The following is a 121,896-nucleotide window of genomic DNA, read 5'->3' as shown; positions in this document are numbered from 1 at the left end:
TAAATAAATTAGAGAGTGGTGGGCACTGAGACATTTGGATTTTACCTGTAGTACATTACAACAAAATATTTTAAGTATATTAACTTGTTTCATTCTCACAATAATCCAGTGAAACAGGTTTTTGTTTTTGTTTTAATTGAGGTATAGTTGATTTACAAAGTGAAACAAGTTTTAGTAACTCCATGAGGGTAGGAACTATATTTGTATTTGCTCACTATTGAATCACTAGCAACTAAAGCAGTGCTTGGTACTTAGTATGTGATCAAGAAACATTTGTTGAATAAATAAACCAGAGAATGCATTTGTAACTGCAGAAGCCCAGCCAAGCAAAGTGGCTTATATGAAGTAAAACAGTTCATTCATGGAAGAGCTAGCCTTTGAATTCTGGTTACTGACAGCTAGTCTAGTGTCATTTATAATATTCTAAGTTAGCCTCTTTTCTCCTCCTTTTATATAATCTGTTATGCCTTTGAACCAATGGCTTGACAAGAGCTGAACTCGTGCTAGCATTTTTCTGCAGTTATTAGAAACATAATCTTCAGACCATCAATTTAGTGATTTTGTGTTTTTTGTTGTTGTTTGACATATACAAGAATGGGCACATGGCTTGGTTAACTGTTTCCTATTGGATTGACATGTTTTATGAATTACACATCTGGGAAGAAGGGCTAGGTTCACTTGTTAACTAGGATGGCTGCCTAGAAGGTGGATTGATTTAGTATACAAATCCCATATTAATATTGTTTCTAATGTAATTGCCTTTGTTAGTCATTTATTGAATGGAAAAAAAGCCTGCCCCACCAGCCTCCTCTTTCATGCTGCTGTTGTAGCATTTTCTTTTTCTTCTAATCTCTTGATTCTATTGATTATGAATAAGGTGGTAACTCTGTCAACCCCTCACCATCAAAACCAACTTCATCAAGAACAGAAACACAGTTGCATGGCCTTTTAGAATCCTAAAGTAGTTTAAATTAGTTATTTCATTTTTCTTTCTCAATGAGGAAGTTAGATTTACAAATGAGAAAGCTGAAGCTAAAATAATTAGGTATCATCCAAATTCAAAAAACCAAAATGTGGCAAAGTTATGATTTAGGCCCAAATATGATTTCAAAACCATTTTTTCTTTATGGTTCTAGGAGGCTAATATCAAGTTGGACATGGGAAACTAAAGGGCAAGTCTAAAGCAGTACTTTTCCTAATCTTAGGAGGTAGGTTGTTTGGTTTGTATTTTAATTGGTTCTTAGGCTTTGGATTTGTTATTTTCAGTTCAGAGTACCTAGTGAGTTCTAAAATTGTGTTGGGGCTTTAGGCCAAGGCTAGATTTCCAGATGAAATGTCTGTCACATATCCTGCACTACACACACTTGCTGATAAATGAGTGTTTACTCCACAATGGACCTTTCTCCAATCTGTGAGCCTGTGGTGGTTTAGATCTATGCTACTAGGGCTTGCTCCAAACCACATGGCTCAGTGACTGCAGGGAACATCTGTCTATGCTTACCAGTTCATATAATGTATCTTCCCTAGCCATATAAATCCTCACTTGTGTGGATAGTCTATAGCTATATACAATATAGAATATTTTATATACTATTCCTAATGACATAATAGGCATGAAAGGTATTATTCTAAAACAGGTCATGGCGTGAATATACACATTCAATATTAATATTCCAAGTGAAGTAGTAGATAAGGAGATATACTGAGTTAATCTTCTTTAGTTATGTTGTATTTGAAATGTACACAATGTAAAATATGAAAGCCAGGAACAAAAACCACATTCACAGAAAGATAGACAAGATGAAAAGGCAGAGGGCTATATACCAGATGAAGGAACAAGATAAAACCCCAGAACAACAACTAAATGAAGTGGAGATAGGCAACCTTCCAGAAAAAGAATTCAGAATAATGATAGTGAAGGTGATCCAGGACCTCGGAATAAGAATGGAGGCAAAGATCAAGAAGATGCAAGAAATGTTTAACAAAGACCTAGAAGAATTAAAGAAAAAACAAACAGAGATGAACAATACAATAACCGAAATGAAAACTACACTAGAAGGAATCAATAGCAGAATAACTGAGGCAGAAGAACGGATAAGTGACCTGGAAGACAGAATGGTGGAATTCACTGCTGCGGAACAGACTAAAGAAAAAAGAATGAAAAGAAATGAAGACAGCCTAAGAGACCTCTGGGACAACATTAAACGCAACAACAGTCACATTATAGGGGTCCCAGAAGGAGAAGAGAGAGAGAAAGGACCAGAGAAAATATTTGAAGAGATTATAGTCGAAAACTTCCCTAACATGGGAAAGGAAATAGCCACCCAAGTCCAGGAAGCGCAGCGAGTCCCATACAGGATAAACCCAAGGAGAAACACGCCGAGACACATAGTCATCAAATTGGCAAAAATTAAAGGCAAAGAAAAGTTATTGAAAGCAGCAAGGGAAAAACGACAAATAACATACAAGGGAACTCCCATAAGGTTAACAGCTGATTTCTCAGCAGAAACTCTACAAGCTGGAAGGGAGTGGCATGATATACTTAAAGTGATGAAAGGGAAGAACCTACAACAAAGATTACCCGGCAAGGATCTTATTCAGATTCGATGGAGAAATCAAAAGCTTTACAGACAAGCAAAAGCTAAGAGAATTCAGCACCACCAAACCAGCTCTACAACAAATGCTAAAGGAACTTCTCTAAGTGAGAAACACAAGAGAAGAAAAGGACCTACAAAAACAAACCCAAAACAATTAAGAAAATGGTCATAGGAACATACATATCGATAATTACCTTAAACGTGAATGGATTAAATGCTCCAACCAAAAGACACAGGCTTGCTGAATGGATACAAAAACAAGACCCATATATATGCTGTCTACAAGAGACCCACTTCAGACCTAGGGACACATACAGACTGAAAGTGATGGGATGGAAAAAGATATTCCATGCAAATGGAAGTCAAAAGAAAGCTGGAGTAGCTATACTCATATCAGATAACATAGACTTTAAAATAAAGAATGTTACAAGAGACAAGGAAGGACACTACATAATGATCAAGGGATCAGTCCAAGAAGAAGATATAACAATTATAAATATATATGCACCCAACATAGGAGCACCTCAATACATAAGGCAACTGCTAACAGCTATAAAAAAATCGACAGTAACACAATAATAGTGGGGGACTTTCACACCTCACTTACACCAATGGACAGATCATCCAAAATGAAAATAAATAAGGAAACACAAGCTTTAAATGACACAATAGACCAGATAGATTGAATTGATCTTTATAGGACATTCCATCCAAAAACAGCAGATTACATGTTCTTCTCAAGTGTGCACGGAACATTCTCCAGGATAGATCATATCTTGGGTCACAAATCAAGCCTCAGTAAATTTAAGAAAATTGAAATCATATCAAGCATCTTTTCTGACCACAACGCTATGAGATTAGAAATGAATTACAGGGAAAAAAACGTAAAAAACACAAACACATGGAGGCTAAACAATATGTTACTAAATAACCAAGAGGTCACTGAAGAAATCAAAGAGGAAATAAAAAAATACCTAGAGACAAATGACAATGAAAACACGACGATCCAAAACCTATGGGATGCAGCAAAAGCAGTTCTAAGAGGGAAGTTTATAGCTATACAAGCCTACCTCAAGAAACAAGAAAAATGTCAAGTAAACAATCCAATGTTACACCTAAAGGAACTAGAGAAAGAAGAACAAACAAAACCCAAGGTTAGCAGAAGGAAAGAAATCATAAAGATCAGAGCAGAAATAAATGAAATAGAAACTAAGAAAACAATAGCAAAGATCAATAAAACTAAAAGCTGGTTCTTTGAGAAGATAAACAAAATTGATAAGCCATTAGCCAGACTCATCAAGAAAAAGAGGGAGAGGACTCAAATCAGTAAAATTAGAAATGAAAAAGGAGAAGTTACAACAGACACCGCAGAAATACAAAGCATCCTAAGAGACTACTACAGGCAACGCTATGGCAATAAAATGGACAGCCTGGAAGAAATGGACAAATTCTTAGAAAGGTAGAAGCTTCCAAGACTGAACCAGGAAGAAACAGAAAATACGAACAGACCAATCACAAGTAATGAAATAGAAACTGTGATTTAAAATCTAACAACAAACAAAAGTCCAGGACCAGATGGCTTCACAGGTGAATTCTATCAAACATTTAGAGAAGAGCTAACACACACCATTCTCAAACTCTTCCAAAAATTGCAGAGGAAGGAACACTCCCAAACTCATTCTATGAGGCCACCATCACCCTGATACCAAAACCAGGCAAAGATACTACAAAAAAAGAAAATTACAGACCAATATCACTGATGAATATAGATGCAAAAATCCTCAACAAAATACTAGCAAACAGAATCCAACAACACATTAAAAGGATCATACACCACGATCAAGTGGGATTTATCCCAGGGATGCAAGGATTCTTCAATATACGCAAATCAATCAATGTGATACACCATATTAACAAATTGAAGAATAAAAACCATATGATCATCTCAATAGATGCAGAAAAAGCTTTTGACAAAATTCAACACCCATTTATGATAAAAACTCTCCAGAAAGTGGGCATAGAGGGAACCTACCTCAACATAATAAAGGCCATATACGACAAACCCACAGCAAACATCATCCTCAATGGTGAAAAACTGAAAGCATTTCCTCTAAGATCAGGAACGAGACAAGGATGTCCACTCTCACCCCTATTATTCAACATCGTTTTGGAAGTCCTAGCCACGGCAATCAGAGAAGAAAAAGAAATAAAAGGAATACAAATTGGAAAAGAAGAAGTAAAACTGTCACTCTTTGCAGATGACATGATACTATACGTACAGAATCCTAAAAATGCCACCAGAAAACTACTAGAGCTAATCAATGAATTTGGTAAAGTTGCAGGATACAAAATTAATGCACAGAAATCTCTTGCATTCCTATACACTAATGATGAAAAATCTGAAAGAGAAATTAAGGAAACACTCCCATTTACCATTGCAACAAAAAGAATAAAACACCTAGGAATAAACCTATCTAGGGAGACAAAAGATCTGTATGCAGAAAACTGTAAGACACTGATGAAAGAAATTAAAGATGACACCAACAGATGGAGAGATATACCATGTTCTTGGATTGGAAGAATCAATATTGTGAAAATGACTATACTACCCAAAGCAATCTACAGATTCAATGCAATCCCTATCAAATTACCAATGGCATTTTTTACAGAACTAGAACAAATCATCTTAAGATTTGTATGGAGACATGAAAGACCCCGAATAGCCAAAGCAGTCTTGAGGGAAAAAAACGGAGCTGGAGGAATCAGACTCCCTGACTTCAGACTATACTACAAAGCTACAGTAATCAAGACAATATGGTACTGGCACAAAAACAGAAACATAGATCAATGGAACAAGATAGAAAGCCCAGAGATAAACCCACACACCTATGGTCAACTAATCTATGACAAAGGAGTCAAAGATACACAATGGAGAAAGGACAGTCCCTTCAATAAGTGGTGCTGAGAAAACTGGACAGCTACATGTAAAAGAATGAAATTAGAACACTCCCTAATACCATACACAAAAATAAGCTCAAAATGGATTTGAGACCTAAATGTAAGACCAGACACTATAAAACTCTTAGAGGCAAATATAGGAAGAACACTCTTTGACATAAATCACAGCAAGATCTTTTTTGATCCACCTCCTAGAGTAATGGAAATAAAAACAAAAATAAACAAATGGGACCTAATGAAACTTCAAAGCTTTTGCACAGCAAAGGAAACCATTAACAAGACAAAAGACAACCCTCAGAATGGGAGAAAATATTTGCAAAGCAATCAACGGACAAAGGATTAATCTCCAAAATATATAAACAGCTCATTCAGCTCAATATTAAAGAAACAAACAACCCAATCCAAAAATGGGCAGAAGACCTAAATAGACATTTCTCCAAAGAAGACCTACAGATGGCCAAGAAGCACATGAAAAGCTGCTCAACATCACTAATTATTAGAGAAATGCAAATCAAAACTACAATGAGGTATCACCTCACACCAGTTAGAATGGGCATCATCAGAAAGTCTACAAACAACAAATGCTGGAGAGGGTGTGGAGAAAAGGGAACCCTCTTGCACTGTTGGTAGGAATGTAAATTGATACAGCCACTATGGAGAACAGTATGGAGGTTCCTTAAAAAACTAAAACTACAACTGCCATATGATCCAGCAATCCCACTACTGGGCGTATACCCAGAGAAAACCATAATTCAAAGAGACACATGCACCCCAATGTTCGTTGCAACACTATTTACAATAGACAGGTCATGGAAGCAACCTAAATTCCCATGGACAGACGAATGGATAAAGAAGTTATGGTACATATATACAATGGAATATTACTCAGCCATAAAAAGGAACGAAATTGAGTCATTTGTTGAGACGTGGATGGATCTAGAGACTGTCATACAGAGTGAAGTAAGTCAGAAAGAGAAGAATAAATATCGTATATTAACGCATGTATGTGGAACCTAGGAAATTGGTACAGATGAGCCGGTTTGCAGGGCAGAAGTTGAGACACAGATGTAGAGAACAGACATATGGACACCAAGGGGGGAAAACTGCGGTGGGGTGGGGATGGTGGTGTGCTGAATTGGGCGATTGGGATTGACATGTATACACTGATGTGTATAAAAGTGATGACTAATAAGAACCTGCAGTATAAACAAACAAACCAACTAAAAAAAAAAAAAGACCTATTCAGACTTTTGTCACTAGGGAGGAAAATATTTTCAAATGTAGATTTTGAATTATCACTAACCCTCTGTGAGAGGTTGGACTTTTCCATGCTTTTTCTTTTAGAGTACAGGAACCATGTTGAGTACGTAATAGCTAGCAGAACAAAAGATTCAGCATTTTTTTCAAAGGCAAATTATTTGGTTTATGTCTGTTCTCATTTTTCAGATCTTTTAATTGGTGTAAATACTATGTTTGTGGTTGGATTAAAAGATTTTAAAACTATTTAGACTAGAGATTAGCAGCCAATTATCTCATTTCATAGTAAGAAAACCACAGCTCACAGAAGTTAAGAAACAGAGTTGGGACTAAATCCAAAAGTCCAAATTAAGAGTTAATTAACCCTGACCTCCCTGAATAGTTCAGTTGCTAATTCATATTGAGAGTTATTTTGAAATGTTGAATTTATCTAATTCTTTTGAAATCTACTGCTAATTCCTCAATCAAAGCATTTACTAAGTATCTAGATATCTATAGGATTTTATTTTATTTTTTAAATTTATTTTTATTTTATTTTATTTTTTATTGGAGTAAAATTGCTTTACAATGTTGTGTTAGTTACTGTTGTACAATGAAGTGAATTAGCTATACATATACCTATATTCCCTCCCTCTTGGACTTCTCTCCCCCCCCCTTCACCCCCATCTAGGTCATCACAGAGCACCTAGCTGAGCTCCCTGTACTATACAGCAGGTTCCCACTAGCTATCTATTTTACACATGGTAGTGTATTTATGTCAATCCTGATCTCCCAATTCGTCCCACCCTCCCCTTCCCCCACTGTGTCCACATGTCCGTTCTCTACGTCTACATCTCTATTCCTGCCCTACAAATAGGTTCATCTGTACCATTTTTCTAGATTCCACATATATGCATTAATATGCGATATTTGTTTTCCTCTTTCTGCCTTACTTCACTCTGTATGACAGACTCTATGTCCATCCACATCTCTACAAATGACCCAATTTCGTTCCTTTTTATGGCTGAGTAATATTCCATTGTATATATGTACCACATTTTCTTTATCCATTCATCTGTCGTTGGACATTTAGGTTGTTGCCATGTCCTGGCTGTTGTAAATAGTGCTGCAGTGAACATTGGGGTACATGTGTCCTTTTCCATAGGATTTTAAATTGGACTTAGTGCTTCCAGTTTCTTTTTACTCCAATTCATCTTGTTTTTGTTTCTGAATTTATTTACTCCCTACTAGTGCCCTAAGTAGTCCTTAAATTTTTTTAAATGATCATGAAATATTTTATCTTTACAAAATGATATTATTGTAGATCAGGAAACACACTCTGAGAGGGAGATTTATGCTCAGGAAGTCTACTGTGACATGTTCTTGAGATCAGTGCCTATAAGGGGAGGAAAAGAAGTAAGATTGGGCAGAAGGAGTTGTTGGGCAGCTCTGGAGGCCAGGCCTTTATACTCCTATATCTGCCTATATCTGCTGCTTCTGGAGAAGGGGAAAACATCGGGTGAAGTTCCTCTCTTTGGTTAAGGGCAATTCCTAGAGGGCACTGTCAGCTGCCAGTTTCCCCAGAAGGCATGAGTGCTTTAGGCCTGAACAGAATTTTGAGTGGTACACTACAGCATCCACTATGAATATATATAACATATGAATAAGACATAAGAAATAAAACAAACACTCACTGTGTTGGAAAGAGTAATCCCTGCCCTCCTCCCCACCATACACACCAAGAGGTCCATGTACTAATCCCTGGAGCATATGAATATTATACCTTACATGGCAAAAGGGACTTTGCAGATGTGATTACGTTAAAGATCTTGAGATGGGGAGATTATCCTGGATTATCTGTGTGGGCCAGTGTAATCACAAGGATCCTTATTATAGGGAGGTAGGAAGGTCAGAATCAGAGAAGGACATGTGATGACAGAAGCAGAGGTTGGAGCAGTATAGCCAGAAATCAAGAAATGCAGCAGCCTCTAAACACTGGAAGAGCCCAAAAATGTATTCTCTTCTGGATCCTCCAGAAAGCTCTCAGCTCTGCCAACACTTTGATTTATGCCCCATAAGACCCATTTCAGACTTCTAAACTTGAAAACTGAAAGATAATAAATTTTAATGTTTTAAAGCTACTAAGTTTGCAATAATTTGTTACAGCAGCAATAGGAACCAGTACACCTCTGTGCTCTCACCCCAGAGTAAGCAATAGAACGCTAAACGTGCCTTTGAGAGCCTCTGTCTACCCCTCTCCAGTCACATCCCTCTCCTTTCCTACCAAGGGTAGCTACTATTCTGAATATTAATTTGATCATTTCCTCAAGTTTCATTATAGTTTTACTCTATGTTTATATATTTCTAGTAGTACATTAAGTGTTTATGTTTTCATAGTATTCTGAAGTTGCTCTGTCACTCTACATTGTGTTTGAGATTCATCAATGTGATGTGTGGAGCTGTGGTGCATTTATTTTACTGCTGTTGTATTCTAGTTTTATGAGTATATGGCAATTGAGTTATCCTCTTGTTGGTTGTTATTCTACCTTCTCATACTTGCTTTAATCTAGTAAAATTACTGCAGATTGTCCTCTGAATGGGTAAGGGCAACGTCTAAGGAAAAGCACATCAGAGAGATCAGTGTAGTATCACAATCTTTCTTTCTATTTACCTCACCTTCTTTCCTGACAAATGAATATTCTTCTCATTTTCATGGCCTTATTTATTTATTTAAATCGTTTTTACATCTTTATTGGAGTATAATTGCTTTACAATGGTGTGTTAGTTTCTGCTGTATAACAAAGTGAATCAGCTATATGTATACATATATCCCCATATGCCCTCCCTCTTCAGCCTCCCTCCCATCCTCCCTATTCCACCCCTCTAGGTGGTCACAAAGCACTGAGCTGATCTCCCTGTGCTATGTGGTGCTTCCCACTAGCTATCTATTTTACATTTGGTAGTGTATATATGTCAATGTTACTCTCACTTCGTCCCAGCTTCACCTCCCCCATCCCCGTGTCCTCAAGTCCATTCTCTACGTCTGTGTCTTTTTTTTTTTAACTTAAAAATATTTATTAATTCATTTATAGTAACAATAATCAACCTATTACGTGTCAGCATAAATCACGTTTTTAACAGAAAATATCTATATTTTCCAAAACCAGAGAAAATATGTGAGAAGAGTGGCATTGTTTTATATTAAGTTCTTTTTACATAAATTTACATCACATTTTTTTTTATTCAAACAGAAAGTCACAAAAATTATAATCATCCTTATCAGTTCACTCAGCCCCATGTAATTAATTTCTTTTTCATCTTGATCTTTTGTTAGCACTTTTATGAATTCATCAGCTTTCCATTAGAGTTCTGAAAATGCTTATTCATTCATTTCAGCAGTATAGTCAGTTACCAGAAACCTGTACTTGTCAGAGTCTTTTCCATGAATTCCTTGAAGATGAAACCCGTTTATGGGAACATTTTTGCAAAAGCATCAGAGTACACCCAGGACTGTCTGTAAATGACAAAAGACTTAAAAATGACCACGGTTAAAGATTTGATGTAAGTTCATAGTAATGCAATTGACAAGGAAATTTAGTTATTTCTGGGATATACATTTTAAAGTAATAACTAGAATTATGCCTTATAACATTATACCAGAACATATAAGATTTTTAGAAATTTCATGTAATGTCTGAAACATTTACATTGACATATTTCCATACAAATAACCCAAAGAAAGTTCAGTATAAGTGTTTTTTTTTAATTTTTTAATTTAATTTTATTTATTTTTTTATACAGCAGGTTCTTATTAGTCATCAATTTTATACACATCAGTGTATACCTGTCAATCCCAATCGCCCAATTCAACACACCACCATCCCCACCCACCCCCACGGCTTCCCCCCCTTGGTGTCCATATGTTTGTTCTCTACATCTGTGTCTCAACTTCTGCCCTGCAAACCGGTTCATCTGTACCATTTTTTTAGGTTCCACATACATGCATTAATATATGATATCTGTTTTTCTCTTTCTGACATACTTCACTCTGTATGACAGACTCTAGGTCCATCCACCTCAACTACAAATGACCCAGTTTCGTTTCTTTTTATGGCTGTGTAATATTCCATTGTATATATGTGTCATGACCGAATTTAAATAAGTTCCTAGATGATAGGAATTGTGATGCTAAACCTATTATATTGTACAGTACTTTGTATGAGGTATTGCTGGTGCTGAATAATTGTGAAATAATAATAGCAATAAATGTTATGTACTACCAGCATGTAGGCATCAGGACCATTTGGTTGCAGACAACAGAAACTCAACTCATACAAGCTTAAGTGGAAAACATATTCTTTTGGTTCACATATGTGGAAATTTCAGTGGGAGGAGCTAGAGCTTTAGGGCACAGCTAGATACAATGGTTGAAATGATATCCTTAGGACTCTTTATTTCTTTCCATCACTCAGATTATCCATCTTTGCCTGACCTCATTCTCAGAAAGAGAATATCATAATGGAAAGATGCCTAGTGTTGCTCCAAATCTACTTCATTTTACAAGTCATTTGTCCAGAAAAATAGAACATTACACTCCCTCCTAGTTACCAGATATGAAATCTCTGATGATCTGGAGATATTTTAATAGGTTTTGTTTGAGTCATGACAGTCTTACCTGATTTGCATGGACTGAAACTATTAATGTGGAATGGATGAGATTCCATGTTAATCCAAAGGAAAGGATGCTGAGCAGAAAAGAAATGTCCTCTACCACATGTATCAGAAAACCTTCTCAAGTTTAATATATTTAACACTATGCTAAGTGTGAGGATGCTGGGATCTTAATCTAAACAAAAATAATCCTTATAAGCATGGATTCTCCCAGTCAAACATAAAAATCCAAATAAAGTTTAGGTTGATAGCCTATTATCTGGTTACATTTTCTCTTTGGGATACAAATTGTTCTTAAAATAAAAGGGAAAACCTGTGATGTATATGCCATTTTGTTGAATTTTGAACCACAAAAGCTTCAAGCTTCGAATACTGATTTTCACAGTGTCCATGCTGTGAAAATCCCTATGATAAAACCAATTTCACTTTCAATTCGGTGTTTCTCTACTTTGGAACATGAGTGCATTATTTTTAACCTGACTCTGAGTTTGTATGTATACATCTGTGTGTGTATTGGGTTATATGAATAGACAGAATGGTTGAGTGGGAAGAACACGGGGTCTGTGAGTAATAAGGCTTGAATTCCCACAAAACTTTAAAAATAATGCTTTAATACTTACTATGTTGCAGTTATCCCCCACGTTGTAATCTAGCCTTTTACGTATTTTATTTAATCATCAGTAGGATGTGAACACCTCAAGTTCAAAATAAGGATTGTGTTTTAGTTATTTTTATATTCTAAGCCTTGACCAACATCTGACACATAGAACTCACTGAATAAACATCTATTGAATTCTTATTGTTAACATAATATTTATCAAAAATAGTGATGTTAAGCATAATACTAATAAATATTACTTATTAAGTGGCTAATATGTGTCATGTTCTGCCAGGTACTTTTCAAGTTAATCTACTGTTTATTAAATTATTAACATCACAGCTTGGATGAGGCTCCTCATTTGTAAAAAGAATGTGGCTATATAATATCTAATATCTCTTCCAAGTTAAATGTTGTAGGAATTTATTTTCCCTTTGACTTCCATTATAAGATTAGAGATGAGTTCTTATGGATAGTATTTAAACCAAGTACATAATAAAATTTCACTTGGCACACATTGCACAATAGTTATTCACTAGGGGCTATATTCTGTGTTCTTCTAATACTTTCTCTGTGGGAGAAGGCTATCTGCTCTTCTCCAAAGATAGCCTATTTTAAAAAATTCTGCTTAGAGTGGGCAGGACACTAGCAGTCTCCTCCAGGCTTCACTGTACCAGAACTTGAGTTTTATGTCTACCATCACCTTGAGAGTTTCGGAGCAGATCCATTCCCTCCCAATATCAATCTGCCTCTAATTACTACGAAGGAAAAGACTTCTGAGTTATGCAGTAAGATGTTTATTTCCAGCTTGCCTTTCTTTCTTCAAGCTGACTTTTATCACAGTTCAACTACCAACATATCTCATGTGTACAACTGCAATAATGAGTTTATTCACATCCACTCTAGCCCTCTCTAATCTCTTTTCCACATTGAAACCAAAATAATATCTTCAAAATTCCTATTAGTCCCTACTTACAAGACTTAAATGGTATCCATTGTTCTAAGAATAAAGACAACATTCTGCAACCTGGTTTAGAAGGTTTTGCGTAATAGGCCTCTACGTCCTCTCAGAGACGTCTTCATGTTTCTTTCGCCTCTCTGCCCTAGCCACGCTGGCCTACGTTGAATCCCCATACTCCCCAAGCACATGGGGTATTTTCATGTATTGTTTCATCAGCTTGAAATTCTTTCTCTTCCCTCTTCATCTATTAATTTCATAGTTGAGAGTGTGGACTCTTGAACCAGATTACTTTGGTTTGTAATCCCAGTTCTACTACTCACTGGCGTAATGACCTCAGGCAAGACACTTAGCTTTTCTGTGCCTCAGTTTCCTAATTTGTAAAATGGGGGGTCTTTTTAGTTCTGAGCACCCAATTCTAAGTTATGGGGGTGGAGATTTTGTCCCCACACCTCTAACAAGCAATGCTCTGACACCAGCTGAGTATTATACAATTCTACCTTATCTACCCAGAGACAGCATCAGATTCCACAAGTCGAGGGTGCTGTTCTACAGTACTCCCTAATCCCTCCCTACTCCAGATGCCAACCACAAGCCCAGGTTGTTACCTGTGCTTGTGACCAACCGGCTGTATATTGAAGGTTCCCATGAACTCTTCCTTCGGTTGATTAATTTGCAAAGCGGCCCATAGAACTCAGAGAAACATTTTGTTTACTAGATCACTGGTTCGTTATGAATGGCTATAACTTAGGAACAGCCATTCCTAAGATGGAAGAGATGAATAGGGCAAGATATGGGAAAAGGGGTGGAGCATCTATGCTCTCTCTATAGTCACAGTCATAATTTTACATTTATTTATGGATTTAAAAAATAACTTAGGTGTTTCTTTTATTCTCTTTTTCCTTTTATTCTTTTACTTTAAACTGTACATTAACATTAAAATTTTTTTCCTACCAAATATTTGCCAGTTTTATTGAGGTATAATTGACATACATACACTGCACATATTTAAAGTACAATTTTATAAGCTTTGACATATGTATACAGCTGTAAAATATCACCACAATCAGGCCTATCAGAGTTTAAAGTAGTCCTACTTCCCATAGATCTCAAAGCCTCCAGAGGTTTTTGTTTTTGTTTTTTTATTGCTGGAGCACTTCTAGAAATGTTTTCAAAGGTGGTCTTTATGTGATGAATGTTCTGATACTTATGTGCATGAAAGAATCATTATTTCAGCCACACACTTAGATAATAGTTTAGTTTTATGTAAAGCCCTAGATTTGAAGTTCTTTTCTTTTAGTACTTTGAAAATATTGCTTCATGTTCTTCTTATATTTTTTAAGTGATTATTTGACTCATGTCTTTTTCCACAACTATGCTGTAAACTCTATGAAGGCAGAGGTCATGTGGTTTTTGCTCATCATTGTATCCCCTTGTGTATCCAGCATAGTGCCTTGGTACTTAATAGGTGCTCCTTCACTTTTGTTGAATGAATGGACAAAGATTTAGGGTGAAGCAAGACTAGAAAGATATTTGGGATGTTTTGGATGGTCTTGAAAGCTAGTTGAAAAGTTTGTATTTCATTTGGCAAGCAATAGAGTTACACAGAGTTTTAAGATAGTGTTCTGTAGTGACATAATTAGAGCAGCCCTTTAGGAAGCTTATTCTGACAACAATATATTAGATACATTGGAGTACTAGAAGTATGGAAACCAATTATAGTACTACAATAACAATGCAGGCTAAACAATGAAAGCCTGAACTTGGATGCTGGGTGTGGGAATTGCAAACTGGAGACATATTTGAGACAGGACAGGACTTGACAAGGGTAGTGAATGATTTTTAAACTTCAGATCTGGATGACTGGGAGACAGTGTTCCATGAGCAGAAATAGGAGATTTGAGACAAGTGAACAGTTTACATGAGACATATGTTCTGAGTTAGGTTTGAAATGGTTTTGGTTTGAGGTGCTGATGGGATGTTCAGGAAAAAGCTGAAATTGTGGCTGTGGAGCTCAGGACATGGTTCACAACTAGAGATAAGGTCTTAAACAGGGCTGGCCATCTATGACCCATGGATAGCCAACCTGCTACTCACTTTTGTATGGCCCACAAGTCAAGACTGTATTTTACATTTTTAAATGCTGAGAGAAAATTAAGAAAGAGTAATATTTTGTGACACATGAAAATTATATGAAATTCAGATTTTACTGTTCATAGTTTTATTAGAACAGAGCCACACTTGTTTCTGTATTGTCTATGGTTGCTTTTGTACTACAAAAGCAGAGTCAAATAGTTCCATCAGACTGTATGGCCTGCAAAGCCTGAAATATTTACTGTCTGGCCTTTTACTGAAAAAAATTGCCACTGTATACATACATTCCTGAGTTGTCAACTGTTGTCACTCTTTTGCAAAGCAGTTTGACCAGAACAGAACACAAAAAAATGATAACAGCTGTATTAAAATAACAAAGTTATGGACTTTTCTCTCCTTTTACAAATTCAAGTATTTTAACAAGACATTGATAATTTTTCTTAAAATAAATTTTATAAAAAATCCATTCAAGTATTTCAGGCAAATGCAAATGTATTTACTGTTTGAATGAAGAGCAGAATTCTAGGCCTGTAATAAAACTTGGAACACTTCATTAGGTCATACCAAGCAGAATTTTACACAAATGAAGGTGACTGTAAGATGTGACAGGGAAAGGGGAAACTAGATTCTGCTTGTTCAGCCCTAGGCTGTGTTATAAATGGATCAGTCACCTGTGGTTGAAGGCCCAGGTCTTAGCTTTAAGAGTTCAATTTTTCAGTTATCTTGGAGTTGGTTTTTGATTGCATTTCTTCCCAATAAGAAGGACCATCTGGTACAGCAAAAAGGAAAAGTAACTGGGTGGGCCTGTGGAGAGTTGTCGTCAAACCAGAAGAGCTTCTTACTATTATATAAAGACAAAGTGAATCTGACTCAAATGCTTGAATTGTTCAGTCAATCAAGTTACCTTCTGCTATGAATAAAGTTGATAAATATTGACAAACATTGCTCTTTGGCTGTCTTATTTTAGACCCTATAATGATTATTACTCTTCAGTTACATAGCATGACACCATTATAGACAACAATAAAAAAATATCCAAAGTTATCTTTATATTTATTCCCTTTGATAAAATTAAGGAGCAGTTTAATTTGGGGGAACACTCTAACATTGTGAAAGTTAACTCAGAGAATGATTTTTATTAAGCTCTTCCCCCAAAGTCTTGGGAGTTCATCCTTTTTAGGAATTACATTTTCATATTTTCAGCTTATAGTGAGTATTTAATATATTTTGTGATAATTCTTCAGCTATTTTGCCAAAAGGTAAGAGTTATTCCCCTTTTAGCATGGTCAATAACATAGATAAGGAATGTCACGTCATTAAAAAGTACAACTTCATAGGGTTTGAGGTATATAGAATTTTTTCAATATTTAGTGTGACTTGAAATATGTGTTAATATTTTCTGTGGTAATTTTTTAGCACATATTTTCTGGCATGATATAAAATGGCAGCTGGAATGGCATAAGTATTTCTATGTCAGACATATCAAGTTTGAGGGGCAAGAGAGGACAATATGAAGAAGTCCATCGGTTGGGAATGTGGCCCTAGACCTGTGGACAAAGGGCAGACCTAGAGATGCTAGAATTGAGATTTGAGGCAGAGCAACAGATGAGGTCAACAAGAGAACCTGTGGAAATGGAGGAGAGGCTCTGTGATGTGAAGGTAATATGTATAAAAGTATCTGCCACAGCGCCTGGCACATACTATGCACCTTATATATGGTCAATGCTATAGAGTGGACTGGCAGTCAAGGAGCATTGGGGTTGTGCAAAGAAAAAGAAGCCAGAGAGAGTGGTTTAAGAAATAGGAGAATCTTCAGCAAAGTAGCAGGATACAAGATTAACATTCAGAAATCAGTTGCATTTCTTTACACTAATAATGAAATATCAGAAAGGGAATGTTAAAAAAAAAAAAACCCTTTTAAAATTGCACCAAACAAAAAAAAAAAAAACCTAGGAATAAACCTGGCCAAGGAGGTGGAAGACTTATACACTGAGAACTATAAAACATTAATAAAGGAAATTAAAGGGGATTCAGAGAAATGGAAAGATATCCCATGCTCTTGGAGTGGGAGAATTAATATTGTTAAAATGACAATACTACCCAAAGCAATCTACAGACTTAATGTGATCCCTATCAAATTACCCATGACATTTTTCACAGAACTAGAACAAATAATCCAAAAATTTATATGGAACCATAAAAGACCCAGAATTGCCAAAGCAATCGTGAGGGAAAAAAAGCAGGAGGCATAACTCTCCCAGATTTCAGACAATACTACAAAGCTACAGTAATTAAAACAGTGTGGTATTGGTACAAAAACAGACATACAGATCAATGGAACAGAATAAAGAGTCCAGAAATAAACCCATACACCTACAGTCAATTAATTTTCAACAAAGGAGGCAAGACTATACAATGGGAAAAAGGCAGTCTCTTCAGCAAATGGTACTGGGAAAGTTGGACAGCTGCATGTAAATCAATGAAGTTAGAACACACCCTCACACCATGTGCAAAAATAAACTCAAAATGGCTTAAAGACGAACATAAGACATGATACCATAAAACTCCTAGAAGAAAGCATAGCATAGGCCAAACATTCTCTGACGTAGGTTGTATCAGTGTTTTCTTAGGTCAGTCTCCCAAGGCAATAGAAATAAAAACAAAAATAAACAAATGGGACCTAATCAAACTTACAAGCTTTTGCACAGCAAAGGAAACCATAAAAAACTAAAACTAAAACTAAAAAACAAAAAGGCAACCTATGGAATGGGAGAAAATATTTGCAAATGATGCAACTGACAAGGGCTTAATCTCCAAAATATACAAACAGCTTATACAAGTCAACAAGAAAAAAACAAACAACCCAATTGAAAAATGGGCAGAAGACCTTAATAGACATTTCTCCAAAGGAGACATACAGATGGCCAGTAGGAACATGAAAAGATGCTCAACATCACTAATTATTAGAAAAATGCAAATCAAAACCACAGTGAGGTACCACCTCACACTGGTCAGAATGGCCATCATTAAAAAGTCTGCAAATAACAAATGCTGGAGAGGGTATGGAGAAAAGGGAACCCTCCTACACTGTTGGTAGGAATGTAAGTTGGTACAGACAACAATGGAAAACAGTATGGAGGTTCCTCCGAAAACTAAAAATAGATTTACCATATGATCCAGCAATCCCACTCCTGGGCATATACCTCCCAAAACTATAATTCAAAAAGATACATGCACCCCTATGTTCATAGCAGCACTATTCACAATAGCAAAAACATGGAAACAACCTAAATGAATCAACAGATGAATGGGTAAAGAAGATGTGGTACAAATATACAATGGAATACTACTCAGTCATAAAAAAGAATGAAATAATGCCATTTGCAGCAACATGGATGCAACTAGAGGTTATCATACTAAGTGAAGTAAATCAGAAAGAGAAAGACAAATAACATGATATCACTTATATGTGGAACCTAAAATATGGCACAAATGAACCTATCTACAAAACAGAAACAGATTCACAGGCATAGAGAACAGCCTTGTGGTTGCCAAGGGGGAGGGGGGAGGGAGAAGGATGGACTGGGAGTTTGGGGTTAGTAGATTCAAACCATTACATTTAGACTGGATAAACAACAAGGTCCTACTGCATAGCACAGGGAACTATATCCAATCTCCTGGGATAAACCGTAATGGAAAAGAACACACAAAAAAGAATGTATATATGTGTATAACTGAGTCACTTTGCTGTACAGCAGAAATTAACACAACATCGTAAATCAACTATACTTCAATAAAAAAATAAGATTAGAAATAGAATCTTTTTATTAAGGGCTGGAGTATTTAATACAATTTCTTCATCATTGGGGTCCTTTCTCTCAGGATTGAAATCTACACAAGTATCTGTAATAGCTGGTAATAAAAAGACTCAAAGTTCAGTTGACAAGAAAATTAACTTCTTTACACTGAGTGAAGTTAGCAACATTGGCAAACAAGAAGATTGCAGAGGTCATGGGATGGAAATGCAATAATCAGAGCTTCTGAGTTAATTATTAGGGCAAATTCCTCACCACTCTTTCTAACATCCTTCTGCTTTCAGAGGTGAAATCCTTTACTTTATAAATACAGTTTATCAAAGGCTCTTCTATTTTAGAGTAAATATTAATTATAAAGCAGTTTCTAGAATATGAAGCCTAATCTCTAAAGTGTTTCAATCTTCAGGCAATTATTCAAAAACTTTTTATTCTGGAAAATTTCAAACATACACAGAATTAGAAAAAAAATATTAATCTCCATCTGCCATCACTCATTTTGCCAGTCTTGTTTCATCTATCTCCTTGCACATCTCCCACGGCCAAAAAAAAAAAAAAAAAAAAAGTCTCGCTTGCATCCTAACAATGAGAAAAAAGCCAGGTAATAACTTATCAAACCATTCAGAGAACTGAGGTTGCAAGACAAACAGATAAATTCTAAAGGGTGACAAGTCTCTCCAAGGAGAAATGGCACAGACAACCTGTTTCACCTTTTGCAGAGCATAGACAGAAGTGGTTGTTGTCATAAAAGCAGGAAAAAGAAAACAGTTAAAGTTTTAACAAAACCTTAAAGCTGAGTAGGGGCTACCCTGACAGCTTAGGATATTTGGGAACTTTGGAGTCATTCATTTGTCAATTCTTGTCCATTGGTCTCTACCTGGTGTTCACAAAAAAGACTGTGAGTACAGTCTCGGGTACAGGCCAGGAGATCCGAGAACATGCTCCTTGATGAAAATCTGTCCACTTTCTAGACTTTTCTCACATGCAAAGTAAAAGCTGTAAACCTCTGGGGGATGGACAGGAAACCATTTACTCCCAGGGCCCAGGCATAGGTACAGTGCTGCTGAGGAAGGGACAGAAGCAAAATCCATATGCCACAGTGAGAAAGACAGTAAACTCCTCTGCCCAACCATGAGTCTTGCACTGGGAAGAAGAGCTGTATGCTGCTGGAGGAGAGGCAGAAAACCTTCTCCAGCCCAAGACTCCCAAGAGTTTGATTCCTAGAGCTGGGAGGGACAGAAAAACTGGGAAAGCCTACACCTAAGCACCTGGGTACACATGGCCTGCCTAAGGCTGAGGATGGGCAGGAGAAATAAGAACCCTCTACATCCCACCATAAACTACCCATCAAGTAACAAACAATGACAGTCCACTGCTGGAGAAAAAGGAAAAAATAACAAGGTGGTAGGTTTAAATTCAATCATATAAATAAGTACATTAACTATAAATGCTTCAAACATCCCAACTGGATGGCAGACATTGTTAGATTGAATTGAATTTGTAATTAAAACCCTCCCTACAAAGAAAACTCCACGCTCAGATGGCTTCACTGGTAAATTCTACCAAACATTTAAGGAAGAAATATACCAATTTTACTCAAATGTTTTTGGAAAATAGAAGAAAAAGGAATACTTCCCAACTCATTTTATGAGACTAGTATTCACTCTGATTCCAGAGCAAAGACATTTCAAGAAAAGACAATTTAAGACTAATATATCACATAAAGATAGTTGGATGCAACTATCTTCAGCAAAATATTAGCTAATAAAATCCAGAAATATAAAAAAAGGATAAAACATCATAACTAAGTTGGATTATCCCAGGACTGTAGATGTGGTTCATGTTCACTAATCAGTGTAATTCACCATATCAATAGACTAAAAAGGAAAAACCATATGATCCTCTCAATAGATGCAGAAAAAAAAAAAGTATTTCACACCACATTCACAGAAAGATAGACAAGATGAAAAGGTAGAGGGCTATATACCAGATGAAGGAACAAGATAAACCCCCAGAAAAACAACTAAATGAAGTGGAGATAGGCAACCTTCCAGAAAAGGAATTCAGAATAATGATAGTGAAGATGATCCAGGACCTCAGAAAAAGAATGGAGGCAAAGATCGAGAAGATGCAAGAAATGTTTAACAAAGACCTAGAAGAATTAAAGAACAAACAGAGATGAACAATACAATAACTAAAATGAAAACTACACTAGAAGGAATCAATAGCAGAATAACTGAGGCAGAAGATCAGTTAAGTGACCTGGAAGACAGAATGGTGGAATTCACTGCTGCGGATCAGACTAAAAAAAAAAAGAATGAAAAGAAATGAAGACAGCCTGAGAGACCTCTGGGACAACATTAAACGCAACAACATTCGCATTATAGGGGTCCCGGAAGGAGAAGAGAGAGAGAAAGGACCAGAGAAAATATTTGAAGAGATTATAGTCAAAAACTTCCCTAACATGGGAAAGGAAATAGCCACCCAAGTCCAGGAAGCGCAGCGAGTCCCATACAGGATAAACCCAAGGAGAAACACACTGAGACACATAGTCATCAAATTGGCAAAAATTAAAGACAAAGAAAAATTCTTGAAAGCAGCAAGGGAAAAACGACAAGTAACATACAAGGGAACTCCCATAAGGTTAACAGCTGATTTCTCAGCAGAAACTCTACAACAGAAGTGAGTGGCACGATATACTTAAAGTGATGAAAGGGAAGAACCTACAACCAAGATTACTCTACCCGGCAAGGATCTCATTCAGATTCAATGGAGAAATCAAAAGCTTTACAGACAAGCAAAAGCTAAGAGAATTCAGCACCACCAAACCAGCTCTACAACAAATGCTAAAGGAACTTCTCTAAGTGAGAAACACAAGAGAAGAAAAGGACCTACAAAAACAAACCCAAAACAATTAAGAAAATGCTCATAGGAACATACATATCGATAATTACCTTAAACGTGAATGGATTAAATGCTCCAACGAAAAGACACAGGCTTGCTGAATGGATACAAAAACAAGACCCATATATATGCTGTCTACAAGAGACCCACTTCAGACCTAGAGACACATACAGACTGAAAGTGATGGGATGGAAAAAGATATTCCATGCAAATGGAAATCAAAAGAAAGCTGGAGTAGCAATACTCATATCAGATAAAATAGACTTTAAAATAAAGAATGTTACAAGAGACAAGGAAGGACACTACATAGTGATCCAGGGATCAATCCAAGAAGAAGATATAACAATTATAAATATATATGCACCCAGCATAGGAGCACCTCAATACATAAGGCAACTGCTAACAGCTATAAAAGAGGAAATCGACAGTAACACAATAATAGTGGGGGACTTTAACACCTCACTTACACCAATGGACAGATCATCCAAAATGAAAATAAATAAGGAAACAGAAGCTTTAAATGACACAATAGACCAGATAGATTGAATTGATCTTTATAGGACATTCTATCCAAAACCAGCAGATTACACTTTCTTCTCAAGTGTGCACGGAACATTCTCCAGGATAGATCACATGTTGGGTCACAAATCAAGCCTCAGTAAATTTAAGAAAATTGAAATCATATCAAGCATCTTTTCTGACCACAAAGCTATGAGATTAGAAATGAATTACAAGGAAAAGAGCGTAAAAAACACAAACACATGGAGTCTAAACAATACGTTACTAAATAACCAAGAGGTCACTGAAAAAATCAAAGAGGAAATAAAAAAATACCTAGAGACAAATGACAATGAAAACACGACGATCCAAAACCTATGGGATACAGCAAAAGCAGTTCTAAGAGAGAAGTTTATAGCTATACAAGCCTACCTCAAGAAACAAGAAAAATCTCAAGTAAACAATCTAATGTTACACCTAAAGGAACTAGAGAAAGAAGAACAAACAAAACCCAAAGTTAGCATAAGGAAAGAAATCATAAAGATCAGAGCGGAAATAAATGAAACAGAAACAAAGAAAACAATAGCAAAAATCAATAAAACTAAAAGCTGGTTCTTTGAGAAGATAAACAAAATTGATAAGCCATTAGCCAGACTCATCAAGAAAAAGAGGGAGAGGACTCAAATCAGTAAAATTAGAAATGAAAAAGGAGAAGTTACAACAGACACTGCAGAAATACAAAGCATCCTAAGAGACTACTACAAGCAACTCTATGCCAATAAAATGGACAACCTGGAAGAAATGGACAAATTCTTAGAAAGGTATAAGCTTCCAAGACTGAACCAGAAAGAAACAGAAAATATGAACAGACCAATCACAAGTAATGAAATTGAAACTGTGATAAAAAATCTTCCAACAAACAAAAGTCCAGGATCAGATGGCTTCACACGTGAATTCTATCAAACATTTAGAGAAGAGCTAACACTCATCCTTCTCAAACTCTTCCAAAAAATTGCAGAGGGGGGCTTCCCTGGTGGCGCAGTGGTTGAGAATCTGCCTGCTAATGCAGGGGACACGGGTTCGAGCCCTGGTCTGGGAAGATCCCACATGCCGCTGAGCAACTGGACCCGTGAGCCACAACTACTGAGCCTGCGCGTCTGGAGCCTGTGCTCCACAATAAGAGACGCCGCGATAGTGAGAGGCCCACGCACCGCGATGAAGATTGGCCCCCACTTGCTGCAACTAGAGAAAGCCCTCGCACAGAAATGAAGACCGAACACAGCCAAAAAAATAAAATAAATAAAATTAATTAGTTAATTTAAAAAAAAATTGCAGAGGAAGGAACACTCCCAAACTCATTCTATGAGGCCACCATCACCCTGATATCAAAATCAGGCAAAGATACTACAAAAAAAGAAAATGACAGACCAACATCACTGATGAATATAGATGCAAAAATCCTCAACAAAATACTAGCAAACATAATCCAACAACACAATAAAAGGATCATACACCATGATCAAGTGGGATTTATCCCAGGGATGCAAGGATTCTTCAATATATGCAAATCAATCAATGTGATACACCATATTAACGAATGGAAGAAGAAAAACCATATGATCATCTCAATAGATGCAGAAAAAGCTTTTGACAAAATTCAGCACCATTTATGATAAAAACTCTCCAGAAAGTGGGCATAGAGGGAACCTACCTCAAGGTAATAAAGGCCATATATGAAAAACCCACAGCAAACATCATTCTCAATGGTGAAAAACTGAAAGCATTTCCTCTAAGATCAGGAACGAGACAAGGATGTCCACTCTCACCAGTATTATTCAACATAGTTTTGGAAGTCCTAGCCACGGCAATCAGAGAAGAAAAAGAAATACAAATTGGAAAAGAAGAAGTAAAATTGTCACTGTTTGCAGATGACATGATACTATACATAGAGAATCCTAAAAATGCTGCCAGAAAGCTACTAGAGCTAATCAATGTATTTGGTAAAGTTGCAGGATACAAAATTAATGCACAGAAATCTCTTGCATTCCGATACACTAATGATGAAAAATGTGGAAGAGAAATTATGGAAACACTCCCATTTACCATTGCAACAAAAAGAATAAAATACCTAGGAATAATCCTACCTAGGGAGACAAAAGACCTGTATGCAGAAAACTGTAAGGCACTGATGAAAGAAATTAAAAATGATACCAACAGATGGAGAGATATACCATGTTCTTGGATTGGAAGAATCAATATTGTGAAAATGACTATACTACCCAAAGCAATCTACAGATTCAATGCAATCCCTATCAAATTACCAATGGCATTTTTTACAGAACTAGAACAAATCATCTTAAGATTTGTATGGAGACACAAAAGACCCCGAATAGCCAAAGCAGTCTTGAGGGAAAAAAATGGAGCTGGAGGAATCAGACTCCCTGACTTCAGACTATACTACAAAGCTACAGTAATTAAGACAATATGGTACTGGCACAAAAACAGAAACATAGATCAATGGAACAAGATAGAAAGCCCAGAGATAAACCCACGCACCTATCATCAACTAATCTATGACAAAGGAGGCAAGGATATACAATGGAAAAAAGACAGTCTCTTCAATAAGTGGTGCTGGGAAAACTGGACAGCTACATGTAAAAGAATGAAATTAGAACACTCCCTAACACCATGCACAAAAATAAACTCCAAATGCATTGAGACCTAAATGTAAGACCAGACACTATAAAACTCTTAGAGGCAAACATAGGAAGAACACTCTTTGACATAAATCACAGCAAGATCTTTTTTGATCCACCTCCTAGAGTAATGGAAATAAAAACAAAAATAAACAAATGGCACCTAATGAAAGTTCAAAGCTTTTGTACAGCAAAGGTAACCATAAATAAGACGAAAAGACAACCCTCAGAATGGGAGAAAATATTTGCAAAGGAATCAACGGACAAAGGATTAATCTCCAAAATATATAAACAGCTCATTCAGCTCAATATTAAAGAAACAAACAACCCAATCCAAAAATGGGCAGAAGACCTAAATAGACATTTCTCCAAAGAAGACATACAGATGGCCAAGAAGCACATGAAAAGCTGCTCAACATCACTAATTATTAGAGAAATGCAAATCAAAACTACAATGAGGTATCACCTCAGACCAGTTAGAATGGGCATCATCAGAAAATCTACAAACAGCAAATGCTGGAGAAAAGGGAACCCTCTTGCACTATTGGTGGGAATGTAAATTGATACAGCCACTATGGAAAACAGTATGGAGGTTCCTTAAAAAACTAAAAATAGTATTACCATATGACCCAGCAATCCCACTACTGGGCATATACCCAGTGAAAACCATAATTCAAAAATACACATGCACCCCAATGTTCATTGCAGCACTATTTACAATAGCCAGGTCATGGAAGCAACCTAAATGCCCATCGACAGATGAATGGATAAAGATGTGGTACATATATACAATGGAATATTTCTCAGCCATAAAAAGGAATGAAATTGAGTCATTTGTTGAGATGTGGATGGATCTAGAGACTGTCATACAGAGTGAAGTAAGTCAGAAAGAGAAAAACAAATATCGTATATTAATGCATGTATGTGGAACCTAGAAAAATGGTACAGATGAGCCGGTTTGCAGGGCAGAAGTTGAGACACAGATGTAGAGAACAAACGTATGGATGCCAAGGGGGGAAAACCGCGGTGGGGTGGGGATGGTGGTGTGCTCAACTGGGCAATTGGGATTGGCATGTATACACTGATGTGTATAATATTGATGACTAATAAGAACCTGCAGTATAAAAAAAACAAACAAAAAAACAACTAATACTAAACTTTCTTTGGGTTATTTGTATGGAAATATGTTAATATAAATGTTTCAGACATTACATGAAATTTCTAAAAATCTTATATGTTCTGGTATAATGTTATAAGGCATAATTCTAGTTATTACTTTAAAATGTATGTCTCAGAAATGACTAAATTTCCTTGTCAATTTCATTATTATGAACTTTCATCAAATCTTTAACCGTGGTCATTTTTAAGTGTTTTGTCATTTACAGACAGTTCTGGGTGTACTCTGATGCTTTTGCAAAAATGTTCCTATAAAAGGGTTTCATCTTCAAGGAATACATGGAAAAGACTCTGACAAGTACAGGTTTCTGGTAACTGACTATACTGCTGAACTGAATGAATAAACATTTTCAGAACTCTAATGGAAAACTGATGAATTCGTAAAAGTGCTAACAAAAGATCAAGATGAAAAAAAGAATTAATTACATGGGACTGAGTGAACTGATGAGGATGATTATAATTTTTGTGACTTTCTGTTTGAATAAAAAAAAAAAAATCCCAGAAGGGCTCAGAGGCAAAAAATATACAAATCAATTTTCACTGCAAAGTAAAGGAGCTGTTACAGTGGAGGATTACTGGACTGAATGTCAATATTATGACATAGTATGAGTGTGTTTCGTGTTTGGTAATTGCAATCATTGTTGCTTTTGTTGTGGTCATCCATTTACAATGCTTGGAGTCAGTCTATTTATCTCTTGTAAAAATAAAATACAGTGTGTGTTTGTGAAAAAAAATTAAAAATAAAGTTAAAAGCAGAAAATCAATACTTAAGCCATTACTCCAACAACAACAACAAAAAGTATTTCACCAAATTTAACATCCATGCATTATAAAAATTTTCAGCAAACTAGGAAAAGAAGGGAACTTTCTCAACTTGATAAAGGAACTCTATAAAATACCTACAGCTATAATCACACTTAATGGTGAAAGAGTGAATGAATACTTTTTTGCTAAGATCAAGAACCAGGCAAGGATGTTGGCTTTCACCATTTCTATTAAACTGGAAGTCCTAGACAGTGAAATAGACAAAGATGGAGAGAGAGAGAGAGAGAGAGAGAGAGAGAGAGAGAGAGAGAAATAATATATATGCATATTGGCCATAGGCATTCCTTGTCTTTATTCAAAGATGACATGAACCTGTAGATAAAAAATCCCAATGAATCTACAGAAAAATACTAATGTCAATAAGTGAATTTAGCAGAATTTCAGGACATAAGGTCAAAATACAAAAATCAGACATATTTCTGTATGTACTACAGCAAGCAATTGAAATTGTAATAAAATATGCTATTTAGCAAAGTGACAAAAACCATGAAAAATTTTGAAAAATTCCCATTTTAGTACTGTATTAAGAAGTGACAGAAATACAGTTTTGGCTTCTTCTTTTTTTTTTTTTCCTTTTAAAGTGAAAGCCTAGGTTTAATTCTCAGGATTACCTACGTGTGGATAGTACAGAAATACTCGGGAATATCTCTGTTAATATTTAACTAGAGCTGCCACCTGCAGGCAAAAAATAAAATAACAATTCACTGGGCCTTTTTTCTTTTTGAATGGGATTGAATTCATCATCAGTACTCATTTTTTCTTTATTTAAAATAATAGGGTGGGAGTTTGGGATTAATATGTACACACTGCAATATTTAAAATAGATAATCAACAAGGACCTACTGTAAATAAAATAAAGTAAAATAATCTTGCTCCCTCTCCCTTCCAATGATTTACCAGTCTTTCCTGATTTTCCTTTGTTGTTAGTTTTTTTAATTCCCATTTTTTCACTTGTTCTTTTGTCAACATCATCCTCTTCACCTCCCTATTCAACTATCTTCCACACCAAAAGACACATGTGATAAGATTTCTAAACAATAATGATTGGATTTAGGAATTTAATTTTCGATTAGTTAGTATGTACATAACCCTAAGTCTTGCCATGTGTAAAACATTATTTATCTCAGATTTTAGCCTCCAAAGATTAGGAATGTGCAAATTTAACTGTTTCTTTTTCTTGTTTCTTCCATGAATTATTTTTTAAGCCTTGGATTTAGCTTTAAGAAATATCAGTTTAGAGTGAATTTCACATAAAGTCATGAACGTCTTTTACTATTTCTCTTAATGTCTGGGTTTTTCTGAGATTAAATTGCCACCATTAATTTTTCCTCATAGCTTCTTTGTTCTCGAGGCTATTTTTCTTTGATTCTACCCATTAGGTAATAATTAACTGGGATACAGTATGATGCTCCATTGACTGGATTTAAATATTCTAGTGTCAGTTGCTTTTATTTGTTCTTGAAAGGAAATATCTTAATTTCTAATCAGGATAAAAACATTTGTTTAGGACATAAAAAATTGTACTTTTAAATATTTAACTGAAGTATTAGCAGTATGAATTAGTCACTTTATGCTCTGTTATGCTATGCTAGCTAACAAATTAATCCTCACACTTTAGTGGCCTAACAAAATAAATGTTTACTTTTCATTCACAACATAGTTCAATAATGATTGAGATGTCTTCTTATAGAACAATAATGATTGGGATGTCTTCTTATAGAACTGGAACATGCACTATTCAAAGTTGCTTTGGGAGAGAAAAGAGGGCTTGAAAAGGCAACTCAGCTTTTAACTGTCTCAGCTTGAATATGACATTCATCACTTCTGTTTACAATTTATTGGCTAGAACTTGATGTATGGCCCCAATCTAACCGTAGGGAAGGCTATGACATATACAGAAACACATGTATATTTTATGAGAATTAATAGTCTCTGTCACATTGCTTTTATTGTTAAATCTTGACTTTTTTTTTTACAGAAAAATGATATATGAAATAGAGAAAAAAAATTTCAAACAAAAGAATTAGAATCCTAATATAGAACTTCCTTTACTTTAAAATGTATATCTCAGAAATAACTAAATTTCCTTGTCAATTGCATTATTATGAACTTTCATCAAATCTTTAACCGTGGTCATTTTTAAGTCTTTTGTCATTTACAGACAGTTCTGGGTGTACTCTGATGCTTTTGCAAAAATGTTCCTATAAAAGGGTTTCATCTTCAAGGAATTCATGGAAAAGACTCTGACAAGTACAGGTTTCTGGTAACTGACTATACTGCTAAACTGAATGAATAAACATTTTCAGAACTCTAATGGAAAACTGATGAATTCATAAAAGTGCTAACAAAAGATCAAGATGAAAAAAAATAAATTACATGGGACTGAGTGAACTGATGAGGATGATTATAATTTTTGTAACTTTCAGTTTGAATAAAAAAAAAAATCCCATAAGGACTCAGAGGCAAAAAATTTACAAATCAATTTTCACTGCAAAGTAAAGGAGCTGTTACAGTGGAGGATTACTGGACTGAATGTCAATATTGTGACATAGTATGAGTGTGTTTCGTGTTTGGTAATTGCAATCATTGTTGCTTTTGTTGTGGTCATCCATTTACAATGCTTGGTGTCAGTTTATGTATCTCTTGTAAAAATAAAATACAGTGTGTGTGTGTAAAAAAAACAAAAAACAAAAAACAGATTCTAAGCCTACTCTGAAATATATTCTATGACATAGTTAAATATATTTAGTCTTTATTTCTATTAGCAAAACATTTCCATAAAGTGATTATGGTCAGCAATATTAGTCTATAAAATTTGCATGTGATAAGATGCACAGAATGCCTGTTGACAAGTGATTCTCTTATTAGATCTCTTGATTTGAAATAAAGAAATCTTTCAAATCTACTGAAAAAAAAATAAATTAATTAAAAAAAAAAAAAGAACTTCCAAAATTAGTCAAGTGAAATTTGGAGCCAAATTAGTACAACATGAGATTTATATATAATGCATTAACTGTATACTCATGCTGATTGATTGATTTCAAAGGGATTTGTGGAGATTTAAAAATATGTCTACAAATTCTTTGCCATTCTTCTCTTCTAAAAGTGGAACCTAATTTCGAAGAGTGGGCTGGACTTAGAGATGCACTTCTAATGATAAAATACGGTGGATATTATGCTAGGTGTGACTTCTAAAACTATATCATAAGAAGCATCATGGCTCCCTCCATGCTTTCTCTCTTGGGTCACTGGCTTTGGGGGAATATACCAAACAGCTCTATGTACAGTGAGAAACTGAGGCCTCCTGCCAGTAGCCATGTAGCAGAACTGGTGTAGAAATGGATTCTGTAGTCCCAGTCAAGCCTTCAGCTGAAGCTCCAGCAACCTCATGAGAACTCCTGAGCCAGACCACCCAGCTCTGAAACTCCAGACCCATGAAAACAGTGAGATAATAAATTTTTTTTTTTAATTAAAATTTTTTTAAATTTTATTTTATTTTTGGCTGTGTTGGGTCTTCGTTGCTGCATGAGGGCTTTCTCTAGTTGTGGCGAGCGGGGGCTACTCTTCATTGCGGTGCGCGGGCTTCTCATCGCAGTGGCTTCTCTTGTTGCAGAGCACGGGCTCTAGGTGCGCGGGCTCAGTAGTTGTGGCACACGGGCTTAGTTGCTCCGCGGCATGTGGGATCTTCCTGGACCAGGGCTCGAACCCATGTCACCTGCATTGGCAGGCGGATTCTTAACCACTGTGCCACAAGGGAAGCCCAATGTTTTTGTTTTTAATCACTATGATTTGGGGTAATTTGTTATGTAGCAGTAGGTAACTAATTCAATATTATAAGGTAAAATCAACTTTATTGGCATAAAGAATTCCCTAATGAAATGCTAAGTAAAAACATTTTAATTGGCACTAACACTTTTAAATAAAACTGTGAGTACTTCATGTGTGTAGGGAAGGAAGAGGGAAATGAGGGGTGGAGAACTGTTATTCATTAATTTTATTGTCCTCTTACAATATTATATTAACAAAATATTAACCAAATAATTCAGGAGAAAAAACAAGAGAATTTAGATGTTTTCATTTAAATATGTCAGTAATACATAGAAATTTAATAACTGCAGTATACTCTCAACATTAAAAAGGATTCTAATTTAAAAATCATAATAATGTTTAGTTTACAGTAATTAAAATGCAGATTCTGCATAATCTGTGTGTAAAATATACAAGATGTATTGATGAATATTAGAAGTCAGGCTATGGCCATATTCGTTTATACTGCCAAACACTTGCTGTAATGAGTCAAATTAATATTTGAGGCCACATTGTTATCAATTTTCACTGTCATTGGTGATAAGAACTCTAAAAATAACCAGAACCCCTATGCTATTATAATGAAAGTCTGTGAAAAAGCATATTTGCTCTTGTTTGTGTGTCATATTACTTTTCTTTTGGTAATAAGTTCCAAAGTAAAATTTAAGAACTAGCATATCCCTGAAGAGATTTTAAATATGGTCTGTATTGCATTAGTTTTAATATTCTATTTAATAAGTAACAATAACACCATTGTCTTCCAAAGAATCAGCCCACATGATCCTTATGCCCGTGGGTCAATCAACTTGACCAGGTTGATACCCTGACCTTGGGCATACAGCTCATAATGAAATTTTAAAAAATCATTGAGATATAAATCACATACCATAAAATTCACCACTTTAAAATGTACAATTCAGTAGTTTCTAGCATATTCACAAGACAGTGCAATCATCACCGCTATCTAATTCCAGAGCACTTTCATCACCCCAAAAGAAACTCTGTGTCCATTAGCAGTCACTCCTCATTTTCGCTTCCTCTCAGCCCCTGGCAACCACTGATCTATTTTCTATCTTTGAACATCTCATATCTATGTTATCATACAACATATGGTCTTCTGTTTTTGGCTTCTTTAACTTAAGCATAATGTTTTCAAGGTTCATCCATGTTGTAACATGTGTTAGTACTTCATTCTTTTTTATGGCTGAATGACATTCCATTGTATGGGTGGATATACAACATTTTGTTTAGTTATTCATCAGCTGATGGGCATTTATGTTGTTTCCACTTCTTGGTTATTATGAATAATACTGCTTTGAACATTTGTGTACAGGTTTTTGTGTGGATGTGTGTTTTTATTTCTCTTGGGCATATATGTAGAAGTGGAACTTCTGGGTCATATGGAAATTCTATGTTTAAATTTTTGAGGAACTACCAAACTGTTTTCCAAAGCAGCTACACAATTTAAAATTCCCATCAGCAATCTATGAGTGTTCAAATTTCTCCACATCCTTGCACATGTGTTATTATCTGTTACTGATTATAGCCATCCTTGTGGATGTGTATTAGTATCTTGTGATTTTCATTTTTATTTCCTAATGACTAATGATGTTGAGTATCATTTCAGGTACTTATTGGCCATTTGTATATTTTCTTTGGTGAAATATAATGAAAAATTTAAAAAACTTTCTCATGTCACCTATTTATCCAAGACATTAACAGATATAGGTATAAAAGTTTTAAAGATATTTTATGTATGAAATTATAATTTTTACATTACTCTTATATCAGCTGCATCTGCTTCTCTAGGGCCAGCCTTGAGCACGTGATATGTGGAAGTTAGCCATGGTAGAGCATGTTAGGAGTGCTGCTTATCCAGTTTTGTACTTCCTAGGTACCCAAGTGTCCAGGGTAGGTACCCAAATGGACCAAGGTACGCACCACTTAGTTCAGGTATCTGTACCTGATGAGTTCCTTAAGATGTGAAATTAATGAAGAAAAAAGAAGTTCGTTGAAAGTGAATACTGTTTAATGACAACTGTATTTAGTTTTCTATACTGTTGATTTAAGTGAAATTATATGCAACAACTACTAATACTATACAGTAAGAATGTTGATATTATTAATTTTATTTATTTTGATTCATTGCTTACTCACTATTCTATGTTTTTAAAGACATTTAATGGTACATATTTTTGTGATTATAAGATTAATACACACTCATTGTAGAAAATTTGACAACTATAAAATACAAAAGAGAAAAGAAAAACAATCAGTCTCTATTTTTCAGAGATAACCACTATTAACATGCTGGTATGAATCCTTTTGGATATTATATATATGCATTTAGGATTATTTACTTTTTAAAAAACTAGTTAATACATTCACATGGAACACAGTGAAATGTTAAGTCTCTCTCTCCCCTGTGCCCCAGTTTCCCTACTCAGAAGCAACGTCTATTACCAGTGTCTGGTATAATCTTCCAGAGATGTTACACATACAGACACACACACACACACACACACACGTGTTTTAAAGTCCTCTTTATAGTATTTATCGGTGAAAATTGTAAATCATGGATGGTTTAAGACAATGGGTCCCTTTTCTGGTCTAATGTGGCTTCTTTTTCTTTTTGTTTGTTCCACTTCTGTTGATCCTATTCTTTGCCTATTATTTTGCAGAATTACCAGTCTCTTTGTGTATGTTCCATATTCACCTGAAGTACTGAGTTTTTATAAATGGTATTCCTAAGAAAGTATACTTCTACAATATGCTCTGTAAAATATCTCTAGTAGTTACACAAAGAAAAGTTTTACCTTTCGTAGTTCCCTTAAACTTGCTCTGAGTGCTCTAATTTATACCTCTATAGGGATTGGAGAAGGCATTTTAAATTCTGCTCCTTTTGGCAGAAAAAGTAATTTCTTGGTTGAGCCTTAGCCAATAATGGATTTCTCCATTGGGCAGAAGCGTGGGCATCTTTATCCTGACTATGAAATACTATTAATACTTCCTAGGGGCATAAGGTTTAACTATTTCACTCTCAGTATCATGTATCTTACAAATATACAGAGAAGCTGGGAATGTTTCTGGTTTTGAATTGATAATAAATTTGGCTTTCTGGAATTTGTTGCTGATACTTTGCTGTGAAGTCTTCCTGAAGCAGAGTTAAACCTTTTCTGAAATAAGCATTTTCTACTACTCTTTCTTTTATTCTTCCTTCCTTCCACCATTGACTATTTCATCCTTCCTTTCATAAGAGGAGGGATTTTAGACATAAAATTAATTTTCTCACGGTACCATTTCCCTTACCTGTAGTTTAGTTCTGTAATATCTGATCATCTGTGATGGTGTCGGAGAAAATGCAATTTTTTGAGTAAATTACTAGATATTCACTTTCTGGACTTAAGAAACTCCCACATTATTTACATACTCACTGCAATTTAAAAACTTTCATATTGGTTGTCTTGTCTTATTAACAAAATATCCTCTTAATTAAAATGCATAAAGACACTCATACTTAATGTATCCTTGATCTTTATTATGTATATTAAGAAATAAAAAAAATTAAATGAACTCCCAAAGCATACCATTGAATTGTAGACTTTTTTCTTTGGTGATTTTACTTCAGTTGTAATATGAAGACAGCAGGGAGGCATGGAATTAGCATGTGACCAGAAGCCTTGAGACCTGGGTGGTTATCCTAGGTCTGGAACAAAGAAGCTGGGTTCACTTGGGCAAATTACTAATCTGCGCCATAGTTTTCTCACTTCTAAAATAACACAGATGGACTTAGTATTCAGTGTCCCTCTCAACTTGTAAGGCCATGATTTTAGTTCAAAAAAATTGATAGAGTGAAAAAGAAAGATCCCAGGGGAGAGACAGGATGACTACTGGCAAAGCAAAACAAAAGACGAAATTAAAGAAGGGGGCTGGCAGGCAAACACTGAAGACAAATTCCAGTTCATCGTAATTTCTTTGCCTACCTTTGTTACTTCAGTAGCATGTAGCTCAATAATACTGCCCATTGGGTTTCTGTCTACCTGTGACTCTGAAGTGGAAGGATTTGCCCTTAATCTCTCTCCCTGACAGACTCAGTTCAGGACTGGTAGATAGGGAATCAAGACTGGGTCCTACTGAGCTGTAAGGACCTAGCAAACATCACGTCTAGTCAAATTCTGTTAATAGAGACCTAAGCAGGTAAGTCAAGGACTGAGAAAATAATAACTGTGCTGTTGGGTATTTATAAGAAGCCAGACTCATTATCCCTAGCTGTCAGAACATCTCAACAAGGTACAGATGAGAAAATTTCTGAGAGATCAGAAATTAGGAGGTAGGGAAGCTGAGATTTAGAGCCAGGTCTGTTTTGTTCTAGAGTCCATGCTCTATCCTGACTTATGCAGCTCTCTGTATATGAGTGATTCCGGGTTCACCTAAACCCACATGTAGGAGTTCTGCATCTCCAGTCCAAGCAAGGAAAGCAGTGGTTCTTGTTTCCAGAAGTGCATAGGAGAGCAGCTAAAACTATAATTTCTAACATTAGGGGAAGGAACTAAGGTTAGTGTCTCCAAGGAGGGAAAGGAGCAATTCCTAGTGGAGGGAGATAATCTGGAGTCTAGGTCTGCAGAGTCTAGCTTGGTGCTGGAGAGGGCTGGGGGCCTGGGGCCGAGAGAGCCAGCCTGGTGCTGGGGTAGGTTGAAAGCCTGCATCTGTGGTAATTGGCCTGGCCCTGGGCCTGGTTGGGAACCTGGGTTTGCAGGGGAGGAGGGGGGGCTGACTTGGAGCCCGGGGCTTGGGAGCTGTCCTGCACAGGGGTGAGTTGGGATCCCGGTGCTGCAAGAGCTGCCTGGGGCCTCAGGAGTCACCTGGGGCTGCTGGAGCCAGTAGGCACTGGGGTGAGCCCGGGGCCTGGTTTCGCAGAAGCCCACAGGGAGTCACCTAGGGCCGTGGGAGTCATCCTGGTGCTGGGGTCTGAGGTGAAGGCGGCTGCTCCCTTCACTCTCCTTCCACGGGGAGGGTCCTCTCTCCATGTCTGGGGGCCTGGGCTTGGGGGAGGAGTGATGGGGATAATGTGAATCTATCTTTCCTATCTTCCTCACTGCATCTTTTCTTATTTCTATGCTTTACCCAGGTGCTGTAATCCCTCGCCTGGAATCCTTGGCTCTGTGAAGGTAAATATTTTCATGCATGGATAATTGTTCAATTTGATGTGTATTTTTTATTTTTGGCAGGGGCAAGCACTAGAAATTCCTATGCCCCGATTTTGCTGATGTCACTCTCCCATATAATAGTATTCTAACTTTATCATATTCAACCACAGAATTGGATCTATAACCTATTTTAATCTCTTGTTGCTATTAAAATTTTCACATTTATTTCTGATTTCTTCCAGCTAGATTATAAACTCTGTAACAGTTAATACCAGGCTATATAATTTGAATTTCTTATAGCATGTAATGCCTGCATTGCTTTGCAGATTGTAGGTGTTTAATAAGTGTTTGCAGATTGAGTGATTCAACAGAAAAAGCAGACCTCCAAAATTTTTCCAAAAGACCAAAATGAAACAAAACCCCAAAATCTCAGTACAGAAAGCAAATGTCAAGTGAAGGCTCAGACTGCTTTTCCAAAGGGTTCTCTTCCCTGCAAACGTCTGGATAACATATAGGTGAGAAATTTTTACTTTGCCCATTGTTTTGAGAAAATATTGAAGAAAGTAAGAAAATCTTCTAAAAATCTGTCACTGAACTTTTTTTTTTTTTACTTTTGCAATATTTAAATAAGTTCTGTACAATTTTACATGAAAGGAAATGAGGAAAGCAGTCATAATGTTTGGGAGATAGACACTTATCCTTAGACTTGAGCAAATCACTTGAGAGCTGGACCGTATTATTTAGTTTCAGCTACTACCTAACTCCCAGACTATCCAGAATGTGGCAAAGCCTGGTTGAGCAGGTCTGCAAGGCACTTGGATTATGTATAAGGGAAGAATTAAGATTTAAGAAATAAGAATTTTGGACTTGCTGTTTATTTGATTAGTTAGATTAAAATAGGCATTTTTGCCAACTTGAGGGAGAGAACAGGACTGCTCCAGCAGATGGTCCAAGTGAGCTTCAAAAGGAACTTGTCTTGGCCTTGTTTGGAATTATTCCCCTCTTCCTAGCGTTCTGTTATGATGGGAGTGGAAGAGCAGCAGAGGTAAGGAACTTCCTGAAAAATGTTTTCAGGGATTCCATAATTTAAACTTTCATTATTTGTCCTGGGTATGCAAACAGTTGAACAAAGTAACTGTATAAAAATTACGTTCAAAGTACAGTGATGAGAAGTTAGTTCAAATGGTTTTCAGTGTTACGATTGACCTTTCTGTGACATTAAGCTCATTTTCCCAACAACCAATTATGACATCAGCTGTGGAGCACTCTGGGCTCCCATAGACCAGGTGCAGTGTAAAGAAAACAGCTCAGGATATGGGCCTTATTATCCTTTTTGTCATCTAGGCATCACCAAGTTTCCCCATCTGTGTTCAGGCCTGACCACTCATGCAATTTTTATAGTAGCAAGTGAAAACAGTTTGGAAATTTCCATCTTGAAGGCCAATACCTCATGGAAAACTTCGAGAAGCATTTTATTTATGAATAAAAACTCAGTTTATTAACATTCTTAGTATGTATTTTTGCAGCTTTTCTATTTCATTAAATAGATTATCCTTTAAAAAAGTCACTTTTCTGCCAGGCAGGGAGCAGATAGAAGGTAGAGAAATTTAATGTACTGAATGCATAAATTAGCATAGATTAAAAACAATAGCCTTTTGCTACTAGTGTACATGGGCTGCATTGTAGAAAATAAATTAAGCAAAAATGATTAAATAAAAACATGTCCACCACTGTTAACACCTTACTATGTCTTCTGGAAAATGTATATAAAAATTAAATAAGTATAATAAATATTCATAATAAATATATATATAACTGTAACCCAATAATTTAAATTTAATATTTAACCAAAGTCAAGATGTTTTTTAAACCTTATCTGATAATGTTTTACCCCTTTGAGAGTTAGATTAAATTGACATTTACAAACAGGAAAACCAGAGCACAGCCTGCTTCCTCGAGGGCAGAAGTGAAGAATAGATTGCAAGTGAAATTCCTTTTTCTCTGTTATGTCACCTGTTCAATGTACAGATAGTCTCCATAATCACCATTGGGTAGTTAGAATCGCTGACCTTCAAAAAATGATAGGGAATATACTGAAGATACTCAGGCAGAAATAGTTTCAAACGCTGAGAAAGCACAAGATCGCTTAATGAGAAGAAAACAGGTGTTGCTGTCAGAAACAGTTATCAAACCTTGTAAAGCCTTACCCATTAGAGAGTACCCAGCACCTGTTATTCTCCCCTGAGAAGGCCTCTTAGTGACATGCAGATATGAGTGCAAAAGGAAGTTGCCAGGCTGCAGGACCCATCCTTGCATGCTTCCTCTCCAGGGTCCTTAAGGCCACAGGGGCATATCGATATGAACCTTGGAGGCTGCCCTGGAAAGACTTTTTGAGATATTTCCAGCCTAGGAACTCTCTTCTGGGTAGGCTCTGAGATTAAGACTTTCCTTTGGGGGTTGGTGGGGGGAAGGAGACGGCGTTCCAGTTTGGTGTGTCCTGAGCAGGTCAGAACATTCAACAGTGGTGAGGCTCTTCAGGACCTCTGAGCCAGCAGACTCTCTGCTGCATTCACAGTGTGTCCACTTCCAGGGCATTCTGGAGGCACACCCCACACCCAGAAGGAACATCTACAAGTATAGGAGTATATGTCAAACCCAAAGGCTCTCTTGGGTATGAGCTAATTGCTTTGTATCAGGACATTTAGATTCCTATCCTTTCCCCTTCCCCTGGAAATTTATTAAACATTAATCAAATGCTCACATGGAAAGTTACAGGTCAATGATTTTTCAAAGAAGAGTGAATTAATGTGAATTTCATATTGCTGTTATAAAATAATATATAAAGAGGATGAAAAGAAATCATCAGAAACTCATGTTGTCTGGTAACACAAATTACATTTACAGTAAAGGGGATAATACACAGTTACTGACATGACTAAGGGTTTAGGTGGAATTCATTAAATTACAGAGACAGAGAGATAGACAGACAGACAGAGAAAGAGAGAGACTGACTGATCTTAGCCCTTACTTTCTGGCACTGTAAGATATCCCAGGCTCATCTTGTATATTCCCTGCCCAGTCTAGAATCGGCTATTTCTCCAGGAAGCCTGGGTTCCTTTTATTAGAGAATGGTATTAGAAACAAAGGTCTGGGTGCTGGTGTACTGATTACCACTGTGGTGTTTTTACTTCTAGGTGCTCTCAGTTTGGAAATATATGAATGTATGCTGCAGGGGAGCAAAGACTTTCCCTCTATCCTCCTGGATTGGATAGCTGTGTCTTTGAAATAAACTGACAACAGGCAGATTAATAGGAGATAAGATATACAAATTCATTAAATTTTAATATTTCATGCATGGGAGCATCACAGGGGAAAAAAAATGAATTAACCCTCACCCTGCCAATCGGTGATATTTGAGAACTTATATACCATCTTAATAGGGGAAGGGGATTGGGGATGTAGGCAATTTAGGAACTGATTTTTAGGAAAGTTGAATGGGCTCTTAGAAGAATGGGAGATGGGAGGTATGATGGTTTGTGACAAAGTGTGTCTGGCTGTGGTGTCCACTAGTCTCCTCTCCTGTGATAGGTGTCAGCGTTCCCTGGTTGATGAAACTCATGTCAAGAGGATTTATGACTGAGTTCCTTTTAGAGCATCTGTCTTTAGTCAGATAAGAGGAGTTCAGAGAAAGCCTCCTCTGCATTTGCTGCTTTTCAAGTGCTTTCGGCTCAAAATAATCAATGTACCAAAGTGGTATATTTTGGGGTGGCATGTCCTGAACTCTTTCAATACTAAGCCACTGCATATACTCATATCTATACTTATTTCTGTCTTTATTTATCTGTATCTATATTAGGCTAAACATGAGTTCATACTGATGTTCCTTGTTCCGTAAAGAAAAAAGTTGGCAACAGATGGTGTCTTGCAGCAAGTTTCCTTTCAGTCTTGCTATGATTATATGTGCCAAATCTATGAAAAAAAATTATTGTCCATTCTCTAGGCCTCCTCTGAAGATTAGATTGTATTGAAAAACATGGTTCTATTAGGCACAAAGCCCTGCATAGAACTGGAAGCTCGGTCAACATTAGAGGAAATAGAAGAGTCGGGCAGGTGGAGCAACAACCTTGCTCTTTGACTAGATGGTGATGAAGAGATGAAGTACGTAGTTTAGAAATACTTTGAGGATTCACTAGGATCATTTTTTCCTGATGTGACCACTTCCGCTAGGCATTGATGGAGAGAAGTGACTCACCTAGTAAAGAGGTAGTTTTCACAGCAGTTTGTCTTACTTGCTTTGGCAGAGATGAAGCAGCAGCACCTAGCACTAGTAAATGATATCAGTAAAGCACCTGCAATTTAAAACAGGCATGGAAGTTCAGGACTTTTTGTGTCTAAACCTTTCTGCATTACAAAAATAATGTCTTCTTTGTTAGCCTAGGTCTTTTGCAAGTCAGGCTGGTGGAAAAAAGCCTGTGTCATCGACTTGAGTGTTAGTGATATGGCAGGGGAAGGAAAAGCACAGTATCTTTCCATTACAGAGGAAGGAGATTGTGATGATTAGGTAGCTAGGCATGGAGCTCTCAAGAAATGTTTCTTACAAGTTGAAAAAGGAAGAAATGCCTGAGGAGAGCTCTATTTTGCCAACATTAGCTGTATCTGAGCATCTTATAAAAATATCTGAAAGCATAAACTGACAGTTAAGGAAAATGTGGGAGAACCAGTTTTGAAATGCCCTAGGAGATGGCACTAAAGATATGCCATAGTTTATTATAAAACATTCATATCCATAAACATCTGATTTGAGGAACTTTCACTTTTCAGGTAGGGAGAATACTTAAAAGAAAAGGAAGTATGAAAGAGAAACCCAGGGTGGAACAATGTAATTGAAGATTTACTACAATAGAAATTAAGATCCTAATATGCTTTTAGCATGTTTTTACAGACTAAAAAGATAAGGCTTCATGAACAAATTAATAAAACTCTTTTAAACACTATATATTAATAATCTTTACTGGCTTATACTACCTACCTGTGTACAGAATGTATCCATGTATGTACTGGATTTTTTATGTGAGAGTACTAGTGTTCAATTATATATATCTTGGTGATAACATTTCTAGTGCACATTGAAAACGTAATATAACATATAAACCAACAGATTAGTCTGAAATTTCACTTTGGAATCAAAGCAAGATACCATTTGCGATTCTATAAACATAACATAGTACTCTTGGCCTATGCAATGGAGTAAAACTTAGAAAAGTATTTTCAGAATTGATTTCATTTTGTAAACTGTGCAAATCCACAGCAGAATTGTGTATGCATTGGTGAGTGTGATTCTGCACCTAAGTTTACTAAGGCAAAGGAGCAATAGAAAGTGCATGGTATTGTGGTAAGCAGGTGGTTAGAGAAAACAACATCTCGTTAAGGAAGGTGTGGTTGCACAGAGCATATTTCATTTCTATTCAAGTCTTTAGGCTCTTGAGTCCTTATTTCTTTTTTTTGATTCCTTATTTTTATGACCATTTTGATTCATGAAGCACTAATAGTTGAAATTAATAAGACATATCACAGAAGATTTCAATCATGAAGAATTGTGAACCATAGCATTGTAATAGAATTCCCTTGTATTTATCTATCTTTTGGCAACAATAAAATACTCATCTTTTATGGCTCTGAATGTATCCATGGATAACGAAGAATGTCCTCTCCTATGTGTGAATGTTCATATTTAATGACTAGCGTTTATTGAAAGCTGGCTATGTGTAAGGCACTACGATAAGATACGCGATAAATTTATTCAGCCTTACATAAAATTACCCCATTTTACAAGTGAGAATCTTGGAGTTTAAAGAGATGTGGGTATGACTTATACAAATTATGCAGTTAGTAAATGCAGAACCAAGTCTTAAATTCATGTCTAACATAAAGAGATCTCTTTATCTGAAAGTCTGTATGTTTTTCTAAAATTTTTCTATAACCAAAGGGGGAAATCATGCCTAAACAATGCTATAGTTTTAGTATGTAACTGGCTTGGGGCCACTGTCTTGCTTGATCTTGCTCACTCCTAAAATTCCAGGGATAAAAATAGTAAGTAAAATCACTCTTAGGGGCCCCCAAAATATTCTGGGCCAAGACTGGAGAAAGTTCAAGTGCCTACTGAATTACCAAATTCAGCTGCTGAGACTTTCGTGCTAAAAATAAATAGAAAAGCCATGATTAGGGCCAAATCTCCAAGTCATAAATCAGTTGCAGTAGTGTGTTGGGGGCAAGGGGAATATGGTTTCTTTACAAGTGAGTTCTGCTCTGCCATTGAAAATTTTATTTTAAAGATGTTCCAAAAGTTTGAGGATTAAAACTGCTTTGGAACTTGGGAAAGGGGCCAGAAAGCACAAAACACTTACCTACATCTAGGCTTGAACCTATCCAGCTCCCAAGACACGCCCTGATGGTTTGTCCTGATGTCTTGTAGGCACTATCTGAGGGACTTATTAGCATAAATTTTGGCGTAAGCAGTTTACATATACAAAATTTCATAGATTTCCTACTCCTGATTTTAAGTAATGGGCCTTTCTGTCAATCATTTGCTCACCTGTTTGTAATAACTTCAAGCCTTTTTCGAACTCTGGGCATAGTGTTTAGTCAACTAAAACTTTATCATAATTGGAGACCTGAATCTCATAATAGAAGCAGGCAACACAACAGAATAAATGCGGTACCCATTTTTAAATTTTTTAACCTATCTTGACCAATGAGTTTATTACTTAAATTAGTCATCTTCATACTGTACTCTGAAGAGTGAGGTTTTTGGAAGCGACTCAGGGATCATGGAAGACGAGGTGAGAAAAGAATAGAGTCTACGTGGATGCTGTGTTGTGCTGCTCAGATCCTTCCTTCAGAACCAAAGGTTCTCTGATGGCTGCTGGAATGCTGCTAGATGACAGCCCCCAGCTGTCAGTCCTCTCTGCTGGTTACCTTTGGCTGAAGAAGAGGGCTCCCTTGTCCCAACTATAGGTCAATCCCTAAGGGCCATCCCTGTTTGGGAGCACCCGGTAGAGTCACTGAGGCCTTGCTGTGACTGTACTGAACTGCCCAATCCTGCTTCTTTTACTACCTTCACAGGTGTTGATCCCAGAGCACTCCCTAATAAATTTCCCGCATGCTAACGTCTTCCGGGCGTCTGCCTCCCAGGGAACTGGGACCTACAGCAAAACCAATTAAAGCAGCTCTGCTTTTATCATTTATATATATTGGATATTTATGTAAGATTTCACTTAAAGCAAAACAAACTAAAACCTTTGAAGGCCACTGATCCAACAATTAAACAATGTTTCACCTTATATGAAAAATCATCATTATGGTTTTGTGCAAGATTAATTTCTGCAGATTAATCTTTCCAAACCAACATCTAAGGAGTGTGTTTTCCTTTTGTAATTGTTTCTTCTTAATCTTTATTTGTATGTTACATTTACACATATACTCTTGTGCCTTTTAAAAAGCTGAAAATACATTAAATAATAGACATGAATATTTTTTATATTACATATGTAAAACCAGGAAAATGTATAACAAGCTCTCATGACAGACCAGAGAAGGGCATTCAGTAGATGGCACATATTCTCAAATATTGAGCTTTTACATATCCCACTCCCCTAGCCCCACAAAAATAATTCTTAAGATTTTTGTCTTAAAGCAACTATGGTATAAATAAGTATTTTCATTCTTCCCTTTAAAAAAAAATCTCACATTGAAAAATATACCATCAGCTAGCCTCTTGTAATACAGGGGTAAACCCATAACAAAAAAGGTCCATGGTCTTGTGGTAAAAGTCACTATATTCTATGGTGCTTTGGAAAACTAGCAAAGAAATTTCCAACTGATTAACTTGATGAAAGGTTAAATGATAAAACTTTAGCTGCTGATGTGTATAAAATAGATGACTAATAAGAACCTGCTATATAAAAAAATATATAAAATTCAAAAAAAAAAAAAAAGTCCAAGATGGTACCTGTTAAAACTATGCTATGGTCCCACCTTTGAACTCGGCTCCCCTCCTCAAAAAAAAAAACCCAAAAAACTTTAGCTGCTGAAAAGATAACAATTCAAATTTAATAAGCATACAAATGACCAAGTTCTGAATCTTAGCAGGCTCCTGCTAAGCTCATTCAATAATTCTAATTTACACAGTAGGCAACAGAAAGAAGAAATACAATTTGGTTGTTATTGATCTAGATTTTCCCACTACTCTATTGCCTGGGAAGCCATACATACATTAGGCCTTGGCTTTCTGCTCCAGCAATATGGATGAGGAAAATAAACAAGCTGTTTTCACTCTCAGGTGACAATTTCCAAACTTGATGTGGCAGCAATTAACTGACAAGTAGAACACAATATAAGGAGTCAGAAGTGAGACTCAGAATGCAGGGTTGTGAAAGAGTATTATTTATTAGAAAGAATAACAAAGTATTTATTCTGGAGCCCAAAATACCAAGCTTACATACTTGAGAATTCCTGCTCACAATTCTGAGATTTTTAGAAAATTAAAGTTTAGTAAATAAAGGTCTATTGAAAAATACTGGAAAAATATGAAATTCAGGTAACATGAGTGACCCTATGCATTTTGGAGAAACAGTGATTCCACCAAGCACAGCACTGAAAATACATTTTCTCCTAAAAAAGGCAAGCATATAGTAGCAATACTGTATATGTATGCAAATAACAGCAATATTCTTCCATCAAAAGCGAATAAACTTTATAAATGATAACATATACATCAATCACTCTATGCACAATAAGTACATTTTTGGAGTCAAAAAACTCTAAAGTATAACCAACTCTAGATCTTCTGTTAATGCACTCTGGGGAGAGCATGAATAAATGAAGCTGATTTATTCATTTGACAAAGATTTTGAGCATATACTGTATGCCAGGCATTGTTAGGCAGTGCAGTTATGAACACGAGAGACATGTTTTCTGCGGTGTGAGGCCTATTGTTTAATGGAAGAAGCTGACCATAAGCTTTTACAATATATCAATAGCATGATAAATGCTGATAGGGGAAATACAGGGTTCTCTGAAAGCACATGAAGTACCAAAACTGGATCTAAAAGAGTCAGAGAAGTTTTCCCCGGGGACGCGATGTCTAAATTGAGGTGTTACAGTTGTGGATATGTTGGTCAGTTTGGTAGGGAGGAGTTAAAGAAAGAAGGTTAAGTATGCACAGAGTCATGGAAGGCAGAAACACATCACTCAACTGAAAACAAAATCAGTATAGTGAATCTTGGAAAGAGAAAGTGGAAGTATAGAGAGGTGAGGTATGTAAGAACCAGTTCATGAAGGACCTTGTAAAACATATTAAGGAGTAAGGATTTTATCATAATGGTAACAGGAAGCCACTGGAGAGATTTAGGCCAAGGAGATTAGAGTCACATTTTAGAAAGATTATTCTGATTATAAAGTGGAAAAACGAAGGCAGGAGACCAATGAGGATTCTGAGATAGCAATCTATGGATGGTGGTATGGACTAAGTGATACTGGGAATGGAGAGAAGTGGAAAGATTAAAGATATTTTTAGGAAGTAAAAGAGCAGGGCTTGGTGACTGGTAACAATGTGGGCAGTGTAGGAGGGGATTTTGTCATTTGCTGAGACTGGAAACATAGGAAGAAGAAAAAGTTTGGGAGAAGGATGCTGAGTTCCTTTTTGGACATATTAAATTTGGGGTACTAAGGGATAACCCAGTACAAATGTTGGGCAAGCAACTGAATGTATGAATCTTATATTCTGTATGGAACTCTCTGAACTGGAGATGTAGACTGGAGAGCTGTTAGTATGAAATGGTAACTGAAACCATGGGAGTGGTGATATTACCCAGGGCAAGGTGTAGAGTGATGAGAGAACAGTCAAAACACCAAAAATTAAGGGTTGGGCAGAGAAATAGGACTTACAAAATACACTTTAAGGGTTGGGCAGAGAAATAGGACTTACAAAATACACTAAGTCCAGCAATAATCCTGAAGCCATAATTTGTACATTAGTTTATATTCTCCTTGGTCAAGTCCAGTACTAGAAGTCCTAATAGGTATGAAAGTCTTATTTGATTTTTTTCTCTTCTTTGACCTTGTAAAGCCATTAATTTGCAATGAAAACATTTAAAATAAAGTGAAATCAATAAACTTTTATAAAATAACTCAAAATAATCACAAACCAAACAAACAGTCCTTTATTGCTCAATACCTAGCTTTGATTATTTTGAGGTTAATACTTTACAACAGACCTTTACTTATGTTGTAATTTGCCCTCCATCAGTTCTGTAACTGTTTCTTATTTCCTGATCATCTGGATAGTCTTTAATGGATTTGCAGATTAGTGATAGCCCGGAGAGATTTTCTCTGATCAAAACGTGATTAAACAGAGATATATGTTGGTCAGAAGACACCATGGTCCATAGTTCCCACATGGAAAAGATTCAAATACAGTTTTGAATGGGTCCATGGGGATTTCCCTTAATATGCTTCCTTTGTATTTGTAGGAGTAGAAATGGAAACGTGGCCTCTAGAGTGGCTGAGCAGTGATGTGCTGGTATATGTTTAACAACTGGCTTGCCAGGAAAAAAGAGCCCTGATTTGTTGTGTTTGCCAATTTTTATAGCGTAAATACTGCCCCCATACTCAATGACAAGCTACCAACTTGATGTCACTAAAGGCAGAGTAGGGATAAAATGTATGCAGTCGGCTCTTGCAAGCCAGTGCAAGCTGGCTCCAGCACACTACTGGACCAAGAATGATCTGACTGGACTGGTGCCTAGGAATGGAAGAATACCTTGTATATGACAGCTTAACATATGAGACAACTGAATTCTACAAAACAGAGTTTTTCCCTTAAAGAAAATTGATTTATTCATCTATAGTCAGTTTACTTGTAGGTCTTGACCGTTTCCCTTTGAATTGAGGGCTGGTGGTATGAGTGATATATACACTAATAATCTAGTAATGCAGCCCTGTAACTTCTATCTCTTTATTCATAGCAGTACTGGTTTCTAAAACTGGCTCGTATCTGAGATGGAAATGATTGAGAATCATTTTTTCTCCTCCCCCGCACTTTTTTTGGCCGCACTGCGCTGCATGTGGGATCGAACCTGGGCCCCCTGCAGTGGAAGCACGGAGTCTTAACCACTGGACCACCAGGGAAGTCCCTGAGAACTATTTTTGAACAAATTCCTTATACCAGTGGTCCCCAACCTTTTTGGCGCCAGAGGCCGGTTTTGTGGAAGCCAATTCTTCCACGGACAGAGTGAGGCGGGCGGCAATGGTTCAGGCGGTAATGGTTCAGGCGGTAATGGGAGCGATGGGTCAGGCAGTAAGTAGTGCGTCGCGGCAGAGGAAGCTTTGCTCACTCGCCCGCTGCTCACCTCCTGCTGCTCCTAACAGGCCCCCGACTGTACCGGTCTGTGGTGTGGCCCATGGGTTGGGGAGCCCTGCCTTATATCATGAAGCAAAGAAATGACCAGTTTCTTTTCATTTCAAGATATCAGTATAATTTGCATTCTATTATATTTCATAAGGGAAAATATTTTATTTCCATCAAATGAGCAAAGTTTGTTTTTTCCTTATAAAAGCAAATAATTTGATGGTATACTGCTCTAATAATATATGCAAAAAGAATAGCAGCAAAATATCTCATTTCTTTATAGAATTTAATATATACTCTATTAACAGCAGTGTGCAGATGCATAGTATTTGACAGTATACTAAATAATTACAATTAAAACTTACTTTTAAAATATTTTCAATATTAGGCACTGGTGGAACCAGAGCTTTTATTATGCATACTATATCTTTTTACATTCCAAAAGGAAATTAAAATTCTTAGTAGTATTAGAAAAGAAAACACTTTTTAATGTTAAATGCAGATATACAAAATCTCATGACTTCTATTAAAAACCTCTCAATTCTACTGGACACAAATAAAGACACCTTTTCAAATAACTCGCACTTATGCCAGGTTCTATAAAATATTCTATAAAAATATTACAAATCCAATAAAAACACAATGATATAGTACAAAGTCTTTTTTTTAAGTCAAACTTTAAAAGTTCTGTATTTATACAAATGCACAATACTTTTTAGTGCCCTCTGACTGGTATTGTTGGTTCAGGATGATCTAATTTTAGAAATCTAAATTGAACATTTTCATCATTTTTCTGCTTCGGAATGGAAGACACTGAGAACTTATAGAATAAATTTTAAAACTAGGATTGGATAAAAACTTTATAAAGTAGAATAGTAAACACATTACACACTTTAGTTATTGCCCTGCCAAAGATAAAAATGCTCCATTGTTCCATTTTTCCTCTATTTAACTTAAATTTCTAGATAATTATCTTAACTACCTATCCTTTGTCTACATAGAAAGTCTTTCAGATGAAAGTGTAAAGATTTTAGATTCTCTAACAAAATCCAAAATATCAGTAAGCCATTTTCATTTTCTAAGTATATTGAAAGAAATGCTTATTTCAATATAAAACCCCAAAGTGCTGAATTAAGACACATTAATAACATGCCTGGCCAATTACTGTTTTGGCTTTAGCCTTAGAGGAATATTATACAATTGGCTGCTGAGTTCCAAATTTAAGCATTTGTTTTTATACTGTAATACTGTACTTTCTAACACAGGTATCAAAGAAAATGAGATTTTTTTTTTTTTTAAAGGAATAGTAAAGAATTTCAGCCATAATACAAATCAATTTGGGGGGAAAAATATCCACGTCAAGATAGGAAATAGATTTTTTAAATCTTAGAATAATTGCTATAAAAGAACTATAAAATATAAATTTCTGAAAAAAATACACTGAAAATGTCTCTCTAGGAAAAAAATACACAACTGGTTAGATACAAGAAAATATCCATTACCATGGGGTACAGCCAACTATGAACCTGGCTTATGAGACTTTAAAAATTCACAAAAAGTAATTAGCACCAAAACTGTCTAAAACTTCAAATGACATACTGAAGTGATTCGAAGCCCAAGTATTACATTATAAAAAAGTTACATTTAACTTGGGAAGTTTCCCCAGCAATAATAAATATATTTCTTTTCAATCTTTAGAAAATGTGCTAGCTTTACTGATTTTCATCAAAATATTAAGGTAGTATATAGAAGTTATCATTTACATTGGTTTGGGCTAAGCAGGGACAGTGGAAATTCAAATTATTTCCCAGATAATATGGGTTTATTTGGTGGGGGTAGGTGGGGATCAGTTCTCCAATTACAACTTATTTTTAGCTCCTTGTTTCATCCTTTTTCTTCTAAAATGTTTTAGAACATTTAGAAGAGTGAACAGGGGAACATCCCCTGCTCACTTTTTGGTGTTATTCAAGATTTGGCATGGGAATAGGAGTGTTTAAAAGTGGGCACAGATCACAGTAGTGAAGAGTTATGAATAAGCTACAAAATATATATTCAACCCTGTTATAATCGAGTTGAGTTTAATTTTATAACAACATCAACTTATAAATTTAATTACAAAACAGCACACAATTTGAAACAAGGCAAAATTTTCAGCCTTTATGCGGTGAAATACATAACTTCACTAATTACATATATGGCTGCCAAATGTCAGTAGTTCATTCGGCCACATTTTACTGTTGCACATAAATAATGACAAGGCAAAGAATAGCAACTAGTCCAAGGGCTGGTAGGCCAAGGAACCACAGCATAAGCCAAAAGAAAATGACTATTACTGGTTCTACAATTTGTTCTCCAAAATACATCCTTGTGAAGCCCATGTCGATGAGGCTTTTGTTCAGTTCACCAAAAAGTGTTCCCATCTTTTTGTAGTCATCTCCAACAGGCTCGCCAGTGGCGTTTTGTGATTCTTCAATATCCTTAAAAAAACAGAACAAGACAAAACAAAACATAAACATAAAATGAGAAATAGGTGAAGGTCTTTAAGAATAATGACTATCTCATAGTTCTTCTTTATCTTCCAAAGTATGTACTGGGCATACTTCTGATAATCATTCAATAACACTTGGGAATGTTCCTTTTGATTGTCATAAAAAACAACTGTGTCTGTGCCCACCTTTCAAGAATATGAAAAGCACTGATTTATTGATTTGTGTGGACTCAGCATTGACTGGACACTCAACTACTAGAACACTGATTTACAAGATGAAGGAAGTAGCTGATTCATTTCCATTCATTTTCTAGTTGCCTGGAATTGCACAAAGACAACTTCTTTTTTAAAAATTTATTTATTTATATTTATTTTTGGCTGTGTTGGGTCTTTGTTTCTGTGCGAGGGCTTTCTCTAGTTGTGGCAAGCGGGGGCCACTCTTTATCGCGGTGCGCGGGCCTCTCACTGTCACGGCCTCTCTTGTTGCGGAGCACAGGCTCCAGACGTGCAGGCTCAGTAGTTGTGGCTCACGGGCCTAGTTGCTCCGCGGCATGTGGGATCTTCCCAGACCAGGGCTCGAACCCGTGTCCCCTGCATTGGCAGACAGATTCTCAACCGCTGTGCCACCAGGGAAGCCCAAGACAACTTCTTAAATGAAAAATCATGTTTGTATTTCTCTTATCAATGACCGTGATTTCAGAACAACCTTTTTCTACCAATCTCCTGCTTTGAGGCAGGCTCTGGATTGCTCTGTCCTGGTAAATAAGCCTTTTTTTTAGTCCATTCCTTTGACACTAAGACTTTAAGGAACCCAGCCTCAGCTGACTGGAGCAGGGCTTGCTGCTACTATTGAGCCATCCTCAGCTATTACGGCTGTGATCTTTCACTTTTAGCTGGGGAGCTAAGAAGACTTCAGTGTAGGTCCTTGCGTAGTTTCCTGTCCAAATTCTATAGATGTCCTAAATGTTTCTTATTAATCTCATCAGGAGAAACATATAGTTTCCAAATAGGAATCATTTTGTAAAATAAGCCCAAAAGTCTACCTAGATATCAGTCGCCTAGAAAATGTCCATCTGTACCCAATTATAGATACCAAAAATTAAGTACTATTTCTATTACCTTTCAGTCTTATTACAATTACGGTCTTTATGGTCTTTAATTAAGCTACTATCTCTCAGCTTCAACCCCACCCTTTGGAATTCTGGAAACAATCTGTCTCCCTGTTAGGCTCTGCCAATAGAGGAACTAGAGAGACATTGCACAGCTGGAGGAGGAAGGGATTTGCTCTTTCCTTGTTTGCCTCTCATGGGTTTCTTGATCCTGTCAGTCTCTAGTGATAGTTCACTCTGGCAGTAGTAGGTCCTTCCGGTAGCAGCCACTGATCTCAATTTAGTGGCTTCCCAACACTTGCAGAACCAATCTCAATGTGCCTTCTTGAGACACCAGATCAAACTCGTGGGTTCCTTTTCCTCAGATATCAGGTTCCCAAGGCCTATGGTGTCTCTCCTTTGAGCTCAGAAACACCAGCACCAGGTGAGCAGTGATCGGTTCTTGGAGGTCTGAGTTTCAGCTGCGTGGGATGGGGCCTTCCCCAGTCTTCTCAGTTTTAGTATTCTACCTCTTTTCTTTACTCCCTCAGGCCCAGGAGTGGTCGCTGCTTCCTGCTGTTACTATTTGTGGCCCTCTAGCCTACTTTAGTGCAGTGGTTTTTAAAATTTAGCATAAGTTATGATCCCTTGGAGGGCTTTTAAAGCATGGATTGCTGGCCCACTGCCAGGGTTTCTGATTTAGTAAGCCATGAGTGGGGCTTGGAGTCTAAGAATTTGTACTTCTAGCAAGTTTCCAGGGGATGCTTATGATGCTGTCTTTTTACCATCTTTTGAATATCACTGCCTTAATGTTTTTGCCTTTTCTATTCTTCAATGCCTACTTAACAATTCTTTATATTAGATTATCTTTGTTAAAATAATTGGTATAGTTTCCCTCTCTTCACTAGCCCCTAATGCAGTCACAAAAGAAAAGCTGTCATGTAGATGACATAGTTGTAATTATAATTTATTAAGCCTAATTTCTTTTAGGAGTGATGATTCAAATCAGTAATTATTCATTGAACATATACTTGCTCATAGTAGGTGCAAGGTAGAAAATTACTCATGTGTAAAAAGAAGACTTTGGGTATAGGGTTTCACATAATCACAGGTAAGTATTAAATGCCATTAATTTTGCTGTCTATGCCAAAAAAAGTTAATTAGCTTAACTTGAGGCACTCTTCAAACACATGAATCAAACTTAGATTCCTTTAGTAGAAAACAAAGCTTAATCATTTCAGTAATCAATACATAAATAACTAAAAATATTTTTTCATTTAAAAAATGCTTTATTTTCTGTTCTACATATACAGTTTAAGGAAAGAGAGTGAAAAAATCTAATTTTATTTGCAATAGTCAGAAAAAATGATTTTCAATATGATTTTAAGGTGGTGTTTTCCCATATAACAGTAATTTGTGTAGCACACAGTGTCATTGGTGTTGTGGAAAAATAAGACTCAAAGGGGCATCACTGTTAAGTCTATATTTTAAGCTTAAGCCAGAATTATTTTTGAGTTAACAAGTACATATAATTTAATAAATTACTTTTGGATTTCCATTTCTACCAAAAAAAGAGAAAAACTGAATGTTGTAGAGACATCTGGAGAGTTCAAATCTAGTCTCCCAACACTTCAACTGAATGACCTTGACCAAGTTACTTCATTTTCCTGAGCTTCAGTTTTCTAATCCATAAAATGGGATTTATATGAGCCCCTTTTGATACTGATAATACCCTCTTGAATTATAATTTATTTGTTAATCTTTCCTTATTTTTTGTATTTTAACTTCTAAATTATTTTTTCCTTCACTGATGTGCTGTAATCAATTTTATGTTTCTCAGCTTCTCATACTTTTCTGTGTGTTCCATGATAATATACTATATTAAAAAAGAAAAACAAAAATCTTGTTCTTGCCTGAGATTAAGGCTTTCTTTTCTTTAGGATAGAACTTGAACAGTTCTTGATTTAGTTTGTAATTCTTCTGGTCTCTCAACTCTCTCTTCTACTCCAGTGTCTAGCATTGCTGGTATCATTTTTGGCCTCTTTTTTTCATTTATTTTATTAAAGTTTTTCTTCTTTTTTACCACCTCTAATTTCTTTTAATCTATGCACTTATTGTACTTTGGGGTTTTCTGTTGTTACTGAAGATTTTTAAGACTTTTTCAGTATTTTTGTGGTTTTAGTACAAAGCAAGTACCCTAATCTGAAACGGTTCTTTCTGAAGATTTCTTTGAATTCTTTTACGAACTGTTTGTGGGTTTCTCAGGGGAAGAAGTAGGTGTTGCAATGCTTAGTTAACTCCTAGAGGCCAGGTGGGGAGGCAGCAGTTAATCATATCATCTCCGATCCTGGGAGCAGCTGGGGGGACTGAGAAGGGAAGTAGAAGGCCCAATAAGGACTGGCCTAGGCGTGCTGTGGCAGCCTGCCACTTCTTTTTTTAATATGAAAAATTTCAAACACACAAAATTAGAGAAAATAGTACAATGAACCCCTAAACACCTATCAACCAGATTAAATACTAAAAATCTGCCACTTTACCAAAGCACTTCTTAATCTGGGCAATCTAAAGGAGAGAAAAAAAGTAAAGTCACTAGAAGAATGCCTAAAAGCGGCATATGTTCACAAATGAAGTTCTGTGGACACATCAAAGATATCCAGCAATGAACTGGATGGGGGTTTGAATAATCCTAGAGGAAAGACACTTAAAAACATGGAAAAGAAAATAGGCAGCATTCTTAAATCACTGGCATTACAGTTAATCTCATTACAGTATTTTCTGTATCAGTAAATATTTGTTGAATAGATGGAGAGAATTTATCATGTGTCTGGCAAGCATTAAAGCAATATCTTGATAGGTTTTCTACCTGCTCCACTTTTTGCCAAACAAAAGATGGTCGTATTTTTCCAAAGTATTATTTATTATAGTAATCTCAAAACAATGTATCAATTTTTATGGAATTAGCCGTCTTTTTTTGTTGTGGATATTAATAAGCATCCATTCACTCTTTCCTCTTTCCTATTAGAACCTTAATCCAGTCTGCATTCTTTATGTGAGGAAAATCCCATCTACAGCTTCAGAGGTGATAGGTCTAAGAGTAATCCCCTTCCCTTTACTAGAAGCTGGCTTTTGGAAAGGCCATGTGATCTACTTTGGAATGATGACTTCTGTGGGTTTTCTGGGAAAATTCTTCCTAGCTCTTCTGATACAACTTTGGAAAGTGATCCTTCTTCTATTTCTCCACATATAGACCTTAAGTAAAGAGAATTTACTGTATTTGTATTAATTTTCTATTGGTGCCATACAAAATTACTACAAATTTAGTGGCTTAAAACAACACAAATGTATCACTTTATAGTTCTGTAGGTTAGAAGGTATGTCAGCAGGACTGTGTTTCTTTCTGAAGGCTCTAGGAGAGAATCCATTTCTCTACCTTTTCTAGCTGCTAGAGGGTGTCCATATTGCTTGGCTCCTGGTCCCCTTCCTCCGTCTTCAAAGCCAGCAATGTTGCAGCTCTCAGACCATCCTTCTGTAGTTAACTTTTCCCTCTGACCACAGCAGGGGAAGGTTCTCTGCTTTTAAGGACCCATGTGATTAGGTCTAGTCCAGTTAGATAATCCAGGATCATTTCCCCATCTCAAAGTCCTTAAATTTGATCACATCTACAAAAATCTCTTTTGCCATGTAAGGTATCATATTCATAGGTACTAAGGATTAAGATGTGGACATCTTTGGGGAGAGTGGGGAGAAACCATTATTCTGTGCACCACAATATTTAATTTTAAAATTATTTCTTTATATATCTATTTCTCACTATCTTTGATAGGGAAGGCCAAGTCATTAAAGGCAAGAACCATATCTTATAGTTCTAACATGAGTACTTAGTATAGTGCATTGTGCCTGGCCCATTGTAGGCTCATAATAAATATTTGTTGAATAAACAATAGAAATATTCTATAATAACATATCAGGTAAAAAAACTACTCGAAAAATAAAAACAAACTTTACATGTAACATAAATTATTTTATTTTCCCATGAGTACAGTTGTGAATTTGTTCAAATATTTATAAATAAGTTTTAGATTTAGATTATAAGATATGGGAGCTGTTAGCTAAAATTCACATGCTCAGTTCAGTTCCTAAACCACTGTATTTTAAGAGCAGAGGCTAATATGAACGGATGAGTTCTTGAGTCCTTGACTCACTCTCAGGTATGTGTAATTTTCAGAGTAATAGTAGTGGTGGTACTATTGTTAACGGTATAGTAGAACAGCTAACACTCAGTGCTTACTATGTGGCAGGCACTGTGTTGTGCATGCATTCTCTTGTTTAGTCTTTCCAACAGGCTGTGAGGGAGGCACTATTATTTTCCCCATTTGCAGATAAGGAAACTAAGTTTCAGGGGAGTTAAATGTCTGGCCATTGACTTATACTTAGTAACTGAAGGAACTATGATATGAACTTAGACATTCTTACTACAGAGACAACACCATTAATCCCTATGTTATACTCCCTCCAGTTATTATTATATTATTAATAGCTAGCAGCTGTCTAATGCTGCAGAGAGAAATATTGATCTCTGAAAAAAGACAAGCTATGTAAGCACATTTTCATTTTTCATAGAAAGAGTACACTTAACATAGTGAAATCAACATCAGTATCTTTTTTGCATTACATCTTTTTTCAGTTTACACTTGAAGGTGAGTTTATGAAGCACAAAACTTGCTCAAATTTTAATTTTCATCTTATATAAAGATTTAAACAAGGTAAAGCTATTTGCAGCAGTTTAGCAAATTTTTCATAGCCCTTTCAGTATTGACTAGAATTCAGATTCAAATGTGAGAAAAAAAAAAAGACTCCAAGCAAGAATGAGGAGATAGGCTTGGCCGAGTTGCAATAAGGCAAAAATCCAACCAACCAACCAAACACACACACACAAACACTTCACACATAAAATACACCAATGCAAAAATGCAGATGGCATTTCCCCCCTGTTCTAACATTAGTCACTTTGTGTCTTTGTCAAATTCTATTCTTTGTATGTGAGGTCCCAATGGAGGAATATTTGTCAAATGTACAGTTTCCTTCATGATCATATGATAGTACTGACTATGACATGCACATTAAAAAATGTTCTCACTGGGGCTTCCCTGGTGGCGCAGTGGTTGAGAATCTGCCTGCTAATGCAGGGGACACGAGTTCGAGCCCTGGTCTGGGAAGATCCCACATGCTGCAGAGCAGCTGGGCCCGTGAGCCACAATTACTGAGCCTGCGCGTCTGGAGCCTGTGCTCCGCAACGGGAGAGGCCGCGATAGTGAGAGGCCCGCGCACCGCCATGAAGAGTGGCCTCCGCTTGCCACAACTAGAGAAAGCCCTCGCACAGAAACGAAGACCCAACACAGCCATAAATAAATAAATTTAAAAAAAAAAAGTGGGACTCCTGATATTCATCCCACTTAAAAAAAAAAAAAGTTCTCACCAAAATAGTGATATTATTTTTGTCCATGATTAATGACATAGGGGTGTTATAATTGACTGAAAATCCTTCTTTAAAAATATGCAAAATTAGTGATGAGAATTAAAGGTGGGGACTTCCCTGGCAGTGCAGTGGTTAAGAATCTGCCTGCCAAGGCACGGGATACGGGTTCCATCCCTGGTCCAGGAAGATCCCACAGGCCGCAGAGCAACTAAGCCCATGTGCCACAACTACTGAGCCTGCGCTCTAGGGCCCGCAAGCCACAACTACTGAGCCCTCGTGCCACAACCACTGAAGCCTGCGTGCCTAGAGCCTGTGCTCTGCAACTAGAGAAGCCACCGCAATGAGAAGCCGGCGCACCGAAACGAAGAGTAGCCCCCACTCGCCGCAACTAGAGAAAGCCCGCGTGCAGCAATGAAGACTCAACACAGCCAAAAATAAATAAAAAATAAATAAATAAATTTATTTAAAAAAAAGAAATTAAAGGTGAACCCTTAAATAATCATAGGATTATTAAGAGCAAAGGCTCCTTAAAGATAATTTAAACAAAGCCTCTTACTTCAGAAACAAGAAATAAGAGGTTAAGTCACACAGCTTATTAACAAAAAACACAGGCTTTGGAAGCAAGGTGGACAGATTCAAATCTTTCTCTGTCACGTATATGAGGCAAATTACTTAACTGCTGACCCTCAGTTTCCCCAGGTATAAAAGGAGCATATTAATATCTACCTCATAGAGTTGTGATAATAAAATGAGGAAGCAGATAAAAGGCTTTTAGAATAGATACAACCATCATTCAATATATGGTAACTAATATTATTACTACAGTTTTGGTAGAATTTATGTCTTGTGATTTTTACTTCTATTCTCTTTCTATTGTAACATGCTGCCTGAGATAACTAATACCTTATGATCACCTTTCTTGTGATAATTAAATTCAGTTGTATTTTTCTTCAAGTGTCATGACAATTTAATTATATAGAAGTTGAGGTGGGCTGTTTTCTTTGGCACATCCTTACCTATGGAACGATCTGTGCACATTAGTATGGCAGAGCCTGCTTATTTACTTTAAGAAGAGTACAAGCTACATTCCATAAACAGGCTTTCACTGAGTGGGTGACAATTTAAGATTCACTTTCAGCTGTTTTCCCGAGTGTAGTACTGGAAGTCTGCTGTTTTTGCCTGATTTTTATGCTACTTTCTTCCTCAGGTATCACCTTGATTTAACTTTGGGAAAACCCTCCCCGCCCACTCTTGGTCCATGTGTTTTGGTTGAATTTGTGCCCATTCCCCAGTTTCAGGCCTGGACAATCAGAACATTTCATTTCCTTGGGCATATGATTAGTTAAGGAATGAGCATGTGACCCAAGACAGGCCAATGAAAGCTCTACCTGAGACTTTTGCTGCAACTATTGAAAAAGCGACATGTTTTCCCCCCACTAATATTGGTTAGCAGGCAAAGTGGAGGGCATCTTATTGGGTTGGCCAAAAAGTTCATTTGGTTTTAAGTAAAAATAAGACACATTTTTCATTTTCACCAAAAACTTTATTGAACAACATATTCATTAACCGAACTTTTTGGCCAACCCAATATTACAATGAGGAGAAAGCTTGCTATGAATGAAGCTAATATGAAGTAAAGCCAAGAAATGACATAGTTGATGTTGTTTGAATACTTGAATCCAGTTAGGGCATCTACCTGTTTTTTTTTTTTTTTTTTTTTAATAACATGAGCCAGTAAATTCCTATTTTGCAAAACCTAGTAAAAGTTGAATTTTTGTTGCTTGGAACTAAGAGTTCGGACTATAGATGATGATGATGATGATGATGATAAAAAGTAGTAACAGCTACCATTAGGGACTTCCCTGGTGGGCCAGTGGTTAAGACTCTACACTTCCAATGCAGGGCGTGCGGGTTCAATCCCTGGTTGGGGAACTAAGTTCCCACATGCCGTGCAGCCAAAAAAAAAAAAAAGTAGTAATAGCTTCCATTAACTGAATGTTTTCTACTGCTAGATATTGTGTTAAACATTTTACATTCATTATGCCATCTAATTATTATTATAATAAGTATTATTAGTTAATTTCGAAGCCTGTGTTTTTAACTGTAGTGCTCAAGAACTTCCTCATTAATTTGGTCTTATTGCTACTAGCAATAATTAACATGGAATGTATTAATAATATTAAAAAAATAATAATGGGGGTTATGCAAGTAGAAATTTTTAGATATAACTTTCTAAAAGTGTTTAAAAACTACGTAAGAATACGTGGATAAATGGTTATTGTATTCAGATAACACAAATACAGAGTAAAGACTAAGATGCTGATTTCTCCTTGCCACTTTAGGTTAACCTTCCCTAGCTATCAAGCAGAGCCAGCCTCAATAACGCAAGCCCATGGAAATCATAACTGGGAAGGTAAATTTATTTTGGTATACATATCAAGATGCATACTGAGCAAAAGTATTTTTGGATAGCACACAGTAGTCTGGGAACTGAGGTTTATTAAATGAATGAAGAAATGAATGAATGAATGAACAACTCCTAAATCTTCTTGCTGCAACCTCTTCTCCTTTCACCTTGTTTATTCAACTGTAGGTTTCCCCTGCTATCCAAAAGTAAAGTGTTCCCATAAAAGCTTTCGTAAACCGAAATGGCGAAAAGCAAAGAAGCAATTATCTTAGGGCACATCTTGCTGATGGATACACAAAACAAACTGAGAAAAAGCCCAGATGCGCACAGACACAGTTCAAAACTATGGTGGCCTGATGCTGAGATGCTGAGTGTAGTTCCTGGGGAGGAGCTTGGTGTTGTCACTTTAGCTACTTGGGAGGTGTGCTGCCTCTCTAACTCGCTACAAAACAAATGCTGAATGCTATTTTCGCTTTACACCTTTTTTTCTTAAAAGCAAAAATCCTCTTTGGATTTATTTTGCTTATCAAAAACAGGTACAAACTAATGTAGGTCTTTCATAAAAGTGAAATGGCAGAAAGCAAATTTTCGAAAGCAGGGAGTGCCTGTACTCCCACTGTTTTTCAGCTTCACTGGGACTGCAGTCCCGTCTCTAACTTCTCTCAATCCACTAGCCCTCTTCTTCACTTTTCACATTCAGCTTGATTTCTATGACCCAAAGTTTTAAAAACTTGAATAAAACTCCTTTGTCTCATAGGGGAAACCCTAATCTTAGAGTAACAACTATTTTCTGTGTCTGCACCAGAGTATCCGTGGTGCTAGAGAAAGTCACACCATAGGGCACCAAGAGTTTATGACAACCCCAGACAGATCTTCAAGTACATTCCTACTTCATTTCTCTGCTCTACTCTTTTTGTTTTTTTGGGTTTTTTGCTCTCTACACAGGGCTGTTTCAAATCTCTTCTTTTAAAAATCTTGAACTGCCTCCTACTCCTCTCTTTATCCCTCTCCTCCAGCAAATTACCTGACCTCCTATTTCTCAGGAAAAAGAGAAGCAGTCAGAAGAGTTTCCTAAACTTTGTGATACTAAATGTATCAACTACCAAAGTTTACATCCAACTTCTCTTCATTCTCTTTTGTTACAAATAAAGAAATACGGAAGTATTCTTCTTTCTATGTCCAATTCCTCTTACCTATGCTTAGGCTCACATCCTTTCCTACCTTATATTATCCCTTTTCCATTATCCCTCTGTCTCATATATATTCAATCTTTCCCTTTCAGTTGGCTGCTTCTCATCAGTATTTATACATGCTTAGATTTTTCCCCCTTAATGCCACTAGCTCTGCCTTGCCTTTCCTTCTCCTTCATAACCAAACTATTTGAAACAATTCACTCTGCTTGTTTCCATATTTTCATCTTTGTCAGGAACTGTGAAGGGACTGATGTTTTATCCTACTTGCAAGTTAACAAGTTAGCCTGTCTTGGTTTCATGGATACTGGCAGAAGACACAAGCCTCCTTTGTCTCTGACAAAGGACTTTATTATTCATGCCACAGGAAGCAGCCTGAGTTTCATGTTGATGTTGGTTCCCTTTACCTCCCACAGGGTGACAGAGTGGCACAGGTAGATGCTGCATTCAGTGGGCTTATGTCTCAGCTGAAGAACTCTGAGCTTAGGGAACTCTCATCTTTTACACTGGGCTGTAAGTAAATCTGCCTGATGTTTGTCCCAGAGGGAGACATCATTTTTATTACACTGGGTAGCAGACAATCTGCCCTCTGCTCCTAAAGGAGACAATATTCCTATCTTCCAAGTCTGTTAATTTAACAAACATCCTTGAAAAACAGTCCTAAACAAAAGTTCTCAATGCAAGAGATCCATGGAGAATTGCTCCCAACAATCTTCCAGTCAGACCTCAACTTACTCCAGTGTGGCCTCTGTTCCTATTACGCCACCAAAACAGTTCTTGAAAAGGTTACCAATAAACTGCTGTATCAGTAAATTAGACGGTTTCTTTTGGTGGCGGGGGGAGGGGCATTCCCTGGCGGTCCAGTGGTTAGGACTCCGTGCTCTCACTGCCAAGGGCCCACGTTCAATCCCTGGTCGGGGAACTAGGATCCCACAAGCCGCGCAGTGGGGCCAAAAAAAAAGAAAAGAAAATTAGAGTTTTTCAGTTCTCATTTTATTCAAACCCTAAGCAGAATTAATAACCATTTTTTTCTTTTCTTTTGAATTATATGGTATTACATTCTCCTGGTTCTACTCGTTCTATTTTCATCCCTCTGGCTGTTCCTTGCTCAGTCTGCTTTGTGGGTTCACCATCCTCAACCTAGTTATTAAATACTGATCCTCAACCTCTGGTCTTAAGCCCTTATCTCTCTCTCTCTTTTTTTAATAAATTGATTTGTTTATTTACTTATTGCTTTTTGGCTGTGTTGGGTCTTCGTTGCTGCGCATGGGCTTTCTCTAGTTGCGGTGAGCAGGGGCTACCCTTCCTTGCGGTGCATGGGCTTGTCATTGAAGTGGCTTCTCTTGCTGCGGAGCATGGGCTCTAGGAGCATGGGCTTCAGTGGTTGTGGCTTACGGGCTGTAGAGCGCAGGAGCAGTAGTTGTGGTGCATGGGCTTAGTTGCTCTGCGGCATGTGGGATCTTCCCGGACCAGGGCTCGAACCCGTGTCCCCTGCATTGGCAGGCGGATTCCTAACCACTGAGCCACCAGGGAAGTCCCCAGTCCTTATCTCTTTTCTTTCCATATTCTCTTCCCAAATAAGCTCATCCAAACTTTACAGTTTCAATTACCACCAGTAAATCAGTTATTTAAGTATTATAGCCAGCTCAGACCTTTCTTCTGCACTCTAGACCCATATATTCAACTGCCTTCTCGACATTTACACTTGGATATCTTGAATATACTCCAATATTCAACACACCCAAGGCCAAACCCATGATTTTCCTCCTCAAAACTGGTCTTCATTCAATGAACAGATTCTCAGGAATAAAATCCATCCTTAATTTCTACAAGTAAGAAACTCAGGAATGATCTGCAAAACCTTCTTTTACCTAATTTCCTATATCCAAATTATCAGTGGGTTCTGTTGATTTTAAATCCTAAATATCTCAGGCATTTATAGTTTTCTAATCTTTCTTGTTTGTTGGCTGGTATACAATCCATCTTCTCAACACCTTCCTTTCTGGTTCTTTTTATTCCTTCCTGTGGATGTGAGTCACTATTTGGTGTCATTTCCTTACTCCAATACAACTTTTCCACCTTTGTATTTTGTGCTGATATTGTCAAATATATTTCAGTATGTTATAGGCTCAACAATACAATTATATATACATATTGTTTTATGCAACTGCTTTTAAATCAGTCAAGAGAAGATGGTGCGATTATACTATCTTTTGTAATTATCTACATTATTGCCTTCACCAGTGCTCTTTGTTTTTTTGTGTGGATTCAAAGTACTGTCTGATATCAGATGCTTTCATCCTTATAATTTCCTTTGATCATTCTTGTAAGACAGGTGTGCTGGCAAAAAAATTTGTTTTTATCTGGGAATGTGTTTTACCTTTATTTTTGAAAGATAATTTTGCTGGATATAAGACTGTGGACAGGTTTTTACTTTCAGCGCTTTGAATGTGTTGTCCAATTGCCTCTGTCCTCCACGTTTCTGACGAGAAATCAACTATTGATCTTACTGGGGTTTCCTTTTATGTGATGAGTTGTTTTTCCTTTGCTGCTTTCAAGATTTTCTTTCTCTTTCAACATTTTGACCATAATGTGTCTAGATGTGGATCACTCTGTTTATCCTCCTTGGATTTCATCGAATTTCTTGTATGTGTAGCTTAATGCTTTTCATTAAGTTTGAAAAATTTTCAGCCATATATATCTTAGAATATTTCTTCTGTCCCTTTCTCTCCTCTCCTCATAGTCCCATTATTTGTACGCTGATGTGTTTAATCATGTCCTACAGTTCTCTGAGGCTCTGTTCATTTTTTTCCATTCTTTTTTCTCTCTGTTATTCAGATTGCATAATTTATATTGCTCTATCTACAAGTTCACTGATTTTTATCTTTTGCCCACTCAATTTTCATTTGGGTTACTGTACTTTCAACTCCAGAATTTCCATTTAATTAAAAAGAAAAACAATTTCTCTTAATTAATATTCTCTATTTGATGAGACACTGTCATCATACTTTAACTCTTTAAGCATGTTTCCTTTAGTTTTTTGAATATATTTATAATAGCTGTTTTGAAGTCTTTGTCTGCTAAGTATATCACTGGGCCCCATCAAAGACATTTTCTATTGTCTGATTTTTTTCCCTACTTATGGATCATACTTTCCTGTTTCTTTCCATCTTTCATAATTTTTTTTGTCAATAACTGGACATTTTAGATATATTTTTGCAACACTATATACTGATCCCCTACCACTACTCTGGGGGTGGTGGTGGTTGTTATTCGCATGATTATTTGTTTAGTGACTTGGCTGAACTAATTCTGCAAAGTCTATTCCTTTGCAGTGCGCAGCCTCTGATGTTCCTACTCACATTTTCTCCCCTTGTTTTCATCTTTTAGTCTCATTACCTAGGGGTTGTCCCTGGGCTAGTATAGCCATTTCTTGGTTAGAGGTTGTGCTTATGGTCCCTTAGCCAGTTATTTTCATTCTTTACCATTGGCTGTATCTGTAGCTTGGAAACTGCTATCATAATTCAGAGATTTTACTTCTTTGCCCCACATTCAGCGAGGGACTAGTAGCTTGGAGGGTCCTACTGTTACTACTCCTGAGAGGGTATAGCCTTGGGCATGTATACATTTTTCCGACTGTCACAGGTGATTGTGATATTTTGGAGCCTTGCTTCCTAGGAGTTATCCCTGGGTCAGAGTAGCGTATTGTTCAATCAGTGTTTGGTCACAGGTTGTATTTAAGCCCCTTGTTCTTTGTAAGGCTTCTTCCCTGTGTTGATGGGTCTGTGTGCAGCTTAGGGAATGCTTTCAAGTCTGCCCCACATCCTGCTACAATTGTTCCTGAGTGGGTGCAGCCTAACACATGCACACTTGCCTTCCTGATCCTCACAGGTGACTATGATCCCAAGAGGGTTCTTCATGGCCGACTCTTTCCCTGGTTCTTTCTTTAAAACCTCTGGCTGCTCTGTTGTTTTGATGTATTATGGAGCTACCAGCCTCCTCTTAATTGCTCTTCATCAAGATCTGTACTGTTTTCAACAACACCCTTAGGCATGGAGTTCTCCATTCCTTCTTCCAGTTGAAGTCAGTCTTCTCAGGCAGATCCAAAGAGCTCTTCACTTTTATGGTCTGCCTTTTCCCCTGGGCAGAACACCTGCACCACTGCACTGGAGTTGGGGGCAGGGACCCTATTTTCCTAGAGTGACAATCTGGCTCTATAAGGAGGTCCTGGGGGTGGGGAGCAGCTCTTGGTCGTGGCTTGCTTCTCTTGGTGTGGAATCTCTACCCTATAGTGAGTTGGGATGGGTAATTCGGCCTCAGTGTTCTCAGCTTGCTGTGCCTAGGGTGGGGGTTGCTTGTGGGGAGGGAGACTTGGTCCTTTCAGCCATGCCTGCCTGGAATAGACTTCCTGTAACATGGAGCTGAGGGGGAAGGGAGGAAAGGGATGAGAAGGCCTACCCTTGCAGGTGAAACTGTAGCCCTAGACTGGGAGGTAGAGGGAGAGGGGAACTTCAGCTTCTTGGCTACACATGCTGGGGTTGTAGCTTCTATAACACAGCACTGTGACGGGGAGGTAATGGGTTAGGTTGTGGCTCAAATGCCACAAATACTCACTGTTCTTACCTAGATTTTGTAGATTTTCTTGAATGAATGTTCCTTCATTTGCTGTATGCTCTTAGGGTGATTCCCAAAGATTTTAAATGATATTTTATTTTTAAATAATTTTCACCAGTTAAATTGTTGTTTTGCTGGGATAAAACCTACTGAGTTCCTTACTTCATTGTTCTGGAAGTCCTGCCATGTTGTTTCTGGACATTAATTACTTCTGATGGTGTACTGAAGGATAATTCCTGTAAGGATGAACCAGGGGATCCTGGGTAGTACTCAGCTAGTTTTCTGGAATCATCCATAGGACCTTAAGCACTTTGAAGAGTGTTTATTTTATTTTATTTTTTTTTAAACAAAGTGAAATTTGAGGGGTTTTTTGGCTGCACTGGGTCTTCGTTGCTGTGCGTGGGCTTTTCTCTAGTTGCGGCGAGCGGGGGCTACTCTTGTTGTGGAGCATAGGCTCTAGGCGTGCAGGCTTCAGTAGTGTGGGCAGCTAAAATATTTGCTAGACTCGCTAAGCAAAGAAGGAAAACTGCCTCTTTAATGATTGGTATGAGAGGAAATGAGAAAGGAGGAAAAGAAACCCATTGTTTTTTATTCATTTAAGCTTTAAATATAAGTAAATATTTAAAGATTTTTTTAAAAAAAGGGTTAGTAGAAGAATCATATGATTAAATGTAACTTCAAAAGTTGAACTTCAGCTGGTAATTAACTCATTTTTAAAAAATTAAGTCTAAGGAAAGTTAACTGGAAATTCAAGTCTCAGAATAGTCCTGATTTTCCCTTTAGTTGCATCTAATACATTAAATTTTACACCCAAGTCTGTATTTTAAAATAATTTTTAGCATAGTAAAATACTTTTTATCAGTATTTATAACCCTCTGGAAAAGTTTCTAAGAGTTGCAGAAATGTCAGAAGTAAATCAAGAATGCTTTGTGAGCATTAAAATCATCTCCTCCTTCCTAACTCCCCATATTAAATCTCTGGCAGCCCAGAAAGAAAAAAATAAACAAAGAAATAAATATACTAATACATATAAGAACAAATAAAACTATCTTAAGCTATCATATATATTCAGTAAAACATTTAAAATTATTTTACTGTAAAAACACTTCTGCTTTGTAGAACCAATTCAATTCAACAAAATTTTCCTGACACCTAAAATGTGTTAGATAAATAAGACTATATCCTTAACTTCAAGAAGCTAACAATTTAATAAAAAGGTTAACATTTATATAAAAATAAGTATATTTACATGAAATTTCTAAAAATCTTATATTTGTATTTGTATGGAAATATGTATGGAAATATGTTAATATAAATGTTTCAGACATTATATGAAATTTCTAAAAATCTTATATTTGTATTTGTATGGAAATATGTATGGAAATATGTTAATATAAATGTTTCAGACATTTTAAAAAAAAGTATATTTTAAGGCAAAAATATGATGTGTTTAAGAGCTGCAAAATGCTTGGCATTTAGTTCAAAAAGGGTCAGTATAGTCAAAAAATTAAATCAGGAGAGCTGGCAAAAAAAGTTAATGCAATGCTTTCAAATATTTAGATGATGTTTTAAAAAATGATATGGCATGTTTAACTGCTTTTGTCTTATTATATAACAGAATAGTGGTTTATAGCACTAATGTACTGCAAATTGATTCTGTGGTTAAAACATCTTTACTTCAGCATTTAGTTACCTGCAAAGACTCATTTTTTGCTTTTTATTCCTCTTCATCGCAAAGGCTGGCTCTTTGTGGAGATGCTCTGATATATAAGCCTTAAATACAATAAATAATGTTTAAATGAAGTTTTTAATGAATTTTACAATGTATTTATTAATTTTAAAAGCCCTAATACTTATTGAATATCTATTATGTGTTGGATAGTGTCTTAAGTACTTTGACCTTCAAAACATAAAGAAAACTGAAGAAGAAGGATTATGTAATTTAGTCAAGATCACCTAATAACTGGTGGAGTGAAGACACATATTCAGGCATTCTGCCCTAAAACCCATGTTCTAAAACCCTATACTATACGCTTTCTTATAAATATAAAATCACTCTGTAATCACTCACATTCTATTTATTTTATTTATTTATTTTAAAAAATATTTATTTATTTATTATTTGGTTGCGCCGGGTCTTAGTTGCAGCAGGCGGGCTCCTTAGCTGGGGCTTGCAGGCTCCTTAGTTGCGGCATGCATGTGGAATCTAGTTCCCTGGCCAAAGATTGAACCCGGGGCCCCTGCATTGGGAGCACGGAGTCCTAACCACTGCGCCACCAGGGAAGTCCCTCCTATTTATTTTAATATATCAGTTTCTAACAGCAGTTCAAACAGTTACACTTGTCTTGATTAATTTATATTCAGTAAAAATAATGTCATTTAAAAATGGTTTTGTGATGGTTACATTTGACTCACTGTACAATATAGCAACTGGTCTTAATTGTGATACAGCTTGACCGGATTTAAAATTTTTCTTTCTTTAAAACTAAAAACCAAACCAACATCGAATTCTTAATTCCACCACATCTCCCCAGAAGAAAAGCAACATAAACTGGCATAAAGACTAAGCACATAGAACACTATTGAAGTAGATTTTTGGTTTCATTTTTCTAACTACATCCAGTTAAGAGAGAAACATACATTTTATTTGGACATAAACTTTTCTTTCCCTTTGAAATTTTCTTGCCTTCGTAGTATGAACAATGAACTTCTAACATAGTAGAATGTGCTCCAATGATCAAAGAAAGGCTGCCTTTATAAATAACGTAATTTTTGATTGAATGTAATTATGGAGAGACAAAAATGAAGGATGAAGGACAACAATAGAAACAAGCTGGGAGTCAGTTTCAGAGGGATTTTAGACTGAAAGTCTTCCCCTCCAAAATACTGTAATTTTGTTTCTCTCAATCCACCTCACCATTCCACTGGACCTCTCAAAAGAAAGACCTGTTTTGAGGAAGATCTTGTTGCTTTCTTTTAAAAGGGCAGGAGTCTTACATTTGCAAAACATCAAGAGACAGTATCATACTGTGATAAACAAATATGTGAAAATAGATATTAAGAAAGAAGTAGTTATAAAATTTAAAAGCCTCTGGATTTGTTATAGATTTAGCCCTTTATTTTCTCCTTGCAGTTTAGAACCCACAGTCTACCATTTCAACCACGAATTCATAGCCACATATTCTCCCGTACTTTCTGACTTTCAGCAGCCTCCAATTTCCCTGCTGCTTCTTCTAGGCTGCTAAGTGTTGTTGTTGGTAAAAATTGTGCTCAGATGCCTCGTTATAAAATCATGTTGTCTCAGTGTTCTTGGTACTACTTCTATACTCTTAAGTGGAGAGAGTCACCTCTTGGTAACTCTCCATCCAATTCCAAATATTTATTGTTCCAAATCTTTCCCACTCTATCATCTCCTTCTTAGAGGTGTTGCTGTTTGTTTTTAAGGTTAACCAAGATTCATAATCCTAAATTCTTGCATCCATACATCTAAATACAAAAATGAATTTTATACTGTAACATACTTTCATTCCTAAAGCAAAAGAAGCAAAACAGAGATCCTGATTGAAACTGGAACATTTGTGCATTAGGCAAGTCACACTTCCTTTTAAGACAAAACCAAGAAAGGCAAAGATATTACAAAATCAAAGACACTTGTCAGAATCTGAGGCATTAAGTAGGTGAGGACTGATTCTTAAAAGCACTGGGTCTGTCACTGCTGTTCCAGTTGCTTGACCGTATCTATTGAAAGAATCATCAACATTTGTGACTTTGTGAATGCCCTCTTTTAAAATTAAATTTTATCATAGGAGTTTTAGATTTGCAAAGGAAGTATATAGCTTTATGAAAGTTTGAAAATTCTACTTGCTTATGCTATTAAATATCTTTTCCATATTATATTTGAAGAGTTAAAGATAAATATGGCTGGTATGTCTAATAGAACTAGGGAAAAATATGATCCATCCTTGTTAGAATTAAGTTGCCTTTAAAGTTAGCTTTTTATCATTAATTTCTTACTAAGATCCATAATGGGATTTTGTCTCAAAGAAAATTTAACAGTACTTATGAGTGGGACAATTTTTAAGAAAGCTATGAAAATGCCACTCACGTAACAATGTTTGGGAGTTGTTTATTGTGTTCTGTACAATAACAGCTTCTTGTTTTATATACTGCACTTTTTGTCCAATCCAGTGACTTGGCTGATATTTTTCTTTGTGTTCTGAAATAACCACTGCAGTGCACTTCTTATGAAATGAAATGCCTGTTGAGTTATCAATCAACCATTTGGACTAAGTGGGGAAAAATTTTAATTGCTTCTCATTATTTATGACATTAAAGAATCTGTAGGAATCTAGTTTTGTAAATAAAAGTATGTGGATTTATAAAATTTCTTATGGAAGAAATTCTTTGAAAAACAGTATATCTATATAAAGCCACCTTATTTTATAATGGAATATATTAGTTATTTAAATTTTGGGTGAATAGTGATATAGTGAAAATGACAAGTTTTCTGCCTACTGTAATGAAGTCTGTAGTCATGTTGTGAAGTTATGATCCTCTCGTCTCAGCATGTTTTACACCTGCATTTTATGCAAGATGTGTTGTGCCCTACTTGTGGCAAGCCTGCACAGACCTGACTGATTTGCCAGGCTGACAGCTGCTTACTTTCAGGAAACCGCACTCTGGTTCTTAGTGTGTGTCACGTCCTCCCTGAGTATCAATAATCTTTGATTACTAAACTCCAACTCTGATAATCACAGCCCTTGACTCACAGAATAGTCTGCTTGCAAAATAAATCCTTTAGGCAATTTAGTTCAATTCAATAAATAATAATAGGATGCCTACCATGAACAAGGCAAGTGCTGTGAGGTACAGAAAGCAAATAACCTATACTCCTTGCCATTAAGCTGCTTAATATATAAGGAAAGATATGTACTCAAATTGCCATATTCAAATCCCCTAACAATTAAAATGACCCATACTTTTATAAAAGATTCATAGTTTCCTTCTGATCTTTCTCAGCTCAGGCAATTTTTCAGATTCCTAGACTTGTATGCTCAATTGCATGTTCAGCATTTGCCAGATGTCTTAGAGGACCTCAAACTCAACATGCCCTGTATCAAACTCATAATGATCTGCCTTAAAATTGGTCTTCCTCCACGCGTCCCCTACCTCAGGGAATGGCACAACCCAGAAGTACAAGGAAGCCTGCTAGTCATTCTAGATGTCTTTACCACCTTTGTCTTGCTTGGTCGACTTTTGCAGGCTCATCTCCCTCTGAGTCTGTGTTGGAACTTCTCAGGGACTTACCTATAGGCCTTCTTCTCTTCTTACTCTACAGTCTCTCTTCATGGAGCTTTCATGTACTCTAATGATTTTATTAATTCTTACATAGTTTATATGCTGAAGACTCTCACTTTTTAAATCACACCCTGGCCAAGAGAAAATTATTAGTGAAATATTTTTAATTTCTTCAGGAAAAAAATTCCTGTAGTTTTGATTCTCCCCCCACCATTTTTTAATTTTTATAAATTTATTTATTTTATTTATTTTTATTTTTGGCTGCGTTGGGTCTTCGTTGCTGTGCGCGGGCTTTCTCTGGTTGCGGCGAGCGGGGGCTACTCTTCATTGCGGTGGCTTCTCTTACTGCGGAACACTGGCTCTAGGTGCGCGAGCTTCAGTAGTTGTGGCTTGCAGGCCCCAGTGGTTGTGGCTTGTGGGCTCTAGAGCGCAGGCTCAGTAGTTGTGGTGCACGGGCTTCGTTGCTCCGCGGCATGTGGGATCTTCCAAGGCCAGGGCTCGAACCTGTGTCCCCTGCATTGGCAGGCGGATTCTTAACCACTATGCCACCAGGGAAGCCCTCCCCCCACCATTTTTTAAATGGAATCCTCTCCCCATTTCATTTGCTTACTAGTCATTTGTTCAATAAACTTATTAAACACACATACTCCAAGCATTGGCTCCTCACAAAAATACCATTAAGGTGGGTATTATTAGACTCTAGAGGTCAAGTGACTTCCCCAGAATCAGACAACCAGCCAGAATTTGAGCACAGGAGTCTTCTGACTATAAATTCTGAGCTCTTTCCAATAAACTGCACTGCAGACCTCTAAATCCCTTAGTACAAAGGAACTAAACCAGGTATTAAGAAGAAAGCAAAATATTTAAACAAATTCATTATAAGGTGTGATTATATAATACTCCTTAAGAAATATACTTTTTAAAAGATGAAGTTTTTAGTTAATTTATTTAAGTCCATAATTAATTCGGTTTTTCCTCTCATCTTTCCACAAGGGATTTGAATTTGCTTATAGTAGGAATAAATGAATAAAATAGTAATAAAATATAGAAAACTGGAAGGGGGGATGGATGAGAAAGAATTGAGAGTCTAGACTGGGGAAAGATATGTTACCATGATTACTAAGACTGAGCCTCAAATTTGGCTCTACCCTCCATGGAGTCAAATCAAAAGGAGGGGGCAAACCAGTAATTCTCACTTCCTTAAGACTCTGCTTATATTTGCCTTAGTGAGCCCTTACATGATCATCTTATTTAAAATAGCACCCCTACCCCATACACATACTCCCCATACACCTTCCCTACTTTATTTTTTTTTTTCCATAGCATTTATAACCCACTGATGTACTTGTTTATTTATTCATAGTCTCTCCCTACTACAATGCAAGATTAATGAGAGGAGAGATCTGGCCTGTTTCTGTTTGTTTCTTTGTGTCCCGGTGCCTACAGCACTGCCCAGGAAATAGTAGGAGCTCAAAAATGTTTTGAATGAATGAATTAAAAGCTACCAAGAGGGGCTTCCCTGGTGGCGCAGTGGTTGAGAATCCGCCTGCCAATGCAGGGGATACGGGTTCGAGCCCTGGTCTGGGAAGATCCCACATGCCGCGGAGCAACTAGGCCCGTGAGCCACAACTACTGAGCCTGCGCGTCTAGAGCCTGTGCTTCACAACAAGAGAGGCCGCGATAGTGAGAGGCCCGCACACCGTGATGAAGAGTGGCCCCCGCTTGCCACAACTAGAGAAAGCCCTCGCACAGAAACGAAGACCCAACACAGCCAGAAAAAAAAAAAAAAAAAAAGCTACCAAGAAAATAAGGAACAAATAACAAATAATAACAAATAATGAATACAAATAGTAAATACAGAAAACCATCCATAATACAATGTGTTATCAGTTGTTAAAGCAATTGATGTTCTATATGACACAAATGGATAAGGAAAATATCTTTAGTATATGGCCGGGTTGTTAGCACAACTTAAGTCTTAAATTAGTAGCCTAACATAGGGTGCTCAAAGACTGATTTCCAAATACTTAGTCATTTAAACTCCAAAGGGAAAATACTATCATCCAGAAATGGCACAATCATTATACCATTTTTATGATATTACTGTTAAATAAACTTTACATACTGAATAATAAAGAAAGAAGTTTAGTATTTAATTTTTTCTTCATATATTTATTCTCAAGTGTTTTACGCTGAGTATTTTTATTGATATCAAAAATGGTTATAACTAACTAGTTAATTCTCTATGAAGAAATCACTTCATTCTTGCCCTCCTTTAAATTTAAAAGCTTAAACCAAATGTGCTTCTAAACTCCCATGAAACTCCTTAGTAGACAAAGTTGTCTGTGAAACCAATAACCATTCAACATGTGGAGAAAGTATGCTAGGATGCTAGGAACAAGCAGTTGGGATTTGTGTGCTGAATAAAAACTAGACATGGATATGGAATCCTTGGAGCAGCCATCTTGTTCCTATCAAGATTTGTTTTTAGTAGTTATCTGACTATCAGGTTAATTTTAGTTATAACTCAACAGAAAGAACTTCAAATATAAATCAATCCTTGCTTTTCACATGCATACAAATCATACATTTCCACATGTACATTGAATGTATGTATACATGTATGTATACATGTACTACCATGGAAGAAGACTAGAATAGAATTAATCTTTTCTAGCAGCATGAGACATGGTAAAGGGAGAGATCAAGTACCCTCATTATCCACAAATTAAACTACTCTGTGTAGCAAATTTTAGAAATTACTTTTTTTCTTTATTACTATAAGAAAATTAAGAATAAGCAAAAAAAAAATTATGGGTGTCTCCATGGAAAACTGCATTGTTTAGAATACTACTGTTTGGTCTTTATGGCTTTTGAGATATTTTACAAGTCTGTAAATTACAGATAACCAATAGCAATGCAAAATAATTCATATCTATAGACAAGCAAACAAATTCTGCTCCAGTAGAGGTTCAATTGTCTTTCCTCCCTGCCTATGGAAAAAGCCAGTCTCGTGGCCATTTGTAAATTCATTTCAACATACCTTTTCTCCACATACATTTCTGACTGATTTCTCCTTTGAAGCAGTTGTAACATTTGCCTGGTTCCCTCTTTAATGACGAGTTAAATAAACTCCTTAACATGTGTTCATTTTATATTTAATGAGCACTATAATTTTACCTCTTTTTGAAAATTATCCTTTAACATTTTGCCATTATTGAAATGGCTGATCTGAATTTAAATCTATGTTAGCTTTGGGTTTCATTTACTGTCTTTCCTATGTTTAGTTCAAGAAAAATTAAAAACAAAATTGCAAGGTTTTACCAATTACATAAGTTAATGCCAGTTAGTATTCCAAGATTCTGTTTGTCAGCCTTTCACCTTCTTGATATCGTGGTAGTTTTTAAATACATCACATCAAGGAACACAATCCTTGCCTAAATTCTTACAAATGTTTTACAGGGACCTTTAGCTCAATGCACAAACTAACACCACTCGTTTCTTTTCTGTTGAGTCTGACAATAGAGTATGTTCCTGTTACACACAAAGTCCTCTCTCTCTTCAAAACTAAATTTTGTTAGGAAAGTTTCCCCTGGGAAACCACATTGCTTCAGCAAAAACATCAGTTGAGTTTTTACCAGCAGTGTCATTTTAGACTGAAATTTTTATAGACTCTGTACTACCTCAGAGATGCCAAAATAATTGTCTGAAGCATTTTGCCTTATGCAGTCTCTGCTCTCATAGGGATGATGTTTTAGTGTGAGCCTGTGAAGGAGAGAGTGGGAAGTGGCAGAGAATAAACATGTTAGCAAACAAATAAATAAAATACTGTCAAATAGTGTGAGAGCCATGAGGAAAATAAAAGAGTAATGGAAGAGAGGAAGAGGGGATAGACTGGAGGTTCTTTCTATATATCAGAGCTGAGCTGAGATCTCAGAAAGGTTATAGTTAAGCCGATGATATGATCTGCCAAGGGAAGATTTGGGGAAAAGAATCTAGGCAGAGGCCTTGAGATAGAATTGAGCTGGCTGGGCTAGTGCAGTGATCTTGATTGTGATCCACAATAAGATAAATATTTTATTTCCTGACCCAGTACATATAAATTTCTACGAAATGACATTCATACCATGTGTGATGCATTCTAACCATTTCTGTCCTATCCTATCCTGTTCACAATCCACTGAATTGATTTCATGGACCAACACTAGCTTGGTTGTTAAGAACTCAGGCTTCAAGCATGGGTTTGAATCTTAACTCAGCAACTTACTAGCTGTGATACTTTCAATATGTTACTTAACATCCCTGTGCTGCAGTTTTTACACCTTTAGAGTGAGGGGCAACAGCAGTCTCTACCCATGAGGTTTGAAACCAGATTTCCCTCCAGAAAGACTGAATCAATTTTACTTCTAACTTTAGTGTATTCTTATTTCATACACTGTTTCTTTAAACCCACACCATTCATCTTTTTAATCTTTATCAACTTGATAGGTGAAACATTATTCCTAATAGTTTTAATTTGAATTTCTTTTATTTCTAGTGAGGCTGGACATGTTTTCCTCCTCATTGGATACTAAATGTAGTTGCAGTTTTTATTTCCTACAAAATGTACAAAAATAATGTGTTAAATATAAAATTTTACTAGGTATTGTATTTATAACTTCTTTGTCATTTTTTAATTAAATGCAAGGTTATAACATTTATTTACACTTATCTTCCACTAAACTACATATAACCAATAAAGGAAAAAGCTTTCGGGGGATGGATACAAATCAATGAGAATATCAGCTAGTTCTTGAATAAGTCTTTGAAATGATTATAAATGGAGAAATACTAAAATTTGTATTCATTTTCATTTTAACCAATAGAATTCAATATTTTAAATCATAGTTACAAACGTAGACAAATGAAACCACCTTCAGGCATACCTACCAAAAATATTAAAAGTTGCCTATTGTAGTAGAAGAGAATGGTTCTACAATGAAAAAATAAATTAATTAAATTAATTAAAATTTAATGATGTGCATGAACTAATGATAGATAATAATAGGCCATGAAGTGAAGAATATGATTAATTCAAGCTGCAAATTAAAAATTTCTACATTTTGTACTTTCTCTAAAATCTTTTTTTTTTTTAAAGAAATGAAGTTTCTGGTGACATTATTGAGTACCTTGTATGCTGGCTACTACCACAGGTGCAATCGCTTGTTTATTTAAAGTAGCTAAAACCAAACATTTTTCCTTAAAAATGACTTTCCTTCTTAATTCTCAATTTGTGACCGTGACAATAGCTTCTGTTATATTTTATTACCTCTGAAAACCATGGAATAAGGAATTCTGAATTCAATCAAACTGATGAAATTTGCCAGCCATGGGAAATCAAACTTAAATTCCCTGCCTCTGTAGATGGTCTGCATACATCCCAGTAAAATTTTGATCAAGAGGATAAAAGACAAATTAATTGGATTAATTGGAAGAGGGAATAAAAAAAATTTCACAGATGTTAGAAAAAATTATATCAAATGGAATATAGTAAAAACCACAAATGGAAATTTAATTTTCTTAACACTGTTAAAAAAAATTTAGGTATTAAGTATTAAGAGATATTAGATATTAAGTATTAATAGATATTGTTTAGATATTAAGTATTAATAATTAGTTTATCCTTCATTTCCCGTAAATTTCAAAATATTTGCACCATGCTTTCTCTTTGATCAGAAATCTGATAAGATCAAGTTGTTGCTATAAGAAAACAGCAACAGCAAATAAAGCCAACCCTTTCCTCTTCCTTAGCCAAGATAAGGCGCAGCTGACAATGATGTTAAATGGAAAAAAAAAACCCAAAACACTGGATACGGGAAAAATTAGATCAGCAGATAGAAAGTAACTTCTGCATTAAGTTAATTAGAAATGCAGTTTCTCTGCTCGGATGAAACTACTCTTTGATTATCTTATTAATTGCCTTACACACACACACACGCACATGAACACAGCACACACTTAATGAACCAAAACATGACTAGTGGAGACGCTTAAGGTTCTTTGAAGATATGTGGCTGTTACTGCAAGACAAGACTATGACTCCAGAGAAGACGGCGACGGGAGCCAAAGCTAGTGTGGCTGGGGCTTAAAGAAGGCCTGGGAAAGATACAGTCTCTACTTAGGTCTCTTAGGGCAAGGTTAAAGTCATGGTACTACTTTAAGTTTTACCCTTTAACCTTGCTTTACCACTTCTCTTGAATAGTAAATTGAGAATAACTTGTACAGAGGAAGGTGGGTATTTTTCTCATCAAGATCAATGATCCACAACAGAAAAAAAAAATCAACTGGCAATCTATACAAAAAGCAACATATTAATAATTTAGTTGGTGGTTTAATTTTTTTTAAAGAAATATGAAACACATCTGATTTTTAGATTAGGAAATCTTAATATTTTGTTCAATAAATAATATTTATTCTATAAATCTGAAAATTACATGTACTAAAAATACAGTTCTATGATGTGGTTAGTTAAGAAGAAGAAGAAAAAGGGAACCAGAAAAAAAGATGGGAGAGAAGATCAGGGCAAAATAGGGAGCTAATATTCACCTACTATATGCTAGGTATTTCATACACAGAATGTTACTGAACCCTCATAAGAACTTTAAGTGGATAGCATTATACCCATTACAATGAGGAAACTGAGTCTCTGAGGGATTAAGTTATTAGGATGACAAGGCTCAAACTTAGAACTGTCATTACCCAAAACCTTTTTCATTGCTCCATAATGCTCAGCTTCTACAGAAGGAGGAGGCAGTGGGGTGGAGAAGACGTATGGAAAAAAAGAGAAAGTGGCTGAGATGGGAGGTGGGGAAGAGTAACAGACAATGGGAGAGTGAGACACAGTAGGGAGAGATGAAAAAACGATGGGTAGTAGGACAGAGGGGCAGAAAAAGAATATGAGAGTATATGGCTGTTAGCATAAGTGATGCCATCCTGGGCCCGTACAGTTCCTCTTGTCCTTCCACTGATCCCACCCGGGACAGTACTGTGAGGTAAATCACATCTCTGTTGTCAAGGGCTTTGTAGCTAATAGATATTGCTTAATAATCATTGGGACCAGGTTGGCCTCTTGGCTCTGTAATCCTCAAACAGTGATGAAAACCTTTGCTGACTTATTCCCTGTGTCCGCAACAGGGGTCCCCAACCCCCGGTCCGAGGCCTGTTAGGAACCGGGCCGCACAGCAGGAGGTGAGCCGTGGGTGAGCGGGTGAAGCTTCATCGGCCACTCCCCATCGCTCGCATTACCGCCTGAACCATCCCCCCCAACCTCCGCGGAAAAACTGTCTTCCATGAAACCGGTCCCTGGTGCCAAAACAGTTGGGGACTGCTGGTCCATAATACTAGTTACCCATTTATAAATATTGACTTAGGAATGCATTTCCTGTTTCAAAGCACATACCCCTATACCCTATGTTAACTATAAAATTGTCTCAGTGGCCCCTTGGCAGTGTGGAGTGCAGCTGCAAACGCTTACAGAGCATCCGCCTGATCCCACCCTGTGAGCAAGTTACCCTGTAATATACTGATCCATGGATTATATGGAGCTGCCTGCCTTGTGTTTCAGTCTCAAGATAACTTCTCAGTTTGGTGGGCACTTTTTGTTCCCTCTGTTCTCCAACAAAGAGGGAAAGCAAAATAGAGAAAGTTGCATATAAGGAGTTGCTGGAAGAAGAGATGCAAGAAAAGATCCGTAGGGAGACTACCTGTTTGGAATGTAGGTGTCAAAAAAATAAACAATTATTACCTATCCATTGGAATATCTATCAACAGAGTAATTATTCTTGACAACTCAAATCACTGTAATCCTAATACATTTTGAGCAGAGTTTCTCAACATCAGCACTAGTGACATTTTGGGTCAGGCAATGCTTTGCTGTAGGCGACTGTTCTGCACATTATAGGATGTTTAGCAGTAACCCTGGACTCTTCCTATTAGATGCCAACGGTACTGTACCCCCTTAGTCTTAACATTCAAAAATGTCTCCAGACACTGCCAAATGTCCCCCGTGAGCAAAACTGCCCCCAGTTAAGAACCACTGATTTAGAAGTTCCATTCTTGAAATAATGATAAAAAATGGACAAAAGATATCTACCATATACAAAATTATTCCCTGAGTTAGTGACTAGATGCCCATTGGAAAAAAATTAGATTAAGTTTAGGGCTGAGTTCATCTAAACTCAAAGCACTTGCTACAGTATTGCTTGCAAACTGCTTTTCAAAGATGTGAAAGGAAGTGGGTATAAACAAATATCTATTTTTGAACTACACAATCTAAGGGGGAGCAGCAGATTTATCAGACTGTCCTCCCATCATAGGTGAGGGAGGGCTCTTTGCATTTCTGAAACAAAAACAAAGCCGGCTTTGGAGTTTGGAGACCTGGGTTCTGGTGTGCTCTAGTACTAGTTAATTGTTAAGACCTAGGGCAAATCACTTGGCCTGGAGAAGCAAGGCTTGTTGGCTTCTTACACTTTACCAAGAGTTCTAATATACCCTTCCAGGGAAATAGTAAAATAACTTCCTTATGTATATATATCTATTACTGATACTATGTCGAAGGGCAAGTTTGTTGAATACTGTGGATTGGTTTGCTTATTATTCCCTTGCCACTCAAAGTGTGGTCCATGGGCAAAGCATCAGCATCACTTTAGGAGCCTGTCAGAGATGCAAAATCTTGGGCCTCACCCCAGAACAACAAAATCACAACCTGCATTTAACAAGAGATGATTTGTCTACACATTAAAACTGAGGAGCACTGTTCTATTCCACCTTCCTCCTAGGGTGGCTTTCTAACTGCAGAGTCTGGAAAACTTAAAAATAACATTTCTCAGATATCTTTTCACTTAGGTTCTAGTTGAAAATTAGGTCCAAAAGCTAACCCTTACACGGTTATTATATGCTAAGTACTGCTCTAACACTTTACATATAGTACATACATACATATAACAGTTCTATGGGGTTGATACAACTATTATTTCCTTTATACAGATGAAGAAACTGAAGGCCAAAGAGGTTAATTAACTTGCCCAAAGTTACAGTTAGTAAGTGGCAGAGTTAGGATACAAACCTAGGTATTCTGGATCTAGAATATGTACTGCTAATCATATCTTTGATGATAGACCAAAAAGGAGGTATAAGGCTTCCCTCTGGTACCATTTTTTTTTTTTTTTTACAGATGATCTCATGGAACATTCCTTGATAAATGCCATTATACAGGTTCCTTCATTTATTTACTTAAATATCTATAAGCCAGCATTTATCTGAAAGTTCCAGCATTGCAAAAGGCAAGAAATAGAAATGAAGCATTACCATCTGAAAGGAAGCAAAATCAACCTTATCTATAGAGTGGATGATTATATACCTAGAAGATGCAAAAGAATCAAGTCTAAGAGATACTAGTATATATTAGTATTAGAATTAACAAAAGAATTCAGAAAGGTAGCTAGTTTAAAACTAACTAAATAAAAACCATAGCTAGAAACCAGCAGCAAAAACATGATGTGGAAAAAGAAATCCCTTTCACAATGCCAATAGAAATGTAAAAGCTTAATATAGACTTCAGTATTTATAACTACTATAAAGGATTGCAAAGCCAGGGAGAAAGTGGATTATTCAATGATTAGGCTAAAAAAAAAAAGATCAGCTCCATACCTCACACAATACATAAAGTCATTCTAAAGAGATTAAATATATAGAGTAAAAAAAAAAAAAAAACTATAAACACACACATAAGAAAATATTGGTGGATACTTTAAGTGTAGGATTAGAAAGAATGTTCTAAACAAATATAATAGATATATGTATGTATGTGTGGGGTGTGTGTGTGTGCATGTATGAGGGTGTGAGATGTGTGTGTATGAAATTAACAAAAAAATTCCTTTGGCTAATAAAAATTTAAAGCATTTCTAAGTCAAAAACATCATAAACAAAATTATAAAGTAAACAGCAAGCAGGGAAAATAATTATAATCAATGTGAAATATGAGTTTAATATCTTATAATAATGCCAAAAGAAAAAATGGTCAAAGAACACAATTAAAAAGAAATACAAATGCTCAATAAATATATGAATGGTTTAGTAAACCTCTCCAGCAGTATCTTACGACAGTAAGATAATTTTTGCCTATTAAGTTGGCAAAGATTAATCTATAAATTATACTGTTTGTTGCTGGAATGGATGGTTTCCAATTGGTACTCTTACATACTAATGCCAGAAGAGTACAATGGTGCAAGCTTTTCTGAATGCAATTTTTTAGGATGTTTCAAGAGGATTCAAAGAGTTTGACTTATTGACCTAGTTCTTCCAGTTCTAGGAATTTATTCCAAGGTGGAACAGTGAGAAAAAGGTAGAACTTTATAAGCAAAGATTTTCATTACAGCATTATCTATAAAAGAAAGTTTGAAGCAACTTAAATATGTAGTATTAGGGGAATGATTATTAGGCAGCCCTAAAAATAATTTTTACAAAGAATTTTTGATAACATGGGAAAATGACACAACATGCTAAGTAGATAAAAACAAGATACCAAATCCAAATATTACATTAAAACATGTTTAAAAATATGTGTGTATATACGCATATACACACATACAGAGAGATATATGAATGTAGTAACATCAAATGTTTCATATTTTATAGCACAATATTACTCAGTGAGATTTCAAATGCTTTTGTTTTCTTGTTTAGATTGTTTTATAGTTCTACATTTTCCGAAGTACACATTACTTTTATAATCATAAAGAAAGACCTTAAAGCTAAAAATAATGATTCTAAAGTCAATCCAAGGATGGTGGGACCTTTCTATCCCACCTAAGGCAGGGCCATCTTAGGTTATTCAGGTTGTAAAATGCCACATACATACATAAATGTAATAAAAGGACTGGAGATATTTAACCTTCCAGGTATGCAGCAGGGCAGAGACTCTCTTACCTAAAGGGACCTGGCATTCACAGTCATGAACATACTTGGATCATCTCCCATGCACACAATTACCAACACACATGTAGGACAGCTGTGCCCTGTCCCTTCAGTTCCTTGGGCGTTTTGCCTCTCTCCCTGGCTTATCTTTCTTAGAGGCCAAACTGCTACTTCAGACTTGACAGTTCCTTCATCTAGGGAACCTGGTCCAGTCTTTCAAGTCCTCCTTTCCTAGGATAGAGGCTGCCTTGTCAATCATGTACCTAGAAAGGTTTAGGCCAGAAAGACAGAGGAACCTTAGTTTTCTCTCAGATGGAGTAGTACTTAAGGATAAATAGTAAAAAAAAAAAAAAAAAAAAAAAAAAAATGATGCTTATAATATCTTAGTTATTAAGAAAACACCTATATAAATACTGGTATTTTGGTATTACATGAAATAAATACCATTTTGATCTGGTATCATAATAACAATGAGCCAAAGATATGTTTTGTAAAGTCAAAGCTGATGCAAGAGGCTTCCAGGTAGAGGGAAGGGCATGAGTCTTTCAGACAGGAATAGAAAGAAAAATCAGTGAAGGTAAGGATGTATGTAGAGGAGACTTTAGGCTGGGGAATAGCCAAAGGAAGAAAGCTCCTTCAACAAATGATCAGGTAAGGGCAAACTGTGAAGGAACTAGAAATAGAAAGGGATTTAATACAGCAAATTAGGGGCTGACAAAAATCTTTGAAAGAGCTGGAGAAGCAAAAGTCAGGTGCCTTCTGGAGCTGTTGCATTCAAGAGCACACCACCTGTAACCCTGATCCAGATATAAAGGAGCCTCTGCTATTACTGCTGCCGCTGCCACTACTACCAATTCTCTCTTAACATCCATGACGCTACTCAGATTCTGGAACCTTAAGTGAGTGTGCTAAGCAGAAAGGACAGCAGGGAGATGGCCTCTGTCTCATTTCCAGCTAATTAGTTTTGGTTCTGTTTCTGTTTATATCATTGTTTCTATGGAAAATTTCACTTTAAGTTCTAAACAACAAGTTTACAAACCAAGTTTTCAAAAATACTCCGTTTGTAATTTGGAGTCCATGTGTCCTTAAAACAACAAAACAAACACACACCATCTGCCTAAAGAAAAACAAAATAAAACAAATCCTTAGACTATGTTTTATAGTTGTTAATTTCATTCACCTCTCCCTCAAATATCTTTATATCTCTGCCATCATTGCAAGGCAGTGCATACAAATTTTAAATTTCATTTTCAGGACTTGACAAAAAAGCTACACTTATTACCAAGAAATGATTTATCACAAAAGCTTGCTTTTTACACCAGTGAGTTGGATCAATTTTTTGTTTATTTTTGACTTCTTTATAAGAAGTTCTTCTTTGGTTCTGATATAGGAGGAAACGCATATCTCAGGTGTAATTTTCAAGTATTGTGTATGTGGACTTAGAGTACATAAATAAATCATGTGATAAAAATAAATGATAACATTTTCAAAGGAGTACAGGAAAATAAATTTACATGACATGCAATGAAAGAAGCAGGTATGCAAAGTATATCTGTTTTCTAGGCTATATGTTTCATTCTTTTTTCGTTTCATCCCTTTTTGTTGTACCATAAGCAATTTTGTTAAGACCAGAGCTACTGATGATGAAAAATCCACAGAAGCTTAAATGATTTTACATGCTCCCTTAAAACCACTTGAAAATTGCTTTGGGACCTTCAGCTCAAATACATCCGCCCCCCCCACTCCCCCCCAGGGAGTTCCTGTTGCTGTTTTCTTCACTTTTCCAGTTGAACAACTAAAGTAAGAGGAAACAGTCCTTTAGCTACTGAGTCATGGTACAGTTAATGGGGGAAAACTACCAGGAAAGCAGTCAGGAAGATCTCCTAGCTACCAATTATTTGCTTCAGTCACCATCTCTTACATTGTCAAAAGAATGAAAAATTACACTTCCACATGGGGAGCAAACCTAATGCTAAGGCATATTTTGTGCGTGCCACACAATTATTTCTGTTTTCTAAACAATGCTGAGACACTAGAACTTATACTTTATCTATTAATGCATTTAGTGATGATGTTGGAGTTTGTGAAATGTGACAAAAAGAACAGATGCAGAAGGATAATGAGAGGAGACAGGTATCAACTGATCTCAACAGTATACACGGTAATAAAGGCAAATAATCATTTTAATTCTTGGTCTTTAATGTGATTCTGAAGGCTAGCTTATCTCGGGTATTTTCGAAGGTCTAATTACTGTATTTGCTGGTGAAAATTCATCCCACATATAATTCAATTTCTTTTATTAAACTTCTTGCATAATCTTGAAGATAAATGATGTGTTATAATGCCTATTATCACATACTTAACTTAGTGAAAGCAAATTCTTTCAAAAAAGTTTCAAAAACTACCCAACTTCTCTTTTCCCTTATTATGGCTGGACTCATACTTTTTTCCCCTTTGGTACCAACTGAAAGCAATTTTCTTGCTTTTTCAGTTTTTTTTCTTTCTGCTTTAGGCATTATTTTTTTAACTGAATTATTACTCACCTTTTTCAGTTTTTAAATGAAGTTTAGATCCCCTTTGGGTTCATGTGAAAAACTTGCTCTCGGAGAGTCCCTGTCAAGACACCTATTGTAATACTCGCTCCTACACGTCTTCAGGTACTGATTGCATGTCTAGAGAAATACACCCACACCTTACAGAGGCGCTAGGTGTGAGTTCAGAAATGACAAGATGGAAGTCGTGAGGGGAGCCGCTGGCCCCTGAAACACAGCACCGGGGTATGAACTCGAAGTTGAAGAATGTTTACATGTAAGGCTTTTAGATAAGTGACCATTATGGAGAGCACTTCCACAGACCCCCGGGCTCCGGCCTGAGAAGCCTCTGCCCGACGGGTGGGTAAGGGCGGCGCTGACCCCGCCAGGCACGCGACTCCGGGCCGGCACTTGGCAGCGCACACACGGGACCCCGCGGCCCGGCCCCGAGGGCTCCGTCCAACCGCTCTCCGGGGCCGCTTCCCAGAACGCCGCAGCGACCAGCGCCCCATGCCGAGCACAGCCCGGGCGCCGCCCGCCCGCCGGGCCACTTCCCTCCGCCGTCGCGTGGGGCTCAGGAAACCGGCCGGACCGCGCCGCCCCTCCTGGCTCACCTGCTCTTGCTCCTCCTGCGGCCGCCGGTCGCGCCGCCGCGGGCTCGCCCCGGGCTCCGGCTCGGTCCCCGCCGCCGCCCGCTCCGCCAGCGCGTCCCCGTCCTCGTCGCGCTCTCCGCCGCCGCCGCCGCCAAGCAGCTCTCCGGCCGAGCACATCCCGCCGCCAACTCCCGCCGCCCGGGACGGCCGCCGGAGGGGCCAAGCCGCGAAGCCGGAGGCAGCGATCGCCGCCCGAGGGCCGCCCTGGGATCGGCCGCGCTCGCTGCTGACAGGAGCCTACGGAGCGCGCCCCGGCGGTCTGGGCGCCACAAGTACCAGCCCGGCCCGGCCCCTCCTGTCACCGGCTCGCCCCGCCCTCGGCCGCCGGGGCGGAGCCCACCCGGGGGAGGGAGGGGCCAGGGCAGAGGCGGGGCCAACGGGGCGGGCGCGCGCGCGTGTGTGTGTTCGCGCGCACGCGTTTGTGAGAGACTATGAGTGTGTGTGAGACTATGTACATTACAGACTGTGTGTGAGAGAGAGGCTGTGTGTGAGAGAGACTATGAGAGAGGGAATGTATGAGAGACTACGTACGTAAAGACTGTGAGAGATTGTGTATAAGAGATTGTATGTGCGTGAGACTGCGTGTGTGAGAGCTCGTGTGTGTGAGAGCCTGATAGGCACTGTGTTGAGAGAGACTGTGAAAGACGCGGTGTATGCGTTTGTGAGGGGGAGAGGAGAGCGTGTGTTGGTAGGTGTGTGAGAGAGGGAAACACGCGCAGACACAGAGTTCCACCCTCCAGCGGGGCCCCTCTGTGCTTGCCTGGCACCTGCAGTGTGCCTGGGTGTGATGCTGGCTGCCTGTCCTGAGTAGCTGTCCATCCTTTGCAAGTAATACACATTCTCCATCTATTTTGTTCCTTTTGCCTGCTCTCTGTGTCTCTCTGAAGGTCTGAAGGTCTCTCTCTGTTGAGTGCTTCCCTGGTGTGTGTTGGTTGTTGGAGCCTTGGGAGCACTTGGTGGTGTATCTGCCTTTGTGTATATTTCTATAAATGGGTAAGAATATGTCACTCAGTGTGTGGTAAGGGAGACATCTAGTTTATAATTCTTTTTCATGCTACCTGTGGTATCGCAATTTATAATAAGAAATATATATATATTTTGCCTTTGTCCCCATTCCTGGCGCAGAGCTCCTAAAACCTTGGAGTTTCCTAAGTGGTGAAAGGGATAAAGATGTCCTTTGTTATGTTAATGAGGCAACTTTTTGATAGCCCCTAGGTAACTTAAGGGTGGGCCCTGGTTGTCAGAAGAACCAGCCTTGTGATTAGAGGATTGGAACTTTCAGTGCCCCCTCTGATCTCCCGGGAGGGGAGCGGGACTGGAGGTTGAATTGATCAGCAGTGGTCAGTAGTTTAGTCAATCATGCCTTTGTAATGAAGACTCCATAGAAACCCAAAGGATAGGGGTTTAGAGAACTTCCGGGTTGGTGAACACGTGGAGATGGGGGGAGAGTGGCAGCTTAGAAAGGGCATGGAAGCTCTGCGCCCCTTCCCGCATACCTCGCTCTATGTACCTTTTCATCTGACTGTGCCCTTGTATTCTTTGTAATATCCTTTATAATAAACTCCTAAAAGTAAGTAAACGTTTCTCTGAGTTCTGTGAGCTGCTCTAAGCAAATTAGTGGAACCCAAAGAGGGGATCGTGGGAACCTTCAATATATAGGTGGCTGGTAGAAGAACAGGTAACAGCCCGGAGTTGCAATTGGCAGCTGACGTGTGTGTGGTGGGTGGAGTTGGAGCGAGGGGAGGTGGGGGGGTGGGGGGAGAGAGCAGTCTTGCGGAACTGAGTCCCTGGCCTGTAAGATCTGTGAACTTATCTCCAGATAGGTAGTGCCAGAACTGAGTTAACTGCTTAGTGGTGTTGAAAAACACACATCAGACTACCCTACCCATTTTGCTAAAGGGAAGTTGAGGGCACTTAAATAAGGTATCAAATTTTGTATATCTCGTATCTGTATTTTCAGAAGATAATAGACTATTGTATAGATAAAGTATCAGGCTATCTTTCAATGGAAAGTAAATATGCCTAGGTATGGAGAAGACTGAGTTATTTGAGATGTTCTATTAAAAAGTCTCTAGGCCCAGAGGGAATTAAAATAGGAGGGAATGTAAAGACTTATTTTAAAGACCTGTTTCCTGGTTTTGGTAATCAGGACTGTAGAAGCTAGAAAATATGCCTTTGGCTATCACAAATTAGAAATGAATTTGGTTTATTTCCTTTCTTAAAAGCCTTTAAAACCCCAGAGGAAAGTATTTAATATTATATATATATATAATCAGAAACAAATGTCACCATGGGAACCCAAAAGCATTCCCTGTTGGACCTCATTGCTTTCCTCTAATGACATTTTCATTCTTGAAATTTTGCTTTGGCTCTTAGTAGTGTTTCTTATAAAAAATGACCTTATATATATATTTAAAACAAAACTTTAGGATTATGTATGTGGCACAGAGAATATCAGCTTTTTACTGCCAACTCTGTGGAGCTTAAGGCACATTTTGAAGTTCACCCTCTTTTGGCTTGTAGCTGATAACTTGATAAATCAAGTGGCTATGCACTCTTCAATCAGGTTACAGAGTGAACAGAAACTCCTTCTATACTTGAGGACTCAGAAGGCATAGCATATATATATCTGGCCAGGAAAAAAAGAATAATACAGAATTTAGCTTTGTTCAACTTAGGGGACAAGTCTTACTTAAGTGCTTTAGAACATACTGTCTGGCCTTTTGGAAAGTCAGGCTTCTCGATTCTTTGAGAAGTGTATTCATTCAGTTATTTAGCAGATATTTATTGAACACCTCTAGGCATTAGGCCCAGGTCTAGGTCCCTCCTCTCATGTAGCTTCCATTTAATTTTCTTTTGAGTTCTATTCTGCTTTTCCTGGCAAAAGCCAAGAACTTTCACCAAAAGGTGGCCAGAATCCTCTGATTCCTGCCTAGGACTGATGTCAGAACCTCTTCATTTTCTTAGTATCTATCTTTTATTTAGTGCTTGGGTTTCCTCTTTGAACTGTTATTCATTTGTTTATAGAGACTTTAGTCTTTCCTGAAGATTAAGAGAATCACCTCTTTTTAAAAAACCCAGGAGTGGGCTTCCCTGGTGGCGCAGTGGTTGAGAATCCGCCTGCCAATGCAGGGGACACGGGTTCGAGCCCTGGTCTGGGAAGATCCCACATGCTGCGGAGCAACTGGGTCCGTGAGCCACAACTACTGAGCCTGCACATCTGGAGCCTGTGCTCCGCAACAAGAGAGGCCGCAATAGTGAGAGCAGAGGCCCGCGCACTGCGATGAAGAGTGGCCCCCGCTTGCCGCAACTAGAGGAAGCCCTCGCACAGAAACGAAGACCCAACACAGCCAAAAATAAATAAATAAATAAATAATTTATTAAAAAAAAAAAAAACAAACCCAGTAGTAGCATTTTATACAAAAGACATTATTCAGGTTACATCACAGATAACATACTTTCAAGTGTGTCTTATGAGAGGGGAGGACTGTTTTCCCTCTGTTGCATACTATGAATAATAAATATATAAAGCTATTACTGCCCGTTTCCCATGGGAAATATAAGATTGTTATTACCTAGGCAGCTATAACGTGTTGGTCTCAAATTGTATGTAGTTTAGTTGTGATTTTATTAGTGTATTTACCTTGTGTTTTCCCAGGAATTAATAAGTGGCAAAAAACAGATTCATTTCTCAGGAGTGGCCTGTGTAGTGCAAAGGTGTCTTGTGCAGTTGCTGTGGGAACTCTCTCACTTTCACACCTTTAATATCTTATTTTTAATGTTCTTCCACTCTTATGTGTACAACTTTCCAGAGAGAAAAATGAACAAATCAGAGTGATCTGTACTCATTTAGTAATATAATATTAGAAACAAATGCAGTTATTTGTAGAAACTGCACCAAACTTCATTTTTCAGTTTAATTTTTGACATACTATGATGTTATTATATGCTTCCTGTGCTTTAATTTTTGCCTCTCATTTTTTAAAAAAATCTGTTTCGTTCCTGTTTAGCAGAGCCTTCAGTATGGGGAATAATTTTTGAGATGTTTGAAATCTTAACTAAAATCCCAGGAAAAACTATGGTTTCTGGACAACATGTGAATTTAAAGGAAAAGGAACTTATTGGAGAACACTCACTTCCTTTATCGTTCCTTTATTTTAAGGAAGCTATATCAGAAACATGGTGAACCAATGCTTTCTCTATGTTCTCTGTCCATCCCAGAGAGTCCATTCTGATTGGGAGAAGGAAAAATTTACCCTTCTTCTTGGAATTAATTTCTATTCTCTCTTTTGTTAAAGAACAAAATTCAACTGAATAAATTTTAAAGATCTTATTGGTTTTATTCAGCCATTCATGAATCAGGCAGCATCCAATCTAGCAGATAGAAAGGAGGTCCAAAGAAGTGTACAACTTAACAGGGTTTTATAGGCCAAAGTGAGCAGGAACAGGAAAGTTATATTGGACATTTGCTGATTGGTTAATGCAGGGTTATTCCCTTATATGGAGCAAAGGAAGTCTTGGGGCCTGGTGAGGTAACTTGTGCTGGGCAGGCAAGGGCTGATCAGTTGACCTAGGCCTTCCTTCTCTGAGGCTCGAAATTTAGTTAAGTTTTGGTTTGTCGATGTGGTGTTTAGCATGAGTGACTTCATCTTGGGCCTAATCTGTTTACCTTAACTGTTTTATTCTCTTTTTTCTGGTGTGACTTTGCATCCACATGTACTACTGAGTTCTCTCCTTACAGTAGGAATGTAGATTAAGAGTTGTGTTTTCACTAAAAAAAAAAAAAAGAGTTGAGAAGGCTATTCTAACTCACTAGTAGAGAAAAAAATGGAAAAGTAAACAATTATAAAGTACTACTTAATATATGTTAGCAATTTTTAAAGTGTTGAATAAAACCTAATGTGGACAAGCCTTAGGGAAATGGTTAAACTCAATTACTGCTAGTAGCACTGCAAACTGATGGCATTCTTTTGGCGGTACATATTCAGAACCATAAAAATATTCATACTCTTTGGCCTACTAACTGCAGACCTAGAAAAAAATTCAAAAGGGGTTAAAAAAAACAAACAAAACTGTTCCGTGTTCAAGGCAAAACTATAGTGAAAAGTTGAAAGAAGCCTAAATGCTCTCCAGTAGGGACATGTCTGAGTAAACTATGGAATTCCAACACAATTAAATGTATAAGGCCTTAAAATAGTAATGATAAAGATTTTATATCAATGTGATAAACACATTTAATATGATGTTAAGTGGAAAAGTGCAGCCTGATAGTAGCAGAGCCACTTAGCCTGTATCTCAGGAGCTGAGAAGATAAAAAGTGTAATACGGAACTTAATTCTGTTCAACTTAGGGAATAAGTCTGACAGAAGTGAAATTATGTGAACATATAGATCAAATTTGGAAGAGAAATTTTTAAAATGTTTTCTGGGTTGTGTGTTTCCTAGTAAAATTAATTTTAATGTTGTAATTTAAAAATAATCATTTTTAAAGATCTGTTTCTGTTTTCTTTGTAAAATTGGATGGCTGGCACGCAAAGTCTGGTTGCCTCAACTTCATAGCTGAAAGTTCTGTTACCTTTTGTTGAATAATTTAGTTGTTGAATGGGTTTGGATCTTTTATTCATGCTGTTCTCAATAATTTAGAATCTTAAGTTGGAAGGAATCTAAGAGGCATTTTAGAACAACCTCCCACCAGTATAAGGATCCCTTCTATAACGTTCCTGACAGGCGGTCACCCTCCTTCTGTTTGAAGGCTTCCAACTACGGGAAACTCATTACTTCATGATGCCACCTGTTCAATTATTGGATATCTCTAGTTGTTAGAAAGTTCTTAACATCTGCTGAGTTGAATCTGTATCCTTGTCTCCTCTGCCTACTGCTCCTAATTCTTTCCTGAATATAAGAGAACTGATTAATCTTTTTTTTTCCCTCAAGACAGTCTTTTGAATGTTTTTTAAAAGGCAGTTTTTGTCTTCTCTTAGCCTTTATTCTTTCAGCTGTTATTTATGGATAGATGTAGAATTTGTAGATTTTGCCATTTATTATCTGTACCTACTTCTTATGTTAACAGTACCCCAGCTTTTTTTATCGATTCAACTCTCTCCCACTCTGTCTGTGATTTCAGTGAAGATGACTCTATTCCTGGATCCAGGAGTGGAGAATATGACCTTTACTAAGTAAATCAAATGCATTTCACCCTTCCTACCTCCCATGGCTATAGTGACTGATTTGAGGATGTGCACATGGCCCAAATCAGGACCATCAGGGCCAGTGAAACTCAGTTCTGGGATTTTTGTTTGTACTGTAGAAAAAGCAAAGTCTTGTCTACAGGATTGGTGTGTGGTGATATGAGCTTGGAACTATAGGAGAACCATCTTATAAGGGCCTGAGAATGAAGTCTGTCCAGCAGAATGCATGACTGAGAGATGAGCTTCTTAAAGCCAGCTTTTAACTTCTCCAAAAGTTGAGCTACCCCTGTATGCCTCTTTCAGATATGTTAGCCAATAAATATATCACCATAATGCCACTCCCCCTCTTTTTTTTCTCATACGTCATCTTGGGTTGGCTTTTTATCACTTACTGAAGAAGTTAGAATGATACAAGCTCTAAACTAGGATACAGAGGAAATGAAGTAGTTCTGCTACTATCAGACTGCAGAAACGTGGGCAGTTCATTTAAAGTCTCTGGTACTGAATTTCATCATCAGTAAAATGAACAAGTTTAACTGGACAATTTGAAAAACCTCCTCCTGCTTTAAACTTCTATGATTTCTGTATGACTTTGCCTCTAGATCTAACCTGAGTGTCTTGGCTGCTGTCATTTGCTTTTATTCCAATTGGTCAAGTTGTTCTTCTCGGAGAGGTTAACTCTCAAAAGGAAAAGGATAGAAGGAATTTTCCTATGCTGCATCTTTTTTTAATCACTCATATTTAAATTATTTTCCCTATTCCCTACCCCTCAATCTTTTAAAATGTTTTAATGAACATATAAATTGTCCTAATATGGTTCTAAGACATCTATAATTTTAAGACTTTGTCATGAAATCACTCCCTTTACTCAGTGAAAATTAGGTCTAGTACTCTCTTGTCTCTAACTTTTCATTTTGAAAAATTTCAAACCTTCAGAAAAATTGCAAGAATAGTACAATGAACACCAGCAGAGCTTTTACCTAGATTGGCCTGTTGTTGATATTTTTCTGTATTTTCTTTCCTGTGTGTGTTTTCCTAAATAAATCTATTATTCTTTAAAACAGTATGTATTAAGAAAACTAAGGACTTCTAAGAGGATTTCTGGAACCATTTAGAAGGATCTGGAAAAGTAGAGTTGGTACAGGGTAGGGACTAACAATTCAGAGTCTTGACTTTTCCTGAATTTCGATCCTGGATCTCTCTAATCTTCAGTTCTCCTATTTGCGAAATATGGGTATTATTGGCACCTGTTAATTAGTATTAATATTAAATACATTAATTAGTAGTATTATGTGAGTAGAGCTCACATGAGATGTGTGTGATTTTTCATTGCTTGTGGGAAAACATAGTTATCTGTGTTCTGCTAATGACGTTGGACCTTGAGTTTCCTCACATGGGAAATAAATTTGTGGTTGGTTCAAAAGGGAATGCAAAGAGCTGAAACAGAAATTAAAGAATATGTGTCTTTGGCTGGGCAAGAAATTAGACCCCATGCTGAAAATTTCAAATAGCATCTGCCAGCAAGGTACTAGTGGAAGTAAAACTAGATAAGGGTAGCAGATGGGTTTTATCTCATGTGCCAATTACTCTTCATGGCTGCCTGGTACACTGTATAATATAGCTTGTGAGAACTTTTTGGGAAAGAATAACTGCCATGGCACGGGAGATATGAGCACTGGCACAAGTGCCATGTATTTGCCTCTCCGATCTAGGTCTGAAAGACAAAGGAGGCAAGTTTCAGGAATGGGAAGTGAACTTGACAACTGGCTACTAAATACATTTAAGACTGAGATTTTCTGCCCGTTTCTGTGAGCTGGAAGCTTCCCTCCAGCCAGGCTGCTGGCAGCCAGAGCCTGTCCCTTTCCCTCTCGCACCCAGAGGAGTGTTTGGACTCTTAACCAGAGCTCGCGGGGCGTCTGCAGAGATTACATCCTACTGCATCCTTGACTTTCCTGTTGCGGTGGCACCTTGGTGCCACAGTCCCTAATTATTAGGACGAAACCCATTCCGAGAAGCAGCATCCGCCCTCCCACCACATCCTCCCTGTGGGTGTGGGGGCAGCATCAGTGTTTGCACGCCAAGCAAGGACCCGCGCTGTGTCTCCAAAGGCAGTCGGTTCTGTCACGGATGGAGGTCAACCCAGAGTAAGGACTTGAGTAATTGGGGGCCCACATTAGAAGACCCTGAGCCCGGAGGAGAACCAAGATGGCGGAGTAGAAGGACGTGCTCTCAGTCCCTCTTGCAAGAACACCAGAATCACAACTAACTACTGAACAATCATCGACAGGAAGACACTGGAACTCACCAAAAAAGATACCCCACTTCCAAAGACAAAGGAGAAGCCACAATGAGAAGGCAGGAGGGGCGCAATCACAGTAAAATCAAATCCCATAACTGGTGGGTGGGTGACTCACAGACTGGAGAACACTTATACCACAGAAGTCCACCCACTGGAGTGAACGTTCTGAGCCCTACGTCAGGCTTCCCAACCTGGGGGTCTGGCAATGGGAGGAGGAATTCCTAGAGAATCAGACTTTGAAGGCTAGCGGGATTTGACTGCAAGACTCTGACAGGACTGGGGGAAACGGAGACTCCACTCTTGGAGGGCACACACAAAGTAGTGTGTGCATTGGGACCCAGGGGAAAGAGCAGTGACCCCAGGGGAGACTGAACCAGACTTACCTGCTAGTGTTGGAGGGTCTCCTGCAGAGGCGGGGGATGGCTGTGGCTCACTGTGAGGACAAGGACACTGCAGCAGAAGTTCTGGGAAGTACTCCTTCGGGTGAGCCCTCCCAGAGTCTGCCATTAGCCCCACCAAAGAGCCCAGGTAGGCTCCACTGTTGGGTTGCCTCAGGCCAAACAACCCTCCCTCAGGGAGGGAACCCAGCCCCACCTATCAACAGTCAAGTGGATTAAAGTTTTACTGAGCTCTGCCCACCAGGGAAACAGTCAGCTCTACCCACCACCAGTCCCTCCCATCAAGCCTCTTACATAACCTCATCCACCACAGGGCAGACAGCAGAAGCAAGAAGAACTACAATCCTGCAGCCTGGGGAACAAAAACCACATTCACAGAAAGATAGACAAGATGAAAAGGCAGAGGGCTATGTACCACATGAAGGAACAAGATAAAACCCCAGAAAAACAACTCAATGAAGTGGAGATAGGCAACCTTCCAGAAAAAGAATTCAGAATAATGATAGTGAAGATGATCCAGGACCTCGGAAAAGGAATGGAGGCAAAGATCGAGAAGATGCAAGAAATGTTTAACAAAGACCTAGAAGAATTAAAGAACAAACAAACAGAGATGAACAATACAATAACTGAAATGAAAACTACACTAGAAGGAATCAATAGCAGAATAACTGAGGCAGAAGAACGGATAAGTGACCTGGAAGACAGAATGGTGGAATTCACTGCTGCGGATCAGACTAAAAAAAAAAAATGAAAAGAAATGAAGACAGCCTAAGAGACCTCTGGGACAACATTAAACGCAACAACATTCACATCATGGGGGTCGCAGAAGGAGAAGAGAGAGAGAAAGGACCAGAGAAAATATTTGAAGAGATTATAGTTGAAAACTTCCCTAACATGGGAAAGGAAATAGCTATGCAAGTCCAGGAAGCACAGAGAGTCCCAAACAGGATAAACCCAAGGAGAAACATGCCGAAACACATAGTAACCAAACTGGGAAAAATTAAAGACAAGGAAAAATTATTGAAAGCAGCAAGGGAAAAATGACAAATAACATACAAGGGAAATCCCATAAGGTTAACAGCTGATTTCTCAGCAGAAACTCTACAAGCCAGAAGGCAGTGGCATGATATACTTAAAGTGATGAAAGGGAAGAACCTACAACCAAGATTACTCTACCCGGCAAGGATCTCATTCAGATTCGATGGAGAAATCAAAAGCTTTACAGACAAGCAAAAGCTAAGAGAATTCAGCACCACCAAACCAGCTCTACAACAAATGCTAACGGAACTTCTCTAAGTGGGAAACACAAGAGAAGAAAAGGACCTACAAAAACAAACCCAAAACAATTAAGAAAATGGTCATAGGAACATACATATCAATAATTACCTTAAACGTGAATGGATTAAATGCTCCAACCAAAAGACACAGACTTGCTGAATGGATACAAAAACAAGACCCATCTATATGCTGTCTACAAGAGACCCACTTCAGACCTAGGGACACATACAGACTGAAAGTGAGGGGATGGAAAAAGATATTCCATGCTAATGGAAATCAAAAGAAAGCTGCAGTAGCAATACTCATATCAGATAAAATAGACTTTAAAATAAAGAATGTTACAAGAGACGAGGAAGGACACTACATAATGATCAAGGGATCAATCCAAGGAGAAGATATAACAATTATAAATATATATGCACCCAACATAGGAGCACCTCAATACATAAGGCAACTGCTAACAGCTATAAAAGAGGAAATCGACAGTAACACAATAATAGTGGGTGACTTTAACACCTCACTTACACCAATGGACAGATCATCCAAACAGAAAATTAATAAGGAAAAACAAGCTTTAAATGACACAATAGACCAGATAGATTGAATTGATATTTATAGGACATTCCATCCAAAAACAGCAGATTCCACTTTCTTCTCAAGTGCACATGGAACATTCTCCAGGATAGATCACATCTTGGGTTACAAATCAAGCCTCAGTAAATTTAAGAAAATTGAAATCAAATCAAGCATCTTTTCTGACCACAATGCTATGAGATTAGAAATGAATTACAGGGAAAAAACCGTAAAACCAGAAACAAATGGAGGCTAAACAATATGTTACTAAATAACCAAGAGATCACTGAAGAAATCAAACAGGAAATTAAAAAATACCTAGAGACAAATGACAATGAAAACACGATGATCCAAAACCTATGGGATGCAGCAAAAGTAGTTCTAAGAGGGAAGTTTATAACTATACAAGCCTACCTCAAGAAACAAGAAAATTCTCAAATAAACAATCTAACCTTACACCTAAAGGAACTAGAGAAAGAAGAACAAACGAAACCCAAAGTTAGCAGAAGGAAAGAAATCATAAAGATCAGAGCAGAAATAAATGAAATAGAAATAACAACAAAAAAAAATAGCAAAGATCAATAAAAGTAAAAGCTGGTTCTTTGAGAAGCTAAAGCTGGTTCTTTGAGAAGATAAACAAAATGGATAAACAATTAGCCAGACTCATCAAGAAAAAGAGGGAGAGGTTCAAATCAATAAAATTAGAAACAAAAAAGGAGAAGTTACAACAGACACCACAGAAATACAAAGCATCCTAAGAGACTACTACAAGCAACTCTATGCCAATAAAGTAGACAACCTCGAAGATATGGACAAATTCTTAGAAAGGTATAACCTTCCAAGACTGAAACAGGAAGAAATAGAAAATATAAACACACCAATCACAAGCACTGAAATTGAAACTGTGATTAAAAATATTCCAACAGACAAAAGCCCAGGATTAGATGGCTTCACAGGTGAATTCTATCAAACATTTAGAGAAGAGCTAACACCCATCCTTCTCAAACTCTTCCAAAAAATTGCAGAGGAAAGAACACCCCCAAACTCATTTTATGAGGCCACCATCACCCTGATACCAAAACCAGACAAAGATACTACGAAAAAAGAAAATGACAGACCAATATCACTGATGAATATAGATGCAAAAATCCTCAACAAAATACTAGCAAACAGAATCCAACGACACATTAAAAGGATCATACACCATGATCAAGTGGGATTTATCCCAGGGATGCAAGGATTCTTCAATATACGCAAATCAATCAATGTGATACACCATATTAACAAATTGAAGAATAAAAACCATATGATCATCTCAATAGATGCAGAAAAAGCTTTTGACAAAATTCAACACCCATTTATGATAAAAACTCTCCAGAAAATGGGCCTAGAGGGAACCTACTTCAACATAATAAAGCCATATATGACAAACCCACAGCAAACATCATTCTCAATGGTGAAAAACTGAAAGCATTTCCTCTAAGATCAGGAACAAGACAAGGATGTCCACTCTCACCAGTATTATTCAACATAGTTTTGGAAGTCCTAGCCACGGCAATCAGAGGAGAAAAAGAAATAAAAGGAATACAAATTGGAAAAGAAAAAGTAAAACTGTCACTGTTTGCAGATGACATGATACTATACATAGAGAATCGTAAAGATGCCACCAGAAAACTACTGCAGCTAATCAATGAATTTGGTAAAGTTGCAGGATACAAAATTAATGCACAGAAATCTCTTGCATTCCTATACACTAATGATGAAAAATGTGGAAGAGAAATTATGGAAACACTCCCATTTACCATTGCAACAAAAAGAATAAAATACCTAGGAATAAACCTACCTAGGGAGACAAAAGACCTGTATGCAGAAAACTATAAGACACTGATGAAAGAAATTAAAGATGATAGCAACAGATGGAGAGATATACCAGGTTCTTGGATTGGAAGAATCAATATTGTGAAAATGACTATACCACCCAAAGCAATCTACAGATTCAGTGCAATCCCTATCAAATTACCAATGGCATTTTTTACAGAACTAGAACAGAAAATCTTAAAATTTGTATGGAGACACAAAAGACCCCGAATAGCCAAAGCAGTCTTGAGGGGGAAAAGTGGAGCTGGAGGAATCAGACTCCCTGATTTCAGACTATACTACAAAGCTACAGTAATCAAGACAATATGTTACTGGCACAAAAACAGAAACATAGATCAATGGAACAAGATAGAAAGCCCAGAGATAAAACCACGCACCTATGGTCAACTAATCTATGACAAAGGAGGCAAAGATATACAATGGAGAAAAGACAGTCTCTTCAGTAAGTGGTGCTGAGAAAACTGGACAGCTACATGTAAAAGAATGAAATTAGAACACTCCCTAACACCATACACAAAAATAAACTCAAAATAGATTAGAGACCTGAATGTAAGACCGGGCACTATAAAACTCTTAGAGGAAAGTATAGGAAGAACACTCTGACATAAATCACAGCAAGATCTTTTTTGACCCACCTCCTAGAGTAATGGAAATAAAAACAGAAATAAACAAATGGGACCTAATGAAACTTAAAAGCTTTTGCATAGCAAAGGAAGCCATAAACAAGACGAAAAGACAACTCTCAGAATGGGAGAAAATATTTGCAAACGAATCAATGGACAAAGGATTAATCTCCAAAATATATAAACAGCTCATGCAGCTCAATATTAAAAAAACAAACAACCCAATCCAAAAATGGGCAGAAGACCTAAATAGACATTTCTCCAAAGAAGACATACAGATGGCCAAGAAGCACAGGAAAAGCTGCTCAACATCACTAATTATTAGAGAAATGCAAATCAAAACTACAATGAGGTATCATGTCACACCAGTTAGAATGGGCATCATCAGAACATCTACAAACAACAAATGCTGGAGAGGGTGTGGAGAAAAGGGACCCCTCTTGCACTGTTGGTGGGAATGTAAATGGATACAGCCACTATGGAGAACAGTATGGAGGTTCCTTAAAAAACTAAAAATAAAATTGCCATATGATCCAGCAATCCCACTCCTGGGCATATACCCAGAGAAAACCATAATTCAAAAGACACATGCACCCCAATGTTCATTGCAGCACTATTTACAATAGCCAGGTCATGGAAGCAACCTAAATGCCCATTGACAGACGAATGGATAAAGAAGATATGGTACATATATACCATGGAATATTACTCAGCCATAAAAAGGAATGAAATTGGGTCATTTGTAGAGACGTGGATGGATCTAGAGACTGTCATACAGAGTGAAGTAAGTCAGAAAGAGAAAAACAAATATTGTATATTAACACATATATGTGGAACCTAGAAAAATGGTACAGATGAACCGGTTTGCAGGGCAGAAATTGAGACACAGATGTGGAGAACAAATGTATGGGCACCAATGGGGGAAAGCGGTGGGGGTGGTGGTGGTGGTGGCGGGATGAATTGGGCAATTGGGATTGACATGTATACACTGATGTGTGTAAAATTGATGACTAATAAGAACCTGCTGTATATAAAAAAATTTTTGCCAATATGATGGGTATAAAATGGTAATTCACTAAAAAAAAAAAAAAGACTGAGGAGAGAGAAAAATTAGCAGATTTAAATGAAGTATTCCGTCAAGGCTGTTAGCAAACCAGTAAAATGTGCGTATGTCTATCCTAGCATTTACCACATTATATTGATAGTAACTCCTTTGTTTATGTGTTTGTCTCTCCAACTGGAATATAAGTTTCCAGAAGGAAGATCCACTATTATCCTTCATGCTTTATCAACTGCTAGGTATGTAGGAGGTACATAATCAATGTTTGAGCTGATTCAGCTATATCTAAATTTTTATTAGGTTTGGGTTGAAAGTCCTTATCCTGTAAGGCTTATTCTGTTTCTATGCTTATTTTGGAGCCTCCTGCTCTGTTTAGTTTCCTATTGAAAATATCTTTGGAAAATTCCCATCTTATAGCAAGTAAACTGAGAGCAAAAAGATGTTTGCCGAACTTTAATCAGAATAGAGAGGGCACAGTAAGTCCCTGATTACTAAACCCTTTTTCAGATTTCATGTAGGACAGAATTCAGGTAGGGAATAGAGATATGGAAGACCCTGGAGATGCAAATTTTAGGCCTTCTCTGCATACTAACCAGCTCCTTTTCATTCCTACTTCTGCAACCCATTAGACACAGTATCTATTAAAAACTAAAAAACAAAATCAAAATTCTATGATTCCTTGTCTTCCTAAATATTAAAACTGTAGATCGTTCTTAAGTCATAATTTCTGAGACTTTGTCCAACTTGTAATTTCCACACCATTAATTGACACTCAGATAAAATGGGTACTGTTATATTCAGCAGCTGAGAATGATTATTCTGAGCCATTAGAGGAAGAGGGCCAATAGCTCAGTTTTGGCCCCATTGTCACCTTTTTCTGAACAACAGTGACAATTTATTCATTTGAATCTTGACATAACATTTTTATAGATATGAGGCAGTGTTCTAGAAAAATAAAAGTTCTGTTGAAACGTAAGAGGTATAGGCCTCATAAACTTAGTTGCAATTGGGCAAAGGTAAAAATCATCTGGCATGTCCCCAATGGCACAATTTTGGCATTAACAGTACACTAGCTTTAGCGTGTTCAGTTTATCTGTGAGGTTCATTTATCAGGGAAGGTAAAAATAAAGTGTTGATACAAATTGCTAGACATGTATTTTCAAATTGCATGACATATATTTTCAAACTGCACCAATTAGATGTACCTACATTTTTTATAGTCTTTAGCCTTCTGAGAATGTACAGTTTTTTTTTTAAACATCTTTATTGGAGTATAATTGCTTTACAATGTTGCTTTAGATTCTGCTGTATAACAAAGTGACTCAGCTATCCGTATACGTATATCCCCATATCCCCTCTCTCTTGCGTCTCCCTCCCACCCTCCCTATCCCACCCCTCTAGGTGGTCACAAAGCACTGAGCTGATCTCCCTGTGCTATGCGGCTGCTTCCCACTAGCTATCTATTTTACATTTGGTAGCGTATGTATGTTCATGCCACTCTCTCACTTCGTCCCAGCTTACCCTTCCCCCTCCCCATGTCCTCAAGTCCATTCTCTACATCTGCGTCTTTATTCCTGTCCTGCCCCTAGGTTCTTCAGAACCATTTTTTTTTTAGATTCCATATATATGTGTTAGCATACGGTATTTGTTTTCTGAGAATGTACACAGTTTACTCTCATATAGATCTTCAGAAATCCATTATATGCAAAAGTATGGGGCTGCCTATATTTATTTTCTTTGATAGTTGCCTCTTTTCTCAAGTTGTACTTGAATATCTTCAGTTTTTCTTGCTTTAATGATGCTTGCTGTTTTCTATTTCTGCCTCTTAATAACCTTATCTGTCGAGAACACAATTGAGAATAAAAACCAAACAAAAGACCTTCTGAAAGACTCCTGAGCATTATAGTTCCTCTACTCAGAAAAAAAATGCTGCTTGGGTTCTTACTCAGAGTCTGTTTATTCACGATCTATTCACATTCTAACAATCTTGGTGCAAAAAGACACCTATATATTGTTTAAATTCTGTATGCAAGGTGGTTGTGTATGGAATGATTTATGTGAAGGGGCACAAAGAATATTGAGACTCTTCTTATTCTCAGGTGGTTAAACCTTAATAAGCCTTGTAAAGCATTTACACAACTAAGAATAAAGTAGTGTAGAATGAGGAAAGTGTCATAAGGAATTACAAACGAAGCGCTTTGTAGTTCAGAAGAGAGGGAGATTACTTAGTTACCTAACTTCCTTCACAGTATACATCTGAAATAGCAAATTTAGAAGAGGGCAGAACTGCTATATGCAAGCGTGCTGTCAGCCACTACCGTTACAGCTGATAAGTTAACATCAAGAAATAAATTAGCAATATTCTAGAAAGCAGGTATGTGAACTTAAAATGTCCAGGAGCCACTTAGTGTAAGGTCAACTTTTAGAGGCTTTGAGGACATCACTGAATAATGCAATAATCAGTGCTGTAAAATGATTCATAGACGTTGAGAATTAGAAGTTCTCTTAAAGCTTGTCTAGGCTCCACATTTTATTAATGACATTTAGAAAGGGTAAGTTACTTGCCTCAGTCTAGTGGGGGTGAGGGGCTCATACTTGACTCCTTTTTACTCTTTGCCTCACCTTTCCCATTCTTCCCACCTGCCATCTCGACCTAGGCAATCACCTTGTCTTTTTGCCTCCAGTTTCCTCAAATTTATATTCCCTTTTCCATTTCAGTTTTCACTGCCTTATATCAGACCTTTAATATCTCTTGCCTGGAATTCTTCCATGGATTCCTAAGTCATCTTTCTCCTTCCATTTCTGATCCTTCTTAAATCTATATACCACTTATCCAGCCAGAGACATCTGGCTGAAATGCAAATCTGATGGTACCATTCACTGACTTTATTGTGACAGCTTCCCATTGCCTGCAAGATGAACTTCGAACTCCTATCCAGCCCTTCCCTGCTTTCTACCACTCCTTATACTATATGTACAATGGGGGGGAGGCGGGGGTTGGCACATTGTCTCCCTCTCCCTCCTCATTCTCTCTCCAAATTCACTTGGCTAATATCTCAACCTTTAGGACTCACTTCATATGCCGTCCCCTCCAGGAAGCCCAGGTTAAGATAGAGGAGGTCTTCCCTGTCCAGTGATGGATTTTCCTTACATCCTATTATTGGACTGACTTATACTGTAATTACGTATTTGGCTACCCTGTTTGAATGTGAACTCTTTGACAGACCTTGTTTTATTCATCTCTGTATACCGAAGACCATAGTAGGTGCTCAATTTTAGGACATATCAGATGTCCAATCATTGTGGTTGAATGCATGCACAGTTCTTGGAAATAAAGCTACTTGAATATTAACGGTCATGCAAGTGTTCTTCCTCTTATACTCTCGGTTCGTGAAACTGGCTGTGAATCAGAATCACCTGGGAAGATTTTTAAAAGGACAGATTTCTGGGCTTCACTCCTACCCTAGTAAATCAGAATATCTTCTCCATCTTTTTATGAGGTTTTCTCAGGTGATTCTTATGAGTCAACCTGGAACCTGATCTCAGGCTGGAGTTTGTTAATCATTGCACAATGTTTCTTATCATGAGCCTTTAAGAATAAACAATTTAAGAAGTCAAAGTAATAGATAATAACAGATAATAAAATAATAGATTTAGAAAGATTTGCATTCAAGATAGTTAAACTTCTCTCAAATGTGTTAGTTGAAGGATAAACGTCCAGCTCTCGAGAGATCTCTGCTCACCATAGTTCATTCACTAGTGATTCTGGAGAGACAAGGTTCTAATTTTTGATAACATTACTCAAAGTTTTTTTTTTTTTTCCTTTTCTAACTCCTTTGAAATGGATTTTATTTCTCATATTAGTTTTCTTTATGTGATCACTTAATATCTTTTCTACTTTTTCCATTTATAATTAGGTAAATACCATTCCTTCATGTTTAAAGTCTCCACTTCTAATGAAATGTATCTTTTTATAGCTTTTGCTTTTTAAAACTCTTGATGCTTCATTCATCTGCTCTGTGGGTTGGTTAAGTGTCTGCAGTGTACCTAAACATTTCTATTTACAAGAGAAGTGGGTCCTGCTTTCATCTCGCCATCACATTGAGCCATTTGGTTTCTGTGGGTTGTCAGGGTGCTGCTGAGGAGAGGAACTGATGTGGGTGGGAATTTGGCTGACTTCACAGTTTTCCATATGCATGTGCTCCTCGTGCTTGAGCTGGAAGCTTGTCTCCACAGGCAGACGTGGGAGCAGGAAGACAGCCACTGTGTGGGTGGTTTTGAAGAAACCTCACTCTGCTTTCTCTGTGCCCAGCTGGTTTTAAGTTTCTGGGCAGTAGTGCTAAAACAACCTTCAAGTTTTGCCTTTGATTTAGTAAGATTTCAGGCCTGTGTTAAAGATTGCCCTTGGTTTTGGACCTATATTTTCATGTATTTTACAAGGCTGTTTATCTCCAGCTTTGGTGTTCCATTAGATACATTTAATGCACATGTTTAAACCTAACTAATAATAGGTTTAAGGTTTTAACCTTGAAACCTAATATGGTAAGTTAATATGCAAGATTATAATGCAGTTATACATGTATATGTTATATATATGTATATTAAATTTTTTTTTAAGATTAAAAAATTTTTTAAAATAAATTTTATTTATTTATTTATTTATTTATCTTGGCCGCGTTGGGTCTTTGTTGCTGCATGTGGGCTTTCTCTAGTTGCAGCGAGCGGGGGCTACTCTTCGTTGCGGTGCGCAGGCTTCTCATTGTGGTGGCTTCTCTTGTTGCGGAGCACGGGCTCTAGGCACGCAGGCTTCAATAGTTGTAGCACACAGGCTCAGTAGCTGTGGCTTGCGGACTCTAGAGTGCAGGCTCAGTAGTTGTGGTGCATGGGCTTAGTTGCTCCGTGGCATGGGATCTTCCCGGACCAGGGATCGAACCTGTGTCCCCTGCATTGGCAGGCGGATTCTTAACAAATGCACCACCAGGGATGTCCCTAAGGTTAAAAAATCTTGATAGAAGTTTTATTTGTTTTTATTATTTAAAAATTTTTTTATCAGTTCTTTCATTGTTTTATAGATAAGCGCTGTAGCACTTTTTTTTATTGGAGTATAATTGTTTTATAATGTTGTGTTAGTTTCTGCTGTACAATGAAGTGAATCAGCTATATGTATACCTATGTCCCCTCCCTCTTAGACCTCCCTCCCACTCACCCCCCCATCCCACCCATCTAGGTCATCATAGAGCACTAAGGTGAGCTTCCTGTGCTTTATAGCATATTCCCACTAGCTATCTATTTTACACATGGTAGTGTATATATGTCAATCCTGATCTCCCAATTCGTCCCACCCTCCCCTTCCCCACTGTGTCCACATGTCCATTCTCTACATCTACGTCTCTATTCCTGCCCTGCAAATAGGTTCATCTGTACCATTCTTCTAGATTCCACATATATGTGTTAATATACGATATTTGTTTTTCTCTTTCTGGCTTACTTCACTCTGTATGACAGACTCTAGGTCCATCCATATCTCTACAAATGACCCAATTTCATTCCTTTTTTATGGCTGAGTAATATTCCATTGTATGTATGTACCACATCTTCTTTATGCATTCATCTGTCATTGGACATTTAGGTTGATTTCATGCCCTGGCTATTGTAAATAGTGCTGCAATGAACATTGGTGTACATGTGTCCTTTTGAATTATGGTTTTCTCAGGGTACATGCTCAGTTGTGGGATTGCTGGGTCATATGGTAGTTCTATTTTTAGTTTTTTAAGGAACCTCATACTGTTCTTCAAAGTGGCTGTATCAATTTACATTCCCACCAACAGTGCAGGAGGGATCCCTTTTCTCCATACCCTCTCCAGCATTTATTGTCTGTAGATTTTTTGATGATGGCCATTCTTACTGGTGTGAGGTGATACCTCATTGTAGTTTCGATTTACATTTCTCTAATAATTAGTGATGTTGAACATCTTTTCATGTGCCTCTTGGCCATCTATATGTCTTCTTTCATAGAAGAAGAAGATGAGATGTCTATTTAGGACTTCCACCCATTTTTTACTAGGGTCATTTGCTTTTTTTTGATATTGAGCTCCATGAACTGTTTGTATATTTTGGAGATTAATCCTTTGTCTGTTGCTTTGTTTGAAAATATTTTCTCCCATTCTGAGGGTTGTCTTTTCATCTTGTTTATGGTTTCCTTTGCTGTGCAAAAGCTTTTAAGTTTCATTAGGTCCCATTTGTTTATTTTTGTTTTTATATTAATTACTCTAGGAGGTGGGTCAAAAAAGATCTTGCTATGGTTTATGTAAAAGAGTGTTTTTCCTGTATTTCCCTCCAAGAGTTTTATAGTGCCCGGTCTTACATGTAGGTCTTTAGTCCATTTTGAGTTTATTTTTGTGTATGTTGTTAGGCAGTGTTCTAATTTCATTCTTTTACATGTAGCTGTCCAGTTTTCCCAGCACCACTTATTGAAGAGTCTGTCTTTTCTCCATTGTGTGTTCTTGCCTCCTTTGTCATAAATTAGGTGACCATATGTGCATGGGTTTATCTCTGGGCTTACTATCTTGTACCATTGATCTATATTTCTGTTTTTTTGCCAGTACCATACTATCTTGATTACTGTAGCTTTGTAGTACAGTTTGAAGTTGGGGAGCCTGATTCCTCCAGCTTTGTTTTGCTTTCTCAGGATTGCTTTGGCTATTCAGGGTCTTTTGTGTTTCCAGACAAATTGTAAAATTTTTTGTTCTAATTCTGTGAAGAATGCCACTGGTAATTTGATACAGATTGCATTGAATCTGTAGATTGCTTTGGGTAGTATAGTCATTTTCACAATATTGATTCTTCCAATCCAAGAACATGGTATATTTCTCCATCTGTTTATGTCATCTTTGATTTCTTTCATCAGTGTTTTACAGTTTTCTGAGTACAGGTCTTTTGCCTCCTTAGGTATGTTTATTCCTAGGTATTTTATTCTTTTTGTTGTGATGGTAAATGGGATTGTTTCCCTAATTTCTCTTTCTGATTTTTCATTGTTAGTGTATAGGAATGCAAGAGATTTCTGTGCATTCATTTTGTGTCCTGCAACCTTACCAAATTCATTGATTAGTTCTAGTAGTTTTCTGGTGGCATCTTTACGATTTTCTATGTATAGTATCATGTCATCTGCAAACAGAGACAGTTTTACTGTTTCTTTTCCCATTTGTATTCCTTTTATTTCTTTTTCTTCTCTGATTGCTGTGGCTAGGACTTCCAAAACTATGTTGAATGAGAGTGGTAAGAGTGAACATCCTTGTCTTGTTCCTGATCTTAGTAGAAATGGTTTCAGTTTTTCACCATTGAGAATGATGTTTGCTGTGGGTTTGTCATATATGGCCTTTATTATGTTGAGGTACGTTCCCTCTATGCCCATTTTCAGGAGAGTTTTTATCATAAATCGATGTTGAATTTTGGCAAAAGCTTTTTCTGCATCTATTGAGATGATCATATACTCTTTATTCCTTAATTTGTTAATATGGTGTATCACATTGATTGATTTGCATATATTGAAGAATCCTTGCACCCCTGGGATAAATCCCACTTGATCATGGTGTATGATCCTTTTATTGTGTTGTTGGATTCTGTTTGCTAGTATTTTGTTGAGGATTTTTGCGTCTATGTTCATCAGTGATATTGGTCTGTAATTTTCTTTTTTTGTGATATCTTTGTCTGGTTTTGGTATCAGAGTGGTGGTGGCTTCATAGAACAGATTTGGGAGTGTTCCTCCCTCTGCAATTTTTCAAAGAGTTTGAGAAGGATAGGTGTTAGCTCTTCTCTAAATGTTTGATAGAATTCGCCTGTGAAGCCATCTGGTCCTGGACTTTTGTTTGTCGGAAGTTTTTAAATCACAGTTTCAATTTCAGTACTTGTGCTTGGTCTGTTCATATTTTCTAATTCTTCCTGGTTCAGTCTCGGAAAATTGTACCTTTCCAAGAATTTGTCCATTTCTTCAAGGTTGTCCATTTTATTGGCATATAGTTTTTTGTAGTAGTCTCTTACAATCCTTTGTATTTCTGCAGTGTCAGTTGTGATTTCTCCTTTCTCATTTCTAATTTTATTGATTTGCATCCTGTCCCTTTTTATCGTGATGAGTCTAGCTAAAGATTTATCAATTTTGTTTATCTTCTCAAAGAACCAACTTTTAGTTTTATTGATCTTTGCTATTGTTTTTTTTGTTTCTATTTCATTTATTTCTGCTCTGATCTTTATGATTTCTTTCCTTCTACTGACTTTGGATTTTCTTGTTCTTCTTTCTCTAGTTGCTTTAGGTGTAAGGTTAGATTGTTTAGTTGAGATTTTTCTTGTTTCTTGAGGTGAGATTGAATTGCTATAAACTTCCATCTTAGAAATGCTTTTGCCGCATCCCATAGGTTTTGGGTCAGCGTGTTTTCGTTGTCATTTGTTTCTAAGTATTTTTTAATTTCTTCTTTGAATTCTTCAATGATATCTTGGTTATTTAGTAGCACACTGTTTAGCCTCAGTGAATTTGTGTTTTTCACAGTTTTTTTTCCCTGTAATTGATTTCTAATCTTATAGCGTTGTGGGTGGAAAAGATACTTGATGTGATTTCATTTTTCTCTAAATTTTCTGAGGCTTGATTTGTGACCCAAGATGTGATCTACCCTGGAGAATGATCTGTGTGCACTTAAGAAGCAAGTGTATTCTGCCACTTTCAGGTGGAATGTCCTATAAATATCAATTAAATCTATCTGGTCTATTGTGTCATTTAAAGCTTGTGTTTCCTTATTTATTTTCTGTTTGGATGATCTGTCCATTGGTGTAAGTGGGGTGTTAAAGTCCCCTACTATTACTGTGTTACTGTCGATTTCCCCTTTTATGGTTGTTAGCATTTGTCTTATGTGTTGATGTGCTCCTATGTTGGGTGCATACATATTTATAATTGTTATATATTCTTCTTAGATTGATCCTTTCATCATTATGTAGTATCTTTCCTTGTCTCTTGTAACATTCTTTATTTTAAAGTCTATTTTATCTGATATGAATATTGCCACTCCAGCTTTCTTTTGATTTCCATTTGCATGGAATATCTTTTTCCATCCCCTCACTTTCAGTCTGAATGTGTCCCTAGATCTGAAGTGGGTCTCTTGTAGATAGCATATATATGGGTCTTGTTTTTGTATCCATTCAGCCAGTCTGTGTCTTTTGGCTGGGGCATTTAATTCATTTACATTTAAGGCAATTATTGATATGTATGTTCCTATTACCATTTTCTTAATTATTTTAGGTTTTTTTTTTAAAATTTTTAATTTATTTTTGGCTGTGTTGGGTCTTCGTTTCTGTGTGAGGGCTTTCTCCAGTTGCGGCGAGTGGGGGCCACTCTTCATCGTGGTGTGCGGGCCTCTCACTATCGCGGCCTCTCTTGTTGTGGAGCAGAGGCTCCAGATGCTCAGGCTCAGTAATTGTGGCTCACGGGCCTAGCTGCTCCGCGGCATGTGGGATCTTCCCAGACCAGGGCTCGAACCCGTGTCCCCTGCATTGGCAGGCAGATTCTCAACCACTGCACCACCAGGGAAGCCCAGGGGTTTTTTTTGTGAGTCTTTTCCTCCTCTTGTGTTTCCCACTTAGAGAAGTTCCTTTAGCATTTGCTGTAAAGCTGGTTTGGTAGTGCTGAATTCTCTTAGCTTTTGCTTGTCTGTAAAGCTTTTGATTTCTCTGTTGAATATGAATGAGATCCTTGCTGGGTAGAGTAATCTTGGTTGTAGGTTTTTGTCTTTCATCACTTTAAGTATATCCTATCACTCCCTTCTGGCTTGCAAAGTTTCTGCTGAAAAATCAGCTGATAAGCTTATGGGGATTCCTTTATATGTTATTTTTTGCTTTTCCTTTGCTGCTTTTAATATTTTTTCTTTGTATTTAATTCTTTTTAGTTTGATTAATATGTGTATTGGTGTGTTTCTCCTAGGTTTCATCCTGTATGGGACTCTCTGTGCTTCCTGGACTTGGGTGGCTATTTTCTTTCCCATGTTAGGGAAATTTTCGACTATAATCCTTCAAATATATTCTCAGGCCCTTCTTTTTCTCTTCTTTTTCTGGGACCCCTGTAATTCGAATGTTGGAGCATTTAGTGTTGTCTGAGAAGTCTCTGAGATTGTCTTCAATTCTTTTCATTCTTTTTTCTTTATTCTGCTCCTCTTCCACTTTTCTGTCTTTCAGCTCACTTATTGGTTCTTCTGCCTCAGTTATTCTGTTATTGATTCCTTGTAGTGTATTTTTCATTTCAATTATTGTATTGTTTATCTGTGTTTGTTTGTTCTTTAGTTTTTCTTGGTCTTTTTAAAACATTTCTTGTATTTTCTCATTCATTGCCTCCATTCTATTTCTGAGATTCTGGATCATCTTTACTATCATTACTCTGAATTCTTTTTTAGGTAAGTTAACTATTTCCTCTTCATTTATTTGGTCTTATAGGTTTTTACCTTGGTCCTTTATCTGTAACATATTGTTTTGTCATCTCATTTTTTTTTTTTTTTTTTTTTTGATGGGTGGGATTGTGTTCCTGTCTTACTGGTTGTTTGGCCTGAGGCTTCCAGCACTGGAGTTTGTAGGCTGTTGGGTAGAGCCGAGTCTTTGTGCTGAGGTGAGGACCTCCGGGAGTCCTCACTCTGATGAACATTCCCTAGGGTCTGAGATTCTCTGTTAGTCCAGTGGTTTGGACCTGGAGCTCCCACCACAGGACCTCAGGCCTGACCCCCAGCTCATGAACCAAGATATTGCAAGTCATTCTTGGCTGCAAAAAAAAAAAAAAAAAAGAAGTAAAAAAGGGAGCAGAACAATAAAAAAGAGTAAAAAATAAAATAAGATTAGAAAACTAACAGATATGTTAGAAAAAAATATATAGATGAAACAACAACTGTAAGGTAAAATGGAACCACAATAGCAAAAAAGAGGGAAAAAAAAAAGCCAGAAAAGACCTTGGCTGTGGGGGATGGGGCTTAGGCAGGGGCAGGGTTTAGGTGGCAGGAAGGGTCTAGGCTTAGGACCCATGTGGCCAGAAAAGGCCCTGGGGGGTGGGGGTCGGGGGGGCCTTAGGTTCAGCATGGCCTCGGAGAGTGGAGGACCAGGCCCCGGACCCCAGCAGGCTCCCTGGGCCCCAGTGGGTGGCGGAAATGCTAGGCACATTCCCCCACACATCCTCCGATCCCAGAGGATCCCTCCCCATTCTCCTCTCCTCTTTTTCTCCCCCCCTCCTATGCCCTGAGGACCCACGTGGCCAGAGGGGGCCCCGGAAGGCAGGGGACTAGGCCTGGAAATCCATCAGGCTCCCCAGGGCCCAAGTGGGCAGGGGAAAATAGCTGGGCTTCCTCTGATCCTCCCATCCCAGAGGGTTCCCTACCCCCGTCTACCTTTCCTCCTCTTCCCCCCTCCGCCCTCCCTCCTATACCCCTAGGACCAATGCAGCCAGAGAGGGCCTTGGAGTGGGGAGGACCTGGCCCGGGAGCCCAGCAGGCTTCCCAGGGCCAGATTGGGCAGGGGAAACACTAGCTGCGTTCTCCCCGCATCCTCCGAACCCCTGAGGGTCCCTCCAGGTGTGGGAACTCCTCCCCTCCCCCAGCCACCCCTCAGGGGTGCTGGTCCCATCCAGTCTCCACTTCTCCTCCCCCCTCCTCTCTCCTCCTTCCCCTCACTCCCCGCCACATCCTGTCCAGTTGCTTGGAGGTTCCTCCTGTCCCCTGGGGTGTCAAGGTCCCCCACCAGCATCTGGTAGGTGCCCTAGTTGTGGGGAGACACGAACTCCGCATCCTCCCACTCCACCATCTTGACTCTGCCTGTAGAAGTTGGTTTTAAATACCACATGTAAAAATACAGAGTATAGTTTTTGGGTTGTCATTTAAAAAATTCTTTCAGGTGGAATAATATCCCTCACAACTGTAGCTATTTTGTATTCAAGGACATAGTCCATTATGAACTATTCCTTAGATAACTGGTCTCAATAGACTTGATATTTTTAAAATGTACTAACAAATATTGAATATACTTTCCCCCTATCTAAACCAAAAGCGTGGCTATTATCACTTATTGTAATAATAAACAATTAAGTAATTGTGCAAGAGATATCTGTTATGAAGTTAGGAAATATGGCATTTTTATATATGTCAGGGCTACAAGTAGAATGACAGCTAAGTTCAAAGCTGGACATTACTTGGTGAATTCATTAGCTTTAGTGCATCAGTGAAGAGCTGAGGCTCTGTAGACAGACTGAGTTTTAATTTTGATTCTGTCATTCACTAGCGATGTAACCTCAGTCAAGTTTCTATTTTCCTTGTCTATAGAGTGGGACTAAGGTACCTATCTCATTGTGATAATTATGTGAGAAAATATATGATGTACTTAGCATAGTGCTTGGCACATAGTAAATACTGTGTAAATGTTAGTAAACATGGTAATCAATAACAAGACATTTTAACAATTTACACTTCAAAATTACAGACTGATTATTTATATGGTAGATTGTAAGTTTGTAAGGTATTAGCTACTTTCAGTCAAGTTTATTTGCCTTTTACAAATATACTGTGATTGTAAATGCTTTTTTTTTTTCTAAGCAGAAGGCTTAAAAATCTTTTTACTTAGAAACATTTCTGATAAAAACCTTATTTTAAAATTGGATTTATATGATGGTAGAGCCATACTTAAGAGGTCATCTCTTCTGCCTACTAATTTACTAGTGAGGAGGCTGAGTCCTATAGAATTTAACTGACTTACTCTAGTTAAAATATAAAAGGAAGAAAAAACCATAAATTTGGACGTTGTCTTTTATGGTGGTAGACATTAGCCCCTCTTAGAAAGAGGAGAAATAGGATGGTCACCTGGATAATAGAGGTCTGATACATTTTTAAAATAAACTCTACAAATATTTAATGATGACATTTTCTTTTTATAGACCATGGTTCTGTTGTCTTGGTGTAATTATTAGTGCCCCTTTCACCCTCAAAAGTGTCTCAGTTTGGACAATACATCGTATGCTCTTCCAGTTTAGTTGTGTTTATGCAGGCAAAAAGTAGCAACCATCTGGTAATTTGTAGACTGGGTAGATCCCAGAATAAACTATTTTTTTCTTGATCTAAAATTGGGAAATGGTTGAAATTACTGGACAGTTACTCAATACTTTCTTCATCTTCTGAGTGTAGTCCTCTAGAAGAGAAGTTATTAAACGATAGCTTGACAGGGATGGAAAGATCTATTAACAGCTGGAATTATATGCAAAATGCTGTGTGTGTGTGTGTACATTTTTCTGGGAAGTGTGTCCATATTTTTCTGTCAAAGTCTCAAAGGCTCTACAACAACTCAAAAGACTAACAAACATTGCTCCTCCTTATGTTCCATTCTTACTGGATGTTGTTGCCCTGCTTCGCTTTTTAAATACCAAATTTGTGAGAGACAAGAGGAAATTAATTTCAAATAGTGCTTTTATAACTAAAATACTTCTATAACTTTAAAACTCTTTAGTGAAAATTATTAAATCGAGCCGTATGAAATGTTGACAAAAATCACTTGAAGGTGAGGTACCTGATGGGAGAGCTCGTTTACAGGGAGGGAGGAAGATAACACCAAACAGTGGGTTTGGGCCCACTGTTGAAATGAAATGAATTTCATTTGGGCCAGGAAATGGAATTCTTGCCAGTTTTTAACCTGAGGAAATGGCCATTTGATAAGGCTTAACAGAATGATCTCACAAGTGAATTTAATTCAATGAACTGTATTGAGAACACACTTTATGAAATCACTGTACAAGGAGCTGTTCAAGGAATATAAGTATCATTTAGACATCCCTCCCCATTTTAGGAGAATTTGGAGAGCTTTAAATTGGGAAATGGCTAGTTTTTTATTCAGTGTGACTCAGGAGTATTCTGACACAACACTCAAAGAAAAATAATTTTGATGGGGAAGACAAACGTTTAACTAACTTACATAATATACAGCAGAATCAAATAAGCATCAAATGGAGTCTCAAGGAACATGCTGAGGGTCCACAGAGGAAAGGCAGGGTTAATTGTGATTTTAGTGATCAGGAAGGGCTTCACGAGCAGGCAATGATCTCTTGTGGAGAGCAGATGGGTGGACATAACAGATTCAAGGTACTTGATTAGCTGTGATTTTTTTTTCTTACTGCTTATCCTCTGTCCCTGCTCTTAATCAATATTTTTCTTTTTTATTAGCCCCCGTAATTTTTCTTGAAATGGGAAAGGAAAAAATAATGATATTTTTTAAGATGACCAAGAACAGAAGAGAACATGCTTTTAGAGTGCAAGCACTCAGCTCCCTAGGATAAAGAGTCTAAATATATACTTAAATCCAAATATAGATGGATAGAAGTGTATCTGCTGTGTTCAAGGGAACACACTGTCCAGTTGAAGAAGGTTTGCTTTATTCTCTGTTTTTTTAAAAAGTGCTATCAGTTTTTGAAATGATAACTATTAGAAAAAAAGGCAGTACAATTGCTCAATTTTAAATAACTGCCTAACTTGGGAACAGAGTCCCAGGAGATGGCTGGCAGAAATGGCTCATGATGTTTTTAGCTGTCTGAATTTTAATTTTACACAGAAGAAAATGGAATCTGTGCAAAGTATGCACAAGTATGTATAGAATTAGAAGGCCTAAGTTGTTAAGTGGGTAAAGATTCCTTCAAAGCATACTTAAACATTCAAGCATAATAATATGCACAAACACACACAGAGGGTTAGAATTATATATTTTAACTTAGTAATAAAGAGACACAGTTTCCATCAGGAGAAAAAGAAAAGCATAATATATACTTCCACCCATATATAATAAGTATTTTTGGGGGTGTCAGGAGATAATCCTTATTACTATTTATTTAATTCATAAATATTAAACATCTTTGAAAATTTGATTCTAAAGCTAATTTTCTAGGGCAAATGATAAGAGCATGCAGATGCTGGAGGTCATCTCGCCCAAATTTCTCATTTCACAGTTGAGAAATTGGAGGCCCAGGGAGAGACTAGGTGGCTCGCTCAAGTCTTCTCTTCCATTGGGTATTCAGCCCCATAGCCTCTCCACTATCTCACTTGTTTTCATGAGCTTTCAGGATTCGTGGCAACCAGTAACAATAAACATTTTATAAGAATATATGAAAATTGAAGTCACTGATTATTACATTCCAATTCTCTATATAGCTTAATTGTTCCAAGAAAAGAAATTTTAATTTTTCAGTACATGTTCCTCGGATGTAACTCTGTACTTGGAAAGGAAAGAAGAAAATGGAGGTAAATATCAAAATCTTAGTTCTCAAAATAAATAACAACCATACTGAGATATAATTTACATACCACAAAGTTCACCCTAAAGTGTACAATCCAATGGTGTTTAGTCTGTGCACTATATTGTGCTTACATCACTATTATCTAATTCCAGAATGCTTTCATCGCTTCCTGACAGATCCCTGTATCCATTAGCAGTTATTCCCCATTCTCTTCCCCCTCCCACAGCCCCTGACAACCACTAACCTACCCTCTATCTCTAGGCATTTTCCTATTCTGAACATTTGATGTAAATGGAATCATACGTACCCTTTTGTGTGTGGCTTATTTCACTAAGAATAGTTTTCAAGGTTTATTCATGTGGTAGCATGTATCAATACTTCTTCCCTTTTAATGGTAGTGTTAGTATTCCATTGCAGGGATATAGTATATTTTGTTTAGCCATTCATCATTTAATAGATATTTGAGTTGTTTCCATTTTTTGGTTATTGTGAATGAAAAATATTTGTGTGTAGGTTTTTGTTGTGGAAATATGTTTTCAATTTTCTTGTTGTATATGCCTAGGAGTGAAATTGATGATCATATGGTAACTCTATGTTTTACATTTTGAGAAATTATCAGATCTTCCAAAGTGACTGCACCATTTTGCATCCCCACCAGCAATGCTTGAGGGTTCTAATTTCTCCATATCTTCCCCAACATTTATTAGTCTCTTTTTATAATTTATTTTATTTATGGCTGTGTTGGGTCTTCGTTTCTGTGCGAGGGCTCTCTCCAGTTGTGGCAAGCGGGGGCCACTCTTCATCGCGGTGCGCGGGCCTCTCGCTATCGCGGCCTCTCTTGTTGCGGAGCACAGGCTCCAGACGCGCAGGCTCAGCAATTGTGGCTCACGGGCCCAGCCGCTCCGCGGCATGTGGGATCTTCCCAGACCAGGGCTCGAACCCGTGTCCCCTGCATTGGCAGGCGGATTCTCAACCACTGCGCCACCAGGGAAGCCCTAGTCTCTTTTTGATTATAGCCTTCCTAGTAGGTGTGAGGTGAATAAATCACTGTGGTTTTGATACACATTTCATAATGAATAATGACATTGAGCTTCTTTTCGTGTGCTTATTGGCCATTTACATATGTTCTTTGGAAAAATGTCTGTTCCTTTTTTGCCTATTTTTAATATTGGGTCATTATTTTTTAATTGTTGATTTGTAAAAGTTCTTTATATATTCTGGATACAAGTGCTTCATCGGATATATGATTTGTAAATATTTTCTCCCATTTTGTGGGCTGTCTTTTACTTCTTTGATGATGTCCTTTGAAGCACAAAGGTTTTGAATTTAATGTGTGGTCACTAGGTGACCTTGTAGCCTCAGCCTAGCCTGGCAATAAGCTTCCCACAGCACTCCCATCTTTGACATAGAAGCTGGTTTTTCACAGGTTTCCTGCCCATATCAGGACCCTCATTCCCTGTGCAGTACCACGTGTGTATTGCTGGGAGCCTGGAAGGTTTCACTGAGCCATTACTTCCTCTTCCAGCCCCTGTGGCCTTCCTGCTCCCAGGGCTCCCATCCCGTGTGCACACCCACTTCTCTTTGCTGGTTAACTATCCTCGGCCCGCACTGTGGAGGGATGCCTCCTGCTCTCCCAGTGACCCCAATCAGCTCTGGCTAAAACAAACCAGTGAACTTTTCTGATACCTAGTGGCCTGAACTATACCTTCTTTAATGAGGTCTGAACCCTGTGGAGGAGAACCCCTTCCAACTTTGTTCTTCCCTGGCTACTGTCCCTCAGCCCTTGGTGGTACTGTCCCTCAGAGTTCCACGAAGTTTCCTTACACTTGTTCCTATGCACTTGTTTATCAGAATTTGATCATTCTTTATATATGCATTCTCTGTTTAACCCACTGTGTGATCTGGCCTACACTAATACAACAAGTACTGTTTGCAAGTCAGAATAAAGTATGTAGTATCTCAAGAGATCTGAATGTGAGATAAGGATTTGTAGCTCACAGTCTGTTGATGGGATCAGGAAAGATTTAATGAGGGAGTGCAATTTGAGATGAATTTTGAAGGATGGATAAGGATTTCCTTTGGATTTGCCATTAGGGAGCTTGTATTTTTAAGGTGGTCACCTCAGATCTCCATTTCAAGGGTTAAAAACATCTACAAACTGAATTGTACTGTTTGTCTCAAACAGCTGCCCTTTACTCCTAACTGACAAGCTCCCCAGGTTTTATTGCTGGTCTGGGTGGAATTGCTAATGAAGGTGTTAGAGATGTGCAGAAGAGATACCTGGACCTGAGTGGGTAACCCCCCTTCCCCCACCACCCCCCACCCTACCAGGCGGTTTTTAAATGGTATCATCTCATTAGAATTACGTAACCAAATGTTTAAAAGAAAGACTTTGGTGGAGTGTTTAGAATGATTAGAAACGAACATCCACAGCCACATGTACCAATTAATTTCCTCTCCAAATGTTTTTATACTGTTGGGTAGATGTGGCCTATGTTTTGGAAGGATCCTTTCCTTTGAAGTAGTCATTACACTGTTCTATTTCCTGTATGAATGCCAAGTATACATTACTTTTCATTTCCCTTTTTGCTTGCCAAAGCCTTTTAATTTTCCTTCATCTCTTCACAAATACCTAATAAATAATTATGATTTACTGAGCTATTCAAAGCATGGTCTCTGCACCTACAGAATTGGCATCATTTGGGAGCTTATTAGAAAAACAAATTCTTGGGCCCCACCTTGAATCAGAATCTCTGGGGGATTGGGCCCCCAATATATGTTTTAACCAGCTCTCTAGGTGATTCTTGTACATACTGAAGTTTGAGAAGCACCAATTAAAATTTTACTGATTACATTTCACTCGAGACACATTATAGAATTTAAAAAGGATCTGGAATCTTAAGAGCCATTTGATCAAGTCAAATCAGGTTTGTGTCTCCAACATCCCTGATAGAGCGGCATCTAACTTCGGCTTGAAATTTTTTACTGATGGGTGCTTACTACCACACAAGGTAACAACATTTTGGGACAATTCTAATTATTGGAAATTTCTCATATTATGCATTTACCCCAGATTGAATTAATTGTATCTTTTGCTCATTGTTCCTTATCTTCCTCCTGAGGAGCATGAAATAAATCTGGTTTCCTTTATACAGCCCAGATGTTTAGATATTTGAGACCACTGTCTACTCTTTCCTAAGAATTTTCTTCCCAAGAGAGAACGTTCTTAGTCCCTTTACTTTCTGTACTTGATAATGCCTTTTGGATCCTTCCCCCTTAGAATGACTTATATATCAATATGCTGCCTAAAATGTCACCTCCAGAATCAAATATAAAGTACTTCATGGAGTTTGTCCCATGAAGGCAATTACGAGACTGCCCTATATGCTGTAGAAAGTAAACCACTCTCTTGGGCTTTAGAAAGTTGAATACCAAGCCCAATTTTGTCATAATGGATATGGACAGATTACGCAGTTTCTGTGGATTCAGTTTTATTTAACAATATGTATTGGGAATACTATGTGGCACTTGAACCTGAGGAAATACTGATGCTTAGGGAGTAGGCGTGGCTAGTAGAGCTATTGAAAAGAATTGAAGTGGAGTTGTCGAAAAAACAGGAAGGGAACCAGTAGAAAGAGCTGACACATATCTGATTCCCTCTCTTGACAGGTGTATCCTATGAGCTCAGCTTGGACAAGTCACAGGAACCTGGGCTGGGCTCCAAGGCAAGATGTTTCTTACACGAGGGACAAGAGATCTCTGTAGGGAGTCAGTGGGTAATTAGGACATGCAGTGTTCCGATGGTGTGCAAGGTGTAAAAATTAATAAACAGAAACTTCAATTAAAATAGAGTCAGGAGGCCAGAAGGGGAAGCTCTCACATTCTATGAGGATAGCGCAGCTCAGCAGGAAGGAGAATGACTTCCTATTCTTGCCTGGCAAGAGCTCAGCCAATGAGAGACTCTCACAACTCAGCCAATGAAAAGCCCCTATACTTTGAACTCTCAATTCCTCAATGGAGTCTTTGTTTACTATAGATCCCCCAACTTATTTTTCTCCTCTTTAAAAGATTTCTCCTCTCTTTGTTGTGGTGGGGGAGACTTGCATGTGGCTCACCATGGTTATAGACACCAAATTTCAATTCCTTGTTGGTCCCAATTAAACCCATTTTTGCTGGAGAAATACCTGGTAGTCTATTTGTTTTAGGTCAACATTTTGGTGGCCCATATGGGGATCCAGAGAAGACCCTTCATGACTTCGAGGCTGGTAAGCAAACAGGTATGGTACTTACATTGAGTACATTTTTGCTTGCTGCTCTTCTTGAAGACCCTGGGGTTTGAGAGTAAGCCTGGTTTCCAGCCTCCGCTTTTTCGTGTTTTGAAACTCTCCATGTTTTATTTGGAATCTATTTTAAGGCTTCACACTTTCTGATTAAGGCCTTATTCTGTATACAGGTACTCATTTGGCACTTTGGCAACAGGCGGTTCCAATTGAAGTTGAAACCGTGCACCTCAGACTGGAACTTGAACCCACGTGCTGGGACTCTAACCGAGCCTAAACCCTGACTGGGACTTGAATCCACGTGGCCAGGACTCGAACCTGGCCAAAACCCTGATTGGGACTTGAACCCACATGCCAGGACTCGAGCCCAGCCTAAACCCTGACAGACTTGAATCTACGTGGCTGGGACTCGAACCTGGCCAAAACCCATGGTCTTCCAACTAAGATCACACACCTGGTTTCAAGATTTAATGAAGCTCAGGTTCTTGGTGTCTCATCGCAGAAAGAATTCAGTGAGAGATAAAGTGATAGGTAAGAAGTGGATTTATTTAGAGAGAAACACACTGCACCGACAGAGTGTGGGCCATCTCAGAAGGTGAGAGCAGCCTTGGGAGAAACACACTCTACATACAGAGCGTGGGCCATCTCAGAAGGTGAGAAAGGCACCAGGATATGGGGTTGTCAGTTTTTATAGGGGTGGGTAATTTCATAGGCTAATGAGTGGGAGGAGTATTCCAGCTATTTCGGGAAGGGGTGGGAATTTCCACGAATTGGGCCACTGCCCACTTTTTGATCCTTATGGTTGGCCTTGGAACTGTCATGGCACCTGTGAGTGTGTCATTTAGTTGATGATGTGTTACAGTGAGTGTATACTGAGGCTCAAGGTCTAGTGGAAGTCGACTTGTCTGCCATCTTGGATCCATTTGGTTCTAATCAGTTTATGTCATGTCCTTGGGCTATGTCATTCTTTCAGAGGTTGTGCCCTGCCCCCTTCCCTGCTGTTTCAAAACTGTGTTAGCCTTCAGCCTGATTCCTTTTGAAACAGGAGCTGTTCCTCCTGGAACTGGCTAGCCTTTGGCCTATTCCTTTCGGAACATGGGCTATTTCATTGGAACTGTGCCATTTCAGCCTTCAGCTCAATTCTCTTTGCAGTAGGGGCTGTTTTATTGGAACTGTGCTTGTTAAGCTTTTGGCCTGACTCCTTTGGAATTAGGCTATTTCATTTGAACTGTGCTGTGCAGCCTTTAGCCTGGCTTTTTTGGGACCAGACTGTTCCTTAGGACTGGCTTGTATTAGGCCTGCAGACTATTTGAATTGTTTGATCTGTTTAGACTGTTTGAAAATTATTCTTTAGAGAAAAACTTCTGAGAAACGAGATCCCAGTTATCTAAATATTTTGAGGGTGCCCTCCCCTACATGGACCCTGGCCAATTTTATGTTTAAAAACCACGACCCTCCCTCATGTGCATTTCTAACTAAATGGTTAGGACTTACCTAACCAAAGGCAATTTAAAACATTGTTGGCTATCATGGGGAACTTTTGAAACCCCCAAACCTACTTTTCTTAAAACCAAATTTGACACTATAGCTCTAAAATTTCCAAAACTGAACAGAATGCTTATTTTGATTGGTTTTTGAGGCTTCCAAGTGTTATCAGGAGCCTAAAATTACTTCTCTGCAAAATAAGATTTTAAGATTAACTGAGGCAAACAAACGGTTAAAGAAAGGTAAGATGGCTTCTGAAGCCTCATGCTCCTCTTCCCTTGCTGCTTTTCTCAGGCTCTGCCTCCAGCGCCATCTTCTTCCTCTCCCTTTGTTCTTCGTGCCCAGGCCCTAACTCTAGTGCCATCTTCCTCCTTCCATTCTATACCACCTACATCTCCTCTCTACCCTCAGTTCTCCCATACTAATTCCCTTGTCAAACCTCCCCTTTTCTCTGAAACGCTCCCCGTTACCTTTTCCTTTCAACCTATCGGAACCTATCCCTTTAAAATTAAGCCTTCTGAGGATCTAGAGGCTAAACCCTTAATTTCTTATATGCCCTGGACTAAAGCTGAACTGCAAGCCACAGTCAAAGATTTTCTCAAAGTAATTGAAGATCCTCACAGATTTGCTGAGGAATTTAATATAGTCATTCAAACTCTTCAACCTGGTTTCTCTGACTTATATCAGCTAGTTCATATACTTGTTAATGAAGGCCAGGCCCAGCATTGCATGAAAACCGCTAATTGGAAAAACTTTGAAAGGTCTCTAGAATTATAACCAGAAGACCAGCCTGTTCACTTACTATGTGATCAGGCTTATGCAATCACTAGGCAACTTTACTGGGCAATTCCTAGACTTCTCCAAAGCCTGTTGACTGGAGCAAAATTCAGGCTTGCACACAAAAATCTGATGAAACTGTTCATAATTATTACAGTAGACTTCAAATTATTATTTTTTTTAATTTTATTTATTTATTTATTTATTTATGGCTGTGTTGGGTCTTCGTTTCTGTGCGAGGGCTTTCTCTAGTTGCGGCGAGCGGGGGCCACTCTTCATCGTGGTGCACGGGCCTCTCACTATCGCAGCCTCTCTTGTTGTGGAGCACAGGCTCCAGATGCGCAGGCTCAGTAGTTGTGGCTCACGGGCCCAGTTGCTCCACGGCATGTGGGATCTTCCCAGACCAGGGCTCGAACCCATGTCTCCTGCATTGGCAGGCAGATTCTCAACCACTGCGCCACCAGGGAAGCCCCAAATTATTTTTAAAGAGAATTCTGGTCTTCCTTCCTTCATTCCACCTGGATAGCTTTTAACTCTGTTTATTAATGGGCTCAACCAGGGCCTTTCCCTCCTAGTAAAAAGGACCAGAATGCAATGGAAAACTATGTCCACTCTAGATTTAGTTAATCTGGCTAACAAGCTCTCTCACAACCTAGATGAGTTCCCTAAAAGAAGACCGCTAAAATTCTTCAACTCCAGCAAATGAAGGCCCCTAAACAAAAACAAAGTCCTCCTAGTTTCTGGTATTATTACAAAGAGCCAGGACATTGGAAAAGAGATTGCTATAAATTTAAGTACTTCAAGCGCCTTCAGCCCTTGAACCAGTCTTTTCAATGCCCTACCAATTCTCAATGACAGAGCCTTGAAGAACTGTCAGGGCTCTTCCCAGTCCTCCCTCTTAACTGGCTTGCAAGAACATGTCTCCGGATTGGGGATGAATCTCTTCCAGTCCTAACTGACACTGTAGCCACACTCTTGGTACTCCATCCCACTACTATAAAGAGTCCCTGCCTCAGAGTACTAAAACAGTTCAAATAGTGGGGGATCTCTAATGAACCTCAAAAGATTCCTGTCTCTGAGCCTATTCCCTTTTATTAAGGCCCTTTGAGAAATACACACCGCTTTCTCCTTAGTTCCACCACCCTATTCATTTATGATGCCAAGACTTCTTAGAAAAGTATCATGCCAGAATTTCTTTCTCCCAAAAGGAGGAAATAATTCTAGGATTTGACAATAGTCGTCAAAGCAGCCAACCAAGGGAATTAAATGACCCTTTGATGTCTTTTATTCATTCCATCTCTTACAGTACTATAGCTGATTTTGGAAACACTGATCAATTTGTCCCTATTGAATCACCTATCACCCTCCTCATGGGCAAAATCTCCAGCTGATCCTGGCAAAATTCACAGCACACCTCCCATCAAGATCCAAATAGATCCCTCAGAACCTCTCCCCAGAAATAATCAATATCCTATAAGTAAAGAAGCCTTTGGAGATACAAAGCCCATAGTAGAAAATTGCAAAGCTCAAGGCCTGTAATACTTCTGTTTTACTGCTGAGAAAACCTAAGGGCAAAGGGTGGAGGTTTGCCTTCACACCCTGCTGTTTCTAACCCTCACACTCTTACTAACACCCACTTCCACCAAAAGCAAATTCTTGGGACGGCATTGGCTTTTTAAAATTTATTTATTTATTTAGG

At 37.6% G+C, this 121,896-nt stretch overlaps 1 protein-coding gene and 1 long non-coding RNA gene across 2 annotated transcripts; one reads left to right on the top strand and one right to left on the bottom strand.

The window, feature by feature from the left end:
• Positions 1-1,145: 1,145 nt before the first annotated feature.
• On the top strand, positions 1,146-41,677 carry LOC130708223 (uncharacterized). The gene is made up of 3 exons (XR_009008326.1): positions 1,146-1,208; positions 35,959-35,998; positions 39,172-41,677. It is a non-coding gene; the product is annotated as an uncharacterized LOC130708223 (long non-coding RNA).
• Positions 41,678-47,851: 6,174 nt separating this feature from the next.
• On the bottom strand, positions 47,852-84,363 carry FAM241A (family with sequence similarity 241 member A). The gene is made up of 2 exons (XM_057546473.1): positions 84,044-84,363; positions 47,852-49,861 (listed from the first exon to the last, which is right to left on the bottom strand). The coding sequence occupies exons 1-2, from the start codon at positions 84,197-84,199 to the stop codon at positions 49,616-49,618; spliced, it is 402 nt and encodes a 133-aa protein (XP_057402456.1). The 5' UTR covers positions 84,200-84,363; the 3' UTR covers positions 47,852-49,615.
• Positions 84,364-121,896: the final 37,533 nt, after the last annotated feature.

Source organism: Balaenoptera acutorostrata, chromosome 5, assembly GCF_949987535.1.
Source record: "Balaenoptera acutorostrata chromosome 5, mBalAcu1.1, whole genome shotgun sequence".
NCBI lineage: Eukaryota > Metazoa > Chordata > Mammalia > Artiodactyla > Balaenopteridae > Balaenoptera > Balaenoptera acutorostrata.
The sequence above is the reverse complement of the archived record's forward strand: the minus strand, read 5'-3'. Positions and strand labels throughout refer to the sequence as shown.

Excerpts from the sequence above, each read along its gene's own strand:
- FAM241A (XM_057546473.1), bottom strand. The coding sequence starts at position 84,199 with ATGTGCTCGGCCGGAGAGCTGCTTGGCGGCGGCGGCGGCGGAGAGCGC. Across the intron at positions 49,862-84,043 it reads CGCAGGAGGAGCAAGAGCAG|GATATTGAAGAATCACAAAA; the intron begins GTGAGCCAGGAG and ends TGTTTTTTTAAG.